At 34.1% G+C, this 138,261-nt stretch overlaps 9 protein-coding genes, 1 long non-coding RNA gene and 2 pseudogenes across 10 annotated transcripts; 10 read left to right on the plus strand and 2 right to left on the minus strand.

The window, feature by feature from the left end:
* The first annotated feature begins 16,491 nt into the window (after positions 1-16,491).
* LOC114180451 (uncharacterized) lies at positions 16,492-17,094 on the plus strand. Its single transcript, XM_028066767.2, has 3 exons — positions 16,492-16,601; positions 16,694-16,762; positions 16,940-17,094. Exons 1-3 carry the CDS (start codon positions 16,548-16,550, stop codon positions 17,012-17,014), a joined length of 198 nt encoding a protein of 65 aa, XP_027922568.1. The 5' UTR covers positions 16,492-16,547; the 3' UTR covers positions 17,015-17,094.
* Positions 17,095-19,391: 2,297 nt separating this feature from the next.
* Positions 19,392-20,048, plus strand: LOC146886735 (uncharacterized). The gene has a single exon (XM_085671850.1). It carries the CDS (start codon positions 19,392-19,394, stop codon positions 20,046-20,048), a length of 657 nt encoding a protein of 218 aa, XP_085527976.1.
* Positions 20,049-23,116: 3,068 nt separating this feature from the next.
* On the plus strand, positions 23,117-23,995 carry LOC146886736 (uncharacterized). Its single transcript, XM_085671851.1, has 2 exons — positions 23,117-23,732; positions 23,934-23,995. Exons 1-2 carry the CDS (start codon positions 23,117-23,119, stop codon positions 23,993-23,995), a joined length of 678 nt encoding a protein of 225 aa, XP_085527977.1.
* Positions 23,996-34,650: 10,655 nt separating this feature from the next.
* Positions 34,651-35,397, plus strand: LOC114181090 (uncharacterized). Its single transcript, XM_028067431.2, has 3 exons — positions 34,651-34,759; positions 34,853-34,921; positions 35,099-35,397. The coding sequence occupies exons 1-3, from the start codon at positions 34,706-34,708 to the stop codon at positions 35,171-35,173; spliced, it is 198 nt and encodes a 65-aa protein (XP_027923232.1). The 5' UTR covers positions 34,651-34,705; the 3' UTR covers positions 35,174-35,397.
* Positions 35,398-64,799: 29,402 nt separating this feature from the next.
* LOC146886737 (uncharacterized) lies at positions 64,800-66,907 on the minus strand (annotated as a pseudogene).
* Positions 66,908-67,671: 764 nt separating this feature from the next.
* Positions 67,672-69,129, minus strand: LOC146886738 (uncharacterized). The gene has a single exon (XM_085671852.1). It carries the CDS (start codon positions 69,127-69,129, stop codon positions 67,672-67,674), a length of 1,458 nt encoding a protein of 485 aa, XP_085527978.1.
* Positions 69,130-73,001: 3,872 nt separating this feature from the next.
* Positions 73,002-73,735, plus strand: LOC114180379 (uncharacterized). The gene is made up of 3 exons (XM_028066688.2): positions 73,002-73,118; positions 73,211-73,279; positions 73,457-73,735. Exons 1-3 carry the CDS (start codon positions 73,065-73,067, stop codon positions 73,529-73,531), a joined length of 198 nt encoding a protein of 65 aa, XP_027922489.1. The 5' UTR covers positions 73,002-73,064; the 3' UTR covers positions 73,532-73,735.
* A 13,092-nt stretch (positions 73,736-86,827) lies between these two features.
* LOC114180287 (uncharacterized) lies at positions 86,828-87,646 on the plus strand. Its single transcript, XM_028066576.2, has 3 exons — positions 86,828-86,937; positions 87,031-87,099; positions 87,277-87,646. The coding sequence occupies exons 1-3, from the start codon at positions 86,884-86,886 to the stop codon at positions 87,349-87,351; spliced, it is 198 nt and encodes a 65-aa protein (XP_027922377.1). The 5' UTR covers positions 86,828-86,883; the 3' UTR covers positions 87,352-87,646.
* A 17,711-nt stretch (positions 87,647-105,357) lies between these two features.
* Positions 105,358-106,088, plus strand: LOC114180286 (uncharacterized). Its single transcript, XM_028066575.2, has 3 exons — positions 105,358-105,467; positions 105,560-105,628; positions 105,806-106,088. Exons 1-3 carry the CDS (start codon positions 105,414-105,416, stop codon positions 105,878-105,880), a joined length of 198 nt encoding a protein of 65 aa, XP_027922376.1. The 5' UTR covers positions 105,358-105,413; the 3' UTR covers positions 105,881-106,088.
* A 14,220-nt stretch (positions 106,089-120,308) lies between these two features.
* LOC114181071 (uncharacterized) lies at positions 120,309-121,064 on the plus strand. The gene is made up of 3 exons (XM_028067403.2): positions 120,309-120,412; positions 120,506-120,574; positions 120,752-121,064. The coding sequence occupies exons 1-3, from the start codon at positions 120,347-120,349 to the stop codon at positions 120,824-120,826; spliced, it is 210 nt and encodes a 69-aa protein (XP_027923204.1). The 5' UTR covers positions 120,309-120,346; the 3' UTR covers positions 120,827-121,064.
* Positions 121,065-125,067: 4,003 nt separating this feature from the next.
* Positions 125,068-126,249, plus strand: LOC146886739 (zinc finger BED domain-containing protein RICESLEEPER 1-like; annotated as a pseudogene).
* Positions 126,250-128,081: 1,832 nt separating this feature from the next.
* Positions 128,082-128,835, plus strand: LOC114182108 (uncharacterized). The gene is made up of 3 exons (XR_003604030.2): positions 128,082-128,206; positions 128,299-128,367; positions 128,545-128,835. It is a non-coding gene; the product is annotated as an uncharacterized LOC114182108 (long non-coding RNA).
* The last annotated feature ends 9,426 nt before the right edge of the window (positions 128,836-138,261 follow it).

Raw genomic sequence — 138,261 nt, forward strand, 5'->3', positions numbered from 1 at the left:
TTGGTCTAGTGATGGTGCGCGAGGAAGGGTTTCTACACAACTTTAGGTGATGTTCATGATGCAAGGCTTTGGCTGGGGGCCCAGTTACGAGTGCAACTCGTATTGGGGTAACACATGACAACTCTAGGTTGTAGCCTGGTGGTTTAGGAAGTCCAGTGGAGTGTGCGAGTTGTGGCTCGTACGACGAGGTTTCAGGTGATTACCCTCTTCAGTGTATTCTGATAGAGCTTTGGTAGTCTGGGAACAACTACAAACTTATGTTTGTTTGGGGGATCTCCACTTGGTGTCATAGAGATGTTGTGGCAACGTTATTCCCACGTGTGGACTATCAGGTGGTGGCTTGTAGTCGGAGGGGCGAGTAGACACTAGTGCAGCAAAGATCGATCACTGATCTCACCTAAAGGATATAGAAATGATAAACGTCTATTGCAAGTGATGGAAATCGAGAACCAAGGAAAAAGGGAAAAATACTAACTCGGGTTATAACTTTGAGATTATGTTCTTATTTATGATATTTGTTTGATTTTATTTAAATGAGCTCACCCTATCTGTGTGTGTGTGTAGCGATGATCATGTAACTTGTTATATGGGAGCAGATGTTGATACAGGTGAGCGAGTTGATGCATAGGGACCAAGTGGGGATCTCTTGGGAATTTTCACTGATTTATTTTGTTAGTCTGTGGATCTTTTGTAATAGTTTTATAGACAATTATACTTGTAATACTGTATTGCCGTGAATTATATTATTTGGTTTGGCGCGTTGAACTTAACGATTTAAATATTTCCCACGTTTTGGGGAAAATTTTGAGAATAAATGATGTTTTAATTAAATTGTTTTTGATTTATGTGTGTATGTATTGTGTGTGTAAGCTTGTCGCGTTGATGTGTGTATGTATTGTTTTGCCTTAGTATGAAATTGAAATATAAGTTGTTTGATTTCTTAGTTAATATGTGGTGCATTCAGGCTATGGCAAATAGGAGGAGAATGAACGTTGCCAGCGCTGACGAAATTGCACAGGTAATCCATAGGATGGTTGACGTTATGCAGCCTGTTGCAATGCAACTCAGGGCCATGGTTCCACCAGCGAGGCCAGTGACTATGGAAGATGTGTTGAAGCATAAGCCGTCAAAATTCAGCGGCAAAGCTACTCCTGATGAGGCCGATGCTTGGCTCAAGGAGTGTGAGAAAATATTCTGAGTGCAGGCGTGTACTAAGGCACAACAGCTGACTTTTGCCACTTTTCTAATGGTGGGAGATGTGGAGTACTGGTGGACGGGAATGCAACAGCAAATGCAGACCCGTTAGGAGGAGGTGAACTGGACAAACTTCAGGACCAGATTCTTGGAGAAGTATTTTCCAAACTCGGCTAAACATGCTCTGGAGGCAAAGTTCCTCACCTTACAACAGGGAAATAAACATATGCAGTCCTATATTGATCGCTTCGAGTATTTGGCGAGATTCTACTCGTAGGCGATCACGGAGGAGTGGCGTTGTCACAAATTTGAGGGAGGTCTGAGGCATGAGCTGCGTAGATTTCTTGTACCACTACGAATCAAAGAGTTGCCCATTCTGGTAGAGCAGGCCAGGACTGTGGAGGAGTAAAAGACGGGGCCCAATGTAAGTCCCGTGAAATTTAATTAATTAAATAAATAATTAATTAATAAATGCGGGTCGTGGAAGCCTTTATGGCATTTAATAGTGATTGATATAATGTGGAGAAGTACTAGCTCAAATGGTGGAGAGTACTTTATCGTGTGAAAGGACTTGGGTTCGAGTCTTATGTATGCCAATTGTGTGTTATTTAATTATTAGTATTTTTAGTAATATGCTTGATCATGTTAAGTGATAATATAATCATAGAATTATATTAATCATCACGAATCATGAATTGGTTAAATGGTTATGCATTGATTTGACATTGGCATGGGATGGGTTTGAACCTTGGTGAACCTAAACTAAACTTTCTTTTTGCCAAAATTCCTTTAGCATGAAGGTGAAAGGCAAGGAAAAACCCTAGCTGAATGGCAGCCAAGGGAGGCTGGAGAATCAGCCATAATGGTCCTTGAAAGGTATTTACAAGCATCATTAAACCAAATTTGCGTTTTGGTAATTAACCTAGCATTAAGGCACCCTTAAAAAGCCAATTTTAGGTTAGAAGAAAGGTTTGCAAGGTTGCCATAGTTACATAGTGAGAGGAGAGCGAATTTGAGAGTGTGTTGAGAGAATTAAGAGTCTGTTTGGAGCTAGAATGTGGGAGCACTAAGGGAAGACATTTTTTGGCCAAGAAGAAGAATCTCACATTCAAATTAAGCAAAGGAGACCAGGTTAAGGGAGCTGATTAACGTCGTTTTAATTGGTTAATAATTAAATGTATGTTATATCGCATTTTATTTCATGATCAATGTCTATTTTTGTTCAATTTTGCGTTTCTGGGAATTTTTCCAGAAACCGCCTGGCGGGTGATGAACTACCGCCAGGCGACACATGCATTTTGCCTATTTTTCTGAGTTCCTAATAGGAACCGCCTGGCGGTGAGCTTAGTGCCGCCAAGCGACGCAAGACCCACCACCCATTTTTCTGGGTTGATCATGAACTGCCTAGCGGTGAAGAACACCCGTCAGGCGAGGCTTTTCGTTTTTATTTGATTTTCGGGTTCTGCATGTTCTGGGTTGCTTTGGTTCGGTGGAAAAGGAATTTTAAGAACATTTGGACCAAAAAGGAAGGGATTAATTGTGAAAAGTCATAGTAGTGCGATAAAATAAAATGAGATTGGCTATGAATGAATATCAGGGTGGAAGAATTGGGGTTTTCAGAAATTGTATAACAAATTGCGTAATAAACTACAAACTTATTGGATTAATTGTGATCCTAAACCTTTGAGTGGTGAGTATTGAGTCGAAACTGAAGGAAATCGGGATGGTTGGGTTGGTTGAGGTTCGTAGGCGCAAGGGAAGGGTTGTTGTGTTCCTCGAACTGCAGGAACCGCTTGGCGGCACCGAATTGGCAGCCAGGCGCCACACCAGAGGTGCATGGTGTGTTGATTCACGAAAAACGTTGTTTTTCGTACTTTTTGGGCAACAGTAACCGTTAGGAGGTAGTTTAGTCCTGCCGAACGCCAGTCGTTTGATTTTGGGCGCTAGGCGCCACCAATTTTTCTAGTTCGCGCAGTTTTCGTAAAACTACATTTCCCGATTCGTTAACCGTTCGATTTAGGTGAAATTTTTATAGGTGGTCCACAAGGCTTCTAGGATTTACAATTTTTATTGGTGTTATGCTTGCTATGATGTGCGTGATCTACAAGGCTTCTAGGATATCTTAAAGGTCGGCTTGTTGGTGTTCCTTGAGTTGAGCTCGAAATGGCATCCCCGAGTTGAGCTCAGGATGGTGGATGAACACGAGGAACCCTTGAGTTGAGCTCGGGTTGGCGAGTGTTGCCGGTGTGAGTGTGCTGGTTGTGGCCAGTACGGATGGGTCCAGATAGATTGCCCTCCTCAATAGTTGACTGACGAGTTTGGTAGTCTTGTAACGTTACGAATTATGTTCGTATATGGGAACTCCACCTGGCGTTACGGTGTATGATCCGTAGCATGGTTACCCGCACGTGCTCTATCGATTGTGGCCGATAGGTATGGCAGCAAGACACCTTGAGGTACCCACTAGAAGATGTAGAACACGAATAACATGGTGATGGCCATGTGATGTGATATCAAAAGATGGAATTCCTTTGGTGTGATTGTGTGATTGGTATATTTGTGTCCTATATATATATATATGTTTATTTTGTTAGCTCACCCTATCTGCTTGTGTTTGGCGATGATCGTGTACGCGATACACGGGAGCAGATGATGTTGCAGGTGGATCTGGTGAGGCTTAGCAGCGGAGCAGGGAAAACTCATGGGAATAGTTTTATAAAGTTTTATCATTTATGGTTTTGGATTAAAGATGTAATCTATTATGAGACTGTTTTGGTATTTCATTGAATTTTGAGAAGATTTGAACTCAGAGTTATCTTTATTATGAAATAAATTATTTGAAATTTTCCGCATTTTTGGGAAATGGATTTATAATTAATGCGTTTTTATTTTCTTATTTTATTTTTTTGTTTAAACCCGTAATATCCTAACAGGATGTTACATTTGGTATTAGAGCAATGGTTTTCAAAAGATTTTTGGGCATTGGGGAGTGAGCTTGACGCGTTTCAATTGTATCTTGTGTGTTATGGTTAAGTTCTAATGCTTAACTCTATATGTTTAAGCTTAGTAACAATGTCCTTGCTAGGTTTTGTTGAGCAGGCAAGGAATGTTGCTTGTGAGGCTCAGGAAAAAGTGACGCTCTTACCGGGTTTTGGTGAACAGGTAAAGGTGGGCTCTTGTCGGGTTTTGTTGAACAGACAAGAGTTGTGTTTGTGAGGATCAAGGAAAACAACACTCCTACCGGGTTTGTGTGAGCAGGTACGGGTTGGACTCTTGTCGGGTTTTGGTGAGCAGGCAAGGGTTGTTGTTGTGAGTCTCAGGGTATACAACGCTCTTACCGGGTTTTGGTGAGCAAGTAAGGGTGATACTCTTGCTGGGTTTTGATGAGTAAGCAAGAGTTGTTGCTTACGGGTCTTAGGAGAAGCAGCGCTCTTACTAGGTTTTGGTGAGCAGGTAGGAGTGGTACTCTTGCTGGGTTTTGGTGAGCAGGCAAGGGTAGTTGCTTATAAGACCTAAGGAAAGTAATGCTCCTACCGGATTTTGGCGAGCAGGTAAGGGGTATTACTTGTCTTTCCCAATGCGTTGGTGCGCAAGGGGAGAGGTTCTTTCCAAGAAACGTTGGTGTGCAGGAAAGGAACTTGTGAACTGGAAGTATTAAGAACAGAAAATGTCTTGGTAGAGTGATGAGGGTGCACACTCATGACTATATCTGAGATAGTTTCCCTTCTTAATTCTAAAGGTTTTGGTAAACGAGAAAGGTGATAGGATGAGTTTGTCTTTTATACTTTCTTGTTATGTTTACGTTTTTGTGATCTGTGTGTGTTATCTGTAATGGTTGACTACAGAATCAAGGTCAAACTTGATCTGTTTGTTTTGCAAGAGTTGGGTAGGGATTTTAAGAAAATCTCTTGATAGAAGATGTGAGTACGCAGAAGGATTTCTCGGTGGGCAAGGAAAGCTAAGTTGGTTTGATGAGCCTAAGAGCGACGTTAGGACCCAAAAGCAACGCATTAGGCAAGGGGATCTTCAAGAATGAGTTCTTGGGACTAATACCTCAAGTGTTGCGAGAGGAATTGAATTCAAGGGTTAGAATAAGGAGATGTGTTCAAACGTCTATTGGTGTCGCGAAGTTGGAAAGTTAAATTAGTACTACTCTCTAGTATAGGTCTAAAGTTGGAGGTAGTAAGTGGTGAAAAGTACGAAGCAAAGGTTAAAACAAAAGGGTAGAGACCAAGAGGGATAATCTCAAGTTAAAGATAAGTTGAGGCAGAGCTCGGATGATTAAATCAAAACGGGAAGACCAATCTGGTGGTGAGAATACAGTGAGTTCAAGGTTTTATACCTAGGTAACTCATAGGAGGTAGTTGAAATTTTTCAACAAGGACCGCGATTCAGGTCAAGAGTATAAGGGACATCCTAATGTGGGTGGCTCGCAAGAGAGACAAGTTTGAGTTGGGACATGAGATGAACAAATTCTCGTATAAAAAGAAGAGCTACAACGTAAGTCGTTCTTAAGGGAAGCAAGATGATAAACGGTGATGGACTGATTGAAGCAAACCAGCACATTGAAGGATATAAGGTTTAAAAGTAGTACCTGAGAGGTGAATTTTATGTTAATGGAGATCGTATACTTTGGGTTGTGCCATAAGAGATTTGGGTTCTGATAGTCTGCAAAGGGAGTTGGTAGTGAGAGGTTGGTTTTTTTTTTCGACTATAGTTACGGCCAAGGGAGAAGTATTCTCGTATGGTGGGCTACTGGGGATCAAAGGATTCAACCTCGAGATTAACTGGAAATCAACTCCTTTGTGTGATTGGGACAGAAACGCAAGGAAAATTGGTTATTCCCTGCTTTCCTTCCCTGATCGAGGGGATACCAACAAAGTGGCGTAGATGACACAAAGGAGATAAATCGACCGTGGAGTACTATTTGTTGATCAAGAGGAAAGAAGGGGGCAGAACATCATGGCAATTCGAGTCGACTAACAACGATGGATGAAATATAAAGGCAAGGGATTGCAATTGCGAAAGATTTCTTAAACGCGTTTCTGAAGAAGGTGCTATAATTTTCATCTATAAGTGATGGGGTTCACTACAACGTTGATGTGTGAATCAAAACTAAGAGAAATTGTCTTTAATGGGATAGTTTCTACTGAGGGTGTAAAAATTAAAGAAGCAGGTTGTAACATCTCGTCCGGATATTACGAATTTAATAAAATAAAGTAAAGTAATTAATTTCATTTTGATTAATAATACTTCATTTCCCAAGAACACGAGAAATTTAGATCTTTATTACTTTACCAAGAAGTCCATAAATACAAAACTACAAATGTAATCAAAATATTCCATGAGTCTTTACAATCCATTTCAAATAAAGTAAAGAAAACATTAACAAAAAGATCCCATGGTCATCCCCTCTCCGTAGCTAAGCCTCACCATCTCCACCTGCATCATCACCTGCTCACGTGTACCGCGTACACGATCATCGCCAACCACAAGCAGATAGGGTGAGCTAACAGTTGAAACACACAAAAATATACCAACATACATATACATGTATAACCAATACAGATAATATAACAATAACACAAATTCTTTCTTTATACTACATGTCCACAACCATATAAAATATCATTTCTTTTCCCACAGAACCTTACTCCATTACCATCACATGGCCACCACCATGTACACTGATGCACCTAGTGGAAGACTCGTTACCTTCCCTTCACATGGCCACAACCATGTTAGCAGCCATCTACATCTTCTATTAAGTATCTCAAGTTGCCTTGCTTCCACACCTATCGGCCACAACCGATAGAGCACGTGCGGAAACCATGCTACGGATCACACACCGTAACGCCAGGTGGAGTTCCCAAATACGAACAGAGTTCGTAACGTCCCAAGACTACCAAACTCGTCAGCAACCACTGTGGAGGGCAATCCAAGTGGACCCATCCGTACTGGCCACAACCAGCACACTCACACCGGCAACACTCGCCAACCCGAGCCACCACTCAAGGGTTCCTCGTGTTCATCCGCTATCCCGAGCCACAACTCAAAGGAAGTCATTGCGGGCCACAACCCATAGAATGCCACGTGCTTAATCCTTGTCCCGGGCAACAACCCAAGGATACGTTCTGGGCCACAACCCATGGAACACCAGCAAGCTCACCATTAAGACACTCTAGAAGCATTATAGATCATGCATCAGCATCCAAGCATTATAGATCATCCAACCAATTAGAAAGAATTAAATATCTAATGAGTACATTAACTAGATTCAGTCTAGGAAGAAATAATTTGGATGCAATTTTAGGTTCCCAAAAAGAAGTGTACTGAATAGAGAAGGCATAGGTTATGCAGAACACGAAAATCAACTTGGTAGTCGACTAGAGTCAAGGAAATTCATTAACTTGAGCAAACAATTTTCTATTGTATGCTTTTATTGTTGTGAACCTGGCCATACATCAAATAAATGCTACTTTAAGAATTATGGTGTTCCTGAAGGTAAATATAAATGGATAGCTAAAGAATCAAATGTTTTGTCTAACATGAAAGGACCCAAATTCAATTGGGTACCTGCATCATCTCTTTAAATTGTTTTGTAGAGTTTATGAAAAGCCTAATGATCAATGTGATATTATTTTTTGGGTTGCACAAGTAAAGATAAGTTTGAATCACTCCCTACCTCAATAATGATGAGTAAAACAACTTTTAACACTTTTTGATGATGTTTCTTAGGACATAAAGATTAATCTTTTACTACCAAAAGTGTTTCTACAAATACAAATTGTGTTGTTACATCTATGTTGCTATTCTTCAACATTTTAATGAATTAGGCATACTTAATTTCGCATTTACAGCATAAAAATTTGCATCAGATTTTACCATTCTACAGCAGATAAAGTTGACTATCTAGTTAACTATCATTTTCATACTGTACCAAATTTGTCACCACTGCACCAGTTTTTTCTGTTTCTGCATTACATAGTCAACTTGCTAGTTAACTAGTCATGCATTTTTCATATTTCATGTGGCATATTTCGAAATTAGTCGACTACATTAGTACCTTAGTTAACTATGTCTGCAACAAACTTGGTTTAGTAAAGTTTTTTTGATAACTTTCAAATTAATTTCAAAAGCCATAAACAACAGTACTAAATCCCTAAATAAGATTTGAACCCTAAATCCACATTCTCTAATTGTTTTCAAAATTCCCAATCTCTTTAAAACCCTAATCTTGAGAAGTTGTAGTAAGTTACCAATATTCCTTTTTCATTGTGCCATTTGAATTGTGTTGTTGTTACTCATCCTTCCCGCAACCTTCATATACATTTGAGGAAGAAGAAAAAAAATTTGTCGCTGCCATTGTTGATGATGAGGAAGGATCTCCACAAGCTGAAATGTCCGATTAATGGGATTGTAATCTTTCTATCTTTCTCCTTTTGTTTTCATTTTGGCTTAAATTGGTGTTAACATGTACACTGCCTGATTTCAGTAGCGTAAATAGGATATCTCTTTTGCCTATATGTTGTATGAGCTGAATGTTGCATACATATTTTGTATCATGTTTGTCCTTGCTATGCTGCATCTTTGTCTGAACAAATATTTGTGGTAGTGATACTGAATATGTCTCATCGTTTGCATATTCTTTTTACTATCAGTCCCTTATTTTTCTAAATGTTCAAAAAGGGGGAGAATTGTGTGTGTGTTGTTTGGGTGTTTGTTCCTAGGGGGAGTAACCATGCATCTAGATTTTGGGATCAAGATTGTTCTTTTGTGATTGATTGTACTTTGAGCTAATATGATAAAATTTGTTGTATTTGGGTTTGCCCATTAAGTCCATGTTGCTCTTTTCTTGTTACTTGATTTGGCAATGTTGCTTGTACTTTGATATTCCAATTTCTCTTATCCCCATCTGCTGCATTTTACTTTGATACCATATTATATAATGACATGCATTCCATAGTTATGACAATCTATGATTTCATTGGCCTATTCATCATATAGGGGGTTTCAAGTTAGGGGGAGCAAAGGAAGCCCATGGTTTTGAATGCTTTTAGCTATATACTTCATTGAGTTTGGCTATTTTTTGCATGTGTGTGGAAGCCTTGCGTGTGTGTTCCTTTATCTTAGAATTTAGATTTATCAAGTGTATTTGTAAATCTTGAAATTCTTGTGATATAGTGAATGTCTCTAGCTGTGGTTTGCTAGATGAAACTGGATGTAGATTCTTAGGAATCGAAACAGTATAAATATTTTGTGTGCTTTATCTCTTTCTCTCTATATTTTGTCATAGTATAAATGCTCCAAACATTAAGCATCAAACCACATTATTTCAATTGATTCAACAAGCAAAGGGTTTTATCAAAACAATTTCAAAAGTGCTAAAATAGGGCAAAATTTGTTAATACCAATTCACCCCCCATCCCCTCTTGGTTATGAAATATTGGTGCATCAATTCTAACAGTTAAATATTTAAATTTTATTATTTTTAAATACCCGCATATACTCGAGGATATTAAAAAGATATGCGCGTGGGTTGTACGAGTCGGGCCTTTGCGGGCCAGTAGGCTCAATATCACGACTCGCCACACGTATTTTTCGCAAGTCAGCCCGTCAGGCCATGCCCACATTACAACCCTTTTCCACATCCATATTTATATTTGTGCTTCATAGATTAAATTCCACTTTTTAAGATAATGTCAAAGTTATATAAAGTTTGTGCAAATAAGATTTGTTATTTGTTGTGTTTATTGTGCGACTTGTTACTGAACAACCCACTATTGTATGTCACACACTCAAGATGTATATGCCTTGGTGTGAATAAAGTGTATTGGAGATTTCATATTGTCATATTGAGTAAAGATAAAATGGATTTATAGTATATAAGTAATTGCAAATCTTATTTTACAGACAAATTTTATAAGATTGAGTCAGACTTAAAGTCCACTTCATTTTTCATTTCAAATGGTGTCAAAGTTAAAATTTGATTCCATGGATATTGTACCCGTCCAGAAATAGTGCGTCAATATATTATCGATGATAGGGTGATGATCAACAATGAACAGAGATATGAAATGGCATCGCCATCAAGCCGACACTTGAGCAAGGATGAACAGAGGTGAAGAGTTGTATCGCCATATAGCTGATGTCAAGGAATAGGGCAAAAATTCAAGTGAAAAAGCACGTCTCCACAGAGTCGAGGTTATTGTAGCAATCCAAAAGGATGTCTCCACAGACTTGAGGTCATTGGAGGAATCCAGAAGGATGTCTCCATAGAGTCGAGGTCATTGTAAAAATCCCAAAGGATGTCTCCACAGAGCTGAGGTCATTGTAGGAATCCAGAAGGATGTCTCCATAAAGACGAGGTTATTGTAGAAATCCAGAAGGATGTCTCCACAAAGTCGAGGTCATTGCAAGAATCCAGAAAGATGTCTCCATATAGTCGAGGTCATTGTAAAAATCCAGAAGGATGTCTTCCTAGGACCGACGCCACTTAGGGTAGTTGGTTGATGGTTCAAGATTTACGAGGATATCATCATAGTACCGATCTCTCTATAAGAAGCTAGGATTGAGGAAATGGTGGACGTGAAGATAGAATCTTAGATTATATAAAGTAATTATTTTGGTTAAGAAAATATTTAAAGGAAGGTACATTAGTTGTTATTTAGGAAAATATTCTAGTTGTTATTTAAGGGAACACTACAAAACGCCATTTTTGCTTCACAATACGACGGTTATAGAAAACTGCCATATGACGGTTTTAATATGGCGGTTATAGAAAACTGCCATAATTTGTTTCATAATACGACAGTTCTATAACTGCCACATTTTGTATGCAAAATATGGCATTTGAAAACGCCATTATGCTCCCATTACACTTTCGTTTCTAGTGGCGCCATCTTTCCCTCCATAATACTCTTTTTCTTTTTTTACTTCTCATTTAATTCTATCTTTTTTATTACACAAAAAATTGAATTTTAATGGGATAAATGCACACACAAAACATAAAATTGACTCATGTAAGACAAAACCTACAAAATCCTCTCTATCAACCCCAATAGCTGTTTCGTTTCCACACTCCTCACACCTCGCAATTTTCCACTCTCGCACCTCGCAGTTCCCAATCCTCGCCGACTCCACCCTCCTCGCCGTAGGAGATCACCATGCAGTTTCCCACTCCTCGCACCTCGCTGTTTCCACTCCTCGCACCTCGCACCACCACACCATTCTTGTTGTTTCCGCTCCTCGCACCAAGTCGCTGAAGATTGGGACTCCCTTCGCCACACTGATTGGGAACCAGCAAAGTGTCAAAAATCTCTAGCAACTCCGACGACAATGTCGAACAGGGTTTCGTCGCGAACCATTTCTCCACTGCCCAAACTCTCAACCGATCGAGCACACTAGCAGTCGCCACGGAGCATTCGTTGTGCATTTCCTCATTTCCGGCACGGACAAGGTCCTTCCACTTCTTTCCCTCTATTACGGTTTCGTTTTTGGTTGGTTTGCACTTTGATTAGTGACTAATGTGCGACTCGTATTGTTTGCTCTGATTATTGGGTTAATTAGTGGGAAACATAAAAGTTGTGATTTTGATTGCCAGAAGGCATGAAGATGCTTTGTTTTGGCGCTTTTGTTTGATGTTTATGGCTGTTGATATCATGGTTAATACTAGGTTTCTAGCATCTATAACGGATTTTGTTTGTTGTGGACTGTTGGAAGAGGTTGGTATTTTTTGAATGAAATAAGGAACTGGGTTAATGTTTTATAAGGCCTCATGGTCTAGTGTTGTGTTTTTATAAGGTAACTTGTCCTGTGTTTGATGGATTTTGAAAGCACCAAAGAATCTAATCTTGTATTGTTTTAACTTTTCTAAGACTAGTCATGTGAATGTCTGTGTAGTGGATTTTGAAATGACAGAAGTGGAAGTAAGGATTCAATGGCGGTAAAAAAAATGGTGCTTATTCTTGTTATGTGTTTTTTTACCTTTCAGATAAACAGTTTTCATTCTGTGATTTTTTGTCTGAAGAAGGAACAACGGTCTGTTTGCTTTTCCATCGAAAACCAATGTTATGTGAGTAATTTCAACGTCCCTTTGAAGCTTGGATCAAAAACCAAACACGTTAGAATGTTTGGAAGATGAGAGAGGCTTTGAAGTATAGTCATTTCATCAGTTTCTGAATTTCTATTGAATTAATTACTTTTGTTTGTTCTATTTACTATGACATTTATGAACTACAATTAGTAGATTGTTAGTTACATTTGAGAAGGTTTAAAGGGTTCTTCTAGGCTATAGTGAGAAGTGGAGAAAGGTATCTCTTTTACCATGTAGTGATTGGATGATTCCTGATGAGAATGATACGTTTTTCTCATTGTCATCATATTGAATTTAAAAGTTCCATGTTAGATATTCACTTTCATAATGTGTCCTATATTACAAACACTACCGAGTTACTGTTATGCCTGATCGTTACCAATTGAATATGAAGATTTTAGAGAATCCTAGGGGGTTATGAATGAGATGAATATATATATATATATATATATATATATATATATATATATATATATATATATATATATATATATATATATATATATATATATATATATATATATTTTGTCAATCTGTTGGAAACCTAATTAATATATATATATATATAATATATATATATATATATATATATATATGAAAATGATTATGATTTAACAAGAAACTCATAATTGTGATTTAAAAAATGGATTTTACCTTTAATCCTAGGTTTTTCATCTTGACAGTACTTCGTTGGTTAGTGTCAATTAGTATTTTGTTTTCATGAGTATGTACCAACCAGCATAATAGTGTGTGCATGCATCATTCCATTATTTATTTAAATCATAACTTTGGTTGAGATTGTCATGATTAGTATTATATTGATAAGTTTTAATGTGTGTGCCTTGCTAAATCTTTCCTTTGTCCATCTTATAAAATGGTATTCATGGGTGCTAACAGTAGCTTGCTTTTTGTGTTCTTTTGCTTCCTATATTGTTTATACTTGTAATTTATAGTGTACAACTAGAAACAATATTCAGTGAAACTTTTTTGACTATTTTGTATGCAGATTTTATTGTGATTGAAAAAAAAAATCATTTATTGCGTCAAAGACAATTATCTAGGTAATTTATTGGATTTACTCCCTATCAAACTTTATTAATTAAACATTGTCAATGTTTCCTTTTGTATTTATAAACTTTATCTACTTACCTTTATTTTCTACTTTTGTTCATTTTATTTTGTATGATCCATATCTGTTAGCAGCCCATTAGCCAAATGAGAATTTTACTAGAACTAAGATTATCTTTCCCATTTATTTTTTATGGGTTATGACGCTTACTTCGCCTGAGTGCTTTGACACTTCTAAACCATCCTCAGATTTGTCCTTTTCACTAGTATTCATTCCTTGATGAGATGAGCGCTTCTTTTTGAAACCATTGGAAGCAACTTTCTGCTGATAATTCTTAGAGAGCACTTTTTGTTTATCTCTAACAGGATGTTGGTTAGGCACTTTATCAAGACCCATCAAATTTAAAATAACACTTGATGCTTCTTTAGACTCCATTATGCAATTATTATTCTACAAGATAAGTTGAACACTAGAAGCACTATCTAAAAACTAATGAAATTGTCTGCAATAGATCACAATATCTGTCACATGAAAATAAAAGTGATGAATGCATGCTGATAAGTGATAAATATAATCTATTTGGTCATTTCTTTCCTTTTCAAACAGTGAATCCAAAGCAAGAAGAATCACAAACCAACCTTTTGTATTACATCTCATTTGTTGTAGACCAAAGGATTAATAAAATAGGGGGTGTGGAATCTAGTGCTTCCTATTCTTCAACACTTCCTGGGAATGATTTTAATGCTCTATCACTTTCAATTTTCTTATTTGTGTCTGAACTAATTGTTGGTGTACTGGTTTATCATTTTAAGTCGTCATAATTTGTTTGTTTGGCGGTCTTTTGCACTTCCAATTTAATGTAGGAAAAAATAGATGAGCTAATGTTGAATAACCCAAAGATTGCATCAGATATATCTCCAAATGATCCGATTGGTCTCATATTTGGTAAGGAGAATCCAGGTCGGGTCAGAGGATTGTCACATGGAGCTTGTCACACTCTTGCATTTAAGCAATCCACTACAAGATTAAATGGTATGAATTTTGCTTCATGTAGTGCAACATCAACAAATATGGATGAGAAGTTTCTAAAGATGGAAAATGAGCTCACAACTCTCAAAAACCAAATGCAAACATTGGTTGCCTACATTGCTTCTAGAGATGACGTTCCTGACCATTTTGCTGCCATGGCTGTTGGTTTGGTACATACTTCGGTTAATGAGGTAAAACTTAATAGTTTATTTAACAAATTACACAAGTTTATTATAATACACATATGAATTTGAATAAGTTATAATTATTTTTTATTCCAGGTACCCGATGTTGGAAGTGGTGCTCCATCACCTATTGGTATAAGAAGATCAAGTGGGACAGAAAAGACAAATTAGGTACATAGCTATAGGAACATAGCTATAGAAATTTAGCAAAATGTATTATAATAATGTTTTATATTTTTTTTGGCTTTTGTTTTCAATGTGAAAACTTTTGGATGGTGTTTCGTAATATCAAATTTTTAAATATGAAATATGAATTATGAATGAAAGTATTATTGATCAAGATGTTGTCTGTGATTTTTTTAATTTTATGGAAAACAGGTTCAATAATAATGGAAAGCAGGTTACATAAAATTAATATAAAATAAATTACATTCAAATTATGGCAGTTGAAACGTCGTATAACGCATCCGTACAGTACAAATAATGGCATTTCTAGGTAGTGTATTTCGCATGACAATTCTTTAAAAATAAACAATTTAAGACGGTTTTAACTGCCATTATTTGCGCACAAAATACGACGGTTCAAACTGCCATTATTTGCGCAATGCATTTAATGGCGGGCGCTGCGGCATTTCGTCCAAGACCGCCATATTATTCATTGTGGCAGCAGGATATATGGTGATACCCGCACCTGCCATACGCGCAAAATATGGCAGTCAAAACCGCCATTTTATACCCCAAATAACCGCTGTATTTAACAATTTTTTTATAGTGGAATAATTTAGATTATCTTTAAGGCTATTATTATGCATTAACTGATTATGTATATCTACAATATTTGTAACTGATTTACCTTCTATAAATAAGAATGTTACTCTCATGGTCAAGGGACAGATTGTTTTTTACCTAAGCAAGTCTTAAGCTAGGGTTAAAAATTTCTTTCTTTTTGTTTTTGGTTAAGAATTATCTGGCACTTTTTCTTTACCAGAACATATATGTTAAAATTAACATATATTTTAAAATTAGATCAAGCATAGCTCGAAAGAAAGGTCTCAAAGTTATATGGTTCTTAATACAAATGCATGAATGAGGTCATACTTGACTTCCAGCTTATTCTCAAGTACTTACATGTTACTCAAATAAATTTATTTCTCAACCTAAAAACTCATAAATTCAGTGATAATGTAGTTCCAAATTTGTTCATAGCTAACTAGTATCAATAATAAAAATGGAATAGAAAAACTTCAAAACTTAGTTAAAACTAATAAAGACGCAAACTTTAAAACATCAATAACATTATGTTAACATCACTCTTAGAAAGTACTTAAATAACAACTAATATTAGTGACCAAAAATATGTTTAGAAACTAAGACTAATTTAGAGAATAATTCTTTTAGTAACCAAAACACAGGTAGTTAATGCTAGTGACCAACCTAGAAACCAATTCATAATAGAAATTATTTTAGTTACCAATTTAGAAACTAATTATAACTTTTGAAACTATTTTAGTTACAACAAAATTTTTAGTTTATATATTGATATCTAAAGAGATCACTATAGTGAAAAATATTTTTGGTCACTAAAATTGATCATTATTGAAGTATTTTCTTATAATGCATATCCTACATTTTCTATTACAATGTAAAAATATTTGGAAGTTAAAAAAAGATTATATCTAGCGAGTTAGTGTAATAATTAAATAATTTGCCATTAAATTTTTATTTTTATTGGCAGTAAGGGGCAACATTCTAAAATTGGCTTAAGACGTGTTCTTCAAAATGTAAGAGAAGGAGGAAAATGTGAATCGCATTTAGTTTGTGTGGTAAAACATGAGATGAAGCAAAAACATGTGTTGAAAGTTGTAACACATTGACAAACTATATAAGTTACAATAGGGAATGAGAAAATGAATCAAAAACAAAATTAAACAAAACATCATTTACCATCACAATTCAATACACAAGAATATCGAAGATGGACTCCCAAAATGCAAGCTACAACGCTGGTCAAGCTAAGGGCCAAGCTCAGGTATACCTTCAAACTTTCTGTTTTTAGTATGTTGATGTTCATGTATGCTCAATATTTAGAAATCATTGACAAGATTCTCTATGGTATTGCAGGAAAAGGCTAGCAACATGATGGACAAGGCTAGCGATGCTGCTCATTCTGCTCAAGATTCTATGCAACAGGTTCTTTTATCCTTTCTTTCTTAACTTCTCTCCAAATCAAATTATGTAGTAACATTCATGTTTAATCCATATTACAATAATATTCATATTGATATATGAATGTAATAGAGTTTTGCATGGTTGTTGAATTAGAAATTGAGACGCCTGATAGAAGAAAGTATATTTTGTTGTGTAAAGGGTGGACAACAAATGAAGGAAAAGGCACAAGGAGTTGTTGATGGTATCAAGAATGCTTTGAATTCAAATAACTAATAAAACTAAATGGATTGTTAACTATGCTAAACTTCCTTTCTTTCACGAGAATAAACCTTGTTCCTGCTCATCCACATATTTTGCAGAAACATGATTTTACCTTTTATTTTAGATATGTATTCATCTGATTACTATTTATAGAAGCATTCAATTTTATTTCAAACGTAACCATTTTTCTTTGATGTAGGAAACCAATTTCTTTAACGATCAAGACTCATGCACTTTGCATAATCATCATTCATTTTTTTTTTCAAACTAGTGTGACATTCGTGCAAACGGACCAAAATTGCAATCTTTTAATAAAGAATTTTAATAAATATACATATATATATTGTGATACCCCTCTTTTACTTCCCTTTTTTCTTCCTCTCTAAAAACAGCAACACTCCTCCTTCTTTCTCAATCTCTCAATTTTCTTTGCAATCCAATCTTCTCCCACTCTCTCATCTCTGTGCTGCCATCTCACTGTTTCAACTTTTCTGTACTCAGACTCTGGAAGGGCCAGCCAACAGGACCCTCCGCAGTTCCTCCCTCAGCTTCCATCCTCTTAGGTAAGTTATATCTCCATTTGGGTTCAAGTTCAGCTAGAATTCGCAAATTAACCTCTGAATTTCGAATCTGATCATGTAATTCTTCCTTCTCCCTGTTGTGGTGATAGGTTCTCATAGGTCAAAACTGAAAAATTATGTTGCCTTGCCAATTTCTTGACTCTACCAAGTGAATTCTTGACAAATAGGTAAGGGAAGCTAACTCTGTAACTTATTTGGATGTGAATTGTGTTCGTGAGTGCTTTAATTGCGTGATTGCTTGTTTAATTGGTGTTTGGGACTGCTGGTGTGTGAAATTGAGTGGGGGATGTTCTTGAGCGAGCTTGCATGTGCAGAACAGGGAGGATTTCCTGGTAGTTTCGCCTAGGCGAGTTGGTCTCGCCTGAGCGAAAATACCAGAAGATCACCCCTGTCATTGTGCAAAATCTCGCCTAGGCGAGCTGGGGTCGCCTGAGCGAGATAGCCTCTCGTCTAGGTGAGCCAGTTTAGCCTAAGCGAGAGTTCGCCCAGGATTTATAATTCGCCACTGTATGATGTCTCGCCCAGGCGAGATCAACTCGCCTAAGCGAGATAGACTCTCTAGCTTAGGCGAGACTCTCTAGCCTAAGCGAGATTCCCTGCAGAAGTTAATTTTCTCACTGTTTGGCTTACATAATGCTATATTGATTGTGTTAAAATGATGATAGTTGATCTTGTATGTGATCTTTATGCATGATAGACTGTGTGGTGGGATTGAATGTGAATTTAATGTGAAGGGGAATATGTTGGAGTTAGGATCTCAAGGGAAATCCTAAGGAATGTGGTTTTAGTGAATGTAAGGGCATGAGGACTCAGATTGGTGACATCCTGACGCTCCTAGTAACCATTAAGACTCAAGTAGAGTATGATGGATTACGTCGGGGGGAGTAGATGGAGGTCCTGGTCTATGATTCCGATCCATCATAGAGGTGATGGGATTTACCTTGAGAGTGGTTGGGTGAATACCCCTTGTGCCTAAAACTCTGCAGAGTTTAGGAACCATCTCAAGTGCAAGTCACCAAGAGCTCCAATGCCACTTACATAATCCGGATATCGATTCTAGAAGGATGTGTGGTGTTATGGTTAGGATTCATTGAATGATTTAGTGGATTGTGAAATGAAAGTCCGTTTTCTATCTTAGTATGAAAATTGCATGATTTACTCTTTGTTCCAGTTAGCTTACCCTTCTAGTTTCTTTTGTGTTCTGTGTGTCTTCTACTTTTGCAATGATCATCCTTATTGAATGGCGTGAGCAGATAAGAGTGCAGGTGAAGGTACACCCTTCCTAGACGAGCGTTGAAGGGGTTTCCATGACGTTTCCCAACTGTTGTAGTTACCTGTTTCTTTAGTAAATGCTTAGGGTGTTTTGTGACCTTTTGTAGTGTGTGGGCTGTATATGTTGATCAGCGTATGTATGGTTGTTTTTTCTTTAGGATGACTGTATTATATTATACTGGCCTATGTCATCATCTGCTTTTGAACTATTAAAATTTGAATGTTTTGTTTAATAGTTTAAAAACTATCAAAACGGGATGTTACATATATATAGGATCTGTAGGATCTGTAGGTGTGAGCTTGCTTAGCTTCTGTTATGTGTTCCTCGTAACGTGTTTGGCATAAGTTGTTGTACTTGTCGACTAATCTGATGGTTCCTTCTTTGTGTGATCAGGGCTATGGCACCTAGACCTCCTCCACCTCCTGTTCAAAACCCGGATAATCCTCATTTGGTGGGAGCAATTGAGGCGATGATAGCAACCATGCAGCAACAGAATGCTAACATGGTGAATCAGTAGAATCTAGCCTTGCAACAGATGGAGTCTGCAAGACTAGCAGCAGAAGCGACTCATCAAAGGCACTTGGAAGCCCTGCATCAGATAGGGGAAAACCGTTCAGCCGCTGGTTCTTCCCAAGCTTCACTACCACGAGTGCAAGAGTGGAGTTTGAAGGATTTTCTACAACACCATCCATCCCGCTTTGATGGTAAGGTTAGCCCGGATGGAGCTGATCAGTGGATGCGGGACATGGAACGAATCTATGATGCTAAGAGGTGTCCTGCAGAGAACAGGCTGGCATACACTGAGTACCTTCTTGCTGGAGAGGTCGTGCATTGGTGGTCCAACATGAAGATGATGTTGGAGGACAGCCATGAGACCATCACTTGGGAACTATTTAAGAAGAAGTTCTATGCTGAGTTCTTCCCAGATAGTGTGAGGTATGCGAAAGAGGTTGAGTTCTTGCAGCTGATGCAAGGAGACATGTCAGTGTCGGAGTACGCTGAAAAGTTCAAACACTTGGGTAGATTCCACACCCTGAAGATGGCAGAAGACTGGCAGTGTAGAAAATTTGAGAATGGGTTGAGAGGTGACCTCAAGCTCATGGTGGCTCCACTCTCTATTAAGGAATTCCCTGCCTTGGTAGAGAAGGCAAGAGTGATGGAGAAGCTTAAGGCTGAAGTTGAAGCTCAGTAGAGGTCTCAACTGAAGGTGGGAGGACCATCTGGGTCCATGAGCAGACACGATGACAGGAGGAAGCCATACTCTAGGCCTCAGCCTCAGGGGCCTAGGAGGTTCTCACATCAGCCCCAACAATCCCAGCCTTTCAGGCCACAGTGCTTCCACTGTAGGGGCCCCATCTGAGGAGCGCCTGCCCCCAGCTTTCTGACAGGAGGACATGCCATAGGTGCGGCCAGGTGGGCCACTTCATCAAGGATTGCCCAGTTGATAGGAGCACAGTGTCGAGGCCTTCACCACAACCTCAGTCACAGTCGTCGAGGGGAGGTGCGAGGCCACAGGCGGCGGGTCGGGTGTACGCTGTCATTGGTGCCGAGGCAGCTGGATCAGGTAACCTTATCATCAAGTCTTGTGTGATAGCTGGTAGGAGCTTGCATGTTCTGTTTGATTCGGGGGCGACACGTTCCTTTATGTCGGAATCTAGAGTGGTGGAGTTGGGTCTTCCGGTGAAGGAGCTCCAGTGTGACCTGGTGGTGTCCACACCTGCTTCTGGGTTGGTCAGAACCTCGACCGTGTGTGCTAGGTGCAAGATCGAGGTTGAGGGTCACGAGTACAGGGTAAACCTCATCTGTTTACCCTTGGTGGGGCTAGATGTCATCTTGGGGATGGATTGGCTATCTGCCAATCACATTCTCATTGACTGCAACGAAATGAAGGTGTTGTTTCCTAGCTTAGAAGATGAAGACCTGTTGGTGTCCTCACAGCAGGTGGACAAGGCAATAAAGGAAGGGTCTCAATGCTTCTTGATTCTGACTCAGTTGTCCGTTGAGACTGAGGTTGGACCCTTGGAGACGCCTGTAGTGGGGGATTTCTCAGATGTGTTTCCTAAGGATGTGCCTGGCCTACCCACTACTAGGGAGATAGAGTTCTCCATTGACCTGCTGCCAGGAGCAGGGCCAGTGTCCATAGCACCCTATAGAATGGCTCCTGCTGAGCTAGTGGAGTTGAAGAAACAGATTGAAGAGCTGCTAGAAAAACAGTTTATCAGGTCGAGTGTATCGCCTTGGGGAGCGCCGGTGTTACTGGTTAAAAAGAAGGACGGTAGTTCCAGACTCTGTGTGGATTGCAGGCAGCTGAATAAGTTAACCATCAAGAACAAGTACCCTCTGCCAAGAATTGACGACTTGATGGATCAGTTGCACGGTGCTGCAGTGTTCTCCAAGATTGATTTGAGATCAGGATACCATCAGATTCGAGTCAAGTTTGATGATGTGCAGAAGACCGCTTTCAGGTCCAGGTACGGACACTACGAGTATGTGGTGATGCCGTTTGGTGTGACTAACGCCCCCGCTTTGTTCATGGACTACATGAACCGAATCTTCAGGCCATTCCTGGATAAGTTTGTGGTGGTTTTCATAGATGACATCTTGATTTACTCACGGACTCCAGAGGAACATGTAGAGCATCTGAAGATAGTTCTGAGCATACTGAGAGAGAAGCAGTTGTATGCAAAGCGGTCAAAATGTAAGTTCTGGATGACTTCAGTTCAGTTCTTGGGGCACATGATATCTGCTCAGGGCATAGCAGTAGATCCGTCTAAAGTAGAAGTTGTGCTAAATTGGGAACGCCCTAAGTCAGTGACTGAAATAAGGAGCTTTGTGGGGTTGGCAGGTTACTATAGGAGATTCATTGAAGGATTCTCCAGGATAGCAGCACCCTTGACCCAGTTAACCCGCAAAGATCAGCCTTTTTCTTGGACCGACCTGTGTGAAGAGAGCTTCCTAAAGCTAAAGCAAAGGTAGACCCTTTGAGGTTTACTCTGATGCTTCTCATCAGGGATTGGGATGTGTTCTGATGCAAGAACGGAGAGTGGTGGCATATGCCTCACGGCAGTTGAAGAATCATGAGAAGAACTACCCCACACATGAATTGGAGTTGGCAGCAGTGGTGTTTACACTAAAGATCTGGAGACACTATCTATATGGTGTACAATTTCAGGTTTTCAGTGACCATAAGAGTTTGAAGTATCTGTTTGACCAGAAAGAGTTAAACATGAGGTAGAGGCGGTGGATGGAGTTCCTAAAAGACTTTGACTTTGAGTTGTTGTACCACCCGGGGAAGGCAAACCTGGTGGCTGACGCCTTAAGCCGAAAGGCAGTTCATGCATCTCTCATGATGGTCAGAGAGTTGGAATTGGTGGAGCAGTTTAAAGATATGCAACTGCAGGTGGTGTTAGATGAGGGAGTCATTAAATGTAACCATCTCACTGTGTCTAATGATTTCCTTAATCTGATAAAGGAGAAGCAGCCATCGGACCCCAAGCTACAGAGGATAGTAAAGTTACTTGGCACTGAGAAGGCCAAGGATTTCTTGATGGGAGATGATGGGGTACTAAGATTCAGAGGCAGAGTTTGCATACCTGAAGATTTAGAGTTGAAAGGTATGGTTCTTGAGGAAGGACACAAGAGTCGTTTTAGCATGCACCCAGGCATGACTAAAATGTATCATGATCTGAAGGAATCGTTCTGGTGGTCGGGCATGAAGCAAGATGTCGATCAATATGTATCGTCATGTTTAACCTGTCAGAAGGCTAAGATAGAGCACCAGAGACCAGGGGGATGCTTCAGCAGCTTGAGATACCCGAGTGGAAATGGGATAGCATTGATATGGACTTTGTCACCCATTTACCTCGGACCGTGAGGAACCATGATGCTATATGGGTGATAGTGGACCGCCTCACCAAGAGTGCTCACTTCCTAGCAGTAAACTTGAGGATATCTATGGCGAAGCTAGCACAGTTGTATATCAGTGAGATCGTGAGGTTACATGGTGTGCCATTGAGTATAGTCTCTGATAGAGACCCACGATTCACCTCCCGCTTTTGGCAGACGCTGCAGGATGCTATGGGTAGCCGGTTGGCTATGAGCTCCGCTTACCACCCTTAGACTGATGGGCAGTCCGAGAGAACCATCCAGTCTCTTGAGGACCTCTTACGGACGTGCGTGCTGGACCATCTGGGGGCGTGGGATGAGGTCCTGCCTTTGGTGGAGTTTACATATAATAACAGCTTTCACACCAGTATTGGCATGGCACCTTATGAGGCCCTCTATGGCAGGAGATGTAGGACGCCTTTATGCTGGTATCAGGATGGAGAATCAGTGGTGGTGGGACCAGAGCTTCTGAGGCAGACTACTGAGAAGGTCAAGCTCATACAGGAAAGAATGAAAGCATCTCAAAGTAGACAGAAATCATATGCTGATCAGAGGAGAAGACCTTTAGAGTTTGAACCAGGGGACCACGTTTTCTTGAGAATTACCCCGACTACTGGTGCGGGAAGAGTCATCCGCCAGAAGAAGTTGTCTCCTAGGTTCGTCGGTCCATACCAGATTCTGAGAAGAGTTGGACCAGTGGCATATGAGATTGCCCTACCTCCTCCTCTGGCCAATCTCCACCCCGTGTTTCATGTTTCTCAGCTCAGGAAATATGTTCCCGACCCTTCCCATGTACTTGAGATGGAAGATATGCAGATCAGGGGAGATCTTACAGTAGAGGTTCAGCACGTTGGTTTAGGAGATGTTCAGATGAGACAGCTCAATGGGAAATCCATTAGACTAGTCCAGGTCATCTGGAACAAGAGGACAGGTGATTCCACTTGGGAATTAGAAGAAGACGTGAGGAAGTCATATCCACACTTGTTCTCTGGTAAGTCTCAATTTTCGGGTCGAAAATTTTTGTTGTTAGGGAGAATGTGATACCCCTCTTTTACTTCCCTTTTTCTTCCTCTCTAAAAATAGCAACACTCCTCCTTCTTTCTCAATCTCTCAATTTTCTCTGCAATCCAATCTTCTCCCACTCTCTCATCTCTGTGCTGCCATCTCACTGTTTCAACTTTTCTGTACTCAGACTCTGGAAGGGCCAGCCAACAGGACCCTCCGCAGTTCCTCCCTCAGCTTCCATCCTCTTAGGTAAGTTATATCTCCATTTGGGTTCAAGTCCAGCTAGAATTCGCAAATTAACCTCTGAATTTTGAATCTGATCATGTAATTCTTTCTTCTCCCTATTGTGGTGATAGGTTCCCATAGGTCAAAACTGAAAAATTATGTTGCCTTGCCAATTTCTTGACTCTACCAAGTGAATTCTTGACAAATAGGTAAGGGAAGCTAACTCTGTAACTTATTTGGATGTGAATTGTGTTCGTGAGTGCTTTAATTGCGTGATTGCTTGTTTAATTGGTGTTTGGGACTACTGGTGTGTGAAATTGAGTGGGGGATGTTCTTGAGCGAGCTTGCATGTGCAGAACAGGGAGGATTTCCTGGTAGTTTCGCCTAGGCGAGTTGGTCTCGCCTGAGCGAAAATACCAGAAGATCACCCCTGTCATTGTGCGAAATCTCGCCTAGGCGAGCTGGGGTCGCCTGAGCGAGATAGCCTCTCGTCTAGGCGAGCCAGTTTAGCCTAAGCGAGAGTTCGCCCAGGATTTGTAATTCGCCACTGTATGATGTCTCGCCCAGGCGAGATCAACTCGCCCAGGCGAGATCAACTCGCCTAAGCGAGATAGACTCTCTAGCTTAGGCGAGACTCTCTAGCCTAAGCGAGATTCCCTGCAGAAGTTAATTTTCTCACTGTTTGGCTTACATAATGCTATATTGATTGCGTTAAAATGATGATAGTTGATCTTGTATGTGATCTTTATGCATGATAGACTGTGTGATGGGATTGAGTGTGAATTTAATGTGAAGGGGAATATGTTGGAGTTAGGATCTCAAGGGAAATCCTAAGGAATGTGGTTTTAGTGAATGTAAGGGCATGAGGACTCAGATTGGTGACATCCTGACGCTCCTAGTAACCATTAAGACTCAAGTAGAGTATGATGGATTACGTCAAGGGGAGTAGCAGGAGGTCCTGATCTATGATTCTGATCCATCATAGAGGTGATGGGATTTACCTTGAGAGTGGTTGGGTGAATACCCCTTGTGCCTAAAACTCTGCAGAGTTTAGGAACCATCTCAAGTGCAAGTCACTAAGAGCTCCAATGCCACTTACATAATCCGGATATCGATTCTAGAAGGATGTGTGGTGTTATGGTCAGGATTCATTGAATGATTTAGTGGATTGTGAAATGAAAGTCCATTTTCTGTCTTAGTATGAAAATTGCATGATTTACTCTTTGTTCCAGTTAGCTTACCCTTCTAGTTTCTTTTGTGTTCTGTGTGTCTTCTACTTTTGCAATGATCGTCCTTATTGAATGGCGTGAGCAGATAAGAGTGCAGGTGAAGGTACACCCTTCCTAGACGAGCGTTGAAGGGGTTTCCATGACGTTTCCCAGCTGTTGTAGTTACCTGTTTCTTTAGTAAATGCTTAGGGTGTTTTGTGACCTTTTGTAGTGTGTGGGCTGTATATGTTGATCAGCGTATGTATGGTTGTTTTTTTTTTTAGGATTACTGTATTATATCATACTGGCCTATGTCATCATCTGCTTTTAAACTATTAAAATTTGAATGTTTTGTTTAATAGTTTAAAAACTATCAAAACGGGATGTTACATATATATATATATATATATATATATATATATATATATATATATATATATATATTATATTGGCCTATGTCATCATCTGCTTCTGAACTATTAAAATTTGAATGTTTTGTTTAATAGTTTAAAAACTATCAAAATGGGATGTTATATATATATATATATATATATATATATATATATATATATATATATATATATATATATATATATATATATATATATATTTATTTATTTATTTATTGAGATGTAAAATAATAGTGAATAATCTAAAGAATAATATATTATTTAAAATAATATTATTATTAAACATTTTCAATGTTGGTTACTTACATAATTTAAATTAGACTATAAAAATATTGAATAAACACAGTTTTTAATTGACATGGAATGTATCAAACGCTACGCTGTAAATATTATGAATTAGAAAGATTATATAAACTTTAAAGTTTGAGAAGCAAGATCAGAAATGCACAAATTTCAATTTTGCATTGAAGTTAAGACTAAAAACATAACCATTATTCTTATAATCTCATAAATACTTTTGACAACAACCTTAAACATAAACTTTTGAGATGACACAATTAATTACCTTGAATCCTAAGACTAAATTCGTACGCAGAAATTATACCATTTAAGTATCTAATATAATTGCCCCATTATTAATAATATTAATTAAATAAAGAAGTTCAAAAACGTAATTTGACAATTTTTCTTTGTTTTAGTTCTAGTGCATCATTATCCATCAAGGATTTAGAATCGTGCTAAGAATTGGGCATAACACTAGCCATATGGTCCTAACCACAGCTCTGTGATATTAAACACAACATTCTTGGAGTGAATCTTCTAACATTATACACCGTGCCAATCATATATTAACCAAACAACATAATGATTAGTTTCTTACATATGTATACAAACATATATTTAGATAGCAATAATGCAGTCTTTGTACGTACCGATAAGCACAATAATTTTCAACCACTGTTCATTTTATAATTTTTAAGTTGTAAACTTTCATGGCACATGGACTTTATGTAAGATCACGTAAAATTATAATAATTAAAAAATAAATAAATGAAGTTATAATTAACTAATTTAAAAGAATTTATTTAAAAATTGTTATAAGATACAATAATTTATTATTATTTTTATGTAAAAGATTTTTTTAAGATATATATATATATATATATATATATATATATATATATATATAATATTTTATCAAAAAATCACATAAAATATTTTAAATGTATTTAGGATTTTAAGGGTGAGAATGAAGTTTCTGAATACACATACTAAAGGAGTGAATAAAGGCTACTTACGCTTGTTGAAAAAGAACATTACACAATGATAAACTTTGAAGGTTTACCTATTAAGAAATTTTTTCATCATAGTTGAGAAAGTTTCGTTTAAGGCTGTTATGTGTGCATTTTTGTGAAAAAAAACTTGTTTTTTTTTTTTAATTGGTTTGTTAAAGGAAATGATTATTGAGAAAGGTTTTATTTATTTTCAAAAAAGCCTTGGACTTTAATCATATTGTGAGTTTTATTTTTTAAACAAAATATTTTTGCTTTGTTATCCGTTGCAAAACTTGGAAAAAATTTTCAGAGATGCCGAATTATAGTTTTTCAAATTCATTATATACAATTCTAGAAATTTTAGAAAGTTGTTTTTTATTATTTTTAATTTTTGATTATCATGAAATCTTTCAAGTTTAATTGACGTAGATGCATTATTTTCATCTTCATCACAAGTTTTTTTCATGAAAAAAAAGGAATAAATTATTTTACTCTTTATCATGATTTTTCTTATACAAATTTATCAACTCTCACATATTTAGAAGAAGATAAATTTACCGCCGTATACATTAGACAAATTTATCACATGCAAGAGAAAATATTTCTTAAAAAAAAAAAGTTAGAAAATGAACTTACAAAAGAAATTGATCAGTTAAAAATGTTTCTTAACTCCTCAATTTTATGGTGATACAATTTTATTTTAAAAATGATGAGAAAACAAGGGTAAAATATAATGGGTATGGACACAATTTTATTTTAAAAATGGTGAGAGAGCAAAGGTAAAATATAATGGGTATGGGCGGTGGGGGAGGGGTCGTCGCTCCCCTATATTATTTAGAAGGTCCATCGGTGTTTGCTATGTTAGCATTATTTTTCCATTTTATTAATAAAGTTTGGGTGTAAGACATTGTTTAATTTTATTTATCCGCTTTAATAAAGTGGTGACATCTTTTAATTTTATTCATGTATTATAAAATTTAGAAGCGTGAAAAATTGAGGTATTACGCTTTATACTTGTGGCACTTATAAAAATAACTTATAAGGGTGTTAACATACCCTATAACTTATAACTCATAGTAGTGACATTTATAAACATGAACGGTGTTGACTTACCCTATAACTAAGGTTGGGCAAAGTTAATTCAATTGTACTGGAATGTAGATTAACTGCACTAAATTAAACTAAAAATAATTGAATTACATTCAACAAAATCTGAAGTAAACTTTTATACAGTTTAGTTTAAAAATATTGAACCCCTAAAAATTAAGTTCAGTTAATTATCCACTAATTGAACTACCTTTTTATTATTTTCTGTCCAATAATAAAATGCCCTTCACAATTAGCCCACATCTCGCGCTGTCCACTGTGAGTCTGGATTCTCTACTGATTTTTTGTGTTGTCCTCTACTGAGCATTAAAAATACACTGTGTTGGTATTTTAAATATTTTTTTAATATATTTTAAAACGTCAAAATTAATGGTCATCAATATATTATGAAGACACAGTAGAGAAACAACACAAACAAACCTAGCAGAGTATCCAAATTCCTCCACTGTATCAGAGGATGCGTGTAAGTGTTAATTATATTATTACATGATTTTGAACTATTGAATCTTCACATGATATATAATAAAATTTTGTTAATTGTTTTTTCTAATAAATCACTTATATGTTAGTTGGAGAATTGATATTAAACTATCTAATAAACTTTTTTATTTACCAAAGAAAATTTGAATTATTGACCGAATTAATTAAAAATAATTCAGAACAAGGAAAGTTATTTCTGAATGGAAATTAACTTTTAAACCCGTAAGCTATAGTTTTGTTGCCAACAACTTAGTGATGCTAAAATGTATTTTTTTAATAGAAAAGGAATATATATATATATATATATATATATATATATATATATATATATATATATATATATATATATATATATATATATATATATATATATATAATCTTTTTGGATGAATTGTCAAGGTAATTGAAGTTCATTAAAAATTATATATTAAATTATCTTGGATGATTAATTGTCAAAAAAAAGGAAGTTTTATGAATTTACATAAGGATGGCAAATTTAATTATCAAATGTAAGTATGCCTATCAAAAATAGTTTAGTTCGGAACACAATTCAGTTCATATAGCACTGCAATTCAATATATTTCAGTTTTTTAGAACAACAAACAGTTCAGTTCGTTTGGGCTTGTTTTTTCAAATCAATTCAATTCAAGTGAACTATTGTTTAGTTTACTGCATTTTTTAACAGTGCAGTGCAGTTAAGTGCATCTTGACAGGTCATACCTATAACTTATAACTTAACTTATAACTTATAGTAGTGACACATATAAACAATAATTTATAAGAAGATTTACTTACCATCTAAACCATGTTACAAAATAATATAACTACACAAAGCACATTTATGTAGGGAGTACAACTGGCATAGGCCTCAAATGCATGCAATTGTTTTGTGAAAATTATTTGCAGGTCAATATACAAAAGTCTTACCTCTTGCTTTATTTGAATATTTGGAAGATATTATCCTTATTCTTCTGCGACTAACTATTTTTTATATATCTAATTCTGACCATTATTTTAAATTATCATAAATTTTATTTAGTACGATTTTTAACGACTAAAATTTGTAAATTTGTAAATTTGTAAATGAGTTTAAATCTCAATCCTACGATTTCCTTAAAATCATGTTAGGTAAACAATTTGGAATTTACAGTACAAAGCATTTACTTAATAAAAATTACAACCGTAAAAAAAATGGTCTTTTATGTATTTTGTTCAATTTGATTTATCTTTTAATAAAAGAAAACTCAATTTTGTTTCTTATATTTCAGAAATCCAACGTGAATTTTATTTTCAATTGAAACCCAAATGGATAAGGCTACACATTTGTTTTATTATTTTAATATTTTATAAATTATAATAAACTTAATCCAAATTTCTTAAATTAATAAAACCAATAAAAAAACTAAGAACATTTTCAGAAGAAATAAAAGTAGAACTGTAAGGTCCACTTACTTTACTACCTTTATTTTAAAGGACTGCCCCAAATAAGTTGGGCCTAGGGCTGGCCCATAAAGAACCAAAGCCCCTAAACCAGCTGAAACACTTTTATGATAGTCACTGGTATAACAAAAGGATATTACATCGGTTTTTTTGGCATATTATATTAGTTTTATAACTGATGTTGTATCAGACAATGTAATAAGTGAGAGACATATTACATCAGTTGTAAAAATTAATGTAATATCACATAGTAGATAAAGTTTATTTTAGACCTGAAAAGTAGATATTACATGGTTGCTTGTGGTAACCGAAGTAATATCATGTATTATATTATAAAAAATAATACATATTACATCGATTATGGTTACAATTGATGTAATATGTATTGTTCTTTTTAAATACAAACAAGTTTTTCTAACTTGTAAACCAAAACCTACAAATATACATAGATTCCAGAGTAGACAATTGAAATACTTAATGTTTTGTAATGCTACTTATACATCAATACTTACAATAAAGTACTAAAGCTTGTCAAAACCTGGCAAAACCCTTAGGCTAAATGTTAAAGTCACAAAATACTTAAAAACATCCAAATAAAACATTTTTAATAGCCATGACATCAAATTTTTACGCCTCAAAAAATATTTTGCGCATTCCATGCGAATTTCTTCGTTTGTGTGTTTCCAATGGTTCGACATCCTAAAAAAACTGTAATAGGGAATATATATATATATATATATATATATATATATATATATATATATATATATATATATATATATATATATATATATATATATATATATATCATGTTATAATAAAGCATATATGAAAGTTAACATGAAAGTTAAGACATCAATAGTTAAAGAAATTCATACATCAGCCCATGAATCATCTATCTTAGCATGAACTATGGTCCACATTCAATGCATAATGTAGTATCCACACTCAAAGCTTCCATGTTGCTTATTGTACTAATATATGAAATTTACGTAATTAATATATGAAGAACTAAGAAAATTTAGTTTATTCTATATAGCTTCAATGCAAACTACATACCATTATATCCAATAATAATGGTATGTAGATGCATTGGATTTACCATCTAAGACATTGATGACATTAATAGCACTAAAAAGAGAATTCATTACATTTACAACATAATCATGATAAAATACATTACTTTTGTAATTAAGACATACCTTTGTATTAAAGTTTTCAATTCTTTGCTTGGCTTCTAGTGCACTCAACAAAACCACATGACAATATGGTCTATGAGACAAATAATAATCAATTGTCAAAGAGACCTATTAAATAAAGATTTTAGTTAGTGATTTGGCATTAGTTAGATAATAACTAAAGTGAGTGAGTTCAACTTACGCATGAAAATAAGGAGCGATGTAAATTTTTTTCTAGGATGCATCAATCAACCATTGAATGTAAATTTAAGAGTGCATTGTTCTATTCCTAGACTTTTGTGTACTTTGAGGCTCAAGGAAATCATAGATATTAGCATTTCTTGCATTGACAATTAATCCATTTAGATACATGCATTGCTACAAATTCACAAGGTTTAGGTTGATCTAACGAAACATAAGTTAAATGCAAAATATAAATTTAAGTGCACTCACATAATTCAAAGTTGAATGACTACAATGTTCAATATCTGATTACCCTGAATTATTTCAAACAAATCTGACATGTTTATATACAATGATATATCATCATTGTCAACGCTAAAGATGGTTGCATCAACGCTAATGGAATGCCATAAGGTACTTGAAACAAATTGGATGATGCCCTAATCAACTCCTTAATTGGATTAACATTTTGGTCAAGTTGGGGTTCATAGCTCGGGCTCAAAACTATAGTCTAACTCCCATACGAAAACCAGCAGTACGCGCATGACCCAGGTGCTCTTCATCCCGTTAGCTGCAAGACCAAGCCTCAAATTTCTAGGATCACTCCCAAACTGTGGATAGAGTGTATCATTTCTCTTTCATTGAGGTGAATCAGTTGTGTGTCATAACAATCCATCACTTTTTCTTCCATTTGCATGCCACACAAGGCTTTTTGCATCATTAACATTAACAAATAAACGTTTAAATCGAGGTATGATTGGTAGATACCATGTCATTCAACAATTCAAGCAATTCAATGATACTTTTATCTATCCACCCATTTCTTGCCTTGATGTTAAATAATCTTAATATTGCTAACAAACGTGTGAATCTTGTACAGTCGAGATATAAAGCTTTTTCTAAATCATCTTTCAATAAATCATACATGTGTGCGTGTTAAGAATTTTCTTCTCCAATATCCTCAACCATATCCTTCATGTGATCTTCACAATATACATTAGACTATGGAGATGGAGATACAATTGAGAGGTTTACAATTTCACTATGTTAGGTCCACGTTGTATAACTCTTTAAGAAATCATCACAAATAAAATGTTCTCTTACCAACTTAATTGGTAGTCTCTCTCGTTTAAACAATTAACACAGGATCAATAATATTTTCCATTCAAAAGTCTTCTTTTTCGTTGAGCAGATTGTAGAAATTCTTCAACATCATTATCATATACACCACTAACTCAACTAGCATTCACCCAACTTCGATCTATTTCTACACAACATAAAATCCATTGTTTATTTATGAATATCTCCCATTCATTAAAAAATATACTACTTTGCAAACTGTCAAAATCGACGACTGAAGTTCATCATAATGATTGTCATTACTCCTTCCTTTAATTTTAAAATATAATTTGGGATATTTCAATTTTTATATTGAATCTTAAATAGGAAACTAAGAAACAACCCAACTATAAAATTGATGGAAAAACACTTAAAATATGAACTTCTAAACATATTGTTGAGTGTTGAACACCCTTGGACCCAAAACCAACACGTTAACATTACTACTAATACCAAAGCACAACAATTAGATACTTGGAAAAGCAGTAATCAAATATAAATCATAATCCTGAAAATAAATTTCATGAATCACGATGTAAACAAAAAGAAAAAGAAATAAGAAAAGGCCCAAAAGTGTTAATAGGTTGAAATACTCTCTAATTTCTTATGATCTGCATTTAAGACAACCAAGGATTGTTTTGAAGAACTTGAAATATAACACTTGTAAATTTCTTAGTTGTTTTGTAATAAATTCATAATATCCTTTTGTATATATCAATATGGCAATAGTGGCCCTTACAACAAGTTGGATAGAGCAAAGCAAATAGAAACCCATGCCTTATTCAACAATAGAGTCACTAAAGTAGCTTTGAATCAAGAACAACCAAATTCAAATTTTGTATACTACATTTACTTATCCATACACGGTTTTTTTGCAAGCATTCCCTATATTATTCAATTTCTTTTCCATTTCTAAGAAGGCACTCTACCTTGTTACAAAAAATTCTATCTTATGAAAAACAAAGATGATGTACGTTACCATAAGAAGACGCATCTCAACGGAAGAGAAAGAATATGTTGGGAGGGGAGTGCCACTGTAAGGGTTTGAGAGTCTCGTTTGAAGCCCACCATAGAACAGGACCAAGAGGCACAGGTTGAGCACAATGCAGCGGTAAACTGAGAGGGTTGAGCGGCGACAATGGTACTGGCAAAAAAGCTCCTTTAGGGCGACAATGCCAGCCTAAAAAAAATGTTGTTCGGTATGAAAGAGGCACACAACAATGGTGAACGAGGCACAAGTGGAGGATCAAAAACAGGTAGAACCAGCTGCGAGAGAAAACAAAGAACCGGAACAAAAGAGAGAAATGAAAAGGCATGAGCTTTGAATAAAAACATATACTACGTCAATTCTCTCTAACAATTGATGTTGTATCATGTGTTTTTTTTAAGTTCAATTCAAATGTCATACTACATCGACTACCCGAACAACTGATGTTATATTACTTTCAGTATTTACAAAATTGTCACCGATATTTTCTTATTACATAATTTCATTAACGAGTTATAATAATAATTCATAAAAAGTATCATTTTTCATGACAAGTGTAGTTGTAATCATTATAAAATGAATTATATTTTATGACAGTTGAATATACTATCATAAAAGATACATTTTTCTTTTAAAAATTTTGTTTATTTAATCAATTTCTACTTGTATCGTAAAAAGTGCATTTTTTTCCTTCTAATTTTTATTTATTTAATCAATTATATACTTGCATAACAAATACTTTGTATACAAGAAACACTTATATGACAAAGATTTTTTAACAATACAAAACAAAGATTTTTGAACAAAAAATTTTAGTGATTTCATACATTAACTATAACAAAACTTTACTGAAATTTAATTTAAACAACTACATATAAACATGATCATTACAACAAATATTTAAAAGAAAAAAATGTCAATTATCTTGAACTTCATGTAACACCTCATTCTTTAATGGGATAAGTAATTGAGTATCTACATGCTTAAATATTTATTCAATCAATAAAAGATAAAAATAGTTAATTTTTAAATATTTAAGATATTTGAACTAATTGTATGTTATCTCTCTCTAAGAGACACTATTTTTTACGATATGAAACACCCGTATATTTATGTTGATCATAAATGTGAAAATCACTTTCCACAATTGGTTTAACATGTGCTCTTGGAAACACAAGTTAAGGAGGAAACTCTGGATCACAATTATGCAAGAAAACGTGAACATCAAACACTTGTTCAAAGATGCAATGCATTGAGAAACTATATAAACCACAACAAAGAGTGGGAAAATATGCATAAGAAAAATTAACACTAATTAACAACACTTGATTCTTCATTCAACATAAGATGGACTCCCAAAATGCAAGCTACAATGTTGGGCAAGCCAAGGGTCAAGCTCAGGTCTACCTTCAACCTCTTCTCTTTGTAGTGTGTTGATGTTCACGCATGCTCAATATTCATAAATCATTGAAAGGTTTTTGTATGATATTGCAGGAAAAGGCTAGCAACATGATGGACAAGGCTAGCGATGCTGCTCATTCTGCTCAAGATTCCATGCAACAGGTTCTTCTATTCTTTGTTTCCCAACTTTTATCTAAATCAAAGCATGTTGTAACATTCATGTTTAATCCATATTTACAATAATATTCATATTGACATTCGAATGTAAAGAGTCTTACATGGTTGTTGAATTAGAAAATAAAATGCATGATAAAAGTAAGTGTATTTTATTGTGTATAGGCTGGGCAACAAATGCAGGAAAAGGCACAAGGAGCTACTGATTCTATCAAGAGTGCTTTGAATTCAAAGAATTAAAAAGCTAAATGGATCGTTAATTATGCTTGACTTTCTTCCCTTCAAATAAACCTTATTTTTGTTCATCTACATATTTTGTAGAAATATCATTCTTTTTTTATATTAGATGTATTCATCTTATCTTATTTCAATTTGTAGAAACATCATTCAATTTTATTTCAAATGTAACCATTTTCCTTTGATTTGGGAAACCAGATTTTTTAATGATCAAAGACTCAAAGTTTTAAATATGAATGGTTCTAAAATCTTGTAGAAAGACATTGCTAACACCAAAATGTTAGATCTAGCCATTTATAAGTACATTTTGTTGAGTTCCTTTCAACAAGCAACAAGTTTATCTATCAATTAAATTACTTCTCAGTCCTACAATTTGTTTTAAATTCTATTAGGCAAACATTTTGGAATTTTGAATGCAAAGCATTTTTTTTTTTGGATGAATTGAAACATTTTTCACTTAATTAAAATTATGTTAAATTACTCTTTTGGTCCTTATATTTGTCAAGTAATGTCAAATTAGTTCTCTAGTTTTTCTTTGTCTCAATTTGGTCCTTGTTTTTTTTTAAAATGATTCAATTTGGTCATTGCCATCAATTTTGACCAAACAATCTTAAAGCCAACTCCACATGTCAATTTGTGATTTTTTTTATTTTTGAATTTTTGAATTTTTTTATTTTTTTCACAATTGTGTCACACATAAGTTTAAGAACTAAATTTCAAATTTAAAACAAAACTCAAATTTAACGTTTTGTATAAAATTTAAGTTAATTTGAAAATATCTTTAGAAATATTATTAATAGAAACGTTAATTTTAGTAAAAATATAACCATAAGATTTACAGAAAAAATAAATTGAGTCTCAATTTAAGGAGGGATAATACTGTTCTACTTTTACAAAAATTAGGACTAAATTGAAACTAAAAACAATTATAAGAAACAAATTGAATCATTTTGACACGTGGCACAATTGCAAAGTGACACGTGTAAAAAAAAATATTAATTAACACGTGACATTGATTTTAACATCGTTTAGTCAAACTAACAGTAAAGACCAAATTAAATCATTTTAAAAAAAATAAGAACTAAATTGAGATAAAAAAAAACCTTGAGAACCAAATTGACATTACGTGACAAATAAAAAACCAAAAGAATAATTTAACCTTAAAATTACAATTGTAACTTAATAAAAAAGGTATTTTAATTATTTTATTCAGTTTGATTTATCTTTTTGATATAAAAAACTCAATTTAGTTTCTTATATTTCAAACTCTAACGTGAATTTTTTTTTCCATTTACACCGAAATGAGTGAGATTACACATTTGTTTTATTTTCTAAAATTAAAAAGTATAATATACTTATTATGAGTTTCTTAAAATGATAAAATAAATCAAAACTTAGAGCAATGTCAAAAGAAGTAAACTCAATCACAAGAATTATTTTGTTGTGTTAGACTAACGGTCTTTCTTGAACAGTTTAACATTAATAACCTAATATAACATATTTTTTTTGTCTAATTTTAATGAGATACATTTATGTTTTTGTAATAATATAAGATGAGAATGTTCATTAGTTAAAAGATAACATTCAACACATCCTTCATCATAGAAGACATAAGTTCATTTTTTGTTTTTTGTAAGACTAAAATATACAAAAGTTGACTTACGAATGTCAACGAAGATTTTAACACAATAAATCAAATATTTTCTAAAAGTGTACATTAAATTTGGTATTATTAATATAAATAAATAAAGGTGTATTTTAAATTTAATATTATCAATATAAATTTTAAATTTAATATTATCAATATAAGAAAGGGATGTTAAGAATATAAGATATTTTATATATAACATGATGATCGCAAAAAAAATAAAAAATAAAAAGTTGTCGGTTAAATGCTACCTCCAATTGATAAAGATCATTTTTTATAATGATTAAAATGCACTTTTTATGTGAATTTTAAAGCTGACATAGATACAACTAACATATAAAAGTATTACTTTTCATGATAGTTGAATAACAATGATAGTTGAATAACAGTGTTATAGAAATTTCACTTTATATATTAATTTTAAAGATTTATCTGAAAAAATATTGAAATATGTCACTTCATTATAAAAAAAATTATTAAATAATGATTAGTTTTAGTGATTAAAAATATATGTTTAAAGATTAATTTAGAGATTAATTTTTTAATTAAAAATTAATTTAGAAATCAAATTTTTTTAACCAAAATCTTAATAACTAATGTTAGTGACTAAATTAGAGATCAAATCATAATAGAAATTATTTTAATTGTCAAATTAAAAATCAATTTGAAACTAGAGCTGTCAAAATGGTTATAACCCGCGAACTAACACAGTTCACCACGGGTTGAGACCGGGTTGGGTTGAAAAAAAAATTAGAAATTTCAATACGGATCAAAAATGAACCTAACCCACTAAGAACCCAACTCATTCGAATTGAACCTGTGATGAATCAGGTTAGCTCACCAACCCACTAATAAATTTTAAATATTAAATATATATATATATGTATATATATATCTATATGTATATATATATATATATATATACATATATATATATACATATACATATATATATATATATATATATATATATATATATATATATAATATTAAAAAATAAAACCCTAAATCTAAATGATATTCTCTTTAATTCACCACTGCATCTTTTGTTTGTTGTTGTCATCTTCAAACTGCTGCTACCAGACTCAACATTATTTGTTTGTTCATATTTTCACGGTTCTAACTTCTATCTCTCATCTCTCCCTTATTTTCACTTCATAATTTATTTTGAAACCTGCAAAATATTTTTAATTGGCTAAAACCCCTTTGAAAAAAACCATTCCTAATGCGTTGGTTTCTATTTTTGTGGTACCATGTGTTCGTTTCAAAGATATAAAACTATTTGTTTTCCTTCTTTTACATTTTTTTCATGTGTTCTTTTTCAATATGCAACTTGATGTAGTTGTTAGATAAGTGGCATCCAAGAATATCTTATAAGTATCTTGCACTAACCATGCTCAAACGAGTTGAATACTGGTAATTTATTGGTCCCTTATATATTGTTTTAAAGTTATGCTACTTACACTTTTGGTTGTTTGTTTATATAATTTATGTTTGCGGTAATTACAGAACAAAATGAATTTTGAAACAGTAAATGATCAATGTGTTAATGATACTTTAAATGATTCTTTGCCACCAACCGTATAAGAGATTGAAAATGAGGGTACAAATTTTGATAGAGAAAGTAAGAGACCTAGTGGAACTACTTCTAAGGTTTGGGATCATTTTACAAAAATTGGTATAAATGAAGGTAAAGAAAAGGCAAAATGTAATGCATGTGGTGCAGAATATGTTTCCGGTGGTTCAAATATAGGGACTTCAACAATGTTACGTTATTTGTCAAAGTCTACGATTATAAAGAAATTAAAAGACAATGACATGGGGAAAATGATAATTGATCATACTAGGAAATTAAGATCTAGGGAAATTGACCAAAAAGTTGTAGATGACCTTATTTCAATGGCTATTATTCAACATGGGCTTCCATATAATTTTTTGAAATGTAAGTGAATTAAATAATTGTTTGTATATCTAAATCCAGAAGTAAGAGTTCCAAGTAGGAATACAGTTGTGTCTAATATTTCAAAGAAATTTTATGAACACAAAGAGAGGGTGAAACTTGTAATGCGTAAATCTCATAGCCGAATTTGTTTGACATTTGATTGTTAGACTTCTATAAATTAAGAAGGGTTTATTTGTTTGACTGCTCATTTTGCTTATCTGAGTTGGAGGTTGTAGAAGATTATTGCCTTTTGTAAAATGGAACCTCTACATACTGGTCATGATTTGGCACAAAAAAATTTTGCTTTGTTGCTTGATTGGGGAATAGATAGGAAGATTGTTTCTATCACATTAGACAATGCTAGTGCCAATGAGGTGATGCAAAAAATTTTGCGTGAGTAATTGAATTTGCAAAATAGTTTGATATGTAATGGTAATTACTTTATTGTAAGGTATAGTGCACATGTCTTGAATATTATTAAATAAGAGGGATTAAGGGTGGCTTCTGATGCTTTACATAAGATTAGAGAGAATATCATGTAAGAGGATTGGAGGCAAAAAAAATTGCATTTAAAGAATGTGTTATTCAAGTGAGGGATATTGATACCAAAGTAGGTTTGAGAATGGATGTTGCTACTAGATGGAATTCTAGCTACCTTATGCTTGAGAGTGCAATTAGATATTGACGTGCCTTTGCAAGTTTGGCTATCCATGATACAAATTATGTTCATTGTCCATCAAATGATGAGTGGAAAAGGGCTGAAAAAATGTGTGAGTTCTTAAAGCCATTTTATGTAATGACTAATTTGATTTTAGGTTCTTCTTATCCAACTTTAAATCATTACTTCATGCAAGTTTGGAAAATTGAATGTTTGTTGCGAGAAAATGCAAAAAGTGGTGATCCGACGATTAAAGATATGTCGTTTTAATTGGTTAATAATTAAATGTATGTTATATTGTATGTTATTGCATGATCAATGTCTATTTTTGTTGAATTTTGCGTTTCTAGTAATTTTTCCAGAAACCGCTTGGCGAGTGATGAACTACCGCCAGGCGACACATGCATTTTGCCTATTTTTCTGAGTTCCTAATAGGAACCGCCTGGCGGTGAGCTTAGTGCCGCCAAGCGACGCAAGCCCCACCACCCATTTTTCTGGGTTGATCATGAACTGCCTAGCGGTGAAGAACACCCGTCAGGCGATGCTTTTCGTTTTTATTTGATTTTCGGGTTCTGCATGTTCTGGGTTGCTTTGGTTCGGTGGAAAAGGAATTTTAAGAACATTTGGACCAAAAAGGAAGGGATTAATTGTGAAAAGTCATAGTAGTGTGATAAAATAAAATGAGATTGGCTATGAATGAATGTCAGGGTGGAAGAATTGGGGTTTTCGGAAATTGTATAACAAATTGCGTAATAAACTACAAACTTATTAGATGAATTGTGATCCTAAACCTTTGAGTGGTGAGTATTGAGTCGAAAGTAAAGGAAATCGGGATGGTTGGGCTGGTTGAGGTTCGTAGGCGCAAGGGAATGGTTGTTGTGTTCCTGGAACTGCAGGAACCGCTTGGCGGCACCGAATTGGCCGCCAGGCGCCACACCAGAGGTGCATGGTGTGTTGATTCACGAAAACATTGTTTTTCGTACTTTTCGGGCAACAGTAACCGTCAGGAGGTAGTTTAGTCCTGCCGGGCGCCAGTCGTCTGATTCTGGGCGCTAGGCGCCACCAATTTTTCTAGTTCGCGCAGTTTTCGTAAAACTACATTTTCCGATTCGTTAACCGTTCGATTTAGGTGAAATTTTTACAGGTGGTCCACAACATGTAGTTCTTCACTTTGAACGGTGGAGATTTGATTTGCAGGTAAGTAGCTAGAGATATACATTACTTAATATTGCTGATTTTGGAGTTTGTAAAATACATGAAGAAGCCCTTGATTAGTTCAAGTAACTTCTAATGAAGCATAATTGGGTTATGTGGTAATTATGTATCAATTTGAATGTTCCTTTGGGTTAGTCAAATGTGGAGAATTTTTTTGTGAAGGCATGTGTGTCAATATTAAATTGCATTGGTGCGTAAGATCATGTGCTTAAAATTGTTAGAGTGTCGCTGCTTATATTTTGTTTGAGCATGCTTGGGATGGTCTATACGACTAGGGGATGAATGCACATGTGAGATGCTATAAGGCCTAGAACATTAAAGATGGTAATGCTTTTCATTAGGGGTACTCTAGAATGAGAGCAACCTGTGTGAAGTGTGCTTGAACCTGAACTAAAACCAGTAATGTGCAAGTACTGGTGTAGCGATTGGTGGTACGTTTCCCCTGCCAGGCAATCTAAAAGCGGCAGCTCCTAGCGGACGTGTCCCCCGCCAGGAAATTTTGCTGTAGCAGATTGGTGTTATGCTTGCTATGATGTGCGTGATCTACAAGGCTTTTAGGATATCTTAAAGGTCGGCTTGTTGGTGTTCCTTGAGTTGAGCTCGAAATGGCATCCCTCAAGTTGAGCTCGGGATGGCGGATGAACACGAGGAACCCTTGAGTTGAGCTCGGGTTGGCGAGTGTTGCCGGTGTGAGTGTGTTGGTTGTGGCCAGTACGGATGGGTCCAGATAGATTTCCCTCCTCAATAGTTGACTGACGAGTTTGGTAGTCTTGTAACGTTACGAATTATGTTCGTATATGGGAACTCCACCTGGCGTTACGATGTATGATCCGTAGCATGGTTACCCGCACGTGCTCTATCGGTTGTGGCCGATAGGTATGGCAGCAAGACACCTTGAGGTACCCACTAGAAGATGTAGAACACGAATAACATGGTGGTTGCCATGTGATGTGATATCAAAAGATGGAATTCCTTTGGTGTGATTATGTGATTGGTATATTTGTGTCATATATATATATATATATATATATATATATATATATATATATATGTTTATTTTGTTAGCTCACCCTATCTGCTTGTGTTTGGCGATGATCGTGTATGCGGTACACGGGAGCAGATGATGTTGCAGGTGGATCTGGTGAGGCTTAGCAGCGGAGCAGGGAAAACTCATGGGAATAGTTTTATAAAGTTTTATCATTTATGGTTTTGGATTAAAGATGTAATCTATTATGAGACTGTTTTGGTATTTCATTGAATTTTGAGAAGATTTGAACTCAGAGTTATCTTTATTATGAAATAAATTATTTGAAATTTTCCGCGTTTTTGGGAAATGGATTTATAATTAATGCGTTTTTATTTTCTTATTTTATTTTTTTGTTTAAACCCGTAATATCCTAACAGGATGTTACATTTGGTATTAGAGCAATGGTTTTCAAAAGATTTTTGGGCATTGGGGAGTGAGCTTGACGCATTTCAATTGTATCTTGTGTGTTATGGTTAAGTTCTAATGCTTAACTCTATATGTTTAAGCTTAGTAACAACGTCCTTGCTAGGTTTTGTTGAGCAGGCAAGAAATGTTGCTTGTAAGGCTCAGGAAAAAGTGACGCTCTTACCGGGTTTTGGTGAACAAGTAAGGGTGGGCTCTTGTCGGGTTTTGTTGAACAGACAAGAGTTGTGTTTGTGAGGATCAAGGAAAACAACACTCCTACCGGGTTTGTGTGAGCAGGTACGGGTTGAACTCTTGTGGGGTTTTGGTGAGCAGGCAAGGGTTGTTGTTGTGAGTCTCAGGGTATGCAACGCTCTTACCGGGTTTTGGTGAGCAAGTAAGGGTGATACTCTTGCTGGGTTTTGATGAGTAAGCAAGAGTTGTTGCTTACGGGTCTTAGTAGAAGCAGCGCTCTTACTAGGTTTTGGTGAGCAGGTAGGAGTGGTACTCTTGCTGGGTTTTGGTGAGCAGGCAAGGGTAGTTGCTTATAAGACCTAAGGAAAGTAATGCTCCTACCGGATTTTGGCGAGCAGGTAAGGGGTATTACTTGTCTTTCCCAATGCGTTGGTGCGCAAGGGGAGAGGTTCTTTCCAAGAAACGTTGGTGTGCAGGAAAGGAACTTGTGAACTGGAAGTATTAAGAACAGAAAATGTCTTGGTAGAGTGATGAGGGTGCACACTCATGACTATATCTGAGATAGTTTCCCTTCTTAATTCTAAAGGTTTTGGTAAACGAGAAAGGTGATAGGATGAGTTTGTCTTTTATACTTTCTTGTTATGTTTACGTTTTTGTGATCTGTGTGTGTTATCTGTAATGGTTGACTACAGAATCAAGGTCAAACTTGATCTGTTTTTTTTGCAAGAATTGGGTAGGGATTTTAAGAAAATCTCTTGATAGAAGATGTGAGTACGCAGAAGGATATCTCGGTGGGCAAGGAAAGCTAAGTTGGTTTGATGAGCCTAAGAGCGACGTTAGGACCCAAAAGCAACGCATTAGGCAAGGGGATCTTCAAGAATGAGTTCTTGGGACTAATACCTCAAGTGTTGCGAGAGGAATTGAATTCAAGGGTTAGAATAAGGAGAGGTGTTCAAACGTCTATTGGTGTCGCGAAGTTGGGAAGTTAAATTGGTACTACTCTCTAGTATAGGTCTAAAGTTGGAGGTAGTAAGTGGTGAAAGTACGAAGCAAAGGTTAAAACAAAAGGGTAGAGACCAAGAGGGATAATCTCAAGTTAAAGGTAAGTTGAGGCAGAGCTCGGATGATTAAATCGAAACGGGAAGACCAATCTGGTGGTGAGAATACAGTGAGTTCAATGTTTTATACCTAGGTAACTCATAGGAGGTAGTTGAAATTTTTCAACAAGGACCGCGATTCAGGTCAAGAGTATAAGGGACATCCTAATGGGGGTGGCTCGCAAGAGAGACAAGTTTGAGTTGGGACATGAGATGAACAAATTCTCGTATAAAAAGAAGAGCTACAACGTAAGTCGTTCTTAAGGGAAGCAAGATGATAAACAGTGATGGACTGATTGAAGCAAACAATCACATTCAAGGATACAAGGTTTAAAAGTAATACCTGAGAGGTGAATTTTGTGTTAATGGAGATCGTATACTTTGGGTTGTGCCATAAGAGATTTGGGTTCTGATAGTCTGCAAAGGGAGTTGGTAGTGAGAGGTTGGTTTTTTTTTCGACTATAGTTACGGCCAAGGGAGAAGTATTCTCGTATGGTGGGCTACTGGGGATTAAAGGATTCAACCTCAAGATTAACTGGAAATCAACTCCTTTGTGTGATTGGGACAGAAACGCAAGGAAAATTGGTTATTCCCTGCTTTCCTTCCCTGATCGAGGGGATACCAACAAAGTGGCGTAGATGACACAAAGGAGATAAATCGACCGTGGAGTACTATTTGTTGATCAAGAGGAAAGAAGGGGGCAAAACATCATGGCAATTCGAGTCGACTAACAACGATGGATGAAATATAAAGGCAAGGGATTGCAATTGCGAAAGATTTCTTAAACGCGTTTCCGAAGAAGGTGCTAGAATTTTCATCTGTAAGTGATGGGGTTCACTACAACGTTGATGTGTGAATCAAAACTAAGAGAAATTGTCTTTAATGGGATAGTTTCTACTGAGGGTGTAAAAATTAAAGAAGCAGGTTGTAATCAAGAAGTCCATAAATACAAAACTGCAAATGTAATCAAAATATTCCATGAGTCTTTACAATCCATTTCAAATAAAGTAAAGAAAACATTAACAAAAAGATCCCATAGTCATCCCCTCTCCGCAGCTAAGCCTCACCATCTCCACCTGCATCATCACCTGCTCACGTGTACCGCGTACACGATCATCGCCAACCACAAGCAAATAGGGTGAGCTAACAGTTGAAACACACAAAAATATACCAACATACATATACATGTATAACCAATACAGATAATATAACAATAACACAAACTCTTTCTTTATACTACATGTCCACAACCATATAAAATATCATTTCTTTTCCCACAGAACCTTACTCCATTACCATCACATGGCCACCACCATGTACACCAATGCACCTAGTGGAAGACTCGTTACCTTCCCTTCACATGGCCACAACCATGTTAGCAGCCATCTACATCTCCTATTAAGTATCTCAAATTGCCTTGCTTCCACACCTATCGGCCACAACCGATAGAGCACGTGCGGAAACCATGCTACGGATCACACACCGTAACGCCAGGTGGAGTTCCCAAATACGAATAGAGTTCGTAACGTCCCAGGACTACCAAACTCGTCAACAACCACTAAGGAGGGCAATCCAAGTGGACCCATCCGTATTGGCCACAACCAGCACACTCACACCGGCAACACTCGCCAACCCGAGCCACCACTCAAGGGTTCCTCGTGTTCATCCGCTATCCTGAGCCACAACTCAAAGGAAGTCATTGCGGGCCACAACCCATAGAATGCCACGTGCTTAATCCTTGTCCCGGGCAACAACCCAAGGATACGTTCTAGGCCACAACCCATGGAACACCAACAAGCTCACCATTAAGACACTCTAGAAGCATTATAGATCATGCATTAGCATCCAAGCATTATAGATCATCCAACCAATTAGAAAGAATTAAATATCTAATGAGTACATTAACTAGATTCACTCTAGGAAGAAATAATTTGGATGCAATTTTAGGTTCCCAAAAAGAAGTGTACTGAATAGAGAAGGCATAGGTTATGCAGAACAAGAAAATCAACTTGGTAGTCGACTAGAGTCAAGGAAATTCATTAACTTGAGTAAACAATCTTCTATTGTATGCTTTTATTGTTGTAAACCTGGTCATACATCAAATAAATGCTACTTTAAGAATTATGGTGTTCCTGAGGGTAAATATAAATGGATAGCTAAAGAATCAAATGTTTTGTCTAACATGAAAGGACCCAAATTCAATTGGGTACCTGCATCATCTCTTTAAATTGTTTTGTAGAGTTTATGAAAAGCCTAATGATCAATGTGATATTATTTTTTGGGTTGCACAAGTAAAGATAAGTTTGAATCACTCCCTACCTCAATAATGATGAGTAAAACAACTTTTAACACTTTTTGATGATGTTTCTTAGGACATAAAGATTAATCTTTTACTACCAAAAGTGTTTCTACAAATACAAATTGTGTTGTTACATCTATGTTGCTATTCTTCAACATTTTAATGAATTAGGCATACTTAATTTCGCATTTACAGCATAAAAATTTGCATCAGATTTTACCATTCTACAACAAATAAAGTTGACTATCTAGTTAACTATCATTTTCATACTACACCAAATTTGTCACCACTGCACCAATTTTTTCTGTTTCTACATTACATAGTCAACTTGCTAGTTAACTAGTCACGCATTTTTCATATTTCATGTGGCATATTTTGAAATTAGTCGACTACATTTGTACCCTAGTTAACTATGTTTGCAACAAACTTGGTTTAGTAAAGTTTTTTTGATAACTTTCAAATTAATTTCAAAAGCCATAAACAATAGTACTAAATCCCTAAATAAGATCTGAACCCTAAATCCCCATTCTCTAATTGTTTTCAAAATTCCCAATCTCTTTAAAACCCTAATCTTGAGAAGTTGTAGTAAGTTACCAATATTCCTTTTTCATTGTGCCATTTGAATTGTGTTGTTGTTACTCATCCTTCCCGCAACCTTCATATATGTTTGAGGAAGAAGAAAAGAAATTTGTCGCTGCCATTGTTGATGATGAGGAAGGATCTCCACAAGCTGAAATGTCCGATTAATGGGATTGTAATCTTTCTATCTTTCTCCTTTTGTTTTCATTTTGGCTTAAATTGGTGTTAACATGTACACTGCCTGATCTAGTTTCAGTAGCGTAAATAGGATATCTCTTTTGCCTATATGTGGTATGAGCTGAATGTTGCATACATATTTTGTATCATGTTTGTCCTTGCTATGCTGCATCTTTGTCTGAACAAATATTTGTGGTAGTGATACTGAATATGTCTCATCGTTTGCATATTTTTTTTACTGTCAGTCCCTTATTTTTCTAAATGTTCAAAAAGGGGGAGAACTGTGTGTGTGTTGTTTGGGTGTTTGTTCCTAGGGGGAGTAACCATGCATCTAGATTTTGGGATCAAGATTGTTCTTTTGTGATTAATTGTACTTTGAGCTAATATGATAAAATTTGTTGTATTTGGGTTTGCCCATTAAGTCCATGTTGCTCTTTTCTTGTTACTTGATTTGACAATGTTGCTTGTACTTTGATATTCCAATTTCTCTTATCCCCATCTGCTGCATTTTACTTTGATACCATATTATATAATGACATGCATTCCATAGTTATGACAATCTATGATTTCATTGGCCTATTCATCATATAGGGGGTTTCAAGTTAGGGGGAGCAAAGGAAGCCCATGGTTTTGAATGCTTTTAGCTATATACTTCATTGAGATTGGCTATTTTCTGCATGTGTGTGGAAGCCTTGCGTGTGTGTCCTTTATCTTAGAATTTAGATTTATCAAGTGTATTTGTAAATCTTGAAATTCTTGTGATATAGTGAATATCTCTAGCTGTGGTTTGCTAGATGAAACTGGATGTAGATTCTTAGGAATCGAACCAGTATAAATATTTTGTGTGCTTTATCTCTTTCTCTCTATATTTTGTCATAGTATAAATGCTCCAAACATTAAGCATCAAACCACATTATTTCAATTGATTCAACAAGCAAAGGGTTTTATCAAAACAATTTCAAAAGTGCTAAAATACCAATTCACCCCCCATCCCCTCTTGGTTATGAAATATTGGTGCATCAATTCTAACAGTTAAATATTTAAATTTTATTATTTTTAAATACCCGCATATACTCGAGGATATTAAAAAGATATGCGCGTGGGTTGTACGAGTCGGGCCTTTACGGGCTAGTAGGCTCAATATCACGACTCGCCACACGTATTTTTCGCAAGTCAGCCCGTCAGGCCATGCCCACATTACAACCCTTTTCCACATCCATATTTATATTTGTGCTTCATAGATTAAATTCCACTTTTTAAGATAATGTCAAAGTTATATAAAGTTTGTGCAAATAAGATTTGTTATTTGTTGTGTTTATTGTGCGACTTGTTACTGAACAACCCACTATTGTATGTCACACACTCAAGATGTATATGCCTTGGTGTGAATAAAGTGTATTGGAGATTTCATATTGTCATATTGACTAAAGATAAAATGGATTTATAGTATATAAGTAATTGCAAATCTTATTTTACAGACAAATTTTATAAGATTGAGTCAGACTTAAAGTCCACTTCATTTTTCATTTCAAATGGTGTCAAAGTTAAAATTTGATTCCATGGATATTGTACCCGTCCAAAAATAGTGCGTCGATATATTATCGATGATAGGGTGATGATCAACAATGAACAGAGATATGAAATGGCATCGCCATCAAGCCGACACTTGAGCAAGGATGAACAGAGGTGAAGAGTTGTATCGCCATATAGCTGATGTCAAGGAATAGGGCAAAAATTCAAGTCAAAAAGCACGTCTCCACAGAGTCGAGGTTATTGTAGCAATCCAAAAGGATGTCTCCACAGACTTGAGGTCATTGGAGGAATCCAGAAGGATGTCTCCATAGAGTCGAGGTCATTGTAAAAATCCCGAAGGATGTCTCCACAGAGCTGAGGTCATTGTAGGAATCCAGAAGGATGTCTCCATAAAGACGAGGTTATTGTAGAAATCCAGAAGGATGTCTCCACAAAGTCGAGGTCATTGCAAGAATCCAGAAAGATGTCTCCATATAGTCGAGGTCATTGTAAAAATCCAGAAGGATGTCTTCCTAGGACCGACGCCACTTAGGGTAGTTGGTTGATGGTTCAAGATTTACGAGGATATCACCATAGTACCGATCTCTCTGTAAGAAGCTAGGATTGAGGAGATGGTGGACGTGAAGATAGAATCTTAGATTATATAAAGTAATTATTTTGGTTAAGAAAATATTTAAAGGAAGGTACATTAGTTATTATTTAGGGAAATATTCTAGTTGTTATTTAAGGGAACACTACAAAACACCATTTTTGCTTCATAATACGGCGGTTATAGAAAACTGCCATATGACGGTTTTAATATGGCAATTATAGAAAACTGCCATAATTTGCTTCATAATACGCAGTTCTATAACTGCCACATTTTGTATGCAAAATATGGCATTTGAAAACGCCATTATGCTCCCATTACACTTTCGTTTTCCAGTGGCGCCATCTTTCCCTCCATAATACTCTTTTTTTTTTACTTCTCATTTAATTCTATCTTTTTTATTACACAGAAAATCGAATTTTAATGGGATAAATGCACACACAAAACATAAAATTGACTCATGTAAGACAAAACCTACAAAATCCTCTCTATCAACCTCAATAGTTGTTTCGTTTCCACACTCCTCACACCTCGCAATTTTCCACTCTCGCACCTCGCAGTTCCCAATCCTCGCCGACTCCACCCTCCTCACCAGGCAGTTTCCCACTCCTCACACCTCGCTGTTTCCACTCCTCGCACCACCACACCATTCTTGTTGTTTCCGCTCCTCGCACCAAGTCGCCGAAGATTGGGACTCCCTTCACCACACTGATTGGGAACTAGCAAAGCGTCGAAAATCTCTAGCAACTCCGACGACAATGTCGAACAGGGTTTCGTCGCGAGCCATTACTCCACTGCCCAAACTCTCAACCAATCGAGCACACTAGCAGTCACCACGGAGCATTCGTTGTGCATTTCCTCATTTCCGGCACGGACAAGGTCCTTCCACTTCTTTCCCTCTATTACGATTTCGTTTTTGGTTGGTTTGCACTTTGATTAGTGACTAATGTGTGACTCATATTGTTTGCTCTGATTATTGGGTTAATTAGTGGGAAACATAAAAGTTGTGATTTTGATTGCCAGAAGGCATGAAGATGCTTTGTTTTGGCGCTTTTGTTTGATGTTTATGGCTGTTGATATCATTGTTAATACTAGGTTTCTAGCATCTATAACGGATTTTGTTTGTTGTGGACTATTGGAAGAGGTTGGTATTTTTTGGATGAAATAAGGAACTGGGTTAATGTTTTATAAGGCCCCATGGTCTAGTGTTGTGTTTTTATAAGGTAACTTGTCCTGTGTTTGATGGATTTTGAAAGCAGCAAAGAATCTAATCTTGTATTGTTTTAACTTTTCTAAGACTAGTCATGTGAATGTCTGTGTAGTGGATTTTGAAATGACAGAAGTGGAAGTAAGGATTCAATGGCTGTAAAAAAATGGTGCTTGTTCTTGTTATGTGTTTTTTTACCTTTCAGATAAACAATTTTCATTCTGTGATTTTTTGTCTGAAGAAGGAACAAGGGTCTGTTTGCTTTTCCATCGAAAACCAATGTTATGTGAGTAATTTCAACGTCTCTTTGAAGCTTGGATCAAAAACCAAACACGTTAGAATGTTTGGAAGATGAGAGAGGCTTTGAAGTATAGTCATTTCATCAGTTTCTGAATTTCTATTGAATTAAACAATTAATTACTATAACATTTATGAACTACAATTAGTAGATTGTTAGTTACATTTGAGAAGGTTTAAAGGGTTCTTCTAGGCTATAGTGAGAAGTGGAGAAAGGTATCTCTTTTACCATGTAGTGATTGGATGATTCCTGATGAGAATGATACGTTTTTCTCATTGTCATCATGTTGAATTTAAAAGTTCCATGTTAGATATTCACTTTCATAATGTGTCCTATATTACAAACACTACCGAGTTACTGTTATGCCTGATCTTTACTTATTGAATATGAAGATTTCAGGGAATCCTAGGGGGTTATGAATGAGATGAATATATATATATATATATATATATATATATATATATATATATATATATGAAAATGATTATGATTTAACAAGAAACTCATAATTGTGATTTAAAAAATGGATTTTACCTTTAATCCTAGGTTTTTCATCTTGACAGTACTTCGTTGGTTAGTGTCAATTAGTATTTTGTTTTCATGAGTATGTAGCAACCAACATAATAGTGTGTGCATGCATCATTCCATTATTTATTTAAATCATAACTTTGGTTGAGATTGTCATGATTAGTATTATATTGATAAGTTTTAATGTGTGTGCCTTGCTAAATCTTTCCTTTGTCAATCTTATAAAATGGTATTCATGGGTGCTAAGAGTAGCTTGCTTTTTGTGTTCTTTTGCTTCCTATATTGTTTATACTTGTAATTTATAGTGTACAACTAGAAACAATATTCAGTGAAACTTTTTTGACTATTTTGTATGCAGATTTTATTGTGATTGAAAAAAAAAATCATTTATTGCGTCAAAGACAATTATCCAGGTAATTTATTGGATTTAATCCCTATCAAACTTTATTAATTAAACATTGTCAATGTTTCCTTTTGTATTTATAAACTTTATCTACTTACCTTTATTGTCTACTTTTGTTCATTTTATTTTGTATGATCCATATCTGTTAGCAGCCCATTAGCCAAATGAGAATTTTACTAGAACTAAGATTATCTTTCCCATTTATTTTTTATGGGTTATGATGCTTAGTTCGCCTGAGTGCTTTGACACTTCTAAACCATCCTCAGATTTGTCCTTTTCACTAGTATTCATTCCTTGATGAGATGAGCGCTTCTTTTTGAAACCAATGGAAGCAACTTTCTGCTGATAATTCTTAGAGAGCACTTTTTGTTTATCTCTAACAGGATGTTGGTTAGGCACTTTATCAAGACCCATCAAATTTAAAATAACACTTGATGCTTCTTTAGACTCCATTATGCAATTATTATTCTACAAGATAAGTTGAACACTAGAAGCACTCTCTAAAAACTAATGAAATTGTCTGCAATAGATCACAATATCTGTCACATGAAAATAAAAGTTATGAATGCATGCTGATAAGTGATAAATATAATCTATTTGGTCATTTCTTTCCTTTTCAAACAGTGAATCCAAAGCAAGAAGAATCACAAACCAACCTTTTGTATTACATCTCATTTGTTGTAGACCAAAGGATTAATAAAATAGGGGGTGTGGAATCTAGTGCTTCCTATTCTTCAACACTTCCTCGGAATGATTTTAATGCTCTATCACTTTCAATTTTCTTATTTGTGTCTGAACTAATTGTTGGTGTACTGGTTTATCATTTTAAGTCGTCATAATTTGTTTGTTTGGCGGTCTTTTGCACTTCCAATTTAATGTAGGAAAAAATAGATGAGCTAATGTTGAATAACCCAAAGATTGCATCAGATATATCTCCAAATGATCCGATTGGTCTCATATTTTGTAAGGAGAATCCAGGTCGGGTCAGAGGATTGTCACATGGAGCTTGTCACACTCTTGCATTTAAGCAATCCACTACAAGATTAAATGGTATGAATTTTGCTTCATGCAGTGCAACATCAACAAATACGGATGAGAAGTTTCTAAAGATGGAAAATGAGCTCACAACTCTCAAAAACCAAATGCAAACATTGGTTGCCTACATTGCTTCTAGAGATGACGTTCCTGACCATTTTGCTGCTATGGCTGTTGGTTTGGTACATACTTCGGTTAATGAGGTAAAACTTAATAGTTTATTTAACAAATTACACAAGTTTATTATAATACACATGTGAATTTGAATAAGTTATAATTATTTTTTATTCCAGGTACCCGATGTTGGAAGTGGTGCTCCATCACCTATTGGTATAAGAAGATCAAGTGGGACAAAAAAGACAAATTAGGCACATAGCTATAGGAACATAGCTATAGAAATTTAGCAAAATGTATTATAATAATGTTTTAGATTTTTTTTGGCTTTTGTTTTCAATGTGAAAACTTTTGGATGGTGTTTCGTAATATCAACTTTTTAAATATGAAATATGAATTATGAATGAAAGTATTATTGATCAAGATGTTGTCTGTGATTTTTTTAATTTTGTATTATAATAATGTTTTAGATTTTTTTTGGCTTTTGTTTTCAATGTGAAAACTTTTGGATGGTGTTTCGTAATATCAACTTTTTAAATATGAAATATGAATTATGAATGGAAGTATTATTGATCAAGATGTTGTCTGTGATTTTTTTAATTTTATGGAAAACATGTTCAATAATAATGGAAAGCAGGTTACATAAAATTAATATAAAATAAATTACATTCAAATTATGGCAGTTGAAACGTCGTATAACGCATCCGTACAGTACAAATAATGGCATTTCTAGGTAGTGTATTTTGCATGACAATTCTTTAAAAATAAACAATTTAAGACAGTTTTAACTGCCATTATTTGCGCACAAAATACGGCGGTTCAAACTGCCATTATTTGCGCAATGCATTTAATGGTGGGCGCTGCGGCATTTCGTCCAAGACCGCCATATTATTCATTGTGGCAGCAGGATATATGGTGGTACCCGCACCTGCCATACGCGCAAAATATGGCAGTCAAAACCGCCATTTTATACCCCAAATAACCACTGTATTTAACAATTTTTTTTTGTAGTGGAATAATTTAGATTATCTTTAAGGCTATTATTATGCATTAACTGATTATGTATATCTACAATATTTGTAACCGATTTACCTTCTATAAATAAGAATGTTACTCTCATGGTCAAGGGACAGATTGTTTTTTACCTAAGCAAGTCTTAAGCTAGGGTTAAAAATTTCTTTCTTTTTGTTTTTGGTTAAGAATTATCTGGCACTTTTTCTTTACCAGAACATATATGTTAAAATTAGATCAAGCATAACTTGAAAGAAAGGTCTCAAAGTTATATGGTTCTTAATACAAATGCATGAATGAGGTCATACTTGACTTCCAGCTTATTCTCAAGTACTTACATGTTACTCAAATAAATTTATTTCTCAACCTAAAAACTCATAAATTCAGTGATAATGTAGTTCCAAATTTGTTCATAGCTAACTAGTATCAATAATAAAAATGGAATAGAAAAACTTCAAAACTTAGTTAAAACTAATAAAGACGCAAACTTTAAAACATCAATAACATTATGTTAACATCACTCTTAGAAAGTACTTAAATAACAACTAATATTAGTGACCAAAAATATGCTTAGAAACTAAGACTAATTTAGAGAATAATTCTTTTAGTAACCAAAACACAGGTAGTTAATGCTAGTGACCAACCTAGAAACCAATTCATAATAGAAATTATTTTAGCTACCAATTTAGAAACTAATTATAACTTTTGAAACTATTTTAGTTATGTCGCAACCGGGATCGCGACGGGAAGGCGAATCGAAAAATAAAACGGGTTTAAAGGAGATTTGGAGTCGCCACCATAGTTATTCTGGAAAACTATGGAAAACCATCAAAATAAGACAAGTCTGTGGAAAACCAGATTTTGGATCCGGGAGTCGGTTACGCGTAGGGAAGGTGTTAGCACCCTACAGCGCCCGCCCAAGGGCGGTACCTTTAATTAAAAATGCAAAGTCGATGTGATTTTTAAAATGTTAATTTTCCCCAAAAATAATAAGACAAAAAATGCTAAAAAAGAAACATAAATATTTTTTAATTTTTTGGGCCCGACAAGGATTGACCTTGGTCCTACGTATTCTCATTCAAAATGAGAAATCAGGGTTACGTAGTTCTTTAAAAGATATTTGAAAAATAATTTGAGAAAATGATTTGATTTTTTGGAAGTGAACCTGACAAGGACTGGCCTTGCTCCTACGTACCTCACGGTGGAGAATCAAGGATCACGTAGTTCTTCAAAAGACTTTTGTTTGAAAATGTTGATGTTTTTATATTTTGAAAATTTTATATTTTTTTGTATTTTTGAATTACTTGGAAATACGTGTCACACGACGCGGACGGTCGGACAGACACTAAAAGGGAAAGAAAACTATTTTTGGTATTTTGAAAATGAGTGTCACGCGGTGCGAGCGACCGGACAGACACAATAAAGTGAAAGAGGGTATTTTTCATTTTTTAGATTTTTTTTTTCTATTTTTTATAGTTTTTGTAATTTTTAATAATTTTCAAATATTTGTTTCTTTTTTTTAGAAATAAAAAAAATAAAAAAACAAAAATAAATAATAATAATGAAAAGGTAAATAAATAAATAAAAAAAAACAAATTAATTAAGAAGCATGAAAGTGGAAAACAAAACATGGGGGTACATGAGTAATTGGTGGGAGGTACATGAAGTAAATGAGGTGTCTTTATTAAAAGTGGTGGTGTGGCGAGTAAAATATAAAACAAGCCTAAAATAAGAGTAAAAAGTGTGTGCAGGGGTGCGGGATTAGTAATTGTGGAGGTGCGCAAGGAAGTAAAAATGCAGCAAAAGCCCAACAAACAAAAAAACAAGGCGGGGGTGCAGGGTTATCATAAACGGAGGTGCGCGAAGAAAAGAAATGATAAACATGGAGGTGTATGAGATAAAAAAAAAAGTGGTGCATGTGGTAGTGGAGGTGCATGCAGTGAACATAAAACACAGGCCCAAAATAAGATAAACATAAACAGGGGTGCAAGGTTATCAATTGTGGAGGTGTATGAAGTGAAAACGGGGGTGCAGAGATTAAGAAAAAGGGGGTGCGCAAAGACAAAAATGGGGTGTGCAGTGGAGGTGCGCAGAGTATGGATGGAGGTGTGCAGAGTAAAAACTGAAATGGGGAGAAAAGGCTGGAAGGGTACAAACAGTAAAAAGTGGTGCAACACAAAGAGGGGGTGCAGATATTAAGGTGGGGGGTGCACGGAGCAAAAGTGTTCAGATTCAAATTTCCCAAAACACATTAAAACCTAATTAATCTTCTCTACGCGCATGCGTTTCTTCTTCCCATCCGCACACACTCTGCCCGCGCCGCCACCGCACGCCCCGCCACCGGCGAGAGGCCACGCCGTCGACGCCAGCCACCGTCGGCAACGTCGCCGGCGAGAACCAAACCTCCTGAGTCGCTTCTCTTCCTTGCTTCTTCTTCCCGTCACCGCACACCACACCGTCCGTGCCGCCACCGCACGTCTCGCCACCGGCGAGAGGCCACGCCGTCGACGCCGGCCACCATCGGCAATGTCGCCGGCGAGAACCAAACCCCCTGAGTCGCTTCTCTTCCTTGCTTCTTCTTCTCGCGTGCGAGACGGTGACTACGACCACCGCCGTGAACGCCACTGGCAGCGTCTATGACCACCGCCGTGAACGCCGCTGCCGCCGGTGCTCGACTATCCCCTACCGCGAGAAAGAAAGGTGCGCGACCACTCTGAGGCTCGTCACCACCGTGCCAGCCACCGCGATTAGGTCTGCCACCATCGCGCGGCCACACTCCACCGTCCGGACCTCCGAATCCCCGGCGGCGAGGTTGATGAAACTGGTTTTGGGTTCTGGGTTATCATATGAAGGCGAATGGGGTGTATTACCTGACGCTGATGTTAGTTGCTATGGTTGGATTCTGGTTCTTTGTTTTCTTTTTTATTATTATTATTATTTTAGATGACACAGGCACATTGTAAATGGAGATCGGGGTTACAAGATATCACAATGGCTTTCACAGATACATGCACATAAATCAACAAGCAAAAGAACATAATACAACAGAACGTCATACTTGCTTATTTAATGACGCACCACCAGTTACATACATTTCAGTTCATATTTACGGCATCGTTACTTACCTTTTGCTCCTTCACTCGTGTTGCTCCTTTTTCTTTTCACTGCAGGAACTGTATTTCTTTTTCTTGCTTTGTTGCTCTTCCCTCTGTGATCTTGTGAGAACTTGTCCTCCAATTCCCCTTTTTCTTGCTTATGTGTGGAGTTGCCCTTTAGTCATGGCTGCACTGCTACGCTCAGACTGCCTCTGGTTGCTGCCACAGTGACACACCAATACCCAACATTCCTGCTTTTTTGTCCAAAAACCCCCCAATAACCAGATAACGTAAAAATCTGGCCATGGCAGAGTCAAGTCAAATGACTCTCATTATTATTATTTTTTATTTCATATATATTTTTCATATTTTTTTTTAAGAGTAGAAAAACAAAGTGGTGTGAAAATAAAAATAAAATGGAAATTGAAATTAAAAAAGATAAAATAAAATAAGATAAAGTGAAGTAAAAAAAAAAAAAATAACATAAAATAAAATAAAACAAGAAAAAAATAAATAAAATAGATAAATAAAAAGCAAGACAAAATTAAAATTAAAAATAAAAATAAATAAATAAAAGAAAAGGAGTATATATGTACATTCAAATTAATGTTGATTTTTGTAATCTTTTTTTTCTTTTCTTTTTTTTAAAAAAAAATTTTTTAGTTAATTATTTTTATTAATCGGACAAAATTGAGTGTTGACAGCTGCCCCTCTTTACTTAAATTTTATTTGATAATATAAAAATTGGAATTTTCATATTATCATAATGAAAAATAAGTAAAAATAGAAACACTAATTTTGTCTGAATTCCAAAGAGGATGAATAAAACTAATTCAGAGGGATGAGATGACCAATTATAAGAAGAGGGCCAGGATCTGGAAAGTGAAAGAAAAAGGATTCACCAGGTCTTATCCAGGGTGGGAGAAAGAAATCACTTACCATTCTATCAGATAGGGTCGTTATGCCAACAAACTTTGAAAAATTATTTTTTTTGTTTTTCTCATCATTTTTAAAAAAAAAATGTGTGGATTCAACCATTCCTAGGGAGAGGGTTTCTTTGTAAAGAAAATGCTAACCATTGCCTTGCAGAGGGTCTCGATGCAACCAAAAAATCAATGACCATTGCTTCGCAGATGGTCTTGATGTGACACAGAAATTAATGACCATTACCTTGCAGAGGGTCATGATGTAACCATACGGAGATCAGTGACCATTCCCTTGGAGATGGTCTATATCTGAAAGGATTCAGTGACCATTACTGAGTAAAGGGTCTCGATCCGTCAAACGATATGGCCAATCCTAAGGAAAAGGCATAGGAATCGATGACTATTCTCACGAAGAGGGTCATAACCTGGACCTAACCATTCCCAAGGAGAGGGTCGTTGTCCGAAAGGAGAACACAAGACTTGACCATTCATAAGGAGAGGGTCGCGATGAAAGGAGGATTTGGACTTGACCAATCCCAAGGAGAGGGTCGTGAGGAAAGGATAACCTGAAGATGATTTTCATGTGTCGGCAAACATTACATGAATGCCTATCATTGGTGAAGCTTGTGCAACACATTTGTCCTGACTAAACGTTTGAATCCATTTTTTGAATGATGATGTAACATGATGAAATGCATGAACGCATGGATGCATGGATAAAATTCATGTGAAGCTTTTGTTTTTGTTTTCGTTGTTTTTTTTTTTTTTTTTAAAAAAAAACAAAGATGCTCTTGTTTTGGAATTAGTTATCAACGTTGTCGTCAAATCCAAGGCATGTTCAAGTCACGTTCATGATATTATGTTCAAGCAAAAATAGTGGGGAGTGGTGAAAGATCCTGGTGCACATTGCAAAACTATGAGTTTAATATCTTCTCTCTTCTTTTTTTTTTTTTTTGGCGCGTCATGCAAAACATACTAGCTTGAACTCATGAATGAAAGAGGGATAGGAACCAGTTTTGTAAGAGGCTGAACAATTGTTCAGGGGCAACATTACCGGTGGTCAGGTTAATACTTAAGAAGAAACATGCAAGGTTTAAAAACTGCCCCCAATTTTGTTGCGTTGGACAAGAGCGTAGTTTGATGAGACGGAAAGGATTGCCCCAATTTGCATCTTTTGCTTAACTCACATGCTGATGGGAAATTTTTCCTCCATTTTCTATCTTTATTATTTCATTTTTTTTTTCACTCACTCTCTTCCCTTTTTTTTTTTTTTTGCCGATTTGTGTCGTCAACCGCTTACTTTTGTCCACGAATTAAGCTCATGAGAAGATCAAGACAAACATTCTTCAATCGATGTGGACTTTTCTTGGCTTGTAACGTGGCTAGGGGTTAAGAGGTTTATGAAAGAAATGGTTAATAAGGCCCAAGTATGAGTTTGCAGGTATTAATTTTGGAACAAGAATCATTTGCGTGACACCCTGTAAGCCTTTCACTTGAAATTTCGGGGTGTTCTATCATCTTTATTTTCATTTTTCTTTCCCTTTTCCACATCCTTCATGTCCTTCGCATTGTTATCACTTTGTGATTTTTTGACATGCATTTCTAGATTTCTTTTTCATTGATCTGTTTGAACACCTCTTATGTGTTTCGGGTAACTTGACATGCTGATGATTCTTGTCCAGGGATACTGAAAGAAGTTTTTATTTTGGCTCAAAGGGGGTACAAACGGATATATATGACTTTTCCTTTAAATTTTGGTAGGGGAAGGAGGCCACACGTCATTTCAAAGTTTGTTCGCCTTATTTTCACATGAGCTTAGCTCTAAGCCAAAATTCGGCAGCATTTAACCCATTCCGCTCTCATTTCTTTTCCTTCATATATTCTTTCCTTTTCCCATATCGCCTTTGTAGGTTTTTTCATTCTAACGAACAATCCTCTTTTGTTCTTCCCAACTTGTGGCCTTGGCCTATTGTTAGACAAGGTCAACTAAACAAAAACCTGCCACAGTACACTCTTCTTTATTTCCTAGGGTAATCCTTTATTTCAGAGGGAAGTGAACGAATTGGGAGTTCAAGCAACATGAATGCAGATGCTTCAACAAGATATGCACACAAGCTATGCTTAAAGTGACAAACCATGGAAAAAACCTTCCCTTCTCCCCACTTTTTGTATTTTCATTCCCTTTTTCTCCTTATTCTTGGAAAATGCCATACACTTGACAACTTTATTAACAACGAATTCCAAAATTGATTTCTCTTTTTTTTTTGAACCTCTTTTTTTATTATTTTACGTCCACGACACCCTTTATAAGCGAGCCTGCTCTTAGAGATCATACCTGTGATGCCCCATTTATGGCTTTATTCGTCTTTTATCCTCTCTCTTTTTTTTAGATTATATGTTACTTATTCTCTTTACGAGCTCAACGTGACATCAATTGTTTCAAATTTATGGAGAAAACCAAATTGTATTTATTGAATGAAAGACAAAGCAGAGTACAACAAAATTTGGATACAATGTCGGTATCTCCTAGTAGCGTATCCTATCAAGGAATCATCATGCATAAAAATTTTTGACCGCGTCAGAATTGACCGGTAACGGTAATTCCTCCCCATCCATCCTTGTGAGAATTAGTGCCCCATCAGAAAATGCTTTCTTCACCACATACGGGCCCTCATAATTTGGAGTCCACTTGCCCCTGTGATCCTTCTGTATAGGCAAGATCTTTTTCAAGACTAGCTCGCCTTCGTGGAACTCTCTAGGGCGCACCCTCTTGTTGAACGCTTTTTTCATCCTTCTTTGGTACAACTGTCTGTGACTCACTGACGTTAGCCTCTTCTCCTCAATGAGGTTGAGCTGGTCAAACCGAGCTTGAATCCATTCGGCCTCTTCCAATTGGGTCTCCATTAACACTCGTAGGGATGGAATTTCTACTTCGAAAGGTAGCACTGCCTCCATCCCATATACCAGAGAGAAAGGCGTTGCCCCAGTCGATGTACGTACTGAAGTGCGATACCCATGTAAAGCGAAAGGAAGCATCTTGTGCCAATCTTTATACGTAACCACCATTTTCTGTACAATTTTCTTGATGTTCTTATTAGCAGCCTCGACTGCCCCATTCATCTTTGGACGATAAGGAGAAGAATTATGATGTTGGATTTTAAATTCTTTGCACAATTCAGTCATCATTTGATTGTTCAGGTTGGTGGCGTTATCGGTGATTATCTTGTTGGGCAATCCGTATCTGCAAATCAGCTCTCTTCTTATGAATTTAGTCACAACTTTTCTTGTCACATTGGCGTAAGAAGCCGCTTCCACCCATTTAGTGAAGTAATCAATTGCAACCAGTATGAAGCGATGTCCGTTCGAGGCTTTTGGCTCTATGGCTCCAATAACATCTATCCCCCACATTGAAAACGGCCATGATGCAGACATTACGTTTAAAGTAGTGGGCGCCATATTAATATTATCTGCATACTTCTAACATTTCTCACACTTCCTCACGTGCATGCAACAGTCACTCTCCATGGTCAACCAAAAGTAACCCGCCCTCAATATCTTCCTGGCCATTGAGTGCCCATTCATGTGTGTGCCGAAGGTACCTCCATGAACCTCCTCCAATATTGACCTGGCTTCTTTTGCATCCACGCATCGAAGGAGAACCATGTCATGATTTCTCTTGTACAACACATCCCCACTTAAAATGAAACTTGTAGCCAACCTTCTTAGTGTCCTTTTATCATTCTCAGATGTTCCTCCGGGGTATTCCCTGGTTTTTAAATAGCGTTTGATATCAAAATACCAAGGCTTACCATCTGATTCTTCTTCAATGAAGTGACAATATGTTGGCTCTTCGTGGCTCTTCATTTGGATCATTGGCAATAACCCATCTTGATTAACCTCGAACATTGATGACAAAGTGGCTAAGGCATCTGCCAACTGGTTATCTTCTCGTGGAATGTGTTAAAATTCAATGGAATCAAAATACTCCACCAACCCATGATATAAGCTCTGTAGGGAATCAACTTCGGATCCCTAGTTTCCCATTCCCCTTTTAATTGATGGATGACCAATGCCGAATCTCCATACACATTCAAAATTTTCGCCTTCGATTCAATCGCGGCTTGGATGCCCATAGCGCAAGCTTCATATTCAGCAATATTGTTCGTGCAATTAAAACACAACCTTGCGGTCATTGGAATGTACTGATTCCCTGGAGATATCAGTATTGCCCCTATACCATGTCCCATGACGTTAGAAGCACCATCGAATAATAACGTCCATGTCTTTCCATTTTGCTCTTCCTGATCACCTTCGAACAAGGCCATGATGTCTTCATCGGGGAATTCAGGCTGCATTGACTGGTAATCGTTAATGGGTTGTTGAGCCAGATATTCAGCCAGAGCACTACCCTTGATAGATTTCTGTGTGACATATATAATGTCGTATTCTGACAATAGCATCTGCCACCGGGCTATCCTTCCAGTCAAAGCGGGTTTTTCAAAAATATACTTGATGGGGTCCACCTTGGATATCAACCAGGTAGAGTGACTCAACATATATTGTCTTAGACGATGGGCGGCCCATGCCAATGCGCAACAAGTTCGCTCTAAAAATGAGTATCGTCGTTCACATTCCGTGAACTTCTTGCTCAGATAGTATATGGCATGCTCTCTTCTTCCAGTTTCATCATGCTGACCTAACACACAACCCATTGATTCGTCCAATACGGTCAAATACAGAATCAGTGGTTTCCCAGGTTTAGGTGGGCGTAAGACTGGAGGATCTTGAAGATATTGTTTAATTTTGTCGAAAGCAGCATGACAGTCTTCATTCCACTTGACAGCTTGATTTTTACGTAATAGCTTGAATATTGGTTCACAGGTGGAAGTCAACTGGGAGATGAACCTAGCAATGTAGTTTAGTCTGCCCAAGAAACCTCGCACCTCCTTCTCCGTATTAGGAGTAGGCATTTCGACTATCGCGCGCATCTTGTCAGGATCAACCTCAATCCCCTTTTGACTGACAATGAAACCCAGCAACTTTCCGGATTTCACACCGAATGTGCATTTAGCAGGGTTTAGTTTAAGCTTGAACTTCCTCAATCTCTCAAACAATTTCTTCAGGTTGAGGATGTGTTCTGCTTCTGACTCGGACTTGGCGATCATATCATCTACGAAGACCTTGATTTCTTTGTGCATCATATCATGAAAAAGCGCCACCATGGCCCTTTGATAGGTTGCTCCAGCATTCTTGAGTCCGAAAGACATCACCTTATAGCAAAATGTCCCCCACAATGTGATAAATGTTGTCTTTTCCATATCTTCAGGTGCCATTTTGATCTGATTATATCCCGAGAAGCCGTCCATAAATGAAAATAGTGAGAATCTGGCTGTATTATCCACTAACGTGTCAATGTGAGGCAATGGAAAATTGTCCTTTGGACTCGCACGGTTCAAATCTCGATAGTCAACGCACATCCGAACTTTGCCATCCTTCTTAGGTACTGGTACAATATTTGCCACCCATTGAGGGTATTTTGCCACAGCTAGAAATCCAGCGTCAAATTGCTTTTGCACTTCTTCTTTGATCTTTAATGACATTTCTGGTTTCATTCTCCTTAACTTTTGTCTAACTGGAGGACATTCCGGCTTGAGTGGAAGCTTATGTTGCACTATATCAGTATCTAAGCCAGGCATGTCATTGTACGACCAAGCAAACACATCCCTAAATTCCTTTAGTAAAGCACATAATTCTTGTTTCACTTCTCTCTTCATACTAGTGCCAATCTTCACTTCTTTCTTCTCATCCTCCTCTCCTAGGTTAAGTGTTTCAACATCCTCTTGATGGGGTTTTATTTCCTTAGATTCTTGTTCCACTAACCTCATTAGTTCAGGGGAGGGTTCCGGATCATCTTCATAATCATCTTCCATATTATCGACAGGGTGCTCAAAATTAGGGATATCGACATTGTTATTTTCAAAACATTCATTGTCATATCTGCATTATTCGAGTTTATAAAAACGATAAATAAAATAAACAACAGTGAAAAATGCAAAACAAAAAAACGAAAGTAGTAAACACAAATTGATTATCACGCTGAGCATAAAGAAAAAGGTGTCAACCCGTTAAGTCATGAATCCTAGAGCTCCGGGTAAAGCAGTAGGATCAATTAAAAATATTATATTTTAACCAAATTAAACATCACAGGTAGATCCAAAGTCTCCCAATTGTTGAGTGGTGCATCTGAAACGCACGACCACACAAAATTCGAGCCTCCAAGTTCCTCTTCATCATTGACGGCTGCTATCTGGCTAGTGTTGATCCACCCGGCACTGCGAAAGCTCTCTTTGATGTCACAAATGCAGATCTTTCCTAACCCCAACTCCTTTCCTTGCATGCGGGCCAGACCACGTTTTCTCCTTTCTTCAACTAACCTTCTTTTGTCTTCTCGAGTAGGCTTGTATCCCAGGCCGTATCTGTTTCTTTTCTCAGTGACCTCCAGAGGAAATATCAATCCTTGCTTATCCTTGCCTAGCCCTTTTCCGTACTCATATCCCTCTTTCAGCATGACCTTGGCAGTCATAAGGGAGGCACGAGACAAGCGTGTGTTCATTGGATATGGCTCCACATAAGCATTGCCCACAATTTCCAAAGACTGGAATGCTGTCTCGAGGGCTTCTTCTGCTGCTTCAATATAGCAAGAAGACAAAGGTCCACTTACCAAAATATCTTCCTCTCCTGAAACTATTACTAGTTTATCGCCCATGACATATTTCAACTTTTGGTGCAAGGTTGAAGGCACCACACCTGCTGAGTGAATCCAAGGGCGGCCCAACAAGAAACTGTATGCTGGGAGGATATCCATCACTTGAAAGGTTACTTGAAAGACACACGGCCCGATTTGGATTGGCAGTTCTACCTCTCCCATCACTTCTCTCTTACTCCCATCAAAAGCCCTCACGATCATCGCGCTTGGTTTCATGTGGATACCCTCACACGGAAGCTTTCCCAGTGTTTCTTTTGGCATTACGTTCAAGGAAGAACCATTGTCGATTAATACTCGTGCTATGACATGATCCAAGCATTTCACAGAGACATGGAGGGCCTTGTTGTGTCCTCTCCCTTCAACAGGTATCTCCTCGTCAGTGAAAGTGAGGTAATTGTTAGCGGTGATGTTGCTAACAATTCCCTCAAAACTGTCCAGAGAGATATTCTTCTCCACATCCGCCCCACTGAGTATCTTCATTAGTAGCTCTCTATGTGAGGTTGAATGCATGAGTAAATCCAAAAGAGAGATCCGAGCAGGCATGCGATTCAATTGTTCAACCACTTTATACTCGCTCTGTTGTATGAACTTCAAAAACTCACCAGCCTCTTCATTAGATATTTCTTTCTTGTCATCTTTTTTCAGTCCTTCATCGGTTTGTATCATCTTCCCCTTCAAGGATTCTTTAGCATTCTTGGTCATCATCGATTCACTACTCCCCGCTCCATTTTTCATCAAGATCGGACGCGTGAATATGCGACCACTCCTAGTCATTCCACCGATGCCCGATATGTTTTCAACCACCGGCTCACCATTGGTAGGTTGACCTTCCGTTCGTTGTTCCCCACCGACACACGTGCGCCATATTTCCACGGGACAGCTTTCTCACTCTTGTAAGGAAAAGAGGAGGGTGACTGAATAGTAATAGGTTGCCTTTCTTGAATTGTTGGTGTGGAGGGGGATCTGGTGAAATGAATCACCAATGGCTCTGGCAAAGTCACATCTAGTTTCCCGCCATCCTGTGCAAATACTTCCTCCTCCATACCCTCGCGATATACTTGCACAAAGTTTCTGTCAAGCAGATCTTGTAAAACAATCTCGAACTTGGTGCACTTATCGGCAAAATGTTTAGCATCTGGATGAAATTCACATTTTTCACCCAAGTTATATTCCCCATTTAACAGGCCCAATTTCAGCAATGTCTCAAAAATAAATCGCTTGGAGCTCCGAATTTCACTCACATTCTTTACTAGCTTGTGTTCCCTACCCTCAATGGCATTTGTCGAAGTATTCCCATGCCCAGAAAGAGGATTCGCTTCGACATTAGGTTTGTCTTCGTGAAACTTTACCCATCCTGAGTTGATTAAAGCTTCCACTTTGTGTTTAAGGGCTACACACTTCTCAGTAGAGTGTCCAACTCCTCCTCCATGATAATCACATTTAGCATTTGGATCATAATTCTTTGGGAACGGAGGTTGCATAGGTTTCATCGGACAAATTGCCACCAAGCGTTTTTGGAGAAGATAAGGTAACAATTCCGTATACGTCATCGGAATGGGGGTGAACTGAACAAAGTTCAGCTCTTGATTTCTCCTCAGATTGGCGTTTTGACCCGCATTTCGGCCGAAATTTGAGTTAGGTTCAGTTTTCCAAGCATTATTTGGGGGATGCTGTGGTTGATAAAGATTCGACCCTTGATAAAACCCTTGTTGCTGAGGTTGTGTTTGATGAACAGACACTGCATTGGCCACATAAGGAGGTTGATTCATGTGAGGTCGATAATTATGAGTAGGAGCTCGACTTTCCCACATTGGCATCACTGAGGCTGTGTGTGCTTCCACTTCTTTCTTCTTTCCTGGATGGAAACTGGGTTTCTTAGAAGTTGCAGCCGCGAACGGGCCATATGCAATTTTTCCACTTTTTAACCCGACTTCTATCCTTTCAACAATAATAATGATATCAGCGAAATTGGAAGACACATTCCCCAACACATGCTCATAAAATGGTGATTGTAGTGTGTTTACAAACGTCGCCACCATCTCCTTATCAAGTAGTGGTGGCTCAACCTGAGCAGCCAACTCTCTCCACCGTTGCGCATATTCCTTGAAGGACTCAGTAATATTCCTTGAAGGACTCAGTATCCTTCTTGGCCATATTTTGCAATTGCAATCTATCTGGCGCGCTATCTGTGTTGTACTTATACTGCTTCACAAAGGCGTCTGCCAAATCCATCCAGGAATGAATTCGAGATGGCTCCAAGTGTGTATACCAATTCAGCGCAACACCAGCCAAACTATCTTGGAAACAATGTATCAACAACTTGTCATCATAGGCATAAGCAGCCATCTTTCTACCATACATTGTCAGATGGCTCTTGGGGCACGTGGTACCCTGATACTTTTCAAATTCTGGGACCTTGAACTTATGTGGTATCATCACACCGGGAACCAAGCTTAATCTCGCAACATCACCAAACCCATAGCTTCCACCACCTTCAATGGCTCGAACCCTCTCTTCAAGAATCTCGAGCTTACTCTTAGCCTCATCAATACCGGTGGACACTACCTAGGCTGTAGCGTGCGGTATGACCTTAGCCAAAGCATCTTCGTCAACCGTTATGTTTGGAGACTTCGGTGCCACAGTCACCCTTGGTTCTGCGAATGTGATTGTCTCCTTCATTCCTGCCCCTGTCATGGGCGTTGAGGCTAATATCGGCCCTTGAGTATTGATCGGTAGTGTGTTGTTAGTCACAAGAAAAGAAAAGGAAGTCTGCTCCGTCTCCGAACATTCCCCAACGGGTGGGGTGTATCCCGGAGGTAGACCGTACATTGGGAATGGGATTGACATACCCTGGGCGTTCTGGACTTCATATCGTGGAACTTGAGGGTGAACGTTTTCCTCAATCCTTGCAGAGGAGGCTTCTCCCGAAGCCTTCAGCGACGTTAAGGCCTCTAGGATCTGGCTCACTTGATCTTTCAACTGATTAATGTCGGCCTTCACAGCTTCATGAGCTTCCTCCCAATCTTCCATGATCCTCTGATTAGCTCGTGTGCGGTAAGGGTGTCGTGGAAATTTTGCCGTTGTATTTGCTTTTGCTCTATTATTTTTATTAAATGAAATGAATTATGAAAAATGAAAATGAATGCAAACGTTTATCTTAGCCAGAAATTTTAAAGCCGTGAGAACCTTGAGGTAAACATATCATAGAAATTAACATGAAACTTAGTCCATCACATATTGTCAAAACAAATCGACCATCCACACGTCTTTTACATTCATTACACGAGAAAAGAAAGGAAAACTACTCTCTAGCCCTGGCTATCATGTTATTCATCTCCCTTATCAATTTCTTACAATGACTAAAGAACGCCTCAATTTCCCTAGGCGGATTGAATATCGGTAGTGCAGCCTCTGCTTCCGCCAATAATCGTGGAATACCTTCGATTGCTCCATTTGCAAGGCAAGCCAACTGTGAGAAACATCTCCTCCAATGTTCCATGGCCATTTCCTGCTCGACCGAGTATTCATTCATTCGACTTATCACCTCTTGGTGTTCCTTTTCCAATTCAGCTCTATGCTAGCGTTCTTCATCCATCTTCCCCTCATAAGTTGACACCATCTCCCTCATCTGTCGTTCGACCTCACTAATCCTAACTTGAGCGTTGTGCAACCGCTTTAGTGCTTCAGTCTTCTCCCTCTTAAATTCTTCGCACATTTGATCTCTTTGGCGCTTAGATGTTGCTGCTGCATCCCTCTCTCAGTCCCTTGATTTTAATGCGGTGTTGGCTGCAGCCAAATCCTGTTTAACTCTGAAAGCATGATCTCGTTCTTCTCGTTGTTTCCTAAGAATTCCTTCATACGCTTTTGTTATTTCCTCCTTATCATGCCTCATATCTACATACTCGTGTCGGAGACTTTGAAGCTCATTAATTAATTTAGCATTTTTAAGTTTCATCTTCTCCATTTCCTCTTTCAACCTTTTCATTTCCTCGGACTCGGCAGGTTCTGGCCGCTCAGGAGTAGAAGAGTCTGATTTGAAAGGTAACTTGATCGTGTTAACCCTTTCCAGAATCCATCGTCGGTAGGATATCTTCTCGTCAATCACCCATGGCCTTGGGTCTTTTTCTACACGCAGGACCTCACCCCAAGCACTCCTGATTCTACGAATTAGATCAAGGGAAATTCCTTCTTCATAATAGGTCCAAACGACAACCAAAGATTCTGGAGTTGGGGAGCTCTTGATCGGACACCCAAACTGTCGCTGAGCCAAGACAGGGTTATAATTCACGCAACTTCTAGTGCCCATTAGGGGGACGTTAGGGAAAGCCCCACAAGAAATGATATGTGACTTCGACAATCTCGGGACACACCATCTAATTCTTCCCCCATTCAAACTCGCACAAAATTGGGCCCATTCCTTTGCCCCCCGAATTTCAATGCCGCTAGGTGGTAACTCTCCAATAAGACATTCGGCATTCAATGTACTTAGACGGATTCGAGATATAAACCACACATACAACATAGGTACACAACATAGCATCTTCTTCCTCTTGAGTGTGTGGCATAGGTTCAAACTCCCATACACATCAGCTAGAACCGCGGTGACTGGACTTTCTGAATGAATCTTGTAGGCAACAAACACATCGAGGGCGATTTGATCAACAAAATGTTCCATGTTAGGGAAGAGTATGACTCCATAAAGTGTGAGAGCCAACACATCCATGAATGTCTCCCCCATTTCTTTTTCTGCCAAAAGACGCAGATGGCCTTCCAAATATCCTTGAGGGATCCCCTTCGAGTTGCCCTTGGAGGCCATCTTACCTTCTAGCTCAGCAGGGTGTACCTTCAAGATTCCAGCCAACGTAGAGACAGATGCATGTTGCTCTGAATGTCTGTAAGGGACTTTATCTTCCATGGACAAGCCCAAAATTTGTTCGAACTCTTCTATTGTTGGTACCAATTGAAAATCCTTGAAGGTGAAACATCTGAGTGGCGGATCGTAATATTGAGCCAGAGCGGTGACTGCCGATGCTTGGACTTCCACATTCAGCAACCTCAATAAGTTCCCATGTCGCTTCTTGAAAGCATTCCTCTGTATAGTCTTCATTTGTTGCACTATTTCCCTCAGACCACTCAAATTACTGTCTATAACTCTGATAGGTAGCTTCTTCTTCAACGCATCTGACCCTAAATTTCCCCCGACTCGAAATTCCATGTTAATTTCTCTTGTTTCTCACAAATTCAATCACGACCTTAAAGTTTCTGACCTAGAATCACAAAAATGTCATGACATGTTATGACAGGGTACATGTTATGCATGAACAAATAATCAAAATGCATGTGCAATGATGCCATAAAAGAATGTACAAATGCATGACTTTATCGCAAATCAGAATAAAATGAGAAAGGCGAGATGAGAATTAAGGTAATGCACATGCCTCCCTTTGTGCCTTAACAGCGGTTTGGCGCCTAATGGTTCTAAGCTAAAATACATGCGCTCACCAGGATCGTTTCTTAATACTTAAAGATCAAGGTCACTAGAGCTATGGCCCACTTCCCGACATTTCCCACAACAGTTGATAGACAACAAGATGTGGGAGTACCAACGAAGCAAACAAACTCTAGCTGGGGTTCTCACAATGACCACTTGGGAAGTTCATCCACTGTGGCACTGCTACACAATCCCCTCTAATTCTAAGTTAAACAGACCCGGGTATAGGGCCCCACTCATGTAATGCGCAATGTGTGTGTGTGTGTGAAGGGAGAATGATGCATACCCAAACCCCCATCTGCAAAACAACCAGAAAATTTCCCAGGCAGATATAGAACAATTCCAAAATATATATCAAAATAGGCAAAGTAATTCACACCCAATTAATCCAAGAAGCAAATCTATACAAGCACATATAAAGACAATAATACACAAATAAAAGAAAAAGGGAAAGAAAACATTAGGAAAAATCACATCAAGTTCGCATTTCTAATTAAATGGCTTGACTCTCTAGCATCCCTAGTGGAGTCGCCATCTGTCGCAATCGGGATCGCGACGAGAAGGCGAATCGAGAAAAAAAAAACGGGTTTAAAGGAGATTTGGAGTCGCCACCATAGTTATTCTGGAAAACTATGGAAAACCATCAAAATAAGACAAGTCTGCGGAAAACCAGATTTTGGATCCGGGAGTCGGTTACGCGTAGGGAAGGTGTTAGCACCCTACAGCGCCCGCCCAAGGGCGGTACCTTTAATTAAAAATGCAAAGTTGATGTGATTTTAAAATGTTAATTTTCCCCAAAAATAATAAGACAAAAAATGCTAAAAAAGAAACATAAATATTTTTTAATTTTTTGGGCCCGACAAGGATTGACCTTGGTCCTATGTATTCTCATTCAAAATGAGAAATCAGGGTTATAAAAGATATTTGAAAAATAATTTGAGAAAATGATTTGATTTTTTGGAAGTGAACCTGACAAGGACTGGCCTTGCTCCTACATACCTCATGGTGGAGAATCAAGGATCACGTAGTTCTTAAAAAGACTTTTGTTTGAAAATGTTGATGTTTTTATATTTTGAAAATTTTATATTTTTTTTGTATTTTTGAATTACTTGGAAATACGTGTCACACGACGCGGGCGATCGGACAGACATTAAAAGGGAAAGAAAACTATTTTTGGTATTTTGAAAATGAGTATCACGCAGTGCGAGCGACCGGACAGACACAATAAAGTGAAAGAGGGTATTTTTCATTTTTTAGATTTTTTTTTCTACTTTTTATAGCTTTTGTAATTTTTAATAATTTTCAAATATTTGTTTCTTTTTTTTAGAAATAATAAAAAATAAAAAAACGAAAATAAATAATAATAATAATGAAAAGGTAAATAAATAAATAAAAAAAACAAATTAATTAAGAAGGATGAAAGTGGAAAACAAAACATGGGGGTACATGAGTAATTGGTGGGAGGTACATGAAGTAAATGAGGTGTCTTTATTAAAAGTGGTGGTGTGGCGAGTAAAATATAAAACAAGCCTAAAATAAGAGTAAAAAGTGTGTGCAGGGGTGCGGGATTAGTAATTGTGGAGGTGCGCGAGGAAGTAAAAATGCAGCAAAAGCCCAACAAACAAAAAAACAAGGCGGGGGTGCAGGGTTATCATAAACGGAGGTGCGCGAAGAAAAGAAATGATAAACATGGAGGTGTATGAGATAAAAAAAAAGTGGTGCATGTGGTAGTGGAGGTGCATGCAGTGAACATCACAGGCCCAAAATAAGATAAACATAAACAGGGTGCAAAATTATCAATTGTGGAGGTGTATAAAGTGAAAACGGGGGTGCAGAGATTAAAAAAAAGGGGGTGCGCAAAGACAAAAATAGGGTGTGCAGTGGAGGTGCGCAGAGTATGGATGGAGGTGTGCAGAGTAAAAACTGAAATGGGAAGAAAAGGCTGAAAGGGTACAAACAGTAAAAAGTGGTGCAACACAAAGAGGGGGTGCAGATATTAAGGTGGGGGGTGCACGGAGCAAAAGTGTTCAGATTCAAATTTCCCAAAACACATTAAAACCTAATTAATCTTCTCTACGCGCATGCGTCTCTTCTTCCCATCCGCACACACACTACCCGCGCCGCCACCGGCGAGAGGCCACGCCGTCGACGCCAGCCACCGTCGGCAACGTCGCCGGCGAGAACCAAACCTCTTGAGTCGCTTCTCTTCCTTGCTTCTTCTTCCCGTCACCGCACACCACACCGTCCGTGCCGACACCGCACGTCCCGCCACCGGCGAGAGGCCACGCCGTCGACGCCGGCCACCATCGGCAATGTCGCCGGCGAGAACCAAACCCCCTGAGTCGCTTCTCTTCCTTGCTTCTTCTTCCCGCGTGCGAGACGGTGACTACGACCACCGCCGTGAACGCCACTGGCAGCGTCTATGACCACCGTCGTGAACGCCGCTGCCGCCGGTGCTCGACTATTTAATGACGCACCACCAGTTACATACATTTCAGTTCATATTTACGGCATCGTTACTTACCTCTTGCTCCTTCACTCGTGTTGCTCCTTTTTTTTTTTTCACTGCAGGAACTGTCTTTTTTTTCTTGCTTTGTTGCTCTTCCCTCTGTAATCTTGTGAGAACTTGTCCTCCAATTCCCCTTTTTCTTGCTTATGTGTGGAGTTGCCCTTTAGTCATGACTGCACCGCTATGCTCAGACTGCCTCCTCTGGTTGCTGCCACAGTGACACACCAATACCCAACATTCCTTCTTTTTTGTCCAAAAACCCCCCGATAACCAGATAACGTACAAATCTGGCCATATTTTGCACGGCAGAGTCAAGTCAAATGACTCTCATTATTATTATTTTTTATTTCATATATATTTTTCATATTTATTTTTAAGAGCAGAAAAACAAAATGGTGTGAAAATAAAAATAAAATGGAAATTGAAATTAAAAAAGATAAAATAAAATAAGATAAAGTGAAGTAAAAAAAAATAAAATAAAATAACATAAAATAAAATAAAACAAGAAAAAAATAAATAAAATAGATAAATAAAAAGCAAGACAAAATTAAAATTAAAAATAAAAATAAAAATAAAAATAAATAAAAGAAAAGGAGTATATATGTACATTCAAATTAATGTTGATTTTTGTAATGTTTTTTAGTTAATTATTTTTATTAATCGGACAAAATTGAGTGTTGACAAGTTACAACAAAATTTTTAGTTTATATATTGATATCTAAAGAGATCACTATAGTGAAAAATATTTTTGGTCACTAAAATTGATCATTATTGAAGTATTTTCTTATAATGCATATCCTACATTTTCTATTACAATGTAAAAATATTTGGAAGTTAAAAAAAGATTATATCTAGCGAGTTAGTGTAATCATTAAATAATTTGCCATTAAATTTTTATTTTTATTGGCAGTAAGGGGCAACATTCCAAAATTGGCTTAAGATGTGTTCTTCGAAATGTAAGGGAAGGAGGAAAATGTGAATCGCATTTAGTTTGTGTGGTAAAACATGAGAAGAAGCAAAAACACGTGTTGAAAGTTGTAACACATTGACAAACTATATAAGTTACAATAGGGAATGAGAAAATGAATCAAAAACAAAATTAAACAAAACATCATTTACCATCACAATTCAATACACAAGAATATCGAAGATGGACTCCCAAAATGCAAGCTACAACGCTGGTCAAGCTAAGGGCCAAGCTCAGGTATACCTTCAAACTTTTTGTTTTTAGTATGTTGATGTTCATGTATGCTCAATATTTAGAAATCATTGACAAGATTCTCTATGGTATTGCAGGAAAAGGCTAGCAACATGATGGACAAGGCTAGCGATGCTGCTCATTCTGCTCAAGATTCTATGCAAGAGGTTCTTTTATCCTTTCTTTCTCAACTTCTCTTCAAATCAAATTATGTAGTAACATTCATGTTTAATCCATATTACAATAATATTCATATTGATATATGAATGTAATAGATTTTTGCATGGTTGTTGAATTAGAAATTGAGACGCATGATAGAAGAAAGTATATTTTTTTGTGTATAGGGTGGACAACAAATGAAGGAAAAGGCACAAGGAGCTGCTGATGGTATCAAGAATGCTTTGAATTCAAATAACTAATAAAACTAAATGGATGGTTAACTATGCTAAACTTCCTTTCTTTCACGAGAATAAACCTTGTTCCTGCTCATCCACATATTTTGCAGAAACATGATTTTACCTTTTATTTTTGATATGTATTCATCTGATTACTATTTATAGAAGCATTGAATTTTATTTCAAATGTAACCATTTTTCTTTGATGTAGGAAACCAATTTCTTTAACGATCAAGACTCATGCACTTTGCATAATCATCATTCATTTTTTTTTTTTTCAAACTAGTGTGACATTCGTGCAAACGGACCAAAATTGCAAACTTTTAATAAAGAATTTTAATAAATATATATATATATATATATATATATATATATATATATATATATATATTGAGATGTAAAATAATAGTGAATAATCTAGAGAATAATATATTATTTAAAATAATATTATTATTAAACATTTTCAATGTTGGTTACTTACATAATTTAAATTAGACTATAAAAATATTGAATAAACACAGTTTTTAATTGACATGGAATGTATCAAACGCTACGCTGTAAATATTATGAATTAGAAAGATTATATAAACTTTAAAGTTTGAGAAGCAAGATCAGAAATGCACAAATTTCAATTTTGCATTGAAGTTAAGACTAAAAACATAACCATTATTCTTATAATCTCATAAAGACTTTTGACAACAACCTTAAACATAAACTTTTGAGATGACACAATTAATTACCTTGAATCCTAAGACTAAATTCGTACGCAGAAATTATACCATTTAAGTATCTAATATAATTGCCCCATTATTAATAATATTAATTAAATAAAGAAGTTCAAAAACGTAATTTGACAAGTTTTCTTTGTTTTAGTTCTAGTGCATCATTATCCATCAAGGATTTAGAATCGTGCTAAGAATTGGGCATAACACTAGCCATATGGTCCTAACCACAGCTCTGTGATATTAAACACAACATTCTTGGAGTGAATCTTCTAACATTATACACCGTGCCAATCATATATTAACCAAACAACATAATGATTAGTTTCTTACATATGTATACAAACATATATTTAGATAGCAATAATGCAGTCTTTGTACGTACCGATAAGCACAATAATTTTCAACCACTGTTTATTTTATAATTTTTAAGTTGTAAACTTTCATGGCACATGGACTTTATGTAAGATCACGTAAAATTATAATAATTAAAAAATAAATAAATGAAGTTATAATTAACTAATTTAAAAGAATTTATTTAAAAATTGTTACAAGATACAATAATTTATTATTATTTTTATGTAAAAGATTTTTTAAAGATATATATATATATATATATATATATATATATATATATATAATATTTTATCAAAAAATCACATAAAATATTTTAAATGTATTTAGGGTTTTAAGGGTGAGAATGAAGTTTCTGAATACACATACTAAAGGAGTGAATAAAGGCTACTTACGCTTGTTGAAAAAGAACATTACACAATGATAAACTTTGAAGGTTTACCTATTAAGAAATTTTTTCATCATAGTTGAGAAAGTTTCGTTTAAGGCTGTTATGTGTGCATTTTTGTGAAAAAAAACTTGTTTTTTTTTTTTTAATTGGTTTGTTAAAGGAAATGATTATTGAGAAAGGTTTTATTTATTTTCAAAAAAGCCTTGGACTTTAATCATATTGTGAGTTTTATTTTTTAAACAAAATGTTTTTGCTTTGTTATCCGTTGCAAAACTTGGAAAAAATTTTCAGAGATGCCGAATTATAGTTTTTCAAATTCATTATATACAATTCTAGAAATTTTAGAGAGTTGTTTTTTATTATTTTTAATTTTTGATTATCATGAAATCTTTCAAGTTTAATTGACGTAGATGCATTTTTTTCATCTTCATCACAAGTTTTTTTCATGAAAAAAAAGGAATAAATTATTTTACTCTTTATCATGATTTTTCTTATACAAATTTATCAACTCTCACATATTTAGAAGAAGATAAATTTACCGCCGTATACATTAGACAAATTTATCACATGCAAGAGAAAATATTTCTTAAAAAAAAAAAGTTAGAAAATGAACTTACAAAAGAAATTGATCAGTTAAAAATGTTTCTTAACTCCTTAATTTTATGGTGATACAATTTTATTTTAAAAATGATGAGAAAACAAGGGTAAAATATAATGGGTATGGACACAATTTTATTTTAAAAATGGTGAGAGAGCAAAGGTAAAATATAATGGGTATGGGCGGTGGGGGAGGGGTCGTCGCTCCCCTATATTATTTAGAAGGTCCACCGGTGTTTGCTATGTTAGCATTATTTTTCCATTTTATTAATAAAGTTTGGGTGTAAGACATTGTTTAATTTTATTTATCCGCTTTAATAAAGTGGTGACATCTTTTAATTTTATTCATGTATTATAAAATTTAGAAGCGTGAAAAATTGAGGTATTACGCTTTATACTTGTGGCACTTATAAAAATAACTTATAAGGGTGTTAACATACCCTATAACTTATAACTCATAGTAGTGACATTTATAAACATGAACGGTGTTGACTTACCCTATAACTAAGGTTGGGCAAAGTTAATTCAATTGTACTGGAATGTAGATTAACTGCACTAAATTAAACTAAAATAATTGAATTACATTCAACAAAATCTGAAGTAAACTTTTATACAGTTTAGTTTAAAAATATTGAACCCCTAAAAATTAAGTTCAGTTAATTATCCACTAATTGAACTACCTTTTTATTATTTTCTGTCCAATAATAAAATGCCCTTCACAATTAGCCCACATCTCGCGCTGTCCACTGTGAGTCTGGATTCTCTACTGGTTTTTTGTGTTGTCCTCTACTGAGCATTAAAAATACACTGTGTTGGTATTTTAAATATTTTTTTAATATATTTTAAAACGTCAAAATTAATGGTCATCAATATATTATGAAGACACAGTAGAGAAACAACACAAACAAACCTAGCAGAGTATCCAAATTCCTCCACTGTATCAGAGGATGCGTGTAAGTGTTAATTATATTATTACATGATTTTGAACTATTGAATCTTCACATGATATATAATAAAATTTTGTTAATTGTTTTTTCTAATAAATCACTTATATGTTAGTTGGAGAATTGATATTAAACTATCTAATAAACTTTTTTATTTACCAAAGAAAATTTGAATTATTGACCGAATTAATTAAAAATAATTCAGAACAAGGAAAGTTATTTCTGAATGGAAATTAACTTTTAAACCCGTAAGCTATAGTTTTGTTGCCAAAAAATTAGTGATGCTAAAATGTATTTTTTTAATAGAAAAGGAATATATATATATATATATATATATATATATATATATATATATATATATATATATATATATAATCTTTTTGGATGAATTGTCAAGGTAATTGAAGTTCATTAAAAATTATATATTAAATTATCTTGGATGATTAATTGTCAAAAAAAAGGAAGTTTTATGAATTTACATAAGGATGGCAAATTTAATTATCAAATGTAAGTATACCTATCAAAAATAGTTTAGTTCGGAACACAATTCAGTTCATACAACACTGCAATTCAATATATTTCAGTTTTTTAGAACAACAAACAGTTCAGTTCGTTTGGACTTGTTTTTTCAAACCAATTCAATTCAAGTGAACTATTGTTTAGTTTACTGCATTTTTTAACAGTGCTAAGTGCATCTTGACCGGTCATACCTATAACTTATAACTTATAGTAGTGATACATATAAACAATAATTTATAAGAAGATTTACTTACCATCTAAACCATGTTACAAAATAATATAACTACACAAAGCACATTTATGTAGGGAGTACATCTGGCATAGGCCTCAAATGCATGCAATTGTTTTGTGAAAATTATTTGCAGGTCAATATACAAAAGTCTTACCTCTTGCTTTATTTGAATATTTTGAAGATATTATCCTTATTCTTTTGCGACTAACTATTTTTTATATATCTGACCATTATTTTAAATTATCATAAATTTTATTTATTACGATTTTTAACGACTAAAATTTTATCTTTCAAAATATTTTTGTACGGTGTGTTTTTCGATCTCCTGATTCGATATTCATTATAGATTCTAAACTTAATTCTAAAATATTTATTATTAAACTTGGAATCAATTAGCACCAGACAAGTTTACCTGTCAGTTAAATGATTTGTAAATGAGTTTAAATCTCAATCCTACGATTTCCTTAAAATCATGTTAGGTAAACAATTTGGAATTTACAGTACAAAGCATTTACTTAATAAAAATTACAACCGTAAAAAAAATGGTCTTTTATGTATTTTGTTCAATTTGATTTATCTTTTAATAAAAGAAAACTCAATTTTGTTTCTTATATTTCAGAAATCCAACGTGAATTTTATTTTCAATTGAAACCCAAATGGATAAGGCTACACATTTGTTTTATTATTTTAATATTTTATAAATTATAATAAACTTAATCCAAATTTCTTAAATTAATAAAACCAATAAAAAAACTAAGAACATTTTCAGAAGAAATAAAAGTAGAACTGTAAGGCCCACTTACTTTACTACCTTTATTTTAAAGGACTGCCCCAAATAAGTTGGACCTAGGGCTGGCCCATAAAGAACCAAAGCCCCTAAACCAGCTGAAACACTTTTATTCTTGACTTTGACCGGTTGGATCTTTAATCGGAGCTCCGTAGTGAGAGCAGTTTTTATCGCAAGGTCACTGAATTTGTGTTGTTGACAACACTACACACTTTTCGTAAAATGAAAGTTACTACTTCGTTAACCGTTGGATCGAGCTGATATTTTAACAGCTGATCCTTAACACATAGCCTTTGACTTTGACCGGTCCGATCTTGAATCATAGCTCTGTAGTGAGAGCAGTTTTTATCGCAAGATCATTGTAGTTTGGTTGTTTCTCTGATCTTGAATGGTTATTACTGGCTTGAATCTAATTGTTATATTAAAAGCATGTGATCAATGATTATGCATGAGTGATGTGATTCATGGATTGTGGATGATGGGTTTGGTATGAACTTGGCATGTGATTTAAATGAGATGGTTGGTATCAAGGAGACATGGTATTGATATGAAATACAAATATATATTCACTGTTTGGGAAGGATGAGTTGATATGGATTCAACATTTGGTTATGAATGAGAATGGGTTGTAAAGGTTGGCATGAGATATTGTGTATGGTAAACATTACTTGATTGATTTAACATGATTGGTCTGTGGTCAGTGCATAATTCCTTGAAATCTCTAGGTGGGATTTTAGGGTCGTGCTTCAGTGGTCGGGATGTAATTCCATGGCCCCTGTTAGTGGGTGTCCATGGTGGTGCCCTATCTATATAACTTGGTAAGGATTCAAGGTAAGGATTGCATCTTGACACTCTAAGGAGTCAGTTAGTCTCACTTAGAGCGGACTGACTCCTGTGGTGAGAGTAGTAGGAGGCTTGAAATTCATTAAGGACTAACCTTGTACGTGAGGGAATTGATTCATTGTAACACTTGTAACACAGCTCGGGGGTGAGCAGAGGTATCCACCACAAGTGCAAGCATCCGCTGAATTTGACCAGTTTATATGTATCCGGATGAGTCAATTTGAGTCTTAGTGTATTGATTTGGGAGGTCATAACATGTTTGGATGATGTATGTATATTGGACTGTGAAAGTATATCTGATTGCATGATAAAATCTTTTTGGCTCTAGCTTACCCTTTTGCTTGTTTGATTGCCTTGTATGTTGTTCTTCTACCATTGCAATGATCATCAATTTATTGATGGGAGCAGATGTGAGAGGTACTCGAGGTCAACAGAGAAGGGATGGTTCCGCTACACAGTCTACCTGTGTTTGGATGATGTATTGATTTGGGAGGTCATAACATGTTTGGATGATGTATTGTATTGCCCCTAAGGCTTTATTTCGAATATTGACTATCTCTTACTCTTTTTGGGTTGTAGGCATTGTAGTGAGCTTCAGTATTTCCTTTTAAGTACCTTGGATAACTATAAGGAGTGATTTTATACTCCGCAACTTGGCTCTTTATATTATCTGGTGTAAGATTTCATTTAATTATGTTATTATTTAAATGGGATGTTACAAGAACTTCATCACATGAGCAATTTTCTTTTGTTAAACTCAATCTTCATGAATAGTTTAACATTAGTAACCTTAAAAGATAATATTTATGCTTTTTTATCATAATAAATAACATTAAATATTGATGAACTAATGTTTTGATTTAAGAATTTAAACAAATGAAACAATCTAACTATTAAATATTCACTAAATCATCAAGTTTTAGCATGTTTAGTGTCACCTAAGTTTTATATGATACAACATAAAAACTTTTACTAGTTAAAAAATAAGTAACAATGCATGTTTCATTACAGAAGACATCAATTCCATTTTCAATTTGTAAGTATATATAAAAGGCACAAAAGTTGCTCATAAATTCTAATGAAGATTATAACACAAACATTTTTTAAAATGTATGTTAAATTTGTTGTTATCAAGAAAGATATTCATATATAAGGTATTTTATATACGACAAGATGACTACAAAAACAAAAAAGTTGTCTTCTTGTGCACTTTTACCCAACATTTTATGATAGTCACTAGTATATATAGCAAAAGGATATTCCATCGATTTTTTTGGCATATTACATTAATTTTATAATTGATGTCGTATCAAACAATGTAATAAGTGAGAGGCATAATACATCAATTGTAAAAATTAATGTAATATCATATAAAATAACATCGATTAAAAAAAGAATTCATTAATAGATAAAGTTTATTTTAGACCTGAAAAATATATATATATATATATATATATATATATATATATATATATATATATATATATATATATATGTACATATATATATATATATATACATACATATATATATATATGTATATATATATATACATATACATATATATATATATATATATATGTATATGTATATACATGTATATATATATATATATATATATATGTACATGTATATACATATACATATACATATATATATATGTATATATATATATATATATATATATATATATATATATATATATATATATATATATATATATATATATGTATATATATATATATATATCATGTTATAATAAAGCATATATCAAAGTTAACATGGAAGTTAAGACATCAATAGTTAAAGAAATTCATACATCAGCCCATGAATCATCTATCTTAGCATGAACTATGGTCCACATTCAATGCATAATGTAGTATCCACACTCAAAGCTTTCATGTTGCTTATTGCACTAATATATGAAATTTACGTAATTAATATATGAAGAACTAAGAAAATTTAGTTTATTCTATATAGCTTCAATGCAAACTACATACCATGGGATATATCCAATAATAATGGTATGTAGATGCATTGGATTTACCATCTAAGACATTGATGACATTAATAGCACTAAAAAGAGAATTCATTACATTTACAACATAATCATGATAAAATACATTACTTTTGTAATTAAGACATACCTTTGTATTAAAGTTTTCAATTCTTTGCTTGGCTTCTTGTGCACTCAACAAAACCACATGACAATATGGTCTATGAGACAAATAATAATCAATTGTCAATGAGACCTATTAAATAAAGATTTTAGTTAATGATTTGGCATTAGTTAGATAATAACTAAAGTGAGTGAGTTCAACTTACGCATGAAAATAAGGAGCGATGTAAATTTTTTTCTAGGATGCATCAATCAACCATTGAATGTAAATTTGAGAGTGCATTGTTCTATTCCTAGACTTTTTTGTACTTTGAGGCTCAAGGAAATCATAGATATTAGCATTTCTCGCATTGACAATTAATCCATTTAGATACATGCATTGCTACAAATTCACAAGGTTTAGGTTGATCTAACGAAACATAAGTTAAATGCAAAATATAAATTTAAGTGCACTCACATAATCCAAAGTTGAATGACTACAATGTTCAATATCTGATTACCCTGAATTATTTCAAACAAATCTGACATGTTTATATACAATGATATATCATCATTGTCAACGCTAAAGATGGTTGCATCAACGCTAATGGAATGCCATAAGGTACTTGAACAAATTGGATGATGCCCGAATCAACTTCTTAATTAGATTAACATTTTGGTCAGGTTGGGGTTCATAGCTCGGGCTCAAAACTATAGTCTAACTCCCATACGAAAACCAGCAGTACGCACATGACCCAGGTGCTCTTCATCCCGTTAGTTGCAAGACCAAGCCTCAAATTTCTAGGATCACTCCCAAACTGTGGATAGAGTGTATCATTTCTCTTTCATTGAGGTGAATCAGTTGTGTGTCATAACAATCCATCACTTTTTCTTCCATTTGCATGCCACACAAGGTTTTTTGCATCATTAACATTAACAAATAAACGTTTAAATCGAGGTATGATTGGTAGATACCATGTCATTCAACAATTCAGGCAATTCAATGATACTTTTATCTATCCACCCATTTCTTGCCTTGATGTTAAATAATCTTAATATTGCTAACAAACGTGTGAATCTTGTACAGTCGAGATATAAAGCTTTTTCTAAATCATCTTTCAATAAATCATACATGTGTGCGTGTTAAGAATTTTCTTCTCCAATATCCTCAACCATATCCTTCATGTGATCTTCACAATATACATTAGACTATGGAGATGGAGATACAATTGAGAGGTTTACAATTTCACTATGTTAGGTCGATGTTGTATAACTTTTTAAGAAATCATCACAAATAAAATGTTCTCTTACCAACTTAATTGGTAGTCTCTCTCGTTTAAACAATTAACACAGGATCAATAATATTTTCCATTCAAAAGTCTTCTTTTTCGTTGAGCAGATTGTAGAAATTCTTCAACATCATTATCATATACACCACTAACTCAACTAGCATTCACCCAACTTCGATCTATTTCTACACAACATAAAATCCATTGTTTATTTATGAATATCTCCCATTCATTAAAAAATATACTACTTTGCAAACTGTCAAAATCGACGACTGAAGTTCATCATAATGATTGTCATTACTCCTTCCTTTAATTTTAAAATATAATTTGGGATATGAATTCAATTTTTATATTGAATCTTAAATAGGAAACTAAGAAACAACACAACTATAAAATTGATGGAATAACACTTAAAATATGAATTTCTAAACATATTGTTGAGTGTTGAACACCCTTGGACCCAAAACCAACACCTTAACATTACTACTAATACCAAAGCACAACAATTAGATACTTGGAAAAGCAGTAATCAAATATAAATCATAATCCTGAAAATAAATTTCATGAATCACGACGTAAGCAAAAAGAAAAAGAAATAAGAAAAGGCCCAAAAGTGTTAATAGGTTGAAATACTCTCTAATTTCTTATGATCTGCATTTAAGACAACCAAGGATTGTTTTGAAGAACTTGAAATATAACACTTGTAAATTTCTTAGTTGTTTTGTAATAAATTCATAATATCCTTTTGTATATATCAATATGGCAATAGTGGCTAGAGATGGCAAATAAACCCGTCCCCGTGGGTATTGCCCGAACCCGTCCTCGTTTTGACGGGGAATCCCCGCATTGACTGGGTATGGGTATGGGTATGGGGAATCCCCGACTTTTTCAGTTGGGTATGGGGATGGGTATGGGAATATATATATATATATATATATTTTTTTTTCTTTTTTTTTCTTTTAATTATTTCATTTGTCATGAAACTCATTCTCATCTCCAATATATTTTTTATCTTATCATAACCTTTACGTAGTTATGTTAAAATGATGTATGTTAATAAAAAAAAAATATTATGCCTCGCATTTGAATATTTATATTATTTTTTAATATTTTTATTTATTATAAATTTTCCTTTCACATGAGAATGTTTATACTCTCAATTTAAGGTAATATAAAAAAAATTCTTTACTTATTATTATTATTATTAATTTTTATTTAATTTGAAGAACTCTTTTGTTTCATTAAAATAATTTTCGTTATTTTTCAACCATTAAGTATATATGTTGATATTTGAAAAGTTTTCTTAGTTCTTTAAGATATTTTTCGTCTTATCATACCTTAGTTATACATTTGATTTCCTTTGTGTGATTTTTTTCGATAGTCTCTCAAATTATTTCTAAAACACACATTTGTTAGTTTTTTAATATTTTTATTTATTGTTTTTATTTTTATCATGTAGAATAATATTTCGATATATTCTATCTAATTATTTTTTATTTTATAACTCATTATTAATCATAATTTAATTTTTTCACTTTAAATTCTGTTTGAAGTGGTTAAAATTTTATATATATATATATATATATATATATATATATATATATAATGATATTTAGGAATAGTATATGATAATTCACTACAAGAAAAACATGAAATGGTGACTGATTTAGTTAGTAACCCATATCAGTCACTATTTTTCGTCTTTGGTGGTAGTAGTTGATTTATTATCTGAATCAATGACTAAATTAGTGACTGATTCAATGATCGAATCGATACTTGATTTAGTGACCAATTTAATTACTAATTTATTTGTAATTTAATGACAAATTTTTTGGTCACTAATGATATTTCTATTTAATTTTAACCACTTCAAATGTAATTTAATAATTAGTTCTCTAAGGTATTTTTAATTTTATCATACCTTAATTATACATTTGATTTTCTTTATGCGATTTCTTTCGATAGTCTCTCAAATTATTTCTAAAACACACATTTGTTAGTTTTTTAATATTTTTATTTATTGTTTATTTTCATCATGTAGAATAATATTTCGATATATTTTATCTAATTATTTGTTATTTTATAACTCACTATTAATCATACTGTAATTTTTTTTCACTTTAATTGTATAAATAACTTTTATTTACTACAATATAAAAATTTAATGTAATTGCTATGAATATTTTTTTGTCACTATCCAACATATATTGAAGTTCAAAAGATACAAAATCTATGTCAAAATTTTATTATTATGTTTATTATTTGTTCTTTGTGTCATTTTGATCAAGTGATGTATTATAACTTTTATTAGTGTATAAAAAAGAGATTTATTATAATTTAAAAAAATGAAGTAAACAAACATTTAAAATATATTTTAATTTGAATATTTGTTTTCCTTTTATTATTATGTTTATTATTTGTTCTTTGTGTCATTTTGATCAAGTGATATATTATAACTTTTATTAGTGTATAAAAAAGAGATTCATTAGAATTTAAAAAATTGAAGTAAACAAACATTTAAAATATATTTTAATTTGAATATTTGTTTTCCTTTTATATTTTTTTTGAAATATTTTTTAATTTTATCAACTAAGTTCATCAATGTTGTAGTTTGCAAATTTAATAAATGTTTTGGTTCACATGAAATTTTATTTGGTATTCTAATATAAAATGTAAACAATTATAATTTATTTTAAGGTATTTGGCATCGAAGAAAATCCTCCTAATATTGAATATTTCATAATATTATGTTTTCTTTACCGTAATTTTTTTTCTTTTATAAAAATTAATATTGAAGTAGTTAGAACACGGGTACGGGTATGGGTACGAGATTATACCCGTTACCCGGTGGGGATGGGGATGGGAAAAAAGTTTGATACCCGTTGGGTTTGGGTATGGGGATGGGGATGAATTTTTTATGCGGGGATGGGTATGGGATAGCGAAACCCGTCCCCGCCCCGCCCCGTTGCCATCCCTAATAGTGGCCCTTACAACAAGTTGGATAGAGCAAAGCAAATAGAAACCCATGCCCTATTCAACAATAGAGTCACTAAAGTAGCTTTGAATCAAGAACAACCAAATTCAAATTTTGTATACTACATTTACTTATCCATACACGGTTTTTTTGCAAACATTCCCTATATTATTCAATTTCTTTTCCATTTCTAAGAAGGCACTCTACCTTGTTACAAAAAATTCTATCTTATGAAAAACAAAGATGATGTACGTTACCATAAGAAGACGCATCTCAACGGAAGAGAAAGAATATGTTGGGAGGGGAGTGCCACTGTAAGGGTTTGAGAGTCTCGTTTGAAGCCCACCATAGAACAGGACCAAGAGGCACAAGTTGAGCACAATGCAGCGGTAGACTAAGAGGGTTGAGCGGCGACAATGGTACTGGCAAAAAAGCTCCTTTAGGGCGACAATGCCAGCCTAAAAAAAATGTTGTTCGGTATGAAAGAGGCACACAACAATGGTGAACGAGGCACAAGTGGAGGATCAAAAACAGGTAGAACCAGCTGCGAGAGAAAACAAAGAACCGGAACAAAAGAGAGAAATGAAAAGGCACGAGCTTTGAATAAAAACATATACTACGTCAATTCTCTCTAACAATTGATGTAGTATCATGTGTTTTTTTTAAGTTCAATTCAAATGTCATACTACATCGACTACCCGAACAACTGATGTTATATTATTTTCAGTATTTACGAAATTGTCACCGATATTTTCTTATTACATAATTTCATTAACGAGTTATAATAATAATTCATAAAAAGTATCATTTTTCATGACAAGTGTAGTTGTAATCATTATAAAATGAATTATATTTTATGACAGTTGAATATACTATCATAAAAGATACATTTTTCTTTTAAAAATTTTGTTTATTTAATCAATTTCTACTTGTATCGTAAAAAGTGCATTTTTTTTCTTCTAATTTTTATTTATTTAATCAATTATATACTTGCATAACAAATACTTTGTATACAAGAAACACTTATATGACAAAGATTTTTTAACAATACAAGATACACTTATATAACAAAGATTTTTGAACAAAAAATTTTAGTGATTTCATACATTAACTATAACAAAACTTTACTGAAATTTAATTTAAACAACTACATATAAACATGATCATTACAACAAATATTTAAAAGAAAAAAATGTCAACTATCTTGAACTTCATGTAACACATCATTCTTTAATGGGATAAGTAATTGAGTATCTACATGCTTAAATATTTATTCAATCAATAAAAGATAAAAATAGTTAATTTTTAAATATTTAAGATATTTGAACTAATTGTATGTTATCTCTCTCTAAGAGACACTATTTTTTACGATATGAAACACCCATATATTTATGTTGATCATAAATGTGAAAATCACTTTCCAAAATTGGTTTAACATGTGCTCTTGGAAACACAAGTTAAGGAGGAAACTCTGGATCACAATTATGCAAGAAAACGTGAACATCAAACACTTGTTCAAAGATGCAATGCATTGAGAAACTATATAAACCACAACAAAGAGTGGGAAAATATGCATAAGAAAAATTAACACTAATTAACAACACTTGATTCTTCATTCAACATAAGATGGACTCCCAAAATGCAAGCTACAATGTTGGGCAAGCCAAGGGTCAAGCTCAGGTCTACCTTCAACCTCTTCTCTTTGTAGTGTGTTGATGTTCACGCATGCTCAATATTCATAAATCATTGAAAGGTTTTTGTATGATATTGCAGGAAAAGGCTAGCAACATGATGGACAAGGCTAGTGATGCTGCTCATTCTGCTCAAGATTCCATGCAACAGGTTCTTCTATTCTTTGTTTCCCAACTTTTATCTAAATCAAAGCATGTTGTAACATTCATGTTTAATCCATATTTACAATAATATTCATATTGACATTCGAATGTAAAGAGTCTTACATGGTTGTTGAATTAGAAAATAAAATGCATGATAAAAGTAAGTGTATTTTATTGTGTATAGGCTGGGCAACAAATGCAGGAAAAGGCACAAGGAGCTACTGATTCTATCAAGAGTGCTTTGAATTCAAAGAATTAAAAAGCTAAATGGATCGTTAATTATGCTTGACTTTCTTCCCTTCAAATAAACCTTGTTTTTGTTCATCTACATATTTTGTAGAAATATCATTCTTTTTTTATATTAGATGTATTCATCTTATTTCAATTTGTAGAAACATCATTCAATTTTATTTCAAATGTAACCATTTTCCTTTGATTTGGGAAACCAGATTCTTTAATGATCAAAGACTCAAAGTTTTAAATATGAATGGTTCTAAAATCTTGTAGAAAGACATTGCTAACACCAAAATGTTAGATCTAGCCATTTATAAGTACATTTTGTTGAGTTCCTTTCAACAAGCAACAAGTTTATCTATCAATTAAATTACTTCTCAGTCCTACAATTTGTTTTAAATTCTATTAGGCAAACATTTTGGAATTTTGAATGCAAAGCATTTTTTTTGGATGAATTGAAACATTTTTCACTTAATTAAAATTATGTTAAATTACTCTTTTGGTCCTTATATTTGTCAAGTAATGTCAAATTAGTTCTCTAGTTTTTCTTTGTCTCAATTTGGTCATTGTTTTTTTTAAATGATTCAATTTGGTCATTGCCATCAATTTTGACCAAACAATCTTAAAGCCAACTCCACATGTCAATTTGTGATTTTTTTATTTTTTTTATTTTTGAATTTTTGAATTTTTTTATTTTTTTCACAATTGTGTCACACATAAGTTTAAGAACTAAATTTCAAGTTTAAAACAAAACTCAAATTTAAAGTTTTGTATAAAATTTAAGTTAATTTGAAAATATCTTTAGAAATATTATTAATAGAAACGTTAATTTTAGTAAAAATATCACCATAAGATTTACAGAAAAAATAAATTGAGTCTCAATTTAAGGAGGGATAATACTGTTCTACTTTTACAAAAATTAGGACTAAATTGAAATTAAAAACAATTATAGGAAACAAATTGAATCATTTTGACACGTGGCACAATTGCGAAGTGACACGTGTAAAAAAATATTAATTAACACGTGGCATTGATTTTAACATCGTTTAGTCAAACTAACAGTAAAGACCAAATTAAATCTTTTTAAAAAAAATAAGAACTAAATTGAGATAAAAAAAAAACTTGAGAACCAAATTGACATTACGTGACAAATAAAAAACCAAAAGAATAATTTAACCTTAAAATTACAATTGTAACTTAATAAAAAAGGTATTTTAATTATTTTATTCAGTTTGATTTATCTTTTTGATAAAAAAAAAACTCAATTTAGTTTCTTATATTTCAAACTCTAACGTGAATTTTTTTTTTCCATTTACACCGAAATGAGTGAGATTACACATTTGTTTTATTTTCTAAAATTAAAAAGTATAATATACTTATTATGAGTTTCTTAAAATGATAAAATAAATCAAAACTTAGAGCAATGTCAAAAGAAGTAAACTCAATCACAAGAATTATTTTGTTGTGTTAGACTAACGGTCTTTCTTGAACAGTTTAACATTAATAACCTAATATAACATATTTTTTTTGTCTAATTTTAATGAGATACATTTATGTCTTTGTAATAATATAAGATGAGAATGTTCATTAGTTAAAAGATAACATTCAACACATCCTTCATCATAGAAGACATAAGTTCATTTTTTGTTTTTTGTAAGACTAAAATATACAAAAGTTGACTTACGAATGTCAACGAAGATTTTAACACAATAAATCAAATATTTTCTAAAAGTGTACATTAAATTTGGTATTATTAATATAAATAAATAAAGGTGTATTTTAAATTTAATATTATCAATATAAATTTTAAATTTAATATTATCAATATAAGAAAGGGATGTTAAGAATATAAGATATTTTATATATAACATGATGATCGCAAAAAAAATAAAAAATAAAAAGTTGTCGGTTAAATGCTACCTCCAATTGATAAAGATCATTTTTTATAATGATTAAAATGCACTTTTTATGTGAATTTTAAAGCTGACATAGATACAACTAACATATAAAAGTATTACTTTTCATGATAGTTGAATAACAATGATAGTTGAATAACAGTGTTATAGAAATTTCACTTTATATATTAATTTTAAAGATTTATCTGAAAAAATATTGAAATATGTCACTTCATTATAAAAAAAATTATTAAATAATGATTAGTTTTAGTGATTAAAAATATGTTTAAAGATTAATTTAGAGATTAATTTTCTAATTAAAATTAATTTAGAAATCAAATTTTTCTAACCAAAATCTTAATAACTAATGTTAGTGACCAAACTTAGAGATCAAATCATAATAGAAATTATTTTAATTGTCAAATTAAAAACCAATTTGAAACTAGAGCTGTCAAAATGGTTATAACCCGCAAACTAACACAGTTCACCACGGGTTGAGACCGGGTTGGGTTGAAAAAAAAAATTAGAAATTTCAATACGGATCAAAAATGAACCTAACCCACTAAGAACCCGACTCATTCGAATTGAACCTGTGATGAATCAGGTTAGCTCACCAACCCACTAATAAATTTTAAATATTAAATATATATATATATATATATATATATATATATATATATATATATATATATATAATATTAAAAAATAAAACCCTAAATCTAAATGATATTCTCTTTAATTCACCACTGCATCTTTTGTTTGTTGTTGTCATCTTCAAACTGCTGCTACCAGACTCAGCATTATTTGTTTGTTCATATTTTCACGGTTCTAACTTCTATCTCTCATCTCTCCCTTACTTTCACTTCATAATTTATTTTGAAACCTGCAAAATATTTTTAATTGGCTAAAACCCCTTTGAAAAAAACCCTTCCTAATGCATTGGTTTCTATTTTTGTGGTACCATGTGTTCGTTTCAAAGATATAAAACTATTTGTTTTCCTTCTTTTACATTTTTTTTCATGTGTTCTTTTTCAATATGCAACTTGATGTAGTTGTTAGATAAGTGGCATCCAAGAATATCTTATAAGTATCTTGCACTAACCATGCTCAAACGAGTTGAATACTGGTAATTTATTGGTCCCTTATATATTGTTTTAAAGTTATGCTACTTACACTTTTGGTTGTTTGTTTATATAATTTATGTTTGCGGTAATTACAGAACAAAATGAATTTTGAAACAGTAAATGATCAATGTGTTAATGATACTTTAAATGATTCTTTGCCACCAACCGTATAAGAGATTGAAAATGAGGGTACAAATTTTGATAGAGAAAGTAAGAGACCTAGTGGAACTACTTCTAAGGTTTGGGATCATTTTAAAAAAATTGGTATAAATGAAGGTAAAGAAAAGGAAAAATGTAATGCATGTGGTGCAGAATATGTTTCCGGTGGTTCAAATATAGGGACTTCAACAATGTTACGTTATTTGTCAAAGTCTACGATTATAAAGAAATTAAAAGACAATGACATGGGGAAAATGATAATTGATCATACTAGGAAATTAAGATCTAGGGAAATTGACCAAAAAGTTGTAGATGACCTTATTTCAATGGCTATTATTCAACATGGGCTTCCATATAATTTTTTGAAATATAAGTGAATTAAATAATTGTTTGTATATCTAAATCCAGAAGTAAGAGTTCCAAGTAGGAATACAGTTGTGTCTAATATTTCAAAGAAATTTTATGAACACAAAGAGAGGGTGAAACTTGTAATGCGTAAATTTCATAGCCGAATTTGTTTGACATTTGATTGTTAGACTTCTATAAATTAAGAAGGGTTTATTTGTTTGACTGCTCATTTTGCTTATCTGAGTTGGAGGTTGTAGAAGATTATTGCCTTTTGTAAAATGGAACCTCTACATATTGGTCATGATTTGGCACCAAAAAATTTTGCTTTGTTGCTTGATTGGGGAATAGATAGGAAAATTGTTTCTATCACATTAGACAATGCTAGTGCCAATGAGGTGATGCGAAAAATTTTGCGTGACTAATTGAATTTGCAAAATAGTTTGATATGTAATGGTAATTACTTTATTGTAAGGTATAGTGCACATGTCTTGAATATTATTAAACAAGAGGGATTAAGGGTGGCTTCTGATGCTTTACATAAGATTAGAGAGAGTATCATGTAAGAGGATTGGAGGCAAAAAAAATTGCATTTAAAGAATGTGTTATTCAAGTGAGGGATATTGATACCAAAGTAGGTTTGAGAATGGATGTTGCTACTAGATGGAATTCTAGGTACCTTATGCTTGAGAGTGCAATTAGATATCGACGTGCCTTTGCAAGTTTGGCTATCCATGATACAAATTATGTTCATTGTCCATCAAATGATGAGTGGAAAAGGGCTGAAAAAATGTGTGAGTTCTTAAAGCCATTTTATGTAATGACTAATTTGATTTTAGGTTCTTCTTATCCAACTTTAAATCATTACTTCATGCAAGTTTGGAAACTTGAATGTTTGTTGCGAGAAAATGCAAAAAGTGGTGATCCGACGATTAAAGATATGTCGTTTTAATTGGTTAATAATTAAATGTATGTTATATCGTATGTTATTGCATGATCAATGTCTATTTTTGTTGAATTTTGCGTTTCTGGGAATTTTTCCAGAAACCGCCTGGCGAGTGATGAACTACCGCCAGGCGACACATGCATTTTGCCTATTTTTCTGAGTTCCTAATAGGAACCGCCTGGCGGTGAGCTTAGTGCCGCCAAGCGAAGCAAGCCCCACCACCCATTTTTCTGGGTTGATCATGAACTGCCTAGCGGTGAAGAACACCCGTCAGGCGATGCTTTTCGTTTTTATTTGATTTTCGGGTTCTGCATGTTTTGGGTTGCTTTGGTTCGGTGGAAAAGGAATTTTAAGAACATTTGGACCAAAAAGGAAGGGATTAATTGTGAAAAGTCATAGTAGTGCGATAAAATAAAATGAAATTGGCTATGAATGAATGTCAAGGTGGAAGAATTGGGGTTTTCGGAAATTGTATAACAAATTGCGTAATAAACTACAAACTTATTGGATGAATTGTGATCCTAAACCTTTGAGTGGTGAGTATTGAGTCGAAACTGAAGGAAATCGGGATGGTTGGGCTAGTTGAGGTTCGTAGGCGCAAGGGAAGGGTTGTTGTGTTCCTGGAACTGCAGGAACCGCTTGGCGGCACCGAATTGGCCGCCAGGCGCCACACCAGAGGTGCATGGTGTGTTGACTAACGAAAAACGTTGTTTTTCGTACTTTTCGGGCAACAGTAACCGTCAGGAGGTAGTTTAGTCCTGCCGAGCGCCAGTCGTCTGATTCTGGGCGCTAGGCGCCACCAATTTTTCTAGTTCGCGTAGTTTTCATAAAACTACATTTTCCGATTCGTTAACCGTTCGATTTAGGTGAAATTTTTACAGGTGGTCCACAACATGTAGTTCTTCACTTTGAACGGTGGAGATTTGATTTGGAGGTAAGTAGCTAGAGATATACATTACTTAATATTGCTGATTTTGGATTTTGTAAAATACATGAAGAAGCCCTTGATTAGTTCAAGTAACTTCTAATGAAGCATAATTGGGTTATGTGGTAATTCTGTATCAATTTGAATGTTCCTTTGGGTTAGTCAAATGTGGAGAATTTTTTTGGTGAAGGCATGTGTGTCAATATTAAATTGCATCGGTGCGTAAGATCATGTTTGAGCATGCTTGGGATGGTCTATACGACTAGGGGATGAATGCACATGTGAGATGCTATAAGGCCTAGAACATTAAAGATGACAATGCTTTTCATTAGGGGTACTCTAGAATGAGAGCAACCTGTGTGAAGTGTGCTTAAACCTGAACTAAAACCAATAATGTGCAAGTACTGGTGTAGTGATTGGTGGTACGTTTCCCCCGCCAGGCAATCTAAAAGCGGCAGCTCCTAGCGGACGTGTCCCCCGCTAGGCAATTTTGCTGTAGCAGATTGGTGTTATGCTTGCTATGATGTGCGTGATCTACAAGGCTTCTAGGATATCTTAAAGGTCGGCTTGTTGGTGTTCCTTGAGTTGAGCTCGAAATGGCATCCCTCGAGTTGAGCTCGGGATGGCGGATGAACACGAGGAACCCTTGAGTTGAGCTCGGGTTGGCGAGTGTTGCCGGTGTGAGTGTGCTGGTTGTGGCCAGTACGGATGGGTCCAGATAGATTGCCCTCCTCAATAGTTGACTAACGAGTTTGGTAGTCTTGTAACGTTACGAATTATGTTCGTATATGGGAACTCCACCTGGCGTTACAGTGTATGATCCGTAGCATGGTTACCTGCACGTGCTCTATCGGTTGTGGCCAATAGGTATGGCAACAAGACACCTTGAGGTACCCACTAGAAGATGTAGAACACGAATAACATAGTGGTGGCCATGTGATGTGATATCAAAAGATGGAATTCCTTTGGTGTGATTGTGTGATTGGTATATTTGTGTCATATATATATATATATATATATATATATATATGTTTATTTTGTTAGCTCACCCTATTTGCTTGTGTTTGGCGATGATCGTGTACGCGGTACATAGGAGCAGATGATGTTGCAGGTGGATCTGGTGAGGCTTAGCAGCGGAGCAGGGAAAACTCATGGGAATAGTTTTATAGAGTTTTATCATTTATGGTTTTGGATTAAAGATGTAATCTATTATGAGACTGTTTTGGTATTTCATTGAATTTTGAGAAGATTTGAACTCAAAGTTATCTTTATTATGAAATAAATTATTTGAAATTTTCCGCGTTTTTGGGAAATGGATTTATAATTAATGCGTTTTTATTTTCTTATTTTATTTTTTTGTTTAAACTCGTAATATCCTAACAGGATGTTACATTTGGTATTAGAGCAATGGTTTTCAAAAGATTTTTGGGCATTGGGGAGTCAGCTTGACGCGTTTCAATTGTATCTTGTGTGTTATGGTTAAGTTCTAATGCTTAACTCTATATGTTTAAGCTTAGTAACAATGTCCTTGCTAGGTTTTGTTGAGCAGGCAAGGAATGTTGCTGGTGAGGCTCAGGAAAAAGTGACGCTCTTACCGGGTTTTGGTGAACAGGTAAGGGTGGGGCTCTTGTCGGGTTTTGTTGAACAAACAAGAGTTGTGTTTGTGAGGATCAAGGAAAACAACACTCCTACCGGGTTTGTGTGAGCAGGTACGGGTTGGACTCTTGTCGGGTTTTGGTGAGCAAGCAAGGGTTGTTGTTGTGAGTCTCAGGGTATGCAACGCTCTTACCGGGTTTTGGTGAGCAAGTAAGGGTGATACTCTTGCTGGGTTTTGATGAGTAAGCAAGAGTTGTTGCTTACGGGTCTTAGTAGAAGCAGCGCTTTTACTAGGTTTTGGTGAGCAGGTAGGAGTGGTACTCTTGCTGGGTTTTGGTGAGCAGGAAAGGGTAGTTGCTTATAAGACCTAAGGAAAGTAATGCTCCTACCGGATTTTGGCGAGCAGGTAAGGGGTATTACTTGTCTTTCCCAATGCGTTGGTGCGCAAGGGGAGAGGTTCTTTCCAAGAAACGTTGGTGTGCAGGAAAGGAACTTGTGAACTGGAAGTATTAAGAACAGAAAATGTCTTGGTAGAGTGATGAGGGTGCACACTCATGACTATATCTGAGATAGTTTCCCTTCTTAATTCTAAAGGTTTTGGTAAACGAGAAAGGTGATAGGATGAGTTTGTCTTTTATACTTTCTTGTTATGTTTACGTTTTTGTGATCTATGTGTGTTATTTGTAATGGTTGACTACAGAATCAAGGTCAAACTTGATCTGTTTGTTTTGCAAGAGTTGGGTAGGGATTTTAAGAAAATCTCTTGATAGAAGATGTGAGTACGCAGAAGGATATCTCGGTGGGCAAGGAAAGATAAGTTGGTTTGATGAGCCTAAGAGCGACGTTAGGACCCAAAAGCAACGCATTAGGCAAGGGGATCTTCAAGAATGAGTTCTTGGGACTAATACCTCAAGTGTTGCGAGAGGAATTGAATTCAAGGGTTAAAATAAGGAGAGGTGTTCAAATGTCTATTGGTGTCGCGAAGTTGGGAAGTTAAATTGGTACTACTCTCTAGTATAGGTCTAAAGTTGGAGGTAGTAAGTGGTGAAAAGTACGAAGCAAAGGTTAAAACAAAAGGGTAGAGACCAAGAGGGATAATCTCAAGTTAAAGGTAAGTTGAGGCAGAGCTCGGATGATTAAATCGAAACGGGAAGACCAATCTGGTGGTGAGAATACAGTGAGTTCAAGGTTTTATACCTAGGTAACTCATAGGAAGTAGTTGAAATTTTTCAACAAGGACCGCGATTCAGGTCAAGAGTATAAGGGACATCCTAATGAGGGTGGCTCGCAAGAGAGACAAGTTTGAGTTGGGACATGAGATGAACAAATTCTCGTATAAAAAGAAGAGCTACAACGTAAGTCGTTCTTAAGGGAAGCAAGATGATAAACGGTGATGGACTGATTGAAGCAAACAAGCACATTCAAGGATACAAGGTTTAAAAGTAGTACTTGAGAGGTGAATTTTGTGTTAATGGAGATCGTATACTTTGGGTTGTGCCATAAGAGATTTGGGTTCTGATAGTCTGCAAAGGGAGTTGGTAGTGAGAGGTTGGTTTTTTTTTCGACTATAGTTACGGCCAAGGGAGAAGTATTCTCGTATGGTGGGCTACTGGGGATCAAAGGATTCAACCTCGAGATTAACTGGAAATCAACTCCTTTGTGTGATTGGGACAGAAACGCAAGGAAAATTGGTTATTCCATGTTTTCCTTCCCTGATCGAGGGGATACCAACAAAGTGGCATAGATGACACAAAGGAGATAAATCGACCGTGGAGTACTATTTGTTGATCAAGAGGAAAGAAGGGGGCAGAACATCATGGCAATTTGAGTCGACTAACAACGATGGATGAAATATAAAGGCAAGGGATTGCAATTGCGAAAGATTTCTTAAACGCGTTTCTGAAGAAGGTGCTAGAATTTTCATCTATAAGTGATGGGGTTCACTACAACGTTGATGTGTGAATCAAAACTAAGAGAAATTGTCTTTAATGGGATAGTTTCTACTGAGGGTGTAAAAATTAAAGAAGCAGGTTGTAACATCTCGTCCAGATATTACGAATTTATTAAAATAAAGTAAAGTAATTAATTTCATTTTGATTAATAATACTCCATTTCCCAAAAACACGGGAAATTTAGATCTTTATTACTTTACCAAGAAGTCCATAAATACAAAACTGCAAATGTAATCAAAATATTCCATGAGTCTTTACAATCCATTTCAAATAAAGTAAAGAAAACATTAACAAAAAGATCCCATGGTCATCCCCTCTCCGCAGCTAAGCCTCACCATCTGCACCTGCATCATCACCTGCTCACGTGTACCGCATACACGATCATCGCCAACCACAAGCAGATAGGGTGAGCTAACAGTTGAAACACACAAAAATATACCAACATACATATACATGTATAACCAATACAGATAATATAACAATAACACAAACTCTTTCTTTATACTACATGTCCACAACCATATAAAATATCATTTCTTTTCCCACGGAACCTTACTCCATTACCATCACATGGCCACCACCATGTACACCGATGCACCTAGTGGAAGACTCGTTACCTTCCCTTCACATGGCCACAACCATGTTAGCAGCCATCTACATCTCCTATTAAGTATCTCAAGTTGCCTTGCTTCCACACCTATCGGCCACAACCGATAGAGCACGTGCGGAAACCATGCTACGGATCACACACCGTAACGCCAGGTGGAGTTCCCAAATACGAACAAAGTTCGTAACGTCCCAGGACTACCAAACTCGTCAGCAACCACTGAGGAGGGCAATCCAAGTGGACCCATCAGTACTGGCCACAACCAGCACACTCACACCGGCAACACTCGCCAACCCGAGCCACCACTCAAGGGTTCCTCGTGTTCATCCGCTATCCCGAGCCACAACTCAAAGGAAGTCATTGCGGGCCACAACCCATAGAATGCCACGTGCTTAATCCTTGTCCCGGGCAACAACCCAAGGATACGTTCTGGGCCACAACCCATGGAACACCAGCAAGCTCACCATTAAGACACTCTAGAAGCATTATAGATCATGCATCAGCATCCAAGCATTATAGATCATCCAACCAATTAGAAAGAATTAAATATCTAATGAGTACATTAACTAGATTCACTCTAGGAAGAAATAATTTGGATGCAATTTTAGGTTCCCAAAAAGAAGTGTACTGAATAGAGAAGGCATAGGTTATGCTGAACACGAAAATCAACTTGGTAGTCGACTAGAGTCAAGGAAATTCATTAACTTGAGTAAACAATCTTCTATTGTATGCTTTTATTGTTGTGAACCTGGCCATACATCAAATAAATGCTACTTTAAGAATTATGGTGTTCCTGAGGGTAAATATAAATGGATAGCTAAAGAATCAAATGTTTTGTCTAACATGAAAGGACCCAAATTCAATTGGGTACTTGCATCATCTCTTTAAATTGTTTTGTAGAGTTTATGAAAAGCCTAATGATCAATGTGATATTATTTTTTGGGTTGCACAAGTAAAGATAAGTTTGAATCACTCCCTACCTCAATAATGATGAGTAAAACAACTTTTAACACTTTTTGATGATGTTTCTTAGGACATAAAGATTAATCTTTTACTACCAAAAGTGTTTCTACAAATACAAATTGTGTTGTTACATCTATGTTGCTATTCTTCAACATTTTAATGAATTAGGCATACTTAATTTCGCATTTACAGCATAAAAATTTGCATCAGATTTTACCATTCTACAGCAAATAAAGTTGACTATCTAGTTAACTATCATTTTCATACTGCACCAAATTTGTCACCACTGCACCAGTTTTTTCTGTTTTTGCATTAAATAGTCAACTTGCTAGTTAACTAGTCACGCATTTTTCATATTTCATGTGGTATATTTCGAAATTAGTCGACTACATTAGTACCCTAGTTAGCTATGTCTGCAACAAACTTGGTTTAGTAAAGTTTTTTTGATAACTTTCAAATTAATTTCAAAAGCCATAAACAACACTACTAAATCCCTAAATAAGATCCGAACCCTAAATCCCCATTCTCTAATTGTTTTCAAAATTTCCAATCTCTTTAAAACCCTAATCTTGAGAAGTTGTAGTAAGTTACCAATATTCCTTTTTCATTGTGCCATTTGAATTGTGTTGTTGTTACTCATCCTTCCTGCAACCTTCATATACGTTTGAGGAAGAAGAAAAGAAATTTGTCGCTGCCATTGTTGATGATGAGGAAGGATCTCCACAAGCTGAAATGTCCGATTAATGGGATTGTAATCTTTCTATCTTTCTCCTTTTGTTTTCATTTTGGTTTAAATTGGTGTTAACATGTACACTGCCTGATCTAGTTTCAGTAGCGTAAATAGGATATCTCTTTTGCCTATAATTGAGGATATTAAAAAGATATGCGCGTGGGTTGTACGAGTCGGGCCTTTACGGGCCAGTAGGCTCAATATCACGACTTACCACACGTATTTTTTGCAGGTCGGCCCGTCAGGCCATGCCCACATTACAACCCTTTTCCACATCCATATTTATATTTGTGCTTCATAGATTAAATTCCACTTTTTAAGATGATGTCAAAGTTATATAAAGTTTGTGCAAATAATATTTGTTATTTGTTGTTTTATTGTGCGACTTGTTACTGAACAACCCACTATTGTATGTCACACACTCAAGATGTATATGCCTTGGTGTGAATAAAGTGTATTGGAGATTTCATATTGTCATATTGACTAAAGATAAACTGGATTTATAGTATATAAGTAATTGCAAATCTTATTTTACAGACAAATTTTATAAGATTGAGTCAGACTTAAAGTCCACTTCATTTTTCATTTCAAATGGTGTTAAAATTTGATTCCATGGATATTGTACCCGTCCAGAAATAGTGCGTCGATATATTATCGATGATAGGGTGATGATCAACAATGAACAGAGATATGAAATGGCATCGCCATCAAGCCGACACTTGAGCAAGGATGAACAGAGGTGAAGAGTTGTATCGCCATATAGCTGATGTCAAGGAATAGGGAAAAAATTCAAGTCAAAAAGCACGTCTCCACATAGTCGAGGTTATTGTGGCAATCCAAAAGGATGTCTCCACAGACTTGAGGTCATTGGAGGAATCCAGAAGGATGTCTCCATAGAGTCGAGGTCATTGTAAAAATCCCGAAGGATGTCTCCACAGAGCTGAGGTCATTGTAGGAATCCAGAAGGATGCCTCCATAAAGACGAGGTTATTGTAGAAATCCAGAAGGATGTCTCCACAAAGTCGAGGTCATTGCAAGAATCCAGAAAGATGTCTCCATATAGTCGAGGTCATTGTAAAAATCCAGAAGGATGTCTTCCTAGGACCGACGCCACTTAGGGTAGTTGGTTGATGGTTCAAGATTTACGAGGATATCACCATAGTACCGATCTCTCTGTAAGAAGCTAGGATTGAGGAGATGGTGGACGTGAAGATAGAAAATATTTAAAGGAAGGTACATTAGTTATTATTTAGGGAAATATTCTAGTTGTTATTTAAGGGAACACTACAAAACACCATTTTTGCTTCATAATATGACGGTTATAGAAAACTGCCATATGACGGTTTTAATATGGCGGTTATAGAAAACTGTCATAATTTGCTTCATAATACGACAGTTCTATAACTGCCACATTTTGTATGCAAAATATGGCATTTGAAAACGCCATTATGCTCCCATTACACTTTCGTTTTCTAGTGGCGCCATCTTTCCCTCCATAATACTTTTTTTTTTTTACTTCTCATTTAATTCTATCTTTTTTATTACACAGAAAATCGAATTTTAATGGGATAAATGCACACACAAAACATAAAATTGACTCATGTAAGACAACCTACAAAATCCTCTCTATCAACCCCAATAGCTGTTTCGTTTCCACACTCTTCACACCTCACAATTTTCCACTCTCGCACCTCGCAGTTCCCAATCCTCGCCGACTCCACCCTCCTCGCCGCAGGAGATCACCATGCAGTTTCCCACTCCTCGCACCTCGCTGTTTCCACTCCTCGCACCTCGCACCACCACACCATTCTTGTTGTTTCCGCTCCTCGCACCAAGGCGCCGAAGATTGGGACTCCCTTCGCCACACTGATTGGGAACCAGCAAAGCGTTGAAAATCTCTAGCAACTACGACGACAATGTCGAACAGGGTTTCGTCGCGAGCCATTTCTCCGCTGCCCAAACTCTCAACCAATCGAGCACACTAGCAGTCGCCACGGAGCATTCGTTGTGCATTTCCTCATTTCCGACACGGACAAGGTCCTTCCACTTCTTTCCCTCTATTACGATTTCGTTTTTGGTTGGTTTGCACTTTGATTAGTGACTAATGTGCGACTCGTATTGTTTGCTCTGATTATTGGGTTAATTAGTGGGAAACATAAAAGTTGTGATTTTGATTGCCAGAAGGCATGAAAATGCTTTGTTTTGGCGCTTTTGTTTGATGTTTATGGCTGTTGATATCATGGTTAATACTAGGTTTCTAGCATCTATAACGGATTTTGTTTGTTGTGGACTGTTGGAAGAGGTTGGTATTTTTTGGATGAAATAAGGAACTGGGTTAATGTTTTATAAGGCCCCATGGTCTAGTGTTGTGTTTTTATAAGGTAACTTGTCCTGTGTTTGATGGATTTTGAAAGCACCAAAGAATCTAATCTTGTATTGTTTTAACTTTTCTAAGACTAGTCATGTGAATGTCTGTGTAGTGGATTTTGAAATGATAGAAGTGGAAGTAAGGATTCAATGGCTGTAAAAAAATGGTGCTTGTTCTTGTTATGTGTTTTTTTACCTTTCAAATAAACAATTTTCATTCTGTGATTTTTTGTCTAAAGAAGGAACAAGGGTCTGTTTGCTTTTCCATCGAAAACCAATGTTATATGAGTAATTTCAACGTCTCTTTGAAGCTTGGATCAAAAACCAAACACGTTAGAATGTTTGGAAGATGAGAGAGTCTTTGAAGTATAGTCATTTCATCAGTTTCTGAATTTCTATTGAATTAATTACTTTTGTTTGTTCTATTTACTATGATATTTATGAACTACAATTAATAGATTGTTAGTTACATTTGAGAAGGTTTAAAGGGTTCTTCTAGGCTATAGTGAGAAGTGGAGAAAGGTATCTCTTTTACCATGTAGTGATTGGATGATTCTTGATGAGAATGATACGTTTTTCTCATTGTCATCATGTTGAATTTAAAAGTTCCATGTTAGATATTCACTTTCATAATGTGTCCTATATTACAAACACTACCGAGTTACTGTTATGCCTGATCTTTACCTATTGAATATGAAGATTTCAGGGAATCCTAGGGGTTATGAATGAGATGAATATATATATATATATATATATATATATATATATATATTGTCAATCTGTTGGAAACCTAATTAATATATATATATATATATATATATATATATATAAATGAAAATGATTATGATTTAACAGGAAACTCATAATTGTGATTTAAAAAATGGATTTTACCTTTAATCCTAGGTTTTTCATCTTGACAGTACTTCGTGGGTTAGTGTCAATTAGTATTTTGTTTTCATGAGTATGTACCAACCAACATAATAGTGTGTGCATGCATCATTCCATTATTTATTTAAATCATAACTTTGGTTGAGATTGTCATGATTAGTATTATATTGATAAGTTTTAATGTGTGTGTCTTGCTAAATCTTTCCTTTGTCAATCTTATAAAATGGTATTCATGGGTGCTAACAGTAGCTTGCTTTTTGTGTTCTTTTGCTTCCTATATTGTTTATACTTGTAATTTATAGTGTACAACTAGAAACAATATTCAGTGAAACTTTTTTGACTATTTTGTATGCAGATTTTATTGTGATTGAAAAAAAAAATCATTTATTGCGTCAAAGACAATTATCCAGGTAATTTATTGGATTTACTCCCTATCAAACTTTATTAATTAAACATTGTCAATGTTTCCTTTTGTATTTATAAACTTTATCTACTTACCTTTATTGTCTACTTTTGTTCATTTTATTTTGTATGATCCATATCTGTTAGCAGCCCATTAGCCAAATGAGAATTTTACTAGAACTAAGATTATCTTTCCCATTTATTTTTTATGGGTTATGATGCTTACTTCGCCTGAGTGCTTTGACACTTCTAAACCATCCTCAGATTTTTCCTTTTCACTAGTATTCATTCCTTGATGAGATGAGCGCTTCTTTTTGAAACCAATGAAAGCAACTTTCTGCTGATAATTCTTAGAGAGCACTTTTTGTTTATCTCTAACAGGATGTTGGTTAGGCACTTTATCAAGACCCATCAAATTTAAAATAACACTTGATGCTTCTTTAGACTCCATTATGCAATTATTATTCTACAAGATAAGTTGAACACTAGAAGCACTCTCTAAAAACTAATGAAATTGTCTGCAATAGATCACAATATCTGTCACATGAAAATAAAAGTTATGAATGCATGCTGATAAGTGATAAATATAATCTATTTGGTCATTTCTTTCCTTTTCAAACAGTGAATCCAAAGCAAGAAGAATCACAAACCAACCTTTTGTATTACATCTCATTTGTTGTAGACCAAAGGATTAATAAAATAGGGGGTATGGAATCTAGTGCTTCCTATTCTTCAACACTTCCTGGGAATGATTTTAATGCTCTATCACTTTCAATTTTCTTATTTGTGTCTGAACTAATTGTTGGTGTACTGGTTTATCATTTTAAGTCGTCATAATTTGTTTATTTGGCGGTCTTTTGCACTTCCAATTTAATGTAGGAAAAAATAGATGAGCTAATGTTGAATAACCCAAAGATTGCATCAGATATATCTCCAAATGATCCGATTGGTCTCATATTTGGTAAGGAGAATCCAGGTCGGGTCAGAGGATTGTCACATGGAGCTTGTCACACTCTTGCATTTAAGCAATCCACTACAAGATTAAATGGTATGAATTTTGCTTCATGTAGTGCACCATCAACAAATACGGATGAGAAGTTTCTAAAGATAGAAAATGAGCTCACAACTCTCAAAAACCAAATGCAAACATTGGTTGCCTACATTGCTTCTAGAGATGACGTTCCTGACCATTTTGCTGCTATGGCTGTAGGTTTGGTACATACTTCGGTTAATGAGGTAAAACTTAATAGTTTATTTAACAAATTACACAAGTTTATTATAATACACATGTGAATTTGAATAAGTTATAATTATTTTTTATTCCAGGTACCCGATGTTGGAAGTGGTGCTCCATCACCTATTGGTATAAGAAGATCAAGTGGGACAGAAAAGACAAATTAGGCACATAACTATAGGAACATAGCTATAGAAATTTAGCAAAATGTATTATAATAATGTTTTAGATTTTTTTTGGCTTTTGTTTTCAATGTGAAAACTTTTGGATGGTGTTTCGTAATATCAACTTTTTAAATATGAAATATGAATTATGAATGGAAGTATTATTGATCAAGATGTTGTCTGTGATTTTTTTAATTTTATGGAAAACAGGTTCAATAATAATGGAAAGCAGGTTACATAAAATTAATATAAAATAAATTACATTCAAATTATGGCAGTTGAAACGTCGTATAACGCATCTGTACAGTACAAATAATGGCATTTCTAGGTAGTGTATTTCGCATGACAATTCTTTAAAAATAAACAATTTAAGACGGTTTTAACTGCCATTATTTGCGCACAAAATACGGCGGTTCAAACTGCCATTATTTGCGCAATGCATTTAATGGCGGGCGCTGCGGCATTTCGTCCAAGACCGCCATATTATTCATTGTGGCAATAGGATATATGGTGGTACCCGCACCTGCCATACGCGCAAAATATGACGGTCAAAACCGCCATTTTATACCCCAAATAACCGTTGTATTTAACAATTTTTTTTGTAGTGGAATAATTTATATTATCTTTAAGGCTATTATTATGCATTAACTGATTATGTATATCTACAATATTTGTAACCGATTTACCTTCTATAAATAAGAATGTTACTCTCATGGTCAAGGGACAAATTGTTTTTTACCTAAGCAAGTCTTAAGCTAGGGTTAAAAATTTCTTTCTTTTTGTTTTTGGTTAAGAATTATCTGGCACTTTTTCTTTACCAGAACATATATGTTAAAATTAGATCAAGCATAGCTCGAAACAAAGGTCTCAAAGTTATATGGTTCTTAATACAAATGCATGAATGAGGTCATACTTGACTTCCAGCTTATTCTCAAGTACTTACATGTTACTCAAATAAATTTATTTCTCAACCTAAAAACTCATAAATTCAGTGATAATGTAGTTCCAAATTTGTTCATAGCTAACTAGTATCAATAATAAAAATGGAATAGAAAAACTTCAAAACTTAGTTAAAACTAATAAAGACGCAAACTTTAAAACATCAATAACATTATGTTAACATCACTCTTAGAAAGTACTTAAATAACAACTAATATTAGTGACCAAAAATATGTTTAGAAACTAAGACTAATTTAGAGAATAATTCTTTTAGTAACCAAAACACAGGTAGTTAATGCTAGTGACCAACCTAGAAACCAATTCATAATAGAAATTATTTTAGTTACCAATTTAGAAACTAATTATAACTTTTGAAACTATTTTAGTTACAACAAAATTTTTAGTTTATATATTGATATCTAAAGAGATCACTATAGTGAAAAATATTTTTGGTCACTAAAATTGATTATTATTGAAGTATTTTCTTATAATGCATATCCTACATTTTCTATTACAATGTAAAAATATTTGGAAGTTAAAAAAAGATTATATCTAGCGAGTTAGTGTAATAATTAAATAATTTGCCATTAAATTTTTATTTTTATTGGCAGTAAGGGGCAACATTCCAAAATTGGCTTAAGACGTGTTCTTCGAAATGTAAGAGAAGGAGGAAAATGTGAATCGCATTTAGTTTGTGTGGTAAAACATGAGAAGAAGCAAAAACACGTGTTGAAAGTTGTAACACATTGACAAACTATATAAGTTACAATAGGGAATGAGAAAATGAATCAAAAACAAAATTAAACAAAACATCATTTACCATCACAATTCAATACACAAGAATATCGAAGATGGACTCCCAAAATGCAAGCTACAACGCTGGTCAAGCTAAGGGCCAAGCTCAGGTATACCTTCAAACTTTCTGTTTTTAGTATGTTGATGTTCATGTATGCTCAATATTTAGAAATCATTGACAAGATTCTCTATGGTATTGCAGGAAAAGGCTAGCAACATGATGGACAAGGCTAGCGATGCTGCTCATTCTGCTCAAGATTCTATGCAACAGGTTCTTTTATCCTTTCTTTCTCAACTCCTCTCCAAATCAAATTATGTAGTAACATTCATGTTTAATCCATATTACAATAATATTCATATTGATATATGAATGTAATAGAGTTTTGCATGGTTGTTGAATTAGAAATTGAGACGCGTGATAGAAGAAAGTGTATTTTGTTGTGTATAGGGTGGACAACAAATGAAGGAAAAGGCACAAGGAGCTGCCGATGGTATCAAGAATACTTTGAATTCAAATAACTAATAAAACTAAATGGATTGTTAACTATGCTAAACTTCCTTTCTTTCACGAGAATAAACCTTGTTCCTGCTCATCCACATATTTTGCAGAAACATGATTTTACCTTTTATTTTAGATATGTATTCATCTGATTAATATTTATAGAAGCATTCAATTTTATTTCAAATGTAACCATTTTTCTTTGATCTAGGAAACCAATTTCTTTAACGATCAAGACTCATGCACTTTGCCTAATCATAATTCATTTTTTTTTTTCAAACTAGTGTGACATTCATGCAAACGGAACAAAATTGCACCCTTTTAATAAAGAATTTTAATATATATATATATATATATATATATATATATATATATATATATATATATATTAAAATATTAAGATGTAAAATAATAGTGAATAATCTAGAGAATAATATATTATTTAAAATAATATTATTATTAAACATTTTCAATGTTGGTTACTTACATAATTTAAATTAGATTATAAAAATATTGAATAAACACAGTTTTTAATTGACATGGAATGTATCAAACGCTAGGCTGTAAATATTATGAATTAGAAAGATTATATAAACTTTAAAGTTTGAGAAGCAAGATTAGAAATGCACAAATTTCAATTTTGTATTGAAGTTAAGACTAAAAACATAACCATTATTCTTATAATCTCATAAATACTTTTGACAACAACCTTAAACATAAACCTTTGAGACGACACAATTAATTACCTTGAATCCTTATGCAGAAATTATACCATTTAAGTATCTAATATAATTGCCCCATTATTAATAATATTAATTAAATAAAGAAGTTCAAAAACGTAATTTGACAAGTTTTCTTTGTTTTAGTTCTAGTGCATCATTATCCATCAAGAATTTAGAATCGTGCTAAGAATTGGGCATAACACTAGCCATATGGTCCTAACCACAGCTCTGTGATATTAAACACAACATTCTTGGAGTGAATCTTCTAACATTATACATCATGCCAATCATATCTTAACCAAACAACATAATGATTAGTTTCTTACATATGTATACAAACATATATTTAGATAGCAATAATGCAATCTTTGTACGTACAGATAAGCACAATAATTTTCAACCACAGTTTATTTTATAATTTTTAAGTTGTAAACTTTCATGGCACATGGACTTTATGTAAGATCACGCAAAATTATAATAATTAAAAAATAAATAAATGAAGTGATAATTAACTAATTTAAAAGAATTTATTTAAAAAATTTTATAAGATACAATAATTTATTATTATTTTTATGTAAAAGATTTTTTAAGATATATAATAACATGCTTAGTTTTCTTAAGCATGTGCCTCCATCCTTGGTTGGGGTCAATCCTTCATCATCTTCCCCTCCTTGGAGAGAATTTGACCACAAATTCTTTGAGCCTTTGTAGATGGAGCTTGGCTTGATTTGGGGGAGGATTTGCGCCTCCCTTTTATGAGCTCTTGTTCCATCCTTTCTAAGGGTATTACCCCTAGCTTTGGTTAGGCCATCTTTATTTTCTAGACTACTCTTCCTCTCTTGCTTTTGCTTTGGGCCTTCCTTTTTGACTTGGGAAGAGAAGGAAGGGTGATGCACATCTTGCTTTGGAAGAATTTTTTTGTAGGCAAGTAACACCTTAGTGAAAGCTTGCCCCTTTTCTTTTTCTTCTTTATCTTTTCTTATTATATTTCTATCCTTATTAACTTCTTGAGGTGATAGAGGTTGTAAAGTGGTCTTTTTCCCATTTTTAAAGAAAATGTATTGGTTGGTATGACCATCATGTAAAGTTTGTTTATCAAATTGCCATGGCCTACCTAGTAAGATATGTGTGACTTTCATGGGAACAACATCACATAGCACCTCATCTTTGTAGCTTCCTATAGAGAAGTTAATTAGGACTTGTTTATTGACATCTATTTCTCCCTCTTTACTTATCCAAGCAAGCTTGTAGGGCTTAGCATGAGGAATGGTCTCTAAGCTAAGCTTTTCCACCAACCTTGTGCTAGCTACATTGGTACTACTTCCTCCATCAATAATTAGAGAGCAAACCCATTTGTTAATTTTGCATCTAGATTGAAAAATGTTTTCTCTTTGAGTTGGCTCAAGCTCACTTTGATCTTGACCTATCATGCGCCTTAATAACATAGGGTCTTTCTCAAAAATTTTAGTTTTACTAGAGGAAGAAGATTCTTTTGAAAGAGAATGGGGAGATGAGTGTTCACTTTCAACATCATTACTCTTCTTTAAGATCATGGTCCTCTTGGTTGGGCAATTTAAAGCAATGTGATTATAACCCAAACATTTAAAACATTTAATGGAACTTGATCTTGAAGAAGTGGAATGGTGAATGTGATCACTTGGAGACTTACTTTTACTTGGTGGTTCTTGATGAGAGTTAGAAGGGAACTTATCATGTTTCTTTTTATCCTTTCCCTTCCATGAGTGACTAAAGTAGTGATTGGGTGAGTAACTCTTCTTTGCCCTTCTTTTTCTTTTCAATTGAATTTCAATCCCAAGGGCAAGTGTGAAAACATTTTCAAGAGTGGAGTACTCATACAACTCTACTTGGTCTTTTATGTCTCTCCTAAGACCACTCACAAATCTTTTTATTTTCTCTTTGTTACTTTCTTTTATTTCAACCCTACGCATTTGAGACTCTAATTCTTTAAAGTATTCAAGCCTTTGAATGTGATCTTGGATTCTTAGGTCACTTTGCTCCTTGTCTTTTCTCAATTGTTCAAAGGCCTCCTTCCTAGACAACTCCAAATCCCGAAGCAATCTCATCAATGTATTGTTTTTGTTTGGTGTAAGTGCATTTGATGAACTTGCCATGATTCCTACAACAAAAACACTCAAATCCGAGACAAAATAAATAGATTAGAGGTTAGAAAACATGAAAATCGAGACCAAATCCAACCCAAAATGTAACCCAAGTGTTTAGATCACTCTCCCAAAGTAACAAGGCAAGGCTAGCACTCAAAATCCACCAAAGGAGTGAAGCAAACACTTTTAAAAACTTGTTCAAAACCTTTCAAATGCAAACACTTGGTGAAGCCTTTGGAGCTTCATAATAAGTTCCTTCCTATAGGAGGGAGGAACAAATCTAGCGCGCATAAGAGTTTTAATGTCCTTCCAAGAAGCCGCGGGTGGCCCTTAGTCATAATTCTTACAAACTTTATGCCACCAAGTATTGGCATACTCCAAAAATCCTAAAACTACTAGATCAACTTGTGCTTGATCCTTTACATGATTTTCAATGAAAATTTGATCAACTTTAGCTTCCCAATCAAGGAAGATTTTGGGATCACTTCCACCGTAGAACTTAGGAATCTTTGGAGTTTGCTTCTCTTGTGATGGGTTGCGCCTATAATGCCCTCTTTTCCTAGGATATCTTTCTTTCTCCCTAGATTCAAGCCTTTGAATGTGATCTTGGATTCTTAGGTCACTTTGCTCCTTGTCTTTTCTCAATTGTTCAAAGGCCTCCTTCCTAGACAACTCCAAATCCCGAAGCAATCTCATCAATGTATTGTTTTTGTTTGGTGTAGGTGCATTTGATGAACTTGCCATGATTCCTACAACAAAAACACTCAAATCCGAGACAAAATAAATAGATTAGAGGTTAGAAAACATGAAAATCGAGACCAAATCCAACCCAAAATGTAACCCAAGTGTTTAGATCACTCTCCCAAAGTAACAAGGCAAGGCTAGCACTCAAAATCCACCAAAGGAGTGAAGCAAACACTTTTAAAAACTTGTTCAAAACCTTTCAAATGCAAACACTTGGTGAAGCCTTTGGAGCTTCATAATAAGTTCCTTCCTATAGGAGGGAGGAACAAATCTAGCGCGCATAAGAGTTTTAATGTCCTTCCAAGAAGCCGCGGGTGGCCCTTAGTCATAATTCTTACAAACTTTATGCCATCAAGTATTGGCATACTCCAAAAATCCTAAAACTACTAGATCAACTTGTGCTTGATCCTTTACATGATTTTCAATGAAAATTTGATCAACTTTAGCTTCCCAATCAAGGAAGATTTTGGGATCACTTCCACCGTAGAACTTAGGAATCTTTGGAGTTTGCTTCTCTTGTGATGGGTTGCGCCTATAATGCCCTCTTTTCCTAGGATATCTTTCTTTCTCCCTAGATTCAAGCCTTTGAATGTGATCTTGGATTCTTAGGTCACTTTGCTCCTTGTCTTTTCTCAATTGTTCAAAGGCCTCCTTCCTAGACAACTCCAAATCCCGAAGCAATCTCATCAATGTATTGTTTTTGTTTGGTGTAGGTGCATTTGATGAACTTGCCATGATTCCTACAACAAAAACACTCAAATCCGAGACAAAATAAATAGATTAGAGGTTAGAAAACATGAAAATCGAGACCAAATCCAACCCAAAATGTAACCCAAGTGTTTAGATCACTCTCCCAAAGTAACAAGGCAAGGCTAGCACTCAAAATCCACCAAAGGAGTGAAGCAAACACTTTTAAAAACTTGTTCAAAACCTTTCAAATGCAATACAAGTGATTCGGCCACAACATCCCAAGAGTTTCAAGAAAAGAAAACTACGAAGACACAACAAAGAACACCTAGTGACAAGCAAGAAAAGCACAAAAACAAGAAAGTTTAACTTCTAAGGAAATTTTGTTTTAAAGACAAAACTTGAACAAGACTAAAGCAATGAAAAACACTTTTAAAGACTCTATGGAAAGCATTTGAACAAGCCAAAATTATACCTCAAATTATGCATACACCAAGAAAGATCATAACCAAGTTAAAGCATGGAACTAATTTGCCAATATCACCCAAAATCCAAGTATAAAATTTGGTAGCATAACACCTAGTAAAAATGGCCAAATGGATTCGCCAAGCATTGTAAAAGCTCTCGGCCAAACTGTTTTTGGTCTTGAAAACACTTTTTCTTTTCAAAAATAGGTACTTAAAATGATGAGAAGGATGTTTTAGGGTGTCTTGAACACTTAGTTCCTTAAAATTAGGTCAAAATCAATTTCAAGGAGCATACAACAACACAAGGCATAGATCTCATGCTATAGTTCAAAAACTTAGAAACAAGAACAAGAAAACTCAAAGAAGCATATGACAAGAGACTCAAGAAAAAGTTAGACACATTTAAAGACTCAACATGACATACACAAAGACACAAACATGTAGCTATCATGCATTTAAACTCATGGATTTGAGGCTCAAAGACTAAACATCAAAAGACATGTTATCCAACCACATTTAGGAGCAAAAGAGTCACAAAACCGAAGCCAAAATTGCCACAACATAACCTGAAAACGTTGTTTTTCGTATTCTCGGCAGCTCTGACCTTTGCTCACTCATTTGATCATAACTCTCTCCACAGAACTCCAAATGCATTAATTTTTTTTTTTGGAAACTAGACTCACAGAGCTTTCTTTTGATATAACGAACGTTACTTTTGAACCACTGAGATAGCTGCAGTATTTTTTTCAAAAACGCACACGTTGCTGCCAGCACTGTTTTTATGTGGACCATTCAAAGATAGCTACACAAGACAAGGTTAGAACATGAAAACACCATATTCAAGGACAACCAAAGCTCTAGATACCAAATGATGAAGGATTATGTTGTTCCTTTTTAAGATTATTGAATATGGTGTGAGTTGATTGAGAAAGCTAAGTGAAATCCCCACTGGACATTAAGATAGCAAGCTATCTAGATGTGAAGGTTCCTTTCACAAAACTCAAGAGAAGAAGATGATGGATTGATTCAAAACAAAAAGGAAATGGAAAGCACATAAACCATAGAAAACCAAGAACAATTAAAGGAAGAAGAAAACATAAAATGGAAAGGAAAGAAATGGTAAAAAATGTGAGAAGCACGCCACTACAAGGCTAGGCTAGTAGCCATGACAACCTTGAAGATGAGTGGATGTGTGCCGCCACTTGCTATGCAAGATAAGGCTTAAAAGTATTCACTCCCAAGGGAGGAAACTCTCACAAATGGTTGAGACACAAGAGTGTTTTTACTTCAAAATCTTCAACCCTTTTACATGTCTAGGAGCACCCCTTATATAGAAGAGTTTAGGGGCCTCTAAGCAAATAAAAGATACCTAAGGATGTCTCTACAAAAACCTAACCCTAGCTTCTAGAAACTAGGTCAAATAAGGTTACAAAAATGAGAGACAAAAGAGCCAACTATGGTGTGTGCAAGGCTAATTTCGTTCTAGCACAAAAGGAGACAAAGAATGTGTCTAATATGTCTCCAAAATGTGGCCAAAGTGTGCTAAAAACAAAGGAGACCAAAGGTACATAGGTACACTTGTTTTATGCATTTTACTTTATGCTTTATGCCTTTGCTTTACTCTCTCCTCCACATCATTTATGCTCCCCAATCTCCATGCGCCACCTAGCATTGCTTTCTTACTCCTAATTAACCGACAAAGCAAATAAACATAGATTAGCATGTTGGTTTAAGTCAAGTCAACTATAGTCAACAAGTCAAACCTAGTCAAAGGTCAACAAGTCAACTAAAGTTGATTCAACTAAGTCAACTTAGGGAATCAAAAATAACAAACACAAATGAAAGGGGTGAAGGATTAGTGAACTTCCTTTCTAAACATGCTTAGTTTTCTTAAGCATGTGCCTCCATCCTTGGTTGGGGTCAATCCTTCATCAGGCTTTATTTCGAATATTGGCTATCTCTTACTCCTTTTGGGTTGTAGGCATTGTAGTGAGCTTTAGTATTTCCTTTTAAGTACCTTGGATAACTGTAAGCAGTGATTTTATACTCCGCAACTTGGCTCTTTATATTATCCGGTGTAAGATTTCATTTAATTATGTTATTATTTAAATGGGATGTTACAAGAACTTTATCACATGAGCAATTTTCTTTTGTTGAACTCAATCTTCATGAATAGTTTAACATTAATAACCTTAAAAGATAATATTTATGCTTTTTTATCATAATAAATAACATTAAATATTGATGAACTAATGTTTTGATTTAAGAATTTAAACAAATGAAACAATCTAACTATTAAATATTCACTAAATCATCAAGTTTTAGCATGTTTAGTGTCACCTAAGTTTTATATGATACAACATAAAAACTTTTACTAGTTAAAAAATAAGTAACAATGCATGTTTCATTACAGAAGACATCAATTCCATTTTCAATTTGTAAGTATATATAAAAGGCACAAAAGTTGCTCATAAATTCTAATGAAGATTATAACACAAACATTTTTTAAAATGTATGTTAAATTTATGTGTGTGTATGTAATATTGGGTTGTTCATGTGAGACATATTAAGTTTGGACTGAAAACAATAAACGTTTAATCCATTTTTCTACACATGAGGTTTACAGGAAGATTATAGGAAGCTTTCTCCCAGGGTAAGTTGTCTCCTTATGTTTGTGCTTCTTGTTACAGTGTAAATTCATACCCATGTAAAGGAATATCTACCTCGCGTCATAACAAGGTGTAGAATTAGGAGTTAATTTTCAAAGTTTTTCATTAGGGTGTTTTCTTCTTTTTTTCATTTTCATTTTCAGTTCATGTGATTTGGTTGATAATATACAACAATTTTTGTGGACCTAATGCTACTAAAGGGAAGACCAAGGAGTGCGACAGTAGCAAGATTTTGAAGGGTTCAATCAAGAAAAGGGGGACAAAATTACATGATATAGAAGATTTTGATGTTGTTCCTATACGAAGTGATAGGTCATTTCCAAATGGCAAAGGGTCATATTGGTTGAGGTCAGTTGTATTAATAGATTATGAATTCAATTCTTGAAAAGGTAAATAGAAATACACTTTATATATTTCCATTGATTAAGCTATGTGGATTGGAAGGCATTAATCATGCTTCTTGACTTAATGATTGATATATGAATCAATGATTTTTTTTTTTTTATCTTTCTACTCATCTTGACTTGCCTAGGAATGTACAGAAGATAGATATTTTTCTTCTCATTTCCATTTCAATTAGCAATTTGTTACAATGATTTTTTGTAGAGCCTATTCTCTAGTAGTGATTGTCATTCTTGTGGAACAGAGCAGTTGTAAGTTTTTAGAATATATTGTTATTTATATCTAAATAGCAAGGGTTGGGAAGGATCTAGTTTCCAATCTTGTATCAGGTAAATATATGCCTAATTCTAAATAAGGTTTGCTTACAATTGGTCATCGATTTGGGGGTGCCATTTATGATGTTGCTCTCCACTTCAAGATGCTCATGACCGGGTATGATATGTACTTTTTGCTGTGAATTTGGTTGGAACTAATTAAATTATTAAGAGGTGGTATGGAATTATAAAGGTTATTATTTTATAATTAATACAATAAACTTAGAAATAAGAGAGTTTTCAAAATATTTTGGAGGCGTTGCCTTCCTAAAAAAATACACTGTGGACTTTGGCTTTCGTCTCTAACATGGTATTGTTTTCTGTGTCTTGTAGGGGCTTACACCTTATGAGTTTGTGGAAAGTATGAAGAAGGGACTCGTGTGCTAGGAGTGTTCCATGAATAGGGCATAGGTAAACCATTATGTTGTTCATTTAATTAAGCAATGAATATGTTATAATTCTTTTCGGCTTGTTGCTGCTATGGTGTCATAAAGATATAAATCTAAGATTTTTTCCTATTGAAACAAGATCAAGCAAGAATAGGGGCAACAAAGATAAGATAGTTGAACTGTTGCAGAAGTTTGCACGTATATTTTTTTCTCCATTTAATGCAAACTAGTGATATATATATATATATATATATATATATATATATATATATATATATATATATATATATATATATATATATATATATATAGTGTTTCAATGGAGTTCACAAACCTAATGTAAGCCATCCAATTTTATTGTGCCTGATACTTTTCTGGATCATTCATCTTGTAAGTATTGGTCATGATATTTCTTCTTTACTATCCATTAATTAGTAACAAGTCTACGAAATCTTAATTATTTCTCTTTCTTCATCTATGGATATTCATTTTTACTTTTCAATTTCCCCAAATAAAGGGACTTCAATCATCAATTAATTATTTATTTGCGTTTTATTGTTTTGATCCTTTTAATTGTTTAGTGTAAGAGCAACTTTAATCCATTCAATATTATTGTTATTTTTATGGATTGATCGTTACCTAATTTATGTAAAAGTTAAGCAACAAAAAAAAAGTTTAAAATTATTATTTTTCATATATTTTAAAATAAAGTTAATCTTAAACTATATTAGTGAAGTTCAACAACATAATGTGGCAAGTGTTGAGTATTCAGTTTCTAGAATGGTAATGAACAAACCCACTTGTTTGTTTTGTGTCTATTTCCAGGGGATCTAATAATTGAAAATAATTTCTGATAATTTAATTTCATGAGTCTCTATCAAGTTGAACTAGTTTCATATCTATCAATTATGTTTACTCTATATTAGACCTTTTCATTAGCTTTATGATAAATTAGTAGATGTCATTTGTCATGGTGGAAAAAAGGTCGTAAAGGAAAGACATAAGAGTTTCCCAAGCAGCCATAACTTTTATCTTTTAACGGAAATGAATGGTGGAATTAGTTTAGCTCATTCAAAGCACGTGTTCTCAAATTTCTGTAGTTCTTGCTTTAAATAGTTTAAATTTATTTGTAGGGTCATTTCTGGGCTAGGGTTTTTATCATTGTACTTATTTGGGAAAATAAAAGCATTTGATCACAAAGGTCATGTTGCAAAACTCTACATTATTTTTCTGCCATTATTTTTTGCATCACTTGTTGCATTTTTGAAGTTGATAACTACCGGCGCTACTAGCAGGATGTGTTTGCAAGACGAAGCATTCAATAAACCAAATGCAAACCTTGCTTGCCTTAGTTGCTTCTGGAGAAGATATTCTTGAACTTCTCGCTGCAATGATTGTTGTTTTGGTACATCCGTATGGTATAATAAGGTATAATTTACTTAAGCAAATTACCTAATCTTATTGTATTACTATTTTAAAATTATTCAATTACTTATATTCTTTAATCATTGAATGCACAGGATGTTCAAAGTGGTGTATTGTCTCTAAATGATGTCCAAATGATGCAGGATGATCAAATGGTGGAAGCAAAACACATTAAGATTAGGTTTAAATGTAGTATTGTATTAAGATTTGTCAATGATTTTTAATGTTGTCTATTTTATGTTTAAATATTTCAACTCTTTGACACTTTGAAATTGTTGAACAATTAATGAAATCTCTTTTCTTTTCATTTTTATTTGTATACCGACATGTTGTTTTTAGAGTTTTATAATATTTTTATATAATTTAAATTGTCATTATTAAGGAAAAATTTATTGAATTATGAAATTATAAATATAGGAGGAAAATAATAAATAATAAAATATTTTATTAAAGAATAATTTATAATAGTGACATTTATAAATGTCGTAGTATAATTTGGAGTGAAAGATAACACTAAAAGAAGAAGAATGAACGCAAAATTAAATAAATTATAAAAAAATAATCAAATCAATAGATAACACTTGTTTGAAAAAACACTATTTATCGAAGAATACATAGATTGTGTTTGAAAACATAAGTGCTGTCTATAAGAGCATTTATAGATAGCACTTTTTGCAAAAAGTGTTGTCTTTCTGAAACTACATAGACAGCGCTTGTTTAGTCAAGTGTTGTCTATAAGGTGTCATTAGATAGCGCTTTTTTACAAACGCTCTCTATTAATAGATATCGCTCTAATAGATAGCGCCTAAAAAGCGCTATCTATTATCAAAAAAAGCGTTGTCTATTGACAATTTTGGCATAGTGTATGTGGATGCATTGGATTTACCATCTAAGACATTGATGACACTAATAGCACTAAAAAGAGAATTCATTACATATACAACATAATCATGATAAAATACATTACTTTTGTAATTAAGACATACTTTTGTATTAAAGTTTTCAATTCTTTGTTTGGCTTCTTGTGCACTCAACAAAACCACATGACAATATGGTCTATGAGACAAATAATAATCAATTGTCAATGAGACCTATTAAATAAAGATTTTAGTTAGTGATTCGGCATTAGTTAGATAATAACTAAAGTGAGTGAGTTCAACTTACGCATGAAAATAAGGAGCGATGTAAATTTTTTTCTAGGATGCATCAATCAACCATTGAATGTAAATTTGAGAGTGCATTGTTCTATTCCCAGACTTTTGTGTACTTTGAGGCTCAAGGAAACCATAGATATTATCATTTCTCGCATTGACAATTAATCCATTTAGATACATGCATTGCTACAAATTCACAAGGTTTAGGTTTATCTAACAAAACATAAGTTAAATGCAAAATATAAATTTAAAGTGCACTCACATAATCCAAAGTTGAATGACTACAATGTTCAATATCTGATTACCCTGAATTATTTCAAACAAATCTGACATGTTTATATACAATGATATATCATCATTGATTGTTGCATCCCAAGGAATGCCATAAGGTACTTGAAACAAATTGGATGATGCCTTAATCAACTCCTTAATTGGATTAACATTTTGGTCAGGTTGGGGTTCATAGCTCGGGCTCCAAACTATAGTCTAACACTCATACGAAAACCAGCAGTACGCACACGACCCAGGTGCTCTTCATCCCGCTAGTTGCAAGACCAAGCCTCAAATTTCTAGGATCACTCCCAAACTATGGATAGAGTGTATCAATTATCTTTCATTGAGGTGAATCAGTTATGTGTCATAACAATCCATCACTTTTTCTTCCATTTGCATGCCACATAAGGTTTTTTGCATCATTAACATTAACAAATAAACATTTAAATCGAGGTATGTTTGGGAGATACCATGTCATTCAACAATTCAAGCAATTCAATGATACTTTTATTTGTCCACCCATTTCTTACCTTGATGTTAAATAATCTTAATATTGCTAACAAACGTGTGAATCTTGTACAGTCGAGATATAAAGCTTTTTTCTAAATCATCTTTCAATAAATCATACATGTGTGCGTGTTAAGAATTTTCTTCTCCAATATCATCAACCATATCCTTCATGTGATCTTCACAATATACATTAGACTATGGAGATCGAGATACAATTGAGAGGTTTACAATTTCACTATGTTAGGTCCACGTTGTATAACTCTTTAAGAAATCATCACAAATAAAATGTTCTCTTACCAACTTAATTGGTAGTCGTCTCTCGTTTAAACAATTAACACATGGTCAATAATATTTTCCATTCAAAAGTCTTCTTTTTCGTTGAGCAGATTGTAGAAATTCTTCAACATCATTATCATATACACCACTAACTCAACTAGCATTCACCCAACTGCGATCTATTTCTACATAACATAAAATCCATTGTTTATTTATGAATATCGCCCATTCATTAAAAAAATATAATACTTTGCAAACTGCCAAAATGGACAGCTGAAGTTCATCATAATGATTGTCATTACTACTTCCTTTAATTTTAAAATATAATTTGGGATATGAATTCAATTTTTATATTGAATCTTAAATAGGAAACTAAGAAACAACACAACTATAAAATTGATGGAATAACACTTAAAATATGAACTTTTCTAAACATATTGTTGAGTGTTGAACACCCTTAGACCCAAAACCAACACGTTAACATTACTACTAATACCAGCGCACAACAATTAAATACTTGGAAAAGCAGTAATCAAATATAAATCATAATCCTGAAAATAAATTTCATGAATCATGGGGTAAACAAAAAGAAGAAGAAATAAGAAAAGGCCCAAAAGTGTTAATAGGTTGAAATACTCTCTAATTTCTTATGATATGCATTTAAGACAACTAAGGATTCTTTTGAAGAACTTGAAATATAACACTTGTAAATTTCTTAGTTGTTTTGTAATAAATTCATAATATCCTTTTTATATATCAATATGGCAATAGTGGCCCTTGCAATAAGTTGGATAGAACAAAGCAAATAGAAACCCATGCCCTATTCAACAATAGAGTCACTAAAGTAGCTTTGAATCAAGAACAACCAAATTCAATTTTTGTATACTACATTTACTTATCCATACATGATTTTTTTTTGTAAACATTCCCTATATTATTCAATTTCTTTTCCATTTCTAAGAAGGCACTCTACCCTGTTACAAAAAATTCTATCTTATGAAAAACAAAGATGATGTACGTTACCATAAGAAGACGCATCTCAATGGAAGAGAAAGAATATGTTGGGAGGGGAGTGCCACTGTAAGGGTTTGAGAGTCTCGTTTGAAGCCCACCATAAAGCAGGACCAAGAGGCACAGGTTGAGCACGATGCAGCGGTAGACTAGGAGGGTTGAGCGGCGACGATGGTACTGGCAAAAAAATTGCTTTAGGGCGACAATGGCAGCCTAAAAGAATTGTTTTTCGGTATGAAAGAGGCACACAACAATGGTGAACGAGGCGCAAGTGGAGGATCAAAAACAGGTAGAACCAGCTGCGAGAGAAAACAAAGAACCGGGACGAATGAGAGAAATGGAAAGGCACAAGCTTTGAATAAAAACATATACTACGTCGATTCTCTCTAACAATTGATGTAGTATCATGTGTTCTTTTTTGAGTTCAATTCAAATGTCATACTACATTGGCTACCCGAACAACCGATGTTATATTATTTTTTGTATTTACGAAATTGCCACCGATATTTTCTATTACATCATTTTATTAACGAGTTATAATAATAATTCATAAAAAGTAGCATTTTTGTGACAAGTGTAGTTGTAATCATTATTAAATGAATTATATTTTATGACAGTTGAATATGCTATCATAAAAAATACATTTTTCTTTTAAAAATTTTGTTTATTTAATCAATTTCTACTTACATCATAAAAAGTGCATTTTTTTTCTTCTAATTTTTATTTATTTAATCAATTATCTACTTGCATAACAAATACTTTGTATACAAGATACACTTATATGACAAAGATTTTTGAACAAAAAATTTTAGTTATACATTAACTATAACAAAACTTTACTAAAATTTAATTTACACAACTACACATAAACATGATCATTACAACAAATATTTAAAAGAAAAAAATGTCAACTATCTTGAACTATATAACACCTCATTCTTTAATGGGATAAGTAATTGAGTATCTACCTGCTTAAACATTTATTCAATCAATAAAAGATAAAATTAGTTAATTTTTTAATATTTAAGATATTTGAACTAATTGTATGTTATCTCTCTTTAAGAGACACTATTTTTTACGATATAAAACACCCATTATTTATGTTGATCATAAATGTGAAAATCACTTTCTAAAATTGGTTTAACATGTGCTCTGGGAAACACAAGTTAAGGAGGAAACTCTGGATCACAATTTATGCAAGAAAACGTGAACATCAAACACTTGTTGAAAGATGCAATGCATTGAGAAACTATATAAACCACAACAAAGAGTGGGAAAATATGCATCAAAAAAATTAACACTAATTAACAACATTTGATTCTTCATGCAACATAAGATGGACTCCCAAAATGCAAGCTACAATGTTGGGCAAGCCAAGGGTCAAGCTCAGGTCTACCTTCAACCTCTTCTCTTTGTAGTGTGTTGATGTTCACGCATGCTCAATATTCAGAAATCATTGAAAGGTTTTTGTATGATATTGCAGGAAAAGGCTAGCAACATGATGGACAAGGCTAGCGATGCTGCTAATTCTGCTCAAGATTCCATGCAACAGGTTCTTCTATTATTTGTTTCCCAACTTTTATCTAAATCAAAGCATGTTGAAACATTCATGTTTAATCCATATTTACAATAATATTCATATTGACATTCGAATGTAAAGAATCTTACATGGTTGTTGAATTAGAAAAAAACATGCATGATAAAAGTAAGTGTATTTTATTGTGTATAGGTTGGGCAACAAATGCAGGAAAAGGCACAAGGAGCTGCTGATTCTATCAAGAGTGCTTTGAATTCAAAGAATTAAAAAGCTAAATGGATCGTTAATTATGCTTGAATTTCTTCCCTTCAAATAAACCTTGTTTTTGTTCATCTACATATTTTGTAGAAATGTCATTCTTTTTTATATTAGATGTATTTATCTTATTTCAATTTGTAGAAACATCATTCAATTTTATTTCAAATGTAACCATTTTCCTTTGATTTGGGAAACCAGATTCTTTAATGATCAAAGACTCAAAGTTTTAAATATGAATGGTTCTAAAATCTTGTAGAAAGACATTGCTAACACCAAAATGTTAGATCTAGCCATTTATAAGTACATTTTGTTGAGTTCTTTTCAACAAGCAACAAGTTTATCTATCAATTAAATTACTTCTCAATCCTACAATTTGTTTTAAATTCTATTAGGCAAACATTTTGGAATTTTGAATGCAAAGCATTTGTTTTGATGAATTGAAACATTTTTCACTTAATTAAAATTATGTTAAATCACTCTTTTGGTCCTTATATTTGTCAAGTAATGTCAAATTGGTCCTCTAGTTTTTCTTTGTCTCAATTTGGTCCTTGTTTTTTTTTTAATGATTCAATTTGGTCATTGCCATCAATTTTGACCAAACGGTGTTAAAGTCAATGCCACATGTCAATTTATGATTTTTTTTATTTCTGAATTTTTGAATTTTTTTATTTTTATACGTTTCACTTCACAATTGTGTTACACATAAGTTTAAGAACTAAATTTCAAGTTCAAAACAAAACTCAAATTTAAAGTTTTGTATAAAATTTAAGTTAATTTGAAAATATCTTTAGAAATATTATTAACAAAAACGTTAATTTTAGTAAAAATATCATCATAAGATTTACAGAAAAATAAATTGAGTCTCAATTTAAGGAGGGACAATATTGTTCTATTTTTACAAAAATTGAGACTAAAAACAATTATAGGCAATAAATTGAATCATTTTGACACGTGGCACAATTGCAATGTGACACGTGTAAAAAATTAAAAAAATTAAAATAATTAATTAATTAATTAACACGTGACATTGACTTTAACATGGTTTGGTCAAACTAACACTAAAGATCAAATTAAATCATTTTAAAAAAAAAAATAAGAACTAAATTGAGATAAAAAATACTTGAGAACCAAATTGATATTATTTCACAAATAAAAAACCAAAAGAATAATTTAACCTTAAAATTACAATTGTAACTTGAAAATAAAAAAGGTCTTTTAATTATTTTATTCAGTTTGATTTATCTTTTTGATAAAAAAAAAAAAACTCAATTTAGTTTCTTATATTTCAAACTCTAACGTGAAATTTTTTTCCATTTACACCGAAATGAGTGAGATTACACATTTGTTTTATTTTCTAAAATTAAAAAGCATAATATACTTATTATGAGTTTCTTAAAATGATAAAATAAATCAAAACTTAGAGCAATGTCAAAAGAAGTAAACTCAATCACAAGAATTATTTTGTTGTGTTAGACTAACGGTCTTTCTTGAACAGTTTAACATTAATAACCTAATATAACAATTTTTTTTGTCTAATTTTAATGATATACATTTATGTTTTTGTAATAATATAAGATGAGAATGTTCATTAGTTAAAAGATAACATTCAACATATCCTTCATCATAGAAGACATAAGTTCATTTTTTGTTTTTTGTAAGACTAAAATATACAAAAGTTGACTTACGAATGCCAACGACGATTTTAACACAATAAATCAAATATTTTCTAAAAGTGTACTTTAAATTTGGTATTATCAATATAAATAAATAAAATATTTTGTAAAAGTGTATTTTAAATTTAATATTATCAATATAAGAAAGGATGTTAAGAATATAAGATATTTTATGGATAATGATACTTTAACCTACTTTTTTTGACTCACTTTTAACCTACCACTCTCATCATTCTTAGATCTTCACATCACATCACTACAAATAATTAAATAGATGATCTAAGAGTGATAGATTAAAAGTGAATAAAAAAAAATGAGTTAAAATATCATTTTCCATATTTTATATATAACATGATGAGCGAAAAAAAATAAAAAAGAAAGTTGTCGGTTAAAAGCTACCTCCAATTGATAAAGATAATTTTTTATAATGACTAAAATGCACTTTTTGTGTGAATTTTAAAGCTGACAAACTAACATATAAAAGTATTACTTTTCATGATAGTTGTTATAGAAATTTCACTTTATATATTAATTTTAAAGATTTATCTGAAAAAATATTGAAATATATCACTTCATTATAAAAAAATTTATTACATAATGACTAGTGATTAAAAATATGTTTACATATTAATTTAGAGATTAATTTTTTAATTAAAATCTAATTTAGAAATTAATTTTTTTTAACCAAAATCTTAATAACTAATATTAGTGACCAAACTTAGAGATCAAATCATAATAGAAATTATTTTAATTGTGAAATTAAAAACCAATTTGAAACTAGAGTTGTCAAAATGGTTATAACCCGCGAGCTAACAGGGTTCAATCCGGGTTGGGTTGAAAAAAAATTATAAATTTCAATATGGATAAAAAATGAACCTAACCTGCTAAGAACCTGACTCATTCGGATTGAACCTGTGATAAATCAGGTTGGCTCACCAACCCACTAATAAATTTTAAAAATTTTAAATATTAAATTAATATATATATATATATATATATAATATTAAAAAATAAAACCCTAGATCTAAATGATATTCTCTTTAATTCACCACTGCATCTTTTGTTTGTTGTTGTCATCTTCAAACTACTACTTCCAGACTCGGCATTATTTGTTTGTTCATATTTTCATGGTTCTAACTTCTATCTTTCATCTCTCCCTTACTTTCACTTTATAATTTATTTTGAAACCTACAAAATATTTTTAATTGGCTAAAACCCCGTTGGAAAAAACTCTTCCTAACGTGTTGGTTTCTATTTTTGTGGTACCATGTGTTCGTTTCAACGATATAAAACTATTCGTTTTCCTATTTTTACATTTTTTTCATGTGTTCTTTTTCAATATGCAACTTGATGTAGTTGTTAGATAAGTGGCATCCAAGAATATCTTATAAGTATCTTGCACTAACCACGCTCAAACGAGTTAAATACTGGTAATTTATTGGTCCCTTATATATTGTTTTAAAGTTATGCTACTTACACTTTTGGTTGTTTGTTTATATAATTTATGTTTGTGGTAATTACAGAACAAAATGAATTTTGAAACAGTAAATGATCAATGTGTTAATGATAATTTAAATGATTTTTTGTCACCAACCATATAAGAGATTGAAAATGAGGGTACAAATTTTGATAGAGAAAGTAAGAGACCTAGTGGAACTACTTCTAATGCTTGGGATCATTTTACAAAAATTGGTATAAATGAAGGTAAATAAAAGGCAAAATGTAATGCATGTGGTGCAGAGTGTGTTTCTGGTGATTCAAATATAGGGACCTCAACAATGTTACGTCATTTGTCAAAACGGTTCTAAAGAAATTAAAAGACAATGACATGGGGAAAATGATAATTGATCATACTAGGAAATTAAGATCTAGGGAAATTGACCAAAAAGTTGTAGATGACCTTATTTCAATGGCTATTATTCAACATGGGCTTCCATATAATTTTGTGAAATATAAGTGAATTAAATAATTGTTTGTATATCTAGCTCCAGAATTAAGAGTTCCAAGTAGGAATACAATTGTGTCTAATATTTCAAATAAATTTTATGAACACAAAGAGAGGGTGAAACTCGTAATGCATAAATCTCATAGCCGAATTTGTTTGACAATTGATTGTTAGACTTCTATAAATTAAGAAGGTTTATTTGTTTGACTGCTCATTTTGTTTATCTGAGTTGGAGGTTGTAGAAAATTATTGCCTTTTGTAAATGGAACCTCCACATATTGGTCATGATTTGGCACACAAAAATTTTGCTTTGTTGCTTGATTGGGGAATAAATAGGAAGATTTTTTCTATCACATTAGACAATGCTAGTGCCAATGAGGTGATGCAAAAAATTTTGCGTGAATAATTGAATTTGCAAAATAGTTTGATATGTAATGGTAATTACTTTCATGTAAGGTATAGTGCACATGTCTTGAATATTATTGAACAAGAGGGATTAAGGGTGGCTTCTGATGCTTTACACAAGATTAGAGAGAGTATCATGTAAGAGGATTGGAGGCAAAAAAAAATTGCATTTAAAGAATGTGTTATTCAAGTGAGGGGTATTGATACCAAAGTAGGTTTGAGAATGGATGTTGCTACTAGATGGAATTCTAGCTACCTTGTGCTTGAGAGTGCAATTAGATATCGACATGCCTTTGCAAGTTTGGCTATCCATGATACAAGTTATGTTCATTGTCCATCAAATGATGAGTGGAAAAGGGCTGAAAAAATGTGTGAGTTCTTGAAGCCATTTTATGTAATGACTAATTTGATTTTAGGTTCTTCTTATCCAACTTCAAATTGTTACTTCATGCAAGTTTGGAAAATTGAATGTTTGTTGCGAGAAAATGCAAAAAGTGATTATCCGACGATTAAAGATATGTCATCGAGTATGATGAACAAGTTTAGTAAATATTGGGATCACTATTGTGATATTCTTGTTATTGGGGCTATTCTTGATCCACAAATGAAGTTTGAAGCAATTCGATTTTGTTATTCAAAGATTGATCCTTCTACTTGTGAAGAAAAGATTAATTTTTTAAAGGATAATATGTATAAGTTGTTTGAATAATATGTCAAATTAAATCCAAATGAGTCAAAGAGTTCAAGTTCTCAAGTTTCTCCTCGACCACAACTTACTTCTTTTACGAATGATGAGCAAGTGATGAATGCATTTGATGTGAGTTTTTAATTCTCAAATCTCTCATTTAACACAACTTGCTTTATTTTATTTCTTACTTATGAATGACATTAAATATTTTTCATATTGTCTTAGAAATATGTTGATTATTTGAGCTAACATGTTAATGACACTAGAAGGTCTGAATTGGATCTTTATTTAGATGAAGGAAATTTTGATCCAAGTTTTTTTGATAAATTAGATGTATTGAGCTATTGGAGGGATCGTGGAGATCATTATCCAAACTTGTCTAAGATGGGTTGTGATGTGCTTAGCATTTCAATCACTACCGTTGCTAGTGAGTATGCCTTTAGTCTTGGTTCTCATGTGCTAACTAAATATCGTTCTTCCATTCTTCCAGAAAATGTTGAGGCACTCATTTGAACACAAAATTGGTTGCATGGTTTTGAACTAACGAGTAACATTATTGTTAGTACTGTGAAATTAATTTAATTATTTATTACTTAGTCTTTTAATATTATTAGTTAACATTCTTTTTTCTTGTTTTATTGTAGATGGGGATAAAGAAGATGCTTCAAGAGATGAAAATGTTGTGGATTTATCCATTCAAGACTCTAATACTATAGTTTGATAAGTGACAAGAATGATTTGATGTTAGATAGTAATTTGTATTTTGTTGATTTTGGTTTGTATTTGGAGTTTAACATAATTTTGGATTTTATTTGGATTTTATTGAAGTTTATTTAGATTTTAATCATAATTATAATTTAGTTTTCTTGGGACTGAAGAAAACAAAATTGTGTTTTTTTTTTTAAATTAAGTGAGTCAGTGAGCCAACCTGTTTAACCCGTCAATCCGTAATGAGTCGGGTCAGATTCTTTTGTTTTTTTTTGCTTGCTAATAAGTGAGTTGAGTTTTATTGACCCACTAAATAACCAATCCGTAGTGAGGCGAGCCAGATGAGTTGGGTGACCCATTTTAACAACTCTATTTAAAATTATTTTAATTATCAATAATTTTAACTTATAAATTAGTATCTAAATTAACTAATTACTTTTTATCTTTAAAATTAGTTATTATTCAATAATTTTCTTATATTGTGTACACACTTTGTATCACTGGTCTAGAAAATTCTACTTTCTTTCATGGATTTGGTTATAATTATCATTAAAAAGAAATAACATTTTCGTGATATCTATAGTTTTAACCATTATATAATAGAATGCATTGTTTTTTATGATGGCTATATATATCGTCATATAAAGTGCATTTTGCTCTTAAAAAATTATTTATTTATTCAATTCCCTATTTTTCTAACTTATCACGTAACATTCACATTCATAACTTTCTAATTGAGACGTGCAAGTTAAATACAAATAATACAATATAATTTATATATTAAAATTAAATATATTTCACAATAAAAAATACTAACTTATCATTTGCAGTATTTTAAAAATCTTTACCGTAATGAATCTCAATTAACTCAATATAATAATCCCAATACTATATTAGTGTCCCATTAAACTATTTAGTCACATAATACCATTTTTCGTCATTGACCCAAGATACCAGCATTGAATGTAACTCACATAGTTTCTCATCCTAACAAATCATAAAGTCACTTATAATGTCGTCCAAATTTGTTCACATCTAACCAGTATCAATAATCAATGGTGCAATAGAAAAACTTCTAAACTTAGTTACAACTAATAAAGACAAACTACAAAACATCAATAACATTACAATACCACATATTATTACTACAAAGAAAATCTTTAATTAGAAATCAATCTTTTATACCAAAAATATTACTATACTGACTAATTTAGATACCAATTTATAAAATTATAAATTATTGATTACTAAAATAGTCACTGTTATGAATACAAAATTATAATTGGTCACTAATTAATTAGAGACCAATTTAGCAACTAAGTCATTTTCGTAATCAAAACCTAGGTAGCTAATTTTTAGTGACCAATTTTTTTTGGTAGCTAAAACCATAGTATCTAATTTTAAATACCAATTTAGTGACCAATTATAATTTTTTATTTACAATAGTGACTATTTTAGTAACCAATAATTTTTAGTTTTGTAAATTAGAATCTAAATTGGTTAGTATAGTTATTAATCATTATTGGTCACTATTTAGAAGTTTTTTGTAATGTACTTTTTATATTACTGTGTAAAAAAATTGAAAGTTAAAAAAAACATTATTTCTAGCGAGTTGGTATATACCATTAAATAATTGGCCAATAATTTTTTTCTTTTTTTGGTAGTGAGTGGGCAACATTCCAAAATTGACATGAGATGTATTCTTTCAAATGTAAGTGGAGGAGGAAAATGTGAATCTTAGTTAGTTTGTGTGGTAAAACATGAGAAGAGGCAAAAACACGTGTTGAAAATTGCAACATATAGACAAACTATATAAGTTACAACAGAGAATGAGAAAATGAATCAGAAAAACAAAATTAAACAAAACTTCATTCTCCATAACAATTTAACACACAAGAATATCGAAGATGGATTCTCAAAACTCCCAAAACGCAAGCTTTAACGCTGGCCAAGCCAAGGGCCAAGCTCAAGTCTACCTCCAACCTCTTTTCTTGTTAATGTGTTGATGTTCATGCATGTACGATATTCATAAAACATTGACAAGTTTTTTATGGTATTATAGGAAAAGGCTAGCAACATGATGGACAAGGCTAGCGAAGCTGCTCATTCTACTCAAGACTCCATGCAAGAGGTTCTTCTATGCTTCATTTCTTAACTTCTATGCAAATCAAATCATGTCATAATATTCATGTCCAATCTATATTTACAATAATATTCTTATTGATATATGAATGTAAAGAGTTTTGCATGGTTATTGAATTAGAAATTAAGAGGCGCGATAAAAATAAGTGTATTTTGTTATGTATAGGCTGGACAACAAATGCAGGAAAAGACACTAGGAGCTGCGGATGCTATCAAGAGTGCTTTGACAAAGAACTAATGGAACTAAATGAATCGTTAATTATGCCGAACTTTCCTTCTTTTCGAATAAACCATGTTCCTGCTCATCCATATGTTTTTGCAGAAACATCCATACCTTTATTTTAGATGTATTGATCTTACTTCTATTTGTATAAGCATTCAATTTTATTTCAAATGTAACCATTTTCATGTGATTTAGGAAACCAAATTCTTTAATGATCAAAGACTCGTTATTCAACTAGAGCAAATTATTTTTTAAAATTGTGTCCTTCTTGAATAAACTTACTTAAATTGAACTTATGTGTAGCGTAAGTGTTTGTCGTAAGGATAATAAGATAATTACTAGTTCATTTGATCAGCCTATAAAGTAGTTTAACAAAAACAAAAGTATTTTATAAGGTGTATCAAAATAATTAATTTTAAAAGCTTGGAAGTTATAAACTACAAGTTACTAAAAAATGGTTTAAACTAGTCAGTCAAAAATTTAAATTTATAAAAATAAATATATTAAATTTGTTATAAAATAAAGGAGAGAAAGAGAATAGAGAGTAGAGACTGATTTTCTGTGTATTATTATCAATAGGAGAAGTCCCTATTTATAGATACAAAAGGAAACCCAAGGAATACAACTCAATGGTTACAACACTAATGATAACATCAATAGCAATCAATCATAGGTAACTACTAACAACTCAATGGACATCTATACATTTCATAACACTCCCCCTTAGGTGTCCATTGATTAGAGAACGTGCCTCGTCAAAACCTTACTAGGAAAAACTCTTTGGGATAAAAACCTAGTTAAGGAAAAAGAGTACATCATTCTTCATTCTTCAATATAATATTATTCATCACATATTCTATTTCCTCCCCCCCCCCCCCCCCCCCTCATATAAACTTTCATCTTTAAGAAGTCGGAACCCAAACTTATGAAAAAATATATTGTTTGTGATCAATTGTTGTGAGGATCAGATAAATAACCTACATCTACATAACTCATTTGATTTTGAATCATTTGGATAAAATAAGGTTATATTCAAAGTACCCTTAAGGTAACAAAATATATGTTTTACACTAATTCAATGTTTTATTGTAGGTGAATAATTATATCTTGCTTAACAAATTTATAACAAATACTATATCAAATCGAGTATAATAAGCAAAATACATTAGTGCTCTGATAACATTAAAAATATGGTATTTCTTAACCAAGAAGTTCTTTATCATTGTTAGGTCTAAAAGAACATTTATCAACATCTAACAACCTCACAATTGAAGTGTAAAAATGTATCACTTGTCCATATAGAACTTTTTAAGCACCTTCATTATATAAACCTCTTGTTGTACAAAAACACTTGTGTTTAAATACTCATTTTGTAATCTTAAACAAAACTTTGTACTTCCAAAATCTTTCATCTCAAATTCTTTCTTTAAGAAATCAATTGTCTTTGTGAACTTATTAGAAGTTCCAACAATGTTTATGTTATCTGCATAAACAACAATTATGACAAATTCATTTTTCGATATTTTCACATAAATACAATGATAAGTACCTTTCTTTTAAGAAGTACTTACAAGGACAAAATACATCTTGATTGCTTTAATCCATAAAAGGGACTTGTTCAATTTTATTGAATAATCGACTTTAGAATTTGCATTATTGGGTAAATAAAATCCTTCAGGGATTTTCATATAATTATTATTCTTTATAATATTATTTTACGCAAAAATCCATTTGTACTAAATGAGTTTTACACCTTCAAGTGTGTAGACTACAGGTCCACAAACCTTTTGTTTAACAAGCAAATATAATTTTGCTTTTATTTCATCTTTCCATTTGGCCTGTCATTTCTTTGTCAACAATCTTGATCCTCATTATCACTCATAACATTCATCGTTATATTATATGTTAAGGCATAGTCAACATTGACTTCATTTTGGTTCCATAGTATCTTATTCATGACATAATTTATTGAGATCTCATCATTTTCAACAATTTTAGGTACTTGAGGTTCTTCTGGAACCAAAATTCTTCTGGAACCCAATTATTAATTATGTCAAATGAATCTTTTGTGATTTACACCTCCTCGATTAGGTCATCTTGTCTTTTTAGCTCCTTTTCTCATTTGAGGATTTTTTATCTTTGGAACCAATAAGCTTACCACACTTTAATCATGTTATGAATTAATATCAATTCTATTTGGAGCATTAGTAGTTGGTATATGTGGTTTAATTACCCTGTTTGTGTCAGTAAAAACATCTTATAATTGATTATCTAATTTGGAAATGAATTATCATTTAAACTTCGAGTTTATATTATTTTGTACGAGGATCAAGACAAGACAATGATAATTCGTTCCAACCGATATCCTTTTCCAATTATTTTCTTTCTCCCCCTAATGTTGGAAAAACTTATTCATCAAAAATAAGAGTTGATAAATCAAACTGTAAATATGTCACATATCCAACATATATTCTCAATCGTCTCTAAAGACATAGCCCCTTTTGGTGGGGAAATTCGATCATATACAAAAATTATTAAATGAGACAATTAGGTTACTGACCAAAAACCAACTGCATAATAGAATAATTATGATAACTTGATGACTTGATGTGAATCAATCATGTATCATGTAAAATTACATATCTCCAAGTAGTCATTGGAAGATTAGCTCTCATAAGTAATGGTCTTGCAACCAACTTTAGACGTTTTATTCATAATTCTACAAGTCCATTTTGAGCATGAACATATGTTCTACTGGATGTTCAACAACAATTTCCATTGACATACAATACTCATGAAAAAGATAAGATGTAAATTCATCAGCATTATCAAGACAAATTTTCTTAAACGGGTAATTTGGGAAGTGATCTCTTAACTTAACTAATTGTGCCAATACTTTGCAAATGCTTGAAATAAAGTTGATAATAAACAAACATGTGACCATTTAGTTGATGCATCAATTAAACCATGAAATATCTAAATGATCCACATGATGAGTGCATTGGACCACAAAATCACCCTGTATTCATTCCAAAAGACGAGATTGACTCATTTCTAAAGTTTTCTAGTGATGGTCTTATTATCAACTTTCCTTGTAAACATGTATTACATGAGAAATCATTGGATTGAAGAAATTTTTTGACTCTGAAGTGGGTGTCCACAAGAGTTTTCAACTATTTTTTCGCATCATGATAAATCTAGGATGACCCAATTGATCATGCCAAACAAGGAATTTCTTTTTGATTCATAAACTTCTGACAATGATATGTATTTCAATTGTACTAATACATGTGTAGTAAAAGCCATAAGAGAAGATTGATAATTTCTCTAATACACATTTTTTTTATTCAACCCAAGTCCATTGATATAAAGATATTTCATATCTCCTTCATTGTTTGTCTCAATATGATATCTATTTAGACAAATATCTTTAGAACTTAATAAGTTTCTATTAAACTTCTTTGTAGAAGTGTAATAGCTCTTCTGGAGCCTTTAAAACATTATTTGTGATATAAAAATAATGCTAATATTGACTTCTCAAATAACCAAACATGAGAAAAATAAATTAATAATCTTGAGAGTTTAATTCTTGCACTATCAGCAAAATACAATATATTTAGTCTATCCAATATTACTGCATATCAAAATGATCATGTATATATAAATTAAATTTTAAATTTTAATGAACTTAATAACCTCAATTTATTGTAGGTACCATCCAAAATTAATCAACTTCGCAAGTCATATATTATCAAATAATATCAAATAAAACTAAAAGTATAAAATATCATATCCAAAATCTTTGAACCTTTATATATGTGTAGTATAATAAAATTAGAACCACAAATCCATATCAAAACTCTTCACATTCTTAGAAAAAAAATGTATTTTATTTTAATATATCATTTAATGCAATCTTAATTTACCCATTATATTTTAATACTAATCAAGTTCAAATTTATTACCTGCCAAAACCTAAATTTTCTGCACCCAAAAATGCATGGTCCTTTTTATTTACTTTTATTTAAAATTACTTCATTGCCTTGTTACGTCAATTTACTGTACAAAATTCAGTTACATCCTGTAATTCAATTTCAATCAATTAATGCACCATAAATGATGACTTTTTGTATTTAACATTAAAAAATGTGCAATTAATAAAATTCAACATTTCTATTTCTATCATGGGACATTATATATATTTTTTAAGAAAGACTTTTCAATTATCATGCATATTCCCTACATAATACTAATTCAAGTTTAATAATGTTATTCATGTATCATCCAATATTAGAAAATATCAATATTATACATTTACATTTTTCTAACAATTACTATATATAATAATAAATGTTCATTATACACTAATTTCACATATGCATTTCATAATATAAAAGAAAATATTGATTCTTACTTATAGATAACCAACATCAAACATGCATATTTTATATAGTAATAATGCCATAGAGAATTCACCTTCAATTAAATTATAATAAAAATAATTTAATATATAAAACTATATTTTGTATTGTCACATAAAAACTTCTTCTGCAATTTTATAAAATAAAGTTATTAATACTTCCATTTAGTTTAGCTAAAAAAAACAACAATATCAAGATGAGCGACATCCATATTTTTATAAACACAAAGTGTGTTTCTATGTTCTTATCCATGTTTTTTAGGATGCTTTTATGTAAGACAAGTATGATCCAAATGGTCTTTACCACCATAGTGGTAAATTATATTTTCATATTATTTATCATTGTTTTCATCTTCTTCTTTTCTCATTTTCATACTATTGTTCAACTTCTGATGATAAAATTTCTCTTTAAAATTTCCTTTATGATCACAAAAATATGGATAAGATGTTGCTGCATTCACTTCTGGGAATGAAGCATAACCAATTTAGTCTCATGGATGTTACTCCATTCACTTATGGGAATGAAGCATAACAAATTTGATCTCATGATTTTTCATAAAAAAACGATACTGTTATTATAAGAGCAAATTATTTCTCAGATGCTTTATTTCTTTCTTTCCTTTTGTTAGAGCATCATCAAGACTCATTGCATCTAGATGTATTTCAGTCTCTAATACTCAAGAATATGAGTAATTTTTTCTTATAATATCAAAAGTCATAAATTTAAATTTTGTAAGGTTTGACTTTTTGAAAAAAAAACTAGCTCATAAAATATTGATAATAATCAAATTTTATTTATGAAACTATAAAATTAATATAGACAATAATTAAAATAATCAACATCACAATAAAAATAATAATAATAATAATAATAATAAGACAGATGAAACTTGATAAAGTCAAATAATTTTTTATCACAAAAAATAAGAATATAAGACAAAATTGTCAATAAGGAAAGAGTTAGAAAGAGCCTGGATTGAGGTACGCAGAGTAGAGATGGCAAATAAACTCGTCCCCGTGGGTATTGCCCGAACCCGTCCCCATTTTGATGGGGGATCCCAGCATTGACTGGGTATGGGAAATCCCCGTTTTCAATTAGGTATGGGGATGTATATATGCCCGTCATAATACCCATCCTGCCACATCTTCCTCCCTATTTAAATTATTAAAATATTAATTAATTAAGTAACTATATATATATATATATATATATATATATGTATATGTATATGTATATATAGATATAAATATATATATATATATATATATATATATATATATATATACATATATATATATATACATATATATATATCTATATATATATAGATATATATATATGTATATATATATATATATACACATATACATATATATATATATATATATATATATATATATATGTATATATATACTTTTTTTATTTTTTTTTTCTTCTAATTATTTGGTTTGTCATGAAATGTATTTACATCTCTAATTTATTTTTCATCTATAACAATATATAAAAAGGATTCCTCTTTTGTGTCCATATTTCAAAATACCAATTTTACCCTTTAAAATATAATTATTTTTTAAATTTTTTAAAATTGACTGTTACTTTTATAAACTTTTTTTCTCTATTTATCAACAATTATTCTCTCATATTTTCTTATATATTTCACTTTATTTTTAATAAATATAATTTTATTTTATATATTAACTTAATAACATTATATTATCATCACCTATTAATATAATATCACGCATATTTAAAAAATGCGTACACACAGGCGCGATAGTGCCAGTGTGTCCGCTAGTCTTATTATAACATTTATGTAATTATGTTGAAATGATCTATGTCAATTTAAAAAAAATGTCTCACATTTGAATATTTCTATTATTTCTTAATATTTTTATTTATTATATATTTTCCGTTAACATGAGAATGTTTAATGCTCTCAATTTAATTGTTTAATAGCATAAACGTTTCATTTACCGGTAATATAAAAAAAATATTATTTACTTATGTGCTTTTTCCAGCAGCTAAGCTTCATGCATTTGATGCAAACAAAAGAGTGTTCATAGTACACCTTTGGCTTAAGGCTTGCAAAAATAAAAAGCATTAATTTCTACTCCAATAATTTTTAGTTTTTTGTGATTTATTCTAGAGATTTTCTTTAGGTATTTCTTTTGTGTGCCTAACCTTTGTTCTTATCCTTTATTTTCATGCTTGTCTCACGAATTTTTCATCCTAAAATTCCTTTTGAAGAGTTTTGTTCATTTTTTTCCTTTATTTGATTTATCCTTGGCATTATACTCTCGGTTTTGGAATTGTAATGTGGTATAGGAACTTTTGAGATTTGGCCAAGACTAGAGGAAGCCCTTGGAGGTATTGGAGACCTTTTTGGACCTCAAAGCCTGAGTTGGAGAGAAGAAGAAAAAGGACTGAAACACTTGGAGAAGAATACACAACATGTTTGCTTGTATTGCAATTTTTGGATTTGTAATCTTATATTTGTTTAGACTTGTAATCATGGCCAAGTTAGGTGTCTTGGGGGAGTCGTAGGTACTCAATCTCATCTCCTAACTTGAACCTCTAATATCTTATTAAATTCGTGTTTAGTTAGTGAGGTTTGAAGTTTCCAAAGTGCCTTCTAACTCCACCATTAGACCGCATAGTTTAGTTTAATTACTTTTTCTATGGGTAGCAGGCCGGTCATGTCTGTATGTGGAAAGGTCGACCACATCCCGGCCCCAAGGAGAGGGAAGGAGATGCGCGTGCAAGCCCAGCAGACAAAGGAAAGGGGCCAACATGGTGCAGAGGTCAGGTACATCTCAGCCCGCCGCCTGGCCAAGTATATCCCGGCCCAATAGTGGCCAGTTGGGTAAGGATGATGATGTACAGACGAGCAACGCGTAATCTTATTCAATAAGGAAATGAATGATCCTTGACAAGGTACAAACAAACAATCTTAGTCAATAAGGAAAGAGTTGATCCTTGACAAGGTACAGACGAGCAATCTTAATCAATAAGGAAAGAGCTGATCCTTGACAAAGTACAAATGAGAAATTTCAGTCAATAAGGAAAGAAATTACGCGTGCAATCTTAGTCTGAAAGGAAAGAGTTGATCCTCGAATGCGAATGACCCGCAAATAATAATAATAGGTCTGCCAAATGAACAATATAAATTAGGGTCTAGTGACTATAAAGGGGTATGCTTTTCTCACTTTACTACATACGCCTCATACCGAATCACTATTTGACTTGAGCGTCATAGTGCCTGCAAGTACACCCACCCTCGAAGTTCACGCAACGAGCAGATCCAGGAAGATTCCGGAGAGGAGCAGAAGAAGGATCGACACAGAAGGTTCTTGAGATCATCTGGTTCCATACTAAAACAGTATCGATCAGGTACATTTGGCGCCCAATGTGGGGCCAAGCAATTCTCAAGAAGGATGGTGTCGACAAGAGCAGCAATCAATCAAAGTGTGGCGATGGCAGAAATACGACGAGAGATGCACCACCAGTTGGAGGAATTGAGACATTAGAATGAGGAAGAGATGTATACCTTGAGAAAAGAAAATCAACGGATGCGGAGGCAAATTGAGAAAAATTCCTAGCAAAGGGAGGAATCTCGTGGTGATGGAGAAAGAGAGGGCAGAACGGGACAAGACGAATCCAAGGTACAGACTAACACCAACCAAAACAAGCGCAACACCGAGAACAACATGACGTCATGCCTTCGTCGATGGGATCATGGAGGTAGAGCTTCCTACATGCTGGAAGGGGTTGACTATGAGCTAATACGATGGTACTACTGACCTAAAGGAGCACGTAGACATATTCCCCACCCAAGAATATACACCTTAGGTGACGTAATTCTTTGTCGTGTTTTCCCAATGTCTCATAAGGGGCTTGCGCTCAACTGGTTCACGCGGTTACCACCCAACTCTATCGATTATTTCAATACGTTGGTCACTCGTTTCGGCATTCAGTTCGCCACTAGTAAGCCACACCATCTCACTTCTCTAGCATTAGTAAATATACGACAGGAGAAGGGAGAATCTCTACGAGAGTTTATGGAGCGCTTCGGGAAGATATCGTTGAATAACTCTAATCTAAATCTTGAGGTCGCCATGCACCACCTTATAACAATGTTGAAGCCTGGCCTGATCAGGTACACTTTCCTTAATTGCTTTCTTTTTGTTTGTAGTTTAGTATGAGTCTACTTGCTTATCAAACCTAATTGCCTTTGAGAGGTTAGGTGTAAGAGGGCTTGAGATAGCTTTGGCAATGAAAGATTTAGATTTTAAGTAATCCTTAGTGATTCTCCTACCTTTCCTGGAAGTGAACTCAAAGTTCTTTTGCTTCTTAAAATCCCTTAGAGTGTGTTTGGATATAGTATTTTAATGAAGTAATTCATTTTTTTTGAAGAATTTAAATTTCTTTGTAATGAAATACTTTGCTTGGATACAGAAATTAAAAAGCATTTCAAATGCAAGCATTTTTTTTAGGGATTTCAATTAGCTAAATTAGTAAACATTCAAATACCCTCAAAATAAGTGGAATTTGAAATTCTTCTCACTCAACCTCACATTCTAGATGATCCGAATAGGCACAACGACCCGGATGTGCCCGATGACCCGAATGGGCCCGACGATTAGAACATGCCCGACGACTCGGACGCGCCCGACGATCCAAATGGGCCTGATGACCCAGACAAGTCTAACGACTCAAACGGGCCCGACGATCCAGACGAGCTCAATGACCCAAACGAGCCTAACGACTTGGACGGGCCAGACAACTTGGACGATCCCGACAATCTGGACGGGCCCTTCCAAATCATTGGGCCCGACGACTAGGACGTGTCCGACGACCCGGAAGTGTGGGATGATGCGGACAAGCCAGACAACCCAGACAAGACCGACGACTCGGACAGGTCCAACGACTCGAACAAGAACGATGACTCGGACGAGCCCGATGACACGGACGGTCCCGACGATCCAAACGGGCCCGACAACTCGTACAGGCTGGACTATCCGGACGGGCCTGACAATTTGAACGGGCCCGTACAAGTTGTCAGGCTCGTTCGAGTCTCGGGCCCGTCTAGGTCATTGGGCCTATCTGGGTCGTCGGATGTGTTCAAGTCGTCGGGCCCGTCCGGATCCTCGGGCCCATCCTAGTTGTTGGACCCGTCCGGGTCTTCGAGCTGGTCTGGGTTTACGGGCTTGTCCGGGTCGTTGAACCCTTCTGGGTATTC

This window comes from Vigna unguiculata, chromosome 4 (assembly GCF_037176805.1).
Source record: "Vigna unguiculata cultivar grain cowpea cultivar isolate G323 ecotype 2 chromosome 4, ASM3717680v1, whole genome shotgun sequence".
NCBI lineage: Eukaryota > Viridiplantae > Streptophyta > Magnoliopsida > Fabales > Fabaceae > Vigna > Vigna unguiculata.

Excerpts from the sequence above, each read along its gene's own strand:
- LOC114180451 (XM_028066767.2), top strand. The coding sequence starts at position 16,548 with ATGGACTCCCAAAATGCAAGCTACAACGCTGGTCAAGCTAAGGGCCAA. Across the intron at positions 16,602-16,693 it reads AAGCTAAGGGCCAAGCTCAG|GAAAAGGCTAGCAACATGAT; the intron begins GTATACCTTCAA and ends ATGGTATTGCAG. Across the intron at positions 16,763-16,939 it reads CTCAAGATTCTATGCAACAG|GGTGGACAACAAATGAAGGA; the intron begins GTTCTTTTATCC and ends TGTTGTGTAAAG.
- LOC146886735 (XM_085671850.1), top strand. The coding sequence starts at position 19,392 with ATGGAGTCTGCAAGACTAGCAGCAGAAGCGACTCATCAAAGGCACTTG.
- LOC146886736 (XM_085671851.1), top strand. The coding sequence starts at position 23,117 with ATGGCACCTTATGAGGCCCTCTATGGCAGGAGATGTAGGACGCCTTTA. Across the intron at positions 23,733-23,933 it reads ATATCCACACTTGTTCTCTG|ACTCTGGAAGGGCCAGCCAA; the intron begins GTAAGTCTCAAT and ends TTCTGTACTCAG.
- LOC114181090 (XM_028067431.2), top strand. The coding sequence starts at position 34,706 with ATGGACTCCCAAAATGCAAGCTACAATGTTGGGCAAGCCAAGGGTCAA. Across the intron at positions 34,760-34,852 it reads AAGCCAAGGGTCAAGCTCAG|GAAAAGGCTAGCAACATGAT; the intron begins GTCTACCTTCAA and ends ATGATATTGCAG. Across the intron at positions 34,922-35,098 it reads CTCAAGATTCCATGCAACAG|GCTGGGCAACAAATGCAGGA; the intron begins GTTCTTCTATTC and ends TATTGTGTATAG.
- LOC146886738 (XM_085671852.1), bottom strand. The coding sequence starts at position 69,129 with ATGGAATTTCGAGTCGGGGGAAATTTAGGGTCAGATGCGTTGAAGAAG.
- LOC114180379 (XM_028066688.2), top strand. The coding sequence starts at position 73,065 with ATGGACTCCCAAAATGCAAGCTACAACGCTGGTCAAGCTAAGGGCCAA. Across the intron at positions 73,119-73,210 it reads AAGCTAAGGGCCAAGCTCAG|GAAAAGGCTAGCAACATGAT; the intron begins GTATACCTTCAA and ends ATGGTATTGCAG. Across the intron at positions 73,280-73,456 it reads CTCAAGATTCTATGCAAGAG|GGTGGACAACAAATGAAGGA; the intron begins GTTCTTTTATCC and ends TTTTGTGTATAG.
- LOC114180287 (XM_028066576.2), top strand. The coding sequence starts at position 86,884 with ATGGACTCCCAAAATGCAAGCTACAATGTTGGGCAAGCCAAGGGTCAA. Across the intron at positions 86,938-87,030 it reads AAGCCAAGGGTCAAGCTCAG|GAAAAGGCTAGCAACATGAT; the intron begins GTCTACCTTCAA and ends ATGATATTGCAG. Across the intron at positions 87,100-87,276 it reads CTCAAGATTCCATGCAACAG|GCTGGGCAACAAATGCAGGA; the intron begins GTTCTTCTATTC and ends TATTGTGTATAG.
- LOC114180286 (XM_028066575.2), top strand. The coding sequence starts at position 105,414 with ATGGACTCCCAAAATGCAAGCTACAACGCTGGTCAAGCTAAGGGCCAA. Across the intron at positions 105,468-105,559 it reads AAGCTAAGGGCCAAGCTCAG|GAAAAGGCTAGCAACATGAT; the intron begins GTATACCTTCAA and ends ATGGTATTGCAG. Across the intron at positions 105,629-105,805 it reads CTCAAGATTCTATGCAACAG|GGTGGACAACAAATGAAGGA; the intron begins GTTCTTTTATCC and ends TGTTGTGTATAG.
- LOC114181071 (XM_028067403.2), top strand. The coding sequence starts at position 120,347 with ATGCAACATAAGATGGACTCCCAAAATGCAAGCTACAATGTTGGGCAA. Across the intron at positions 120,413-120,505 it reads AAGCCAAGGGTCAAGCTCAG|GAAAAGGCTAGCAACATGAT; the intron begins GTCTACCTTCAA and ends ATGATATTGCAG. Across the intron at positions 120,575-120,751 it reads CTCAAGATTCCATGCAACAG|GTTGGGCAACAAATGCAGGA; the intron begins GTTCTTCTATTA and ends TATTGTGTATAG.